This window comes from Ochotona curzoniae, unplaced genomic scaffold, assembly GCF_017591425.1.
Source record: "Ochotona curzoniae isolate NIBS_2020 unplaced genomic scaffold, NIBS_Ocur_1.0 contig_4105, whole genome shotgun sequence".
Classification (NCBI taxonomy): Eukaryota; Metazoa; Chordata; class Mammalia; order Lagomorpha; family Ochotonidae; genus Ochotona; species Ochotona curzoniae.
In genome coordinates, this window is record NW_024466129.1 from 7,541,854 (window position 1) to 7,686,032 (window position 144,179).

Genomic DNA, 144,179 nt, shown 5'->3' on the forward strand with positions numbered 1-144,179 from the left:
TGGACTTGGGTCTCAGTTGCAGTGCTTCGTCATTTGGTGTTAACCACCGGTGTCCGCTATAGGAATGCCTCAGGCTGAACAGGAAAGTAGGGTGTTTCAGGGACGTCCGCGGCTGTCCCCGCCTCCTGAAGGCGGCGCTATTGGTCTGGGGCAGCGACGGGGTCTCCGCCAGTCCAGCCCCACACTGAGTCCCAGGGGGAGGGAGGACCAAGAACTGCGGGGGTCCTCCTGGAGAATCCCTGAACCTTCAATACAACCCCATCCTTCCTCAAAGACTTCCCAGTCCGCGCATGACAATGTCTCTTCCCAGGACCCCGTTGAGTAGCCTCACCGCCTACTAAGGCAGCCCACTCATCCTGTAAGCGTTTATGACCGCTTCCTTGGGCATCCTAAGTTTATCCCCTAGGAAAGCGCAGGTGCCACAAACCCATCACCCTGCGCGCCGAAGGCTGGTGCACACCTGGCGCCGCTGCTTCCTCCCTTGTCGGAGTTGGCAAGCCCCTGGCCCTCCCCTGAACACCCTCTCACCTGCTCCTCCTTGCCCCTGAGAGTCAGGGAGATGAAGACGGGCGCATAGGCACCCAGGGTGAGGGAGGCAGCAGGGGACTGGGGACCAAGATTTGCTGAAGTAGGCGAGGTGTCCTGAACCCGCAGGACAGAAGGAGCGGGGGTGGGGGTCGTGAAGTGTACGGGACAGGGGGCGAGGGCGCGCGCACGGGGCGGGCACCAGGGAGAGGCGGGGGGTGGGGGTGCGGGGCTGAGGAGCACGACGGATGGGGAGGAAGGCGACACGGGGGGCGAGGGGGACGCACGGGGCGGGGACAGGGGGCGAGAGGGCGGAGCGGCGGGGCGCGGGGCGCAGCCGGGACGTGCGGGCAAGCGGTGAGCGCGCTCCAGGCGGGGACAGAGGGGCCCGGCCCACGCGCTCAGGCCGCGGGGCGGCAGCTGCTGGACGCGCGGTGCGCCGACAGCCCGAGCCGGGGAGGCTCCGCCACGCTCTGGGCCCGGCCCATGGTGGAGCTCGCGGAGCTGCAGGCGCTCGGGACGGAGGCGGCGGGTACTGGGCGTCTCCCGGCGCGCTGAGCCCGGGATGAGGGCGCCCGCGCTGCTGCCTCCCGCGCTGCTGACCTGCTGCGGCTGGCTGCTGGTCCCTGTGAGTGCGACCTCCCCTCCCAACTCCACCGGGATTCGCGTCGCCCCCGGTCCTCAAGAGGCTCCCCCGGCTGTGCTTCCCGCGCGAGCCTTGGAGCGCTGAGAGCAGGGTGGCTGCGCCGGGGGGCGGCGGGGCCACAGGGCTGGCCCGGGGACCCATCCGTCTGACCGTGTCCTGGGGTCGCCTGTGGAGCTGCAAACCTTCTCCTCAGGATCGTGACTGACTGGCTCCGGGGATGGAAAGACCGCGAGCCCCTCGCTCCCTTGCTTCCGTCCCGGGTTTGCTGGAAACGGGATCCTCTTTCTTCCTGGATACTTAAGACGCGCGGGTCCTGGACCGCGGGTTCTAGGGTGCGCATGAGAGGGTGGATGGGGCGGCCCTGAGCCCCGGAACTGTAAAGTCCGAGTGGAGCTGAGGGGCCGCCGCGGACACCTGAGCAGTCTTCCCTTTCAGGGGGAAAGGGAGTTTGCGTTGTCGTTCACTCTCTCTCCCGCCTCCTCCTGGGACAGTCGTGTTTGCTTTGGTGTGTAGGAGAGCAGGACGTGGCCTGGCTGGGACGAGTTTCCTTTCAGAAATATTCTCTCTCTCTCTCTCTCTCTCTCTCTTTTTTTCTTCTTAAGCGCATGAGGAGAAATGATAACGCCAGAAGTTTGTTAAAGGAGTGCACTAATATATGGTGTGTTGCTCAGGGTTTTCTCCTAGTATAGCAAAGCCTTTTTCTAAGTACAAAGTTTGCACCGCTTTCTTGCTTCTCTGCCCGTGTGCACTCCATGTGGGGTAGCAGCCGGCAGCCCGCACTGCTGCTCCATCGTCGCGCCCTGGGGCTTGGAGTTGTTTAGGCGAAGTTGTCATTGCTGGTGGCGTCGTGGCTGCCCCACTGGCTGGCCTGGCGCCAAGACGTGGCAGGTCTGCCCCAGGCTGCTGGTAGGAGCCGGCTGCTCAGACACACCGACAGGCACCGTGGTAAACCTGTTTTACTTTCTAAGATCTTCCCAAACGGGCCACTGCGCCTGAACAATCTAAGTCAGTGTGGTTTCCCTCAATCTGAAATGTAACATAGCATCCTCAGAATCAGGGATCTGTCCACTCGGTGGCTAGTCAGTAATGCGTCGGATTGAAAACAAAACACCAGCTTTCTAAGAGGGGCTGACTGGGGAAGAACTCCACGTTGGGTCTGTCCTTGGCTCCGGTAGGAGACTGCTCGTGGCTGGAATTCTGGCAGACCTACATGAGCAGTGGGGTAACCAGAGGTGGGTGGCCTTCACGTGCCTGAAAGTGTGACTCTCTTCGCTTAGTAGGACGTAAGCACAAATGAAATTTTGGTTAGACAAAATGTGTGTGTGTGTGTGTGTGTGTGTGTGTGTGTGTGTGTAAGAGAGACAGAGAGAGGGAGACAGAGATCTCTGTAGGCAGTGGAAATTAACTATGCGTTTTGTGAGTGCATGTCGAGGTGGAAAAAGAGCATGAAGAGAAAGGGTGCTGCACTTTGTTAAAAACAGGGGTTACCGAGTGTTATCATCTCAGACTGAGTGGCATGCTTTCTGTCTTTGCACAGGTAGTAAGTACACAGGGCTCCGTACTGGTACACCTTAAGAGCCTGTGGTCAGGTCTTGCTGTCCGCTTAGGGCTGTGAAGCCAGACGGTCCTCAGATGCTGCACCTGCTGTCCACCATCGTGGGCAGTGATTAGGAAAGGCCTGAGCAGTGAACACGCATTCACTTCCATCAGAACAAGAGCTGCCTCCAAGAGGGCTCTGGAATAAGGAGAGATTATTGGGTCCCGGGTCTCCATTGCTTCCGCATTAGTACTGACATGCAACGTGTTATGTTAGTAAGTTTGGTTTCCTTCTCAAAAAAATAGTTATATTGAGCTTTAACATTATGAGGAAGTAAATCATAAAGTTGCTCTTAGTAACTCTGCCAGGAAAATACGCTTGTGGGGGTGGGGGGTGTTGGTAGAACTGTGGGGGTTTTGGTAGCATTTCTGCTTGATGACCGCTGTGGAGTTTCTCCTGATTTCCATTTCCTTTGGCCTTGAACAGGTGAGCAGCATTCACCCGGAATGCCGATTTCATTTGGAAATACAAGAGGAAGAAACAAAATGTGCAGAGCTCCTGAAGGCTCAGACAGGAACATACAAGGGTGAGTGCAGGGCTCAGTGACCAGGTCTCCTCCCTGGTGGAGACCGGACTATCTCACGTCCCACTGTTGGACCCGGTGGTCCAGAGTCCCCTGCACCTTGACAAAGGGAAGCCAAACTAACGTGGTACTTGCTGTGTGGGGGAGGAGGGGAGTTTCCCTTACCCTTTTACAAGAGAACTTGAGTCCTTCACACTAACACTTTCCATGACTTGAAATAAGAGCAACAGTTCCTAAAATACTTTCCTGGGATTTATTGGGCTTTGCCAAGGCAGCTCCAGTGTTCTGTGGAAGGAGCATTGGGCTGGATTCTTGAGTTGTGAAACCTTAGATCTTAGATCCTATGGAGGATGAAAGCGGGTCGGAAAAGAAACATCAAGTCTGGCTTTGCTGGTGTCGCAGACAGAGCCGCTACAAACACCGTGAACTGACTCGGGCCGTCCCCTGCCCTTGGCAGAGGAGAAGCCAGGCCACTACACAGCCAACCTGGGCGTCTCACGACACGTTTATAAACTCAGAAGGGCCCGGTTCATAAATAGCAACAGGGCCTTTTGTCCTTTAGTATTCCTCGCTCTGCTCTACATCATGATCTTTTCCCCTCCTTTTTTAAGAAAGAAAGGAAAATCAAAAGAGGCAGGCTTTAGCCTTGGACCCTGCCTCGAGAAATGGAATGGGAGCTGAATAGGTCATGTTGAATTTTCTAGTAACTGTTAAAAGAAGAAGTCAAAATCAGCATGCATGGTTGATTTTAATAACATATTGTATGCACCCAGGCATGATCTGAATCTTTATCATTTTAACCAATAATCAAGATAGGATTGTCTCAGAAACTCAGTGTGTGTTTCTGCACTCATGACACATCACCATTTGGGTCACATTTCCAGGACGCAGAGGCACAGGTGGCCTGAGGCCTTCCAGTGCTGGCTCGTGTGGCTTTACCTGCCACCTTCCCTGCCTTCCTTTGAGCCTGCCTTTCCTAAATCCAGTGACTCCAGGCACACATGCCTTCTGATGGCTGCCTCTTCTCTGTGGCCAGGTCGGTCTCTGTTCAGAGAAATGACAGATGAAGTCACTCTACTCCCTGAGTGGCAGCCCTGAGAGGACTTGGAAGGGAGACGGAGGAGGCCTGGGGACAGGAGGCAGGAGGGCCTGTGACAGACATTCTGGCCTCTTAGCTCTGTCTCAGTGGCAGTTCTGTTATCTGCCATCATTGGAGACCTGGGAGGGAGCAGTACCCATCCACCTGCTCTCTGAGTGAGGGTCTGCTGTAGTTACTTTATAATTCCAGAAGATTGATTCCAAACGGTTAGGGTGCCTGTTACAGAAGACATCAGAAATGTCACCATTATGCAAAATGTTTCCTTTTGAAAAAAGATGTTTATTGGAAGGCAGTCAGTGTATCTCTCTCACTGTCTCTCAGAGAGAATCTCCCATTGGTTGGTTCACTCCCCAATGCCTGCCACAGCCAGGGCCCATCCAGGCCACAGCCAGGAGCTGCGAACTTGGTCTGGATTTCCTATGTGGGTGGCAGGAGCCCAGCTGCTGCAGCCTCGGTCTGCTGCCTCTCAGGGTATTCAGACTCAGACTCAAGCTCCACCCTGTGACTGGAGGGTGTCGAGGCACGCCCACCAGAGAGAAGTCAGCTCCCACCCAGGACAGGTCCTGTGCATGTCCTGTGCAGTGAGCAAGCTGTGCATGAGCCACATCAAATGTGCCAGGCTGCAGCCCCTAAGGGAGAGCACACAGAAGCCCCTCAGCTCGCCTTGGCACCAGGTGGACCAGAATGTGTGCGGCTGCTTTAGAGAAAGATCGTGTGGCATCTGAGCAGGGTTGCCACCCTGGGGAAACCTGCCTGCGTTTTCTTGTGGGACAAACCTTTAGTTGAGCACTCCTCTTTCTTAGCTCAGCAGAGTCTGACTCCTTCACCTTGCTGGCATTCAAGAATGCCTAGTCCTGAGCCAGTTGCCCTCGGGGGGAGGGCTGGCCACCCTCTAGTTTCTGTGAGGAGATAACTTGTGTCCAGGGATGCTTTCTCTCTCTCTCTTTGAAATATGCATCTTGCAAATGCCTGTGATATAAATAGCAGTAAGTAACCAGAATAAAGATGCTATAGGTGATGGAAACCAGGGCCGAGTGAAGGCCTTCTCAGCGGTGACCGAGGTGAGGGCAAATCCACAGGAAACAGCTGGAGGTGATACACACAGGGTCCGCAGTGGCTGCTTTCAATTCCAGAGCATTAAGAAACTGGTGTGAAAGAGCTCCAGAAATGAAGGGGGGAAAATGAAGCTTCAATTCTGTTACGTCATCAGTATATTTATTTAAAAAACAGCATATAACGCATCCGGACAAACCCCAATTTCAACACTAAGCCCTTCCTAAGGATTCCCTCAGTTAGGTATTTCGAGCTTTGTGACTTGCTAGGGATCCGTCACTGGGATTCACTTAACCTGGACCATGTGCCTATGAAGCATCCTAAGGCTGCAGGTGTCGTAAAACCAGGCATTGCTGATGCGTCTTCCCTGCCGGGAGGGAAGGAGTTCCTCTGGGTCTTGCCCTGGTTTTTTGCCTCTGTGCACCTGCGACAGGTGTTTTCATGTAACTTTACCTCATCTCGTGCCAAGATCTGGAAGCTCTGAGGAGGAGGAGCAGGGTGGAGCCTGTGTTTTCTCGCTTGTTCGACTTCCTGAGCCATGGGCAGACGTGCATGGCTGAAATGAAGAAGACAGTAAATGCTGGCTCAGGACTAGGTCACGCAAGGTGCTAGCCAAAAAAAGCAAAAAAAAAAAAAAAATACTTATTGTTGTTTTGATTTTTTAAAAAAAACAAAACTACCATACTAATTTTGATCATCAGGAATTGTGAAAGGTTTGAGATGGCTCCCTGTTTGCAGGCCAGAAGGAGAGCCTGCTTCAGCCTCATGGATACTAGCGGAAGATGCCTATGGGGTTAGAAACGGGAGACATTATTGCTCACAACACTGCAAACAGCAGGAGCTTCGTGTTCCAGAGGCTTCCCTTTGACCCCACGTCTCCCAGGAGCTGTGCAGAGCAGACCACATGTTGATTGGGTATTTGTGTCAGAGCTGAAGAGAGCAAACGTAGTCGAAAGAAGGCGACTGGTCAACCTGCTGACCTTGGCTCCAGAGAAAGGTGATACCATGATTACTGTGGCCAGTCCGGAGGAACATGCCGTCTCTGGCTTCCAGACTGCTTGCTACACGTGGAAAGACTGGATCAAGGCTTCCACTGCCACGTCACAGGGTGCCTGTGAAGTTATCTCCCGAGGCCAGGCAAGTGGGAACTGTCCTTGCTTTTCCTTGACAACATCCTAACTCAGCACCTGACTTGTCTCTTTGCTCCCTTCTCCTGGGGAGAAAAGGCAGTGGCTCATCACTCCTTCCATCTCCCAAGCCCTATGTGGGGCTTGACATTTAAAAAGGTATTTAGAAAGCTTTTGCTGATCCAATTCATGAAAAGATTCATATCAGCTGGTAAGTGATGTGGACACAGGAGAAAACGTTTTCCAGAAATATGTACAGTGAGCAATGTTCTCCAGACCTTACCACAGCAGCTTCCCGGGTGTCCCACCCAGAACCCCTCAGAGCCACATAGGAGCGCCTTGTGAAACATCTGCGGAAAGAGGGAATGAAAACATAAGTATTTTGGCAATGCATATATCTTTTTTTTTCCACTCGATCTTAGCCAAAAGGCTGAGAAGTGTTGTAGGTGTCTTGTTTTTTGTTTGTTGTTTGTTGTTTTCAAAATACTGACTTCCCACAATGTTTTTGAAGACCTCTTGTCTAAATCTACATGGAGGAATGTCCTGCTGTTTTCTTTGTGTTTAATTTTGAAGGTTTCTTTTTTTTTAAAGATTTATTCATTTTTATTGGAAAGTTAGATACACAGAGAGGAGGAGAGACAGAGAGGAAGATCTTCCGTCTGATAATTCACTCCCCAAGTGACCGCAACGGCCGGTGCGTGTGCTGATCCAAAGCCAGGAGCCGGGAACCTCCTCCAGGTCTCCCACGTGGATGCAGGGTCCCAAGGGTTTGGGCCGTCCTCAACTCAACAGCTTTCCCAGGCCACAAGCAGAGAGCTGGATGGGAAATTGGAGCTGCTGGGATTAGAACCGGCCCCCATATGGGATCCCGGCGTGTTCAAGGCGAGGACTTTAGCTGCTAGGCCACACCGCGCGGCCCTAATTTTGAAGTTTTTAAGAATGATTTATTTATTTATTTGAAACACAGAGTTACACAGAAAGAGGGGGAGAGAGACAAAGAGAGAGAAGGAATCTCCCTCCCACTGATTCACTCCACCAACAGCACCAAGAGCTGAGGCAGAGCTCCACTAAAACCAGGATGTTGCAAGTCCATCTGGGTCTTCCTCATGGGTGGCAGGGGTGCAAATATTTGAGCCACCTATTGCAACTTCCCAGGCATGTTAGCTAGGCACGGAGCAGCCTAGACTTAAACTACCATGGGATGCCAGCACCTTAGATGGCAGCTTAACCCACTACCCCTGAAAATGTTGGCCCCTAATTTTAAAGTTTCTAAAACAGTATTTATTTTTCACATTATTTGAATGTCAGAAAGACACAGAAATCTTCCATCGACTGTCGAAATGCCCACAACAGTCAAAGCTGAAGCTAGGAGCCCAGAACGCAGTCTAGATCTCCCATTGGATGGCAGGGGCCAAAAGAGTTGAAGAGCGGGTCACCTGCTACCTTGCAGAGTATGCATTAGGGAACTGCGTGGCACGTAGAGGAGCCAGAACGTGAACCAGGCACCCTTATTTGAACACAGAATTCCCAAGTGACATCTGCGCACTGCATCAGATGATTTCTCTGCCCTGATCCTGGACCCATTTGCTTCTGTATGAGCTAGCCTTACATACACACATTTGCTCTGCTATGAATATTACTTTTGGCTTTCTTTTTTCTTTTCTAATTCCCTTAGACTATTTGTTTTGGTCTTCATCCTTTAAGTAAGAGCTGTGTAATTGTCATTAGTGGCTCCTAGAATCCTGAACTTTGGAGCAGTTTGTAGTATTTTACAGCTATGGACGATGTTCCATCCCTGCTTTGTTCATGGCCATAGAATATTTCACCAGCTCGGAAGGGTTGCCTTCAGCCACTAACTACACAGATGGTATCACCTTTACCTAGCACCAAAGAATACCTTAAGCCACATTCTCACTTCTCTGGTGCTGGTGTCACATCAAAATGGCTGATGGCATCTCCATTGGCCATCCAATCATTCCTTCCTTGTATGTCTTTATCACAGAGGAAGGTAGGCAGTTTCCATGAATGGTTCTCTCGGGGAGGGGGTGCTGCAGCCAAGAGGTGGGTGAACATCCCAGCTTGGGGAGGCGTCTGGAGGTCCTGCTCTGACCCACGGTGTGTGCACATGGCCCTGCTGCCCACATGCTTCCTGCTTTGTGAGTGGATCTCCTCCGTGGGAGCCTGAGGGTCTTGATGAGTGGGGCTCCCAGACCAGCTTGCTGCTGCTGGTCCTTAGCCCACATTTTGGACCTGTGCAAACTGAGTGAATAGCTCCCCAGCATCTCTGCTCATGTAGTTCTAAACTGAGGAGGTTTGGAGATCCAGTGGAGAGTAAAGAATGGGATGCTGCTTCCGATGTGAATATTTACAATATAGATCTCTTTAAAAAAATACTACTTGTTTATTTGAAAAGCAGAGTGATAGAGAGGAGAAGAAAGCTCTTCCACCTGCTGCTTTGTTCCCAAAGACTCCTGACAGCTGCAGCTGGGCAAGGAACTCCATCCGGGTCTCCTGTTTTGGTACCAGGACCCAAACTCTCGGGTCATCATTTACTGCTTCCCATGCTTTTAACAACAAGCTGTATTGGAGCAGGTGGAGTAGCCAGGACTTGAGTCAAGTTCTCTGCTATGGCATGCAGGCTACCCAAACAGCTGCTTAACCCACTATGCCACGGACCCACCTCTGGACAATTTGGTGCTTGCTTCTTGCCTTTTCCTTTTATTTGGTATAAGAAGTCCCATCTTCTAATTGAAGGAGTTCCCTGGGCTGGTGAAGCGGATAGCTGGTCTGTTTTGTTTTGTTTTGTTTTGCTTTGTTTTGTTTTGTTTTGTTTTGAGTTTTGATTTTCCCTTTGGAGCATTTTTGCACTAGATTACTTCTCATTCCTAAACTCCTTAGGATCTGTTCCTGGACTTGTATGTGTAATTAATCAATAATAGTTTATTCTGGAAGAAGCGCCTTTACATCTATTTTTTATCAGAAGCCAATCCTATTGAAATAAATTCTACCCTGAATACATTTTTAGTATAAATACTGCTAAGAGGAACTGTGAACAACAAATTAGTGTTTGGTAGCTTGACCCAGAGTTGATTGCTTCTGCCCTTCAGAAGAACGAAGTTATTATGCCAAGAGACTGCTAGATCGAATGAAGTAATACTGAAGTGGATGCACCTGTTTTTTAAAGTTACTCTGTTGCTGATTTGGAGCCAAATCAATTTCTTCCTCCATCCCTCTAGCTTGGGCTCTCCATAGGCTGGGGATACCAAACCATCACCAACCACCCTCCTGTTGATGCCCTGTCCCCCCCACCCTGCATACGCCCCCTTTGCTTCTTCACACCTCTTCATATCTCTGGCTCTCAAGTATGCCTTGTCCTTCTTGCCTATGCCCTGGGCATTCTTTGACGCCGAAGTTGCTCTCCCAGTGTAGGCCTCTTTTTCCATGCCTGTGGCCATAGAACTTCCAACTGGCCTGACCTCCTTGGCACATGCCTTTCTTGCACCTTGCTTAAAACTCATGATGCTCATGGCATATTATCTTTGGGGCCTCTTCTGATTGGGCACAGCTGGTGCTTCTTCCACTTAAGATAGTTCTGGAAGTTTATCCTGGGTGGGTAGGCTCAGAGGGCTGGGCAGCTGCTGTGAAAAGCAGGCATACCAGAGCTCAGTTGTGACTCAGCTTTTAAGCCCTACATGGCCAGATGACATCTCAGCTCTGCCCTGTGGCTCCAGTGGTTGACAAGGGGATGAGGCTGTGATTCCCATTTCTGTGTGGACCGAGACATGTGCTCCCCTGTGACCTCTCTCAGTTCGTTGCTGGCTTTTGGTTCTGTGTGGTTTCGGTTGTTGGAACTGAGTGGAGGTTTGAACCTTTTCATTTGCAAGGTGCTGTAGAAGTTCCAGTGTAGCTGTTTCAGCAAGGGCCTCAGCATCCTTGTGACTAGCACCTCTGCTTGTGCCTGGTTGCCTTGTGTCACGGAGCGAGTGAAAATGAGGCCATCATGTTATCTGTTTACCTTTTTTTGCCAGCAAGTTTGTATTAATTACACACCAGGTGGATTGGGGTGATTAAGAAGTTTATCAAGACATGTTCCCTCCTCACAAGGAACCCCAGGTGCAGTGTGGCTAGCAATGCTTTGGGATGAGCAGAGGTGAGGGTGCACTGTTCCTTGATTTCTCTGAAAATGGGATTTTGTACTGAAAGACTACCGAGCACAAGATCTCTTAGGTGATGCTGGAAAGGTAAATGTGTCTACCAGGAGTGGGAAACTGGCAGTGACAGGCTAATGATGGAGAACTGATCTTGTCTTTACTCAGAGATAAGGCAGAGAGGGAAGGGCCGAGAAGCTCAGTGTAGCCCTTTGCTCGTCTGCTGATTGGCGGCAACTGCTTTCGTGACTTGGATGTGGACATTTGGAGGCTCAGCGTCACTCCACAAGGCCTTGATCTTGCTTTTGGTTTTGTCATATGTGTCCCAAACACTGCATCCGGTCCATTGCACTCCATCCCACCCAGGACCATCCCTCCACACCCACTTCTATCCTTCAAGCTCTCTCTCTCTCAGCCGGCCTGTGCAGCTCTTCACTGTGATTGTGCTGACATACCAGGATGCAGAACAAATGTCCTCTTGTACTATAAGCCTGTAAATCACCCTCTTAGAGATTTTCTGTTCCTTCAAGTCCAATCTCTCTGCACCAGGCATTGTCTGAAAGGATCCACAGAGCTTTCCTGTGTGGTGCAGGGAGTCATTCATTCAAGAACCAACCATATGAGTTCCACTGGTGCTCAAAGTGGGGGACTACATGGCTACGGTGTGTCTGGGTTGGGGGGAGGGGACTTGTTAGGGATCGGCCGTGCACAAGCAGGTCTTGATCCTGATCCAGAACAGAGCAGGGATGCTCGCTGCATGGCCATGTCTTTGGCCCCCTTTCTCTGCTCAGAGCTGCGGGAGTGCCTACTTTTGATGCTACAAGGCAGCCAACTGAGCCTCACTCTATCCAGACCAAGATGCTGGAGTCCAGAAGTGAAAATGGATTTTTCCAAAGTGGTAGAAGAACCCAGAACCCAGACTGCTCACCAAGTACTCTTTTTTCCCAAAGATTTATTTATTTTACTTGAAAATCAGAATTACTGAATGAGACAGAGAGAGAGAGAGAGAGAGATCTTCCATCTACTGGTTCACTTCCCAAATGGCCACAGTTTCTGGTGCTGAACTGATCCAAAGCCGAAAGCCTGGAGGTTCTTCCAGAGTCTCCCACATCAGTGCAGGGGCCCAAGTACTTGAGCCATCCTCTGCTGCTTTCCCAGGCCTCCAACAGAGAGTTAGATTAGAAGCGGGGCAACTGGGACTCAGCAGGCAGAAGATTAACTTGCTTTGCCACCAAGCTGTACCCTTGGCCCCTGCTCTTTTTACGGAATTCTTTTGGGTGCCCGGGGAGACAGGAAGGCATGTTTGAGAAAGGGATTAGCTTCCAATGTAGTGGGTGCTTCTCAGACAAGAGCATGCAAGCACTGCACGTTGGTCTGACCTCTGTGATGTTCCTTGCAGTGGTTTGCACACTCAGTGTGAGTTACCACTGGAGTTGAAGGTTTCCTGGCTTCCCATCTGCTGTGTGAGCACAGCACTCTCTCTCTCTCTGCTGGCCTCTACTGACATCTTTGAGTTTCCAGGCACCTTCGATTTGAGGATTCCTCCTTGCCCCTCTGACCACAGCCTCCCCCGTATTCTCTGGCAGGGACCCCTGCATTCTCTCCATGCCCAGGAATAAACAGGGGCTCCTCGGAGGCAGCTGGGTTCTGTCTGTGGAAGTGGAGATTGCGCCGGGTAGGATGCTGTGTGCCAAGGCTCAAAATATTGTCTGCGACCACTTTAAATACCATGTGGTGGGTAGTGCTCCTGTAGGTTAACTGTTGATTTGAAAGGCGACCTTTTCCCCAAGCCAGGGGATTATGAGCAGAGATGGTCTAAACCATCGTGAACTTCACCTGAAGCTTGCTCCTCGTGGTGGGGAAGAGAGTCGACCAGCCTGAGGGGTCGCTGGGTCCCCTGTGATGGCCATGGGGAGGGAGGACACGCTTCCTACAGCTGCACCCAGACACGTTGTGTCACATAAACATCTGCCTGCCGTGGCAAGGTACTCTGTAATATTAAAGGTTTACTCACAGTGCTCTTCTAGGTGCCAAAATATGAATGGGAGACTCTGGAAGAACCTCCAGGCTTTTGGCTTTGGATCAAAAGTAGGCACTCCTGCAGCTCTGAGCAGAAAAAGGGGGCCAAGGACACGGCTATGGCAGTGAGCTGGCCTGGGGGCCAGGGAGCTGGCTTTGTCTGGGAGCCAGAGCTCAGTGCACTCAGGGAAGGCAGGGGCAGAGACACAGCCACAGGTACGTATGGAAGGGATGAGGATCTCCATGGGAGGCGGTGGGGAATGTCAGCATCCAGGAGCTAAAGTGCCCACCCGCCTGGCACAGGAGTGGAGGGAGGGCGGGTGAGGCGGGCATGCAGAGAGACTTCTAATCAAAGTGCCTGGCAGGAAGCTCTGTCTGCCCAGGAGACAGAGGGCCATGACAGAAGTCCAGAGAGGCCCTGCTTTGCTCAGGACTGGTCTCCGGGGGTGTGGGGGGTGGTGAGTGCTGGGTGGACAGGGCACTATGCAGGGAAAGGTTGGGGGTGGAAGAAGAGGGCACCCAGGGTGGGCAGATGCTAGGGCGTGCAGGCAAGCCACTGCTCCCTACTATGCCTGCATGGTGGCTCCACGTTGTTTGCCCTGAGGGCGGGACCCACCAAGCGCCTGGAGGTGAGAGCCATTCCAGGAAAGGTCTCCGTGCCAGTGAGTGCCTCCCTGGATCTGCGGTGGGCTCTGTCAGGTACATGAGCTGCCTTGTCATAACACTGGTGAGTGATGTTCTGCAATGCACCGGGAAGCAACCCAACTCCTGGTCATAAATCTACCGGAAATTATTCTGGGAGCAGCGTGGCAGGATTTCCCACGCTGCAAGGCCTTGCAGTGCTCACCCTCTCCAAACTAGATTGGTCTTGGGGACTTCAAGCAGAGCACCGTGCAGCCCTGTCAGCCTTGGAGCTCCTATGGCACCAGCCATGCCCCAGGTGGTAGTCACCATGCCACGGAGGTTTTCCGATAATAGCAAGACTGGCTGGTGAAAGGTCCGGATGTATGTGCACTCACCCATCTACCTAACTTGTCACCCTTCTTCTCATCATGCATCTCCCTGTGTGCCACCATGTGGCGCCTTGTGAGGGCCCAGAAGACCCTGTAGGTGCAGGAGAGGTTCCAGTCTCTGAGGCATTGGCCATGGAGTCTCCCTTTAAGCAGTGATGGCTGGGCAGGGATCCCAGCGTTTGACCAACTCAAGCTCAGTCTGGAGCATATTTTTGTTTGGGCCTTATGGGATTTAGCATATTTTAAAACATATATAGTAACTTCTGACTTGGTCTCTGCATTGTCACTTTGACATATTCTTTGATTCCTCCAACAGTATTGGCTGCTTCTGGATTTTGCGTCTCAGTTTAAAGTTAGTTCACCTCTCAGGATGGGGCTTCCACCTATAGAATTCACTGAACCCTCACCCCCAAAATCAGGCTGCTAGCGTTCAGGTTCAAAATTCTGATATGGGGCCTAGTATGGTAGCCTATTGGCTAAAGTCCTCACTTTAGCATTCACCAGGGTCTCATATCGGTACTGGTTTGTGTCCCGGCTAACCCGCTTCCGATCCAGATCCCTGCTGTGGCCTGGGAAAGCAGTAGTGGATAAACCAAAGCCTTGGAAACTTGCACCCATGTGGAAGAGCTGGAGGAGGCTCCTGGCTCCTGGCTTCAGCTCAGCTCCGCTCCAGCCATTGCGGCCACTTGGGGAGTGAACCAGCAGACGAAAGATCTTTCTCTCTGTGTCTCTCCTCTCTGTAAATCTGCCTTTCCAATAAAAATAAACAAATCTTCAAGATTCTTATGTGATCCACTTTCCTGTTTCCGGTGTTCCAGAAAATGGTATTACCCCACTCTCTGTGGTTCACCCCAACCTTGGCTGATGAGGATGGAATAATTGCACCCCCCCCCCCCAATTAATAAGTTGTTGGGTGCATCCTGGAGCCATCTAGAAAAGTTGAGTTCCTTGTAAAATATTTTTTGAGATGTTCTAAATCATTTGGAGTCAGAACTGTGTGGGGCTTTGGTCATCTTCTACCTGCTCTGCTGAGGTCAATTCGCTCAGGAACCCAGGACAGACTGTTTTACAAGTTGGCAGAGCGTTGGGGAGCAAATAGCAGCAGTGGCTATGTTGGTGCAGCCACGCTTCCACCGTTCCTTCTGGAAGGAAAAATTCTTCCTTCAGGAACTTCTAGGACATGGCAGGTAACTTTGCAGTGGAGCATGTGGGTGCGTAGTAGAGGCTTGATAAACATTGGTGGAAGGGTTGAATATTCATCATTGCAAATTACAAGACATGTGGTCGCAACTTACCTCTCACGAGCAGAGTTACATCATTAAGAAGATGTATTGGTTGGAAGGACCATGGTTTGTTTAGTGTCTGTTGCTGGATATTTGAATCATCGTCGCACCCTGAGCTCGTTCTGTTCATTGTTTTGGAAATCCTCGCAGATCCCACTCTTTCCTGGGCTGGAATGATCATGCACCTGCAACGAGCGTCTCCTGAGCAGAGCAGATTCGCACTTTGTAAACTGTGCATTCCAGGGCATATTTCTTTCATTAGTGTTGACAAGTTACTGCTTTGGGCATTTCCCTCAAATGGCTCCATTCCTCTGCGCTTCTGCCAATAGCAATTGTGGTCATCATTCCTAATTGCGATGTTTCTCAATGACGTTTGGCACCGTACCCAGCTTAGCTAATGCATGGATGTGGCTCTTCTTACTGGCGAGTGGCTTAAGAACAGAATGTATAGCCTCTGGGAAGGAGAAAGAAGGAATTCTGCAGTAAGAATTTGGATGGTCACTGTGTTCATAAACCACGGGGGTTTGAGAGGGTTTAGGGTATTTCCTAACTGGTCATCTGAACAGGCAGCCTCCAGAGATGTTTAATGAAGATCCAAGTCGTGGAGAGCCTGGTGTCAAGGACCAGTCTTCCGGAATCTGCAGAGGCAATCGAAGGTTTGTTTACTAGAGTGCTGGCTTAACCACTAAGACAAGAACATCCTGGAATGCAACTACCAGAACCTAGCTTCCTGATAGGACAGCTATTAGAAGATCGCGTTCCTCTAAGTTCTGCATGCCCTCAGCTCAGGGAATGGATGATGTGGAGTTCCTTTTGTCATGCGTGGTCAGCTCAGGTGGCTGCAAAACAGTGGCCCTGAGTGTTCAGTCAACAGCGGGTGTCCATGAATGGCATCATTTTGAAAGTCTCTGAGCTGACAGTCAAAATAAAGGCACTGGAGAAACGCCAACCTTGCTGCTGTCAGACTTGCCAATCTTGACTACTGCTGCCCTGAGGCCAAGGGTGGAAGTGACCAGGAGCCAGGCTAACTGAGATTTTCTCCTTGAAGAACTAGGCATCTGAGTGGGAATGGGGATGGCAGGAGGAACCTTTGGGCTCTATGAGTCATCAGAGGGCTGAGACTGTCCCGGGGTCAGCTCTCTGCTCTTTTGTGGCTGGACCTGTCTGCACTGAGAGTTGAGCCATGTCACCTGCATCCCTCTTCCCTGATGTGCAGGGGACCAGCCAGGCACTGATCATTGACTTGTTTGTGGACACAGAACAGTGAAGATGGTGGCCTCTTGTGAGCATAAGCTGTGCCCTGACTGGGAGGCCAGTAGGTGGGAGTCACTTGTCTGGCCAAAACTAATGGCTGTAGTTAGAGAAGGACAAAGCTCTTAATAATAATAATAATAATAATAACAATAATAATAATAAAAGAGAGAGACAGAGATTCCTCTTCAGTTCAGTTGGTGAGTCATTCTGCCCAGCATTTAGTCCCCAAAGTTGACAACAGGCATAGAGAATCAGGGGCTTTGACAGCCGAAAGGAAGATAGTTTTGCTGAAAGACTGCAACATCAGAATGTTAAAGCCCATAGGACTCATTGAAACCAATTGCTCAGCACTTGCCATAGTGGACGAGAGACAGCTGTGCCTTGCACGAGTGCATGGCTCTCCGCCTTTCTATTTCAATGGCAGGAACTCAACAATGTAGTTGGTATCACACATATGCACCCGGCGCAGGAAGCCTGCAGGAAAGGTCCACTCTACTGTGCTTACCTGTGTCCATCTGTGTCTGGTTCAGTCTGCTACCAAGAGAACAGAGCAAAACTCAACACAAGCAAGCTACCCTGGAGCAAGACAGCAGCTCCCTAGGAAATGTTTCCAGGGCACATAAAATAGATTCCAAACAGAGCACCCTTCCACCTGCCCTGTTTTCTTTTGCATGATCTTTGCTAGTGACCACAGTCATAATGGAAGGGGTCTGGACAGTGAGCTTCTCCAGCAGTGAGCCTGGAAGGTGGAGTAAATTTCTGGACCTCGCCTGAGGTGTAGTTGATCAGACGTGGAGCAGCCAGGACTCAATCTGACACTCATGTAGGGTGTTGGCGTTGCAAGTGGCAATTTCATGTGCTTTAGCACGGTGCTGGCTTCTTTAATTTTATGTGTCTTTGATTAACATGTAATGGTTGTACATGTTTATGGAGCATGGTATTGTATCTCAGCCCAGGTATAACACCATAAACAGATCAATTCAGACAGTTAGTACTTCTGCCTCCTTACCCTTGTTTTGTATTTGGAGCCCACCAGTTCCTCGCTTCCTGTTTTTCAGATAGTGTATAATAGATTATTGTAAACTAGAGCCACCCACTGTGCTGGGTGACGCCAGAGCCTACTATTTCTATCTGACTGTGTTTTGGTACCTTTTATTTGACCTCCTCCTCTTTCCCTTCCCCTTCCTTCTCAGCCTCTAAGGATCACTATTTTAAGTCCAGAGCAAATATTTTTAAAAATTGCAGTTTCCCAACAACAACAACAACAACAACAGCAAAGCCTGGTTCCTTTCTGGATGAGAATTTGCATCATCACGCTATTGAAGGAATGTAACATAGACCACAGTCCAGAAACCAGGTTGTGCTGCCTTTGCTTGGATGGCGTCAGTGTTTACACATGGCACTGGGTGTAGTTTGGGCAGCCATGTCAGTACAGTCGAAGCTGCATAACCCACAATGACACAAGCACCACTCCAGCCCAAACCTCCAAACAGAAAAGGGATTTGTAGCAGGACCTTACAGTCGCACCTGCTGAGTTTGTCTCAGTGGTGCTGTGTTTCCTCTAAATGAGAATTAGGATCTCGAAGCTTGCTGAGACTCAGGTCAGTCCCCTGTCTTGGATGGATGGTCCAAGAGGAGGAGGAGCATGGCTGGATGGTCCCTTGTGCTTGCTCCTGGCACGATGTTGGGTGTCCAGGATGTCCGTGGCACTACCTGTCCCTCGCTGAAGAAGTGTTCTCAAGAATCTTATGCATCAAAGATTTTCTTTACCCTGTGCAATTTTCAAGTCATGTATGGGGTTGCCAGCACCCAGAAAATCCTTGGTTTTAGCATCTGTTGATGATTTGCATCTGAGTCAGTTGTCTTTGGGTGTGGACATAAGCTGGCTTCTGTGCTGGCATTCATTCTCTATACAATTGCCAGTAAGCATTTTCAGTAAAGAAGATGCTCTGCATCACCTAGGAAAGAGCTGTTATCCCTCCTAAAAGGATAAAAGTACAAGCACTCTTGACCCCTGTCAAGCAGTCAGCAACTATGTTTCCTTCCCAACAATTATTTTATTGTGTTGTGTGTGTGTGTGTGTGTGTGTGATGTAGTGGATATTGACGGCTTACAAATGGGGGGTTGAACTGTGTTACACTCACACTACAGGATATTATGCAGCCTCAAGAAATCATTTTTCTGTATATGAACAACTTGAAAATTATAAGTCATATTAAGTGGGTAATCGAGGAAGATGCCAACAAGTCTGGCAGAACTTATATGCAGCTTCTCCAGTTCTGTGACTCTGTCCCCTTGCAGCCATTCTGTCGCCTGGCTCACCCTCTAAACCAATGTCCTCATTTCCTACTTTCCTATGCTCCCTGGCAGACTACAGATGCTTATGTTAAGGCATTAAAAAAGAGACTGACAAGGAGAAAAATATAATATTCGTTTTTAAGTGCTATTTCCCATTCAGGAACGTGCAGTAATTATGCTGACCCAAGAAGCAAAACACAGGAGTAGCTCTGATGGCAAACCCTTGTGGTGCCTGGATGGGCCTTGGGGTCCCTGAGATAGTGGTCACAGGACCTTGGCAAAGATTCAGGGCCCAAGAGGTAGAGACACCCATGCCACCAGAGCCCCTTGTGGGGACAGTCTGATCACACACTGTGCCCACCCTGAGGGTAGCAGGTGTTTCCTCCAGTGCTGCCTGTCAGAATACAGCCCAGAGCCTAAACCCAGGTGGAAGTTCCTTTTCTGGCTGCCCCTCCATGTCTGGGTCCTCCCAGTTCTCAGTGCCCCACTCGCCCCAGAGAGAAAGTCCTCACCAAAAATGAGAAGACCACTGTTAGTGGTAAGCCTCAGCCACCCTTGAGATGTTCTTCCTGGAACACATTCATTAAGCATTCTGTACCTCAGTCTCCTCATGTGTGAAATGGGACCAATACTCACACCTGCCTTTGGGATTTTGAGGTGTTATACGAGTTCTTAAGTCTGGTGCCTGTAAGCAGGTGAGCTCGGTGTCAGCTGCTGTCTTCGGCAGTAACATGTGGTGTGTGATCTTGCAACACTCACACGTGATGGCATCAGCTGTTTGGCTTCTGTGTCCCCAGTTTCACTGGGCAGGGAGCTACAAGAAGGAGCAAAGTCCAAGGCACCAGGCCACTGGTCACCACGATGGGAACACCAGGTAACATACCAAATTTTGTGCCAAGCCGTGTTGTGCTGGTAGTTATCTATGAAGTGATATGACGATGGGGGATTATCTCCATTCTACAGAGAGATAGAGTGAGTCTGAGTTGAAGCTATGTGCTCATAGTCAGAGCCAACAAGCCCACCAGTGGGTGTGGCCCCAGTCTGCTTCCTGTGCTTTCAAACTGGGGTGATGGTGGGTGCTTGTTTCCAGCTCAGGATCTGGGGCCAGCCTGTAGTTTGCAGGGTAGCGCACTCCAAATTGAGGTCTCAGCCTGGATCATTTTGCAGACACCCAGAACCTTTAGATTCGAAACCACTGCCCAGGCTAATCAAATCAGAGCCCTGGGAGGCATCAGCAGCAGTTCCAGATGGGCTCCGTGCAGCAGGAGCTACTGAGGGACCATCACTTGGATGAGAGGCTGGGATGGGGAAGGAGCAGGAAGAGCCCTGCTAGGGCCCTACAGGGGCTTGGGGATGCCTACAGGAGAGGATACCCACCTGCCACCTGCCCTGGCTCTGTACCCACAACCCTGACATGCAGACTTGTGGTCTGATTTTCCTAGGGGTTTAGTGTCCATGAAAGTGTAGGGAATGCCATAGCGTGAGCCCTTGGATCTTTTACCTCGTCTCCGCACGGTGAAGCTCATGGTCTCACTGGGGAACTGTGTGCAGCAGCAAGACCCCATGTGCTGTCCACTGACCCTTGAGAACTGTGATGTTCTGATCCTAATGATCTATGCCAGGAACAGCCATGGAGTATGAAGTGCTGTTTTTCTCATGCGGTAGGAAAAGCGATCACTTCGCAGTCAAGGAACTTGGACTTGATGATGTGTCTCCATTATGGTCAGGGCAGAGGGCCCTGAGCTGAGCTGTTCCAGAACTGAGGCCGCTGCTGTTTCTCTTCTTTCTTTCTCCATCCATCAGCTTATTCACATTCAGATACCCCACTGGAGGTGGGTGTTTGCTGTAGTTAAAATGATGATTCGAACGCTCAAAGTCTATGTCAGAGTGCTGAGAATGCTTCGAGACCTGATGCTACTCCTGATTCCAGTTTCCCGCTCATCCACACACTGGGAGGCACAGGTGATGGCTCCTGTCACCGATGTGGGAGACTGCGGAATTCCTAGCCTCGGCTTAAGACTGGCCCACTTAGAGCTGTTGCAGCCATTTGGGGAGTCAACCAGTGGAAGGCTTTCTCATTCATTCTCTCTCTCTCTCTCTCCCTCCCACATTCCCTCCCTTCTTCCCTCTCAAATAAATGAACCCGACCCCTGAGCTCTGGAACCTTTTTTTCTCAGCGAAAGAGAAGTCCAGGATATGACGTGCATATAGCATTTTCCCATCTGACTTAGTCACTGTAATGGCCTTGGCTCACTGCAGGGTTTCATACACTTGTGGCTCCTTGAAACGGGGAAAATGATGCCTGATGGCATATTCCATTACATCCAAGGAATTGATATTCCTCTTGCAGAATTTTTCAAGTGCTTGTGTTCTGGAAGAATCCTGGCAGTTATCACAGGAACAGAGGCAGTAGGGAGTGGAGCTTGCAGCCACTGCAGGTATCTGGTAGAGCAGCAGCATCTACAAGGTCCACAGCAGCTATTCCATGTTGCATGAGCGAGTTGTTGAGTCACCAAGCCTGACTCTGGGTGCTTTGAGCTTGCTGGCGGTGCCTTACAGACGTTCCTGCTCTATCTCACTTCTGCGACTTGAAACTGAAATTCACCTTTTGGCTGGAGGACATGATTGGGCGTATTTACTCGTAGATGTTGGTGGCGGCACACGGCCCCTCACATTGCCTGAAAGCTTTATTTCTCACCTTCCCTGTAGCACTTAAGTGTCCTGCAGCAGGCTGCCCACTCTTCACCTAGAGAAAGAAACTGAGATGATGAGGTTTATCCCATCCCTAGCCGCTCTCGTTTCCCTACCTGCTGAGTCGGTCACAGCACCCGTCGCAAACTGTATTGCTCACCCTTGCCTAATGTGCTGGGAAACACACTTGAATGCGTTATTTCAGTGGTTGATTATCATTATTTTGGTTTTTAACTGACAGTTGGTAATTGTGCATGTGTATCAGGTCCCTGGTGACATTTTAATGATTGATTTATTTGAAATTGAGAGTTACAGAGAAAGAAGGAGAGGTAGAAAGAAGATGGTCAAAATAGCCAGGGCCAGAACTCAAACCAGCACCCGTTTGGAATGCTGGTGTTGCAGGTAGCACCATCAGCTGCTGCACCACAACACAGGCCACAGGGTAACATTTCAGTAACTTGCCTAGAGCGCGGACCAGGGTACCTGACAGATCCATTACATCTGGTGTCTATTATTTCTTTGTTTTGCAAACACTCGGAATCCTTTCTACTACCAATTTTGAAATATACAGCTGGCTGTTGTCATCCACGGTTATCTTCTATGCTGTAAAACATGAGAAGGCCCTACTCACTGCACCCCAAGATTCGTTAGCCATTTCTCCCCAACCTCCTCTCATCCATCCTGACCCCAGGCCCTGGCACCCATTATTACACACTCTGCCTCTCTAATACACTAACTTCCACCTCTAAATGAAAGCATGTCTTTACGCACTTGGTCTATTTCACTTTAGGATGTCTTCCAGTTCCACTCATATTTCTGCTAAATGACAAGCGTTCATTCTTTTAATGGTTGAATGATATTCCATTGAGTGTACGTGCCACAATTTCTTGGTCCATTCACCTATTGAATGATGCCTGCATTTATTTCTTATCATGGCTTTTGGGAATAGTGGTTGTAACTAAGAGTGTAAGAGCTTCTGTGACAAATGTCATTCCTTTGGCCTTGTACCCCAACGTGGGGGAGCTGGATCGGGTTTCTAGAGTTGTGGGGAACCTCAGGACTATTTTCCATCATAACTGCATTTCCACCAACCGTGCGTGAGCCTTTCCTTGTCTTTGTGTCCTTGCCAGGGTTTGCTGCTGTTTGCTTTTTTGATAATAGCCATTTTAACTAGGGTGAGAGTCACAATGGTTTTGCTTTGAGTTTTCTAAATGATTAGTGGGGTTGAATATTATTTTCCTATCCTTGTTAGCCAGTTCTACATCTTCTTTGGAGAAATGTCTGTTCATATCATTTGTCCATTTTTAAACTGGATTTCTTTTCCCTCCTATTCAGTTGGTTGAGTTCCTTATATATTGTGGACTTTAGTCTTGCTTGGGATGAATAGTTCACCAATAGTTTCTCCTCTTCACTGTCTTTGTGGTTTCCTTTGTGGTTCCAAAGCTTTTTAAGTTTGACATAATCCCATTTGTACATTTTTTGCTTTTGTTGGTTGTACTTTTGGGATCATTTTTAAAAATGATTTCCCCAGACCAATGTCTTGAAGTGCTTCCATTACGTTTTCTGCAGTAATTTCATCATTTCATGTCTTACCTTTAAGTCTTTGATCTATTTTGAATTGGCCTTTGTATATGGCGAGAGGAATCTAGTTTCCTTCTTTTGTGTTTGAATATTCAGTTATCACAGCACCTATTATTTGAGGGATTTCTTTCGGTTCTCCAATATGTGTGTTGTTGTTCTTGTAAAAAATCAGTTGAGTCCACATAAATGGATTTGTTTCTGGGACCTGGATTCTGTTCCACTTGTTTATGTGTCTGTTTTTATGCCAGTACCAGGCTATTTTGATTACTATAACTTTTTGGCATGTTTTAAAGTCAGATGTTGTAATGCTGCCAGCAATGTTCTTTTTGCGCATGATAGATCTGGATGTTTAAAGTCTTTTATATCTCCATAAAACTTTTATGAGTGTTTCCTATTTCTGTGGAGAGTGCTGTTGATGATTTCATGGGAATTGCATTGAATCATAAATCACTCTGGGTAATATGTACATTTCAACAATATTAGTTCCTCTAATCTGTAAGCTGGGTGTGACTTTTCATTTCTCTGTGTCTTTTGTTTCAATCTGTTTCATCAATGTTTCGCAGTTTCCATTGCAGAAATATTCTTCTTCCTTTGTCAAGTTTATTCTTGGGATTTTCTTCGTTTTCTTTGTAGCTGTTATGCGTAGACTTTCTTGACCTATCAACAACTTTGTTATTGGTGCGTAAGATTCTACTGAGTATTTTCTAATGTTGATTGTATGTCTTGCAACGTTACTAAATTCATTTATCAGTTTCAACAGGTTTTTTTGTGGGATTTTTAGGATTTCCTGTATGTATATGTCATATAAAAACAGAAGAATTCGACTTTTTCATTTCCTTGTAAGACCCATTTTATTTCTTTTTCTTGTCTCACTGCATTGCCTAAGATATCTCGCACTGTGTTGGAAAGAGTGGTGAAAGTGGATATTGTTGCTTTGTTGCTGATCCTAGAAGCACTTTTCAGCTGTCCTCCATTGGTCATGATGTTGGCTGCAGATTTGCCAGGTACAGCCTTTCTTGTGCTGCAGTACATCCCTTTGTACCTGATTTATTGAGTCTCTTATCAGGGAGAGATGCTGAATTTTAATAAAAATGTTTTTCTGCATCTGTTATGATGTTCATATGGTTATTGCGATTCATTCTGTTGATGGATGTGTTAACTTCACTGGTTTGCATATTGGGACCATTCTTTGTATGCCTGCTTGTATTCTGTTTATATATGCTGCTCGATCATGGTATAGGAACTTTGGATATGTGTTTAAACTCTTTTCTAGTATTTTTTTTTTAAGAACGTTCAGGTTTATAGTCTTCTAAGTACTGGAGTGCAATCTTTTGGTTGTTGTTGTGTTTCTTATCTGATTTTGGTGTCTGGGTGATACTGTCCTTGCAAAATAAATTCGGAAGGGTTCTTGCACTTTCAATTGTTTAAATATTCTGAGAAAAAAATAGAGTTAAATGTTCTTGAAATGTTTGGTAAAAATCAGCAGTGAAACCATCCAGGCCTGGGTTTCCGTTGTTATTATTACACTTGCATTACTTATTTTTTTTTAAATATTTATTTTTATTATTTTTTCATTGGAAAGGCGGATATACAGAGAGGAGAGACAGAGAGGAAGATCTTCCGTCCGATGATTCACTCCCCAAGTGAGCGCAACGGGCCGATACTATGCCGATCCGAAGCCAGGAGCCTCTTCCGGGTCTCCCACGCGGGTGCAGGTTCCCAAAGCTTTGGGCTGTCCTCGACTGCTTTCCCAGGCCACAGGCAGGGAGCTGGAAGGGAAGCGGGGCTGCCGGGATTAGAACCGGCGCCCATATGGGATCCCGGGCGTGCAAGGCGAGGACCTTTAACCACTTGCGCCACCGCGCCGGGCCCACACTTGCATTACTTATTCAATCTCATCACGTGCTAACGGTTTATTCAGGTTTTCTGTCTTCATGTTTGATTTCCGTAGGTTACATTTGCCCAAAAATTTTCTCATTTTTTTTTTCCCTAGGATTTCCAGTTTGTTTGCATCTAACTACTCATAAGAGTCCTTATAACAAGTCGTACTAGGTCTTTGTATTTCTGTGGTGTCGGTTGTCAAATCTTGCTTTTCAACCCTGATTGTATTTATTTAGATCTTAGCTAATCTAGCTGGATGTTTGCCAATGTTATTTAACTTGCAAAAAAAGCAACTTTATGTTTCATTGTTTAATGAACTCCTCCCAGGAGCTGCTGTGAAAACAAGACAAAATATTTGTGACAGCTCTTTCTCAAGTAAATTATAATATAGAGAGAAATCCAAGCTCTTGAAAATTAATTGATATTTACATCATAGAAATAACAGGAAAATAAGTCCAAAGTCACAGCCAAATATAATGTCTTTATCTCTGTCTGTGAGAATTATAACCTGCCTAGGGATATTTTGGGAAAGAAAATGTGTTCTTTCCGTATAAAGGGATTATTGTTTCCTTTTAACTGTGGCTGATTCCTCCCCACCCAGTAGCACTTTCTCCTTCAGCTAGAGGATTTCACACAATGAAATTATAGCCTTGTCCCTTGGAATTTCATTAATGGGACAGACACGTCCTCCATCCATTGACTCCTTGGCTCATAAATAAGTCCACACTGTGCATAAATTCCTTCACCATTTGCTTATGTTGCATCCCATGGAAGGTGCCACAGGAGTTCAGAGAGGGTTGAAGGCTGCGTTAAAGTCGGGTCAGTATTTCTGAACCACTAAGTCCAGCATATGATTTACAAGGAGACTAAACTGCCTTGCAGACAAGAAATTAACCACTAATGTCAATCCATCTACACTGCAATGTAGTGAGATATCCAGAAACACGTTTCCTTCAGTGGCGTACCCGTAAGGGACTGACCAGGCCCTGCCGTCTCTGCTTGTCCTGTGTACCTCACTAACCACGCTGTCATACAAAGTACCAGCAGGTCTCTCTGGGGATGCCCACCGCCTCTGGCTCCTGTGGCTGGGTTTCTCAGGAAGGAGTATTGTAGGGCTTGTTCCTGCTTAGAAAGTGTGGCTATACAGTGACTTAACTGGAACCAATCAAAACCAACCATTTATTTCCCATAGCTGTGTGGCCAGTCTCACTAGATGTGTTGCCTGTACCTGCTGGGTCGTTCATTAGCCATGTGAAGCTGGTGCTGGTGCCAACCCAAGGCTAGAGGAGAAGGGAATCTCCCTGCCCTTGCATGTGGCTCTTTTCCATGGCTGCACTGGACTTCCATCCACCCACAGGGCCAATCTTTCCAACACAAGAACCTTCTAGAAAGAGGGCCCAGAGCCTGCCAGCCCAAGGTTGTGACCAGAAACCCACATGCAGCCTTTATTTGTTCTCATGATCAGTGCTGGTCCCGGGACTGTCCACCTCAGAACAAGGACAGGATCCTGGGTTGTACAGGGGAAAGCTGTTTGGAAAGGACGGGAGGACCTACTAACAGTAGCCTGGGAGCCGGCCTGCTTTATAAACATGTGGATACCTCTCTCAGGGCTGCTACTTACTGGATTACAGAGTGTGTCTGCAGGGATCCTATGGGGGGGGAAAAAACCTATGCCTACGCTTTCGGAAGTTAGAAAAAGCAAACTGCTAAGCACTGTACAACTAGAAGTGAAACAGAAAGTTGTAACAGTTTGGAAAGACTTCGTAAGAGACTAAAATTCACTCGCTGTTTAAATACTCAGACATGGAAATTTTCCTATGTCAGGGGGTGCTTCACACAGGAAAGATTCAGAAACCCAGTGGTCATGACCAGGCGCAGCAGGGTGGACCCCCTTCTTGTCTGGCCTGTGACCACTTGGGTATGTATTGCATCAGTCCATTCAGGGACCACATAAAATTATCAACTTAAATAGTATTCTGCAGCAGACTTACTGAATTGCAAGTCTGCCTATGTTGCCTTGGCGGAGTCAGACCACAGAATTTCTCAGACCTTATATAGCCTGCAGCCAGCCCCTCCCACCTGTGCCAAGGAAAGACCTTCCTGTGCATTCTAAGCTTAATCATCGCATTTTCTTATATTCTAAATTACCACAAGATGTTTAAAGTGTACTCTTGTGCTTTGCTCAGGCCCAGCCCAAACCACATACTGCTGCTTTAAATGGGGAGGAGGAACTTGCTCTTCCTGTTGACTAACAGGAAAGAGTTGGGTGATGAGTGAAAATGCATTTTTTAACAAAAGCCTTTCACTTTCATATTTGTTCATGGACATTTTAGGTAATGCTTTCAGGACATTTTTAGCCGGGATAATCATGACCTTGACGATCGGTTGCTCTTTCTGAGCAAGTTTCCCTCCAGCATCAGTGTGGGCTCACTGCTTTCTGTCAGAGCTTTTAGTGCCCTGATTAGCGAGATGAGTTTGTGAAGTTTATTTCCTGCTTGTTTTGTGACTGGCTCTAGGAATGTGCTGTCCACTGAGGTGTCCATTTGGGGGAAATGTCCAGTGTGATGACTCTTAGCTCTGCGTGGCTGTGCAGCTCAGCTCTGTGCAGTGCGGCTACTGCAACTGAGAGACCAAATTGATCATTGCATTCAATTTTATTTCATTTAAATGGTCAGTAGAGGCTTGTGGTTGCCCGAAGCTGGAAAGTATAGATGGTCCTTGACTTACACTGGGGGGCAGTACTAGTGACTATGTCCTCTGTCTTCCTTTTTGTTTGTGCGGCAGATACACACACATATACACACGCACATACATGTTTGAGAGACTAGGAGAGAACAAGCACACGTCCCCACGTTCCCCCTTCTGCTGGTTCACTCTCCAAATTCCAGCAATATCAGTAATAAGCCAGACTGAAAACAGAAGTTAGGAACTCAGTCCAGTTCTCCGTCCTGGGGAGAGGAGGAAGCCGAGCCCTTGAATCGTCATCTGCTGCTTCCAGGGGTGCACACAAACAGGAAGCTGGAGTTGGGAGTTGGTGTGGATGGGGAGTGTGGACTCACTAATAAGGGTGTGCATGTCCCAGGCCATGTCTTTACTTCTGTGCCAAATGCCTGTCCCTATAAATCCCATTTAAACGAAACCACTAGTCACCTGAGCCCTGAATAGGCCCGGTTGGAGCCGTGCACTGTGTGGAAATGTCTCTAGTACTAGCTGCTGCTTTTAGTGCATATCCTCTTCTATTCTGTTAATTCATGATATTACATTATTTGGGATTTGTAAAAAGGACTGGCTGCTGAATTTCGCCAAGTAACTCTTGCAGAATCTGTAACTGGGAACATTTACTTCTTCTGCTCCTTCTGCTTCTTTTCCCCTTCGCGCCTTCTCTCCATCTCTCCCTCTCCATTTCTCCTTATCCCCCTCTCTCTCCATCTCTCCCTCTCCATTCTCTCCATTTCTCCATCTCTCCCTCGCCATCTTCTCCGTCTCTCCCTCTCCTTGTCCTCCTCCTCCTTCTTTCTTCTTCTTCATTTGATGGTGCTTTCAGAGCTACACAAGTAGCTGTTTATTTCACAAACCCCAGACCATCCAGTGCTTTCCAGACAGTTCTATCTCCCACGCGTGCCTTCATCGCTGAGCTGCTGTTCGGCACTGGGAGGCCGTTCTGTAGGTAGTACCTTGGTCCCTGCTGTCCTCTGCCCTGGGGTGTGAAGTATCACTGCCCCCCCCATCCCCTTTCTTGTCACAATCTGTAACAGCACCTGATTGCTCACACAGTATTTTTTTTTACTTGTCCAATTTTTATTTTTTAGGATTTATTTATTTTTTTGGAAAGTCAGATTTATAGAAAGAATGAGAGACAAAAAGAAAGATCTTCTATCTGCTGATTCAATACCCAAAAGGCTGTAACAGCCAAAGCTGACCCAATCTGAAGCCAGGAGCCAGGAATCAAAATTTTCTTCCAGGTCTCCCACACAGGTGCGGGGTCCCAAGGCTTTGGGCCATCCTCTGCTGCCTTCCCAGATCACAAGCAGGGAGCTGGATAGGAAATGGAGCAGCCAGAACAGACACGAACCAGTGTCCATATGAGTTTCCGGCATATGAAAAACAAAGACTTTAGCCATTAGGTTAATGCACCAGGCCCGACCTGTCCAATGTTTTGAAAAATATGAAATAATGTTTTAGCAATGTTATAATACAGTCTAATTTTTCATCTTCAGACAAAGCAAAGCTGTAGAGAGCAAAAGGTGCCACAAGGCATTCAACAGAGATCAAGGTGTCTGGCCACCCTTCTCACCCCTGATTCTTCCCCCTGGGGTACAAGGTGCTTTCTCCGGCATTGGTTTTTGTATTTCTGATCAATATGCTTATACTACTGGATTGTCTCCTACTCACATCACTGTCCATTAATTTCTTACTGGATATGAAGATGCCTCTTCCCAGTCCATCCTCATCACCCACACACCCAGGGACCAGCCTCCTACCATGCATTCTGGTTTACGTCTTGGCGCTCACAGTGGAATCCTTTAAGAAGCAGCGCTTCCTTGCTGCCTTGCCTGAAACAGCCATTTTCGCACTTTCCATTGCTTAGTTTTCTATCCATCAGCATTAACGCACCAGAGCAGCCACCACAAAACACCCCTGAGGCAACGCAGCTCATAAGCCAACCTAACATTCTGCTTGTTCCTCAGAGCTCTGCAGTGGGGGCTGCTGAGCCTGGGCCTCCTGGAGGTCCTGCTCTTCCAAGTTGCTTGGATGTAGCTTCCAGAGTCCTAGAAACCTGGGAGGTGATAGAGGGCCAAGGTCTTGTTGTTCGGAATTCAGACTTGGATAGGATCTTCTTGGCAAGGTGCTGCTGTGCCCAGCAGCCTGGCACTTCCTGGTATGCAGTACCAGCTTCTTAGCCTCCTACAGCTGTGGTGGCAGGTGCTGCTGTGCCCCCAGTTAGGGAACACACAGTCTTTCTAGTTTGGAAGCTGTCTGTACCCTTCTCGGTGCTGCCTTTCTATGTCATTTTTTGTGAGGTTTGAGAAGCCAAAGAGAGAATCCCACTGCAAACAGTGCACCTCTTAGGGACTGATTGTGTTAATAAGCACCTCACTCCCAGCCTGCCAGCCCCACACCCACTCCCTGCCCAAGACACTGTGGGCCACCCTTCTGCTGCTGCGAGCGTCCTCCTTGGTTCCTCTCTCAGCCACTGCCGTGTCAGTAGCATAAACCTCTCCAGTCTGTTTATAGCCTCACAGCTTCTAGCACATTCCTCGTACGTGGGTTGCAATAAGGGCACAAATAAAGGGAAGACTTTACTTAACAACCAGGGGCAGATGAGGATGACCAATGAAAACTTCAGCTACTTGAGCCAAACTGGATCCTGCTGTGATCAGAAGATGACCTGAAATGACACGCGCTTGACATCTTGCCATGAAGGCTTAAAGCAATTACTAGGACACACTTTGTCTCAAGCATGACTACAGCCTTTTTTAAAATAACTGGTCCTTAGGCATGACTATTATTAAAGCAGAAATTTGGTCGTTTTCTAGCGAAGAGAGTCGAGCTTCCAAACAGCCAGCAACAAGCCGTCAGATGTGGGTATTTTATAAGGTCTGCTGACCTTTTCCTTCGTGCCTGCGGGGTTTTCCCTGGAAGTCTGTACAGCATCACGTTCTTGTCTGTCTTCATGCCCCGCTGGGAGCCCAGCCCTGACGCATCTCACCATCCATCCTCTGCTTAGCGCCTGAGTTATTCACGTGGCCAGCCGGGCTCCCGCCTGGTGCTGCCACTTCAGTTGCCTGCTCGCCTCACCAGGGCTGTGTGCACCTGACGAGCCCTTTAGGCACACACCTGGGTCTTTTCAGCTTTATCTTATATTCAGCAACTCATTTGCAACATGTTTAAGGAAAACCAGCGTTTTCTTTAAAGGGGTAAAGGCATAATGTATGGGTTTATGTAACTGAATTTTCACAGTGAACATATTTTGGGTTTTATATTAAAAAAAAAAACATTTAGAAAGTGCTTTCTTCTGCAAACTGTGGAGTATGGCCAACTTTCAGAGACAGCGCCATGTTGCTGGAAGTCAAATGCTCCTGCATTCAAACCGGAAGTTTGGATACTGTCTATGATGCGTTTGTGCAACATTTGTGCAGGTATTGATGGCACAGAGGAAAGCCGTGGTTGCTTCTATGTTAGTTTTTGCTCAGGTGAGTGCGTTACTGGAATTTAAATAGCAAAGGTATGGATGGAAAGCGGGATGTATTGGTCAGAGTATTCAGCATTTCCACTAGAGCAGAGCTGTATGGCCTGGTAATTTTACTGCACAGTTCAGAGACCATTGTACAAGTAATAGCAACAGGATGTACATTTCAAAAGAATTTTAAAGTCTCTCACCACGAAGAAAAGAAGAAGTATTTTCGGTTATGGATATGCTTATTAGCCTGATTCGATCATCTCACAATACATACATATGTCAAGACACATTGTACTTGCCCGCATGGTGGGTGCTGGATCTGTGAGCCCTGGGGGAAGGGGGTTCTTGGGCCCACCTGCATGGTGGTTTCTAGGTCTGTGAGCCCCGGGAGGTGGGGGATCTGGTGGGGCCAAGATCACCTGGCCTGGGTCCTTAAGCCTGCCTGCAGAAACTCATCCTCTTCAGTGGAAAAGATGGAGCAGCAGACGGCTGGCCTTGATGCACATGGAGGAGATGGCAGTCCATTGGAGCCTGCAGAGGACATCTGGTACCATAGCCGAGAAAGGAGAACAGAGAAAATTGGACAACTACCACCCCAGCCAAATGATGATAGCAAAAACTGGGGCGAATGGAGACTCTAGGTCAACTATGTCAGCCAATGGATATTGGAAGGATTTCCTCGTCCTTGGATCAGCGAGAACAACAGCCTTTCAGAAATAGCAAAACCACACAGGCAGAATCCTTGGAGAGTGTGTCACATTGGGACCCTGCGTTGATATTGAGTGACCTTTCCCCACTCCCCAGTGCTGGAGCAGTGGGAGACTGTGCATGGCTTTTCCCTTTATCTTTTTGGTCCCCCCAGATACAGGAAAAAGAAATGGAAGATTTGGAAACAATAACCACACCCACTTTACCCTAACCCTTGATCCTTCCCACCCTGATCAACCATGTAAACATCATCAATTTTTTTTTAAATATTTAAAATAAACATACTGTACTCTATAAGTATATTAGTATTTATGTGTTTAAAGTAAAACTTGAGGAGCTGGCGCTGTGGCATAGCTCATAAAACCATGACCCACAATGCCAACATCCCATATGGGCACAGGCTCAACTCCTAGCTGCTCCACTTCCTGCCCAGCTCTCTACTGGGAAAGCAGTGGAGGATGATCCAAATGCTTGGGCTGTTGCCACCTGACAGTGGACCCAGAAGGCGTTTTAGTGTCCTGGCTGTGGCCTGACCTGCCTCCAGCTATTAAGGGCCATGTGGAGAATAATCCAGTAGATGGAAGATTCTGTCTCTTCTCTCTGTAACTTCTGCCTTTCAAATAAATACAATCTTTTTGTTTCTTAAAAAAAGATAAAATAGTCTTTAAAACTATGGCATGCCTTGAATTATTTGAATACTTGCCCTGACAGATCTGCTTATCTCTCCACAGCTAATTAAAATGATCACACAAGCTATATTCTCAGGCTTAGCGTTGGTACAAGTGTGTTTCACAGAAAAAGGAACCTGAGGGATTGTTTTTCTGTTTGCATAGCATTTCAACAAATGGGATCTTATCCCGCAAGCTGCATGTGTGTGCCTGGCTTTACCTACTCTGCCTCTCCCTGCAGCCTGCAGCGGTGTCTGGGACAACATCACGTGCTGGCGACCTGCGGACGTGGGAGAGACCGTCACGGTGCCCTGCCCAAAGGTGTTCAGCAATTTCTACAGCAAACCAGGTACTGTCTGTGGATGCTGGCTCCCTGGCCTTTCCCAGGCTACTTGCATCTGGAAATGTTGGCTCTGTGCACGAAGGTGGCAAGAGGCAGGACCATCGCTGTCCTTGACACCTCCTGCTGCTAGGTAGAGTCGGGGGAACAGCTGGGCTACGCAGGGGTGAGCACGGGGTTTTAAGGAGCAGGAGGATACCATGCACTTCAAAGCAAGTAGGAGAGAGTAGGACACCATGGAAGAGAACCCTGTGACAATCACTCGGGAGGAGAGACAGTGAAATCCAAGCACCCCAAGCATGGGCCAGGCGGGAGTAGGGGGGAGGAAAGGAGCCCAAGGAAGGCTCTGTTGGACTTTGTGAAGTCTCCCGAAGCTCACAGGGGACATCCCCAGGAGCGGAGTTTGAGGCCAGTGAAAGCAGCATGGCTTCCTGGAGACCTGACACCCTAAGGGAAGCCTCAGCCAGCAAGAGCAGCAGCAGCTACCGAGCTGACTTTATTATCCACTGCCCACCCCGTGTAACTAGACTAGTCTTACTGGAAATGTGCCGCTTGGGCACCCAGGATGCGCGCTCTCAAGTGAACTTGTACATCTCAGCTCATTGTGATTGTGGCTTTGTGGTTTTAAGTGATCTAGATTTCCTTAACGTGAAGATCTGTACTAGGAACATTGAAGATGCAGCAGGGAAAGAAGCCATGGAGAGCTCATCGGTGTCTTGGCAGAGGAGGCTGAAGGTGGACACTTGTTGTAAGACAATGCAATGCAGTCAACGCTGGGGAAAAGCAGAGGAGATTCAGAAACGAATATTTCATCTCACCCCTGAGTTCCTTCCTTATCCAGAAAGGCTGAAGGCTGTGTCAGGCCTGCCTTGGCATCCCCAGCCATCTGCAAGTTACCACCTGAGTTACTGCTGAGGGCCTGACCTTGGAAATTTATCCCTTCTGATCAGTTGCATTTCTGCTGAATGACTTGGGCTATTCCCCCTGGAAATTCCAAATGAATTGGCATGGACTCAAGCTTTTCCTGGTTGGACGTGTGGTTCCAAATGCTTCCAGAAAGTACACAGCAGCCTGGCAATTTTCACACTGGCAGACACCAGACCCACAGTTTCTGGACCGTCTGGCTGCGGCATTGAGCCTAGGCTCTGCCAGATGGGAAACATCTGGGTTTCCAGCCCCAGGTGTTCACTCCCAGTCTCCGCTTTGAACCAGTCATGGGCCCTCATTGGGAAAATTGGGAAAATTCAGTTTCCTGTCTGTTTGAGGTTAAATGCTTCTCACTTCTTTACGGTGATGGCGTTTGCGGAGTTTCCTTGCAACTGGGAAACTACAACTAGATAATCCAAAGCGTATTTGTTTCTGCTTTTTCAACTGACCACATATGTCATCTGTGAGGTGACAGTTACAGACTGTCATCAAATAGGAAGTTTGTCAGGTTATTCATGGAAGTTGTTGAATAAAAAGCAATGATGCGTGGATTTCAAAAAAAGGCTGCACCCAAATAAGCTTGTGTTTTGTAAAGAATTTATTTTTATTCAAAAGGCAGAGTTACAGAGCAGGAGAAACAGATAGGGCAGATGGAGGCAGGGGAGAGACAGAGACCCGAGAGAGACAGAGAGAGGAATCTTCTGTTGCTCTACTCCCCAAATGGGTGCAACAGTTAGAACCGGAGCTGAGCCAAAGGCAGAAGACAGGAGCTTCTGCCAAGTCTCCCACATAGGTGCAGGGACCCAAGCACTTGAGCCGTTGTCCACTGTTTCCCCCAGGCTATTAGTGAGGAGAAGCTAGATTGGAAATGTGGGAGCTGAGACATAAACTAATACCCATACGAAATACCAGCACCGCACAAAAAGGCTTGGCCTACCATACCACAGCACCAACCCCTAAAGTTAGCTTTGATAGCATCTTTTCATGAACCTTCTGGAGCATTCTTGTGTATCCCTGTCTGCATGGAGAGTCATCTCTGATGCAAGAAGATAGCAACTTTTGCAATGACTTAGCAGGCCTGTGTCTGAGCAGGGCTGGCATTGGCTTAGTGCTGCAGGGGCTGAGGCCTCAGAGGACACAGTTCTTCAGGGACAGGTTGGGATTCCTGAAATGAAATTACATGTGGGGCTTGGCCTCTGTGTGGTGCTTTCCAGTCTAATGCTGCTACACACTAGACAGCTGTTCCTCTTTCTCACAGAAGCTGCAGAGAAAACTGGATTATGGTACACGCTCAGGATGACCTCAGCCCACAAATGCAGGGATGCGAGGCTTAGACCTGTACTCTAGTAAAAACCCGTTTTCTCTCCAGCTCAGAAAAATGACGTATGGTGGCATAGTGACAGGTAGCGTGGTACATCGTCATGGCAACCAGTGCCTGGCACTTGCTCCACTGTCTTCATGCCCCAATGCAGTGGCAGCTTCTCCTCCAGATCCTACAGTGACTTTGTGGTGCTGGGACATGGCAGGTGTGTTCTCTCATGGCCTGGGCTGGACGCTGGGGTCTTTGGTCACTTTCTGCTCCCATCTTCTGCAGGATGCCGGGGAACCACTTGTGTGCAGAAAGAAAAGGGAGAGAAGGCAGAAGGAGGTGGGGGCAGACAGCACTGTATGGATGGCACCTACTTTTGATCCGGGAGGCAGTGTTCACAGCTCGGGTCTGTTATGCTCCTCACTGAACTTTCTGCCTTTGATGGAACTGCCCCATGGTGTCCATCTGCTAACCTGGCATGCAAGGCTGTGTCCACAACAGCTCCCCCCTACAAACATACACGGAGTGAGGGGCAGCTCCCAGGACTCCCAGGGGACCTCAGCGGAGGATATAGCAGACTTGCAGTGGTGGTGCCTGTCCCTCACCTCCACCATCCAATGTGGCATGGATTATGTGAGCCTGTCACCAACACAAAGTTAATAGGGTTTGCCCCCGATGCCCTGACTAATCAGAGCATGTGACCATGGAGGACACCATAGCATGAAGAAGTTGCAAGGTTTAGGGACCAGGAAACCTGACTCTCCAACTTGACGGTAACTGAACCTTCAGAACCTTCTTTTCTCCATCTCTTAAACGTGGAATTGAAGGGCCAATGGAATCTGCCTTTGCCCTGAAAAGAAAGAAGCCATCACACAGGAGAGGGCACGTGCTGACCTTAGACCTAGGGCAGCTGCTGCAGACATAGGTGCCAAGTCGGCTGGGCCAAGGGCAGGGAGTGTGCAAGACTCCCAGCACCACTGGCTCTACAGGGAGGGCTGCTCCGAGGTGTGGTTGGCTTGGGATAATGTAGCCTTTGTTCCCTTCCTTCCCGTACTGTCACTTACCATTCCTTGTTGTCTCCTGTTAGGGACACCTGCTAGGGACACATAATGTGGAACTTGATTATCACTGTGAATGATCTAGGGAGCAAACAATGGGATTGTATGATCATGGGTGCCTTTCGTTTATATATCCTTCAAATCTAAATTCCACAATCATTTTCTCCAGTATCAGTGAGCAAGTGGAGCCACCCTGTACCTCTTTCATGGGCTGTGAAAAGTGAAGAGCTGGCCTGGGGGAAGAAGCTGTGTGAAGCTGGGGGCTAGTAAGACAGACTCAGCCATCAGAGCTTGGGCATAGCTGTCTCATGGTAACAGAATATGAGAGTCTGTGTCAAGAATTGGCTCCTGCCACAGAACATCAATGCTTACATGTGCAATTACCCCCTTAAGATTACAACTTCTATCTTGGCATGACCTTACGGCACAGTGCACGCACTGGCCCCTCTCAGGCCCCGGCAGCACCCTGTAGTGTGTCTCTGGCCCAGTGAGAAGGCTGAGGAAGGACTTGCCGATGTCAGCCCTTGCTCCTTCTGATCGTGGGACTGAGAAGTGTTTTAAGGCAGCACCGGCTTCAGCATAGACAGAGTGCTGTTCTGAGCATCGCCTTTCAGGAATTTGCAGATGACATTTTTGAACTTTGCTTTCCAGGAAACATAAGCAAAAACTGTACAAGTGATGGCTGGTCAGAGATGTTTCCAGATTTCATAGATGCCTGTGGCTACAGTGACTCTGAGGATGAGAGCAAGGTAGGTCCCTGGCGTGGCCCCTCGTGATGTCACAATGCACTTCCCAGTACTGAAGGGCCGACGGCATCTGCCCCTCCCGCCAAGGGTGGACTACGTGTCCTCTACAGCTTCTCCAGATGAAAGCGAAATCTTGCTATTGATCCTTCTGTTCAGCGTTTGGCATTGGTGTTCTACTCCATCATTTTGGAGGCTGGGAAGCACAAGTGTCCTTGACCTGCTGTCCGTGTGTCTGGAAGATAGTAAAGAAACACCTGATGGTGGACGGGACAGGCTGAGACCAGCTTTCCACTGCATCCCGAGAGTTCTGAGCCCGAAGCCTGCAGCAGGTGTGACCAGAACTGGGGCAAGAAGTCAATAGAAGACATACAGATAGGCAGCAGTTCTTGAATCAATAGAACAGCAAGAGTACATCCAAGGAATACATGTTAGGATAACTTTTTGTTTCCACCTGTTGATTATTGTGAATGATGTTGCAATGAACATGGGAGTGCAAACGCCTCTTCCCCATACGGGTTTCAGTTCCTTTGACATAAACCCAGGAAAGAGAAGGCTGTTCCACCCACGTGTGAATCTTCCAAAGCCGTGTGTTGTGGTGGATGAGTGTGTGTTCTAGCTCCTTTGCATGTGTTCTGGCAGCCTTGCGTGGATATGAGCACCAATTCGACCTGCAAATGGGTGTGTGCAGACACATCTTCCTGAGCAGGTGTTAAGTGTGAGACTTGGGGCGGTTTTCTGGAGCCTGGGGAAGTGTGCACGCACACACACACACACACACACTCCTTCTGCAAGATCGTAAAATGCTACATGAGTTAATCTGCCCATGTAGCTGAGGCTCCCCTAGCTCATCTTGCTCTCCTGGCAGCGCTGCCCTCCCAGTCCCTAAGGGAGTGTGTGACATGGGTAGTGCAGCTTCTGCCTGGGACTGCCCCACATTCCTTTTTCTCTTCCCTGAGTGCTCTAATACAGGGCCAGATGTTTGTACCCAAATTATTGATTATTGGCTCATAAGGATGGCAGGGTTGATAGCAGTAGTCCTTTGTGCTGCTCACCTGGGCTTGATGAGACAGCTTATAGCCCAGATGGAGAAAATGGAAATTACAGAAGTGCTAAGGCCTACTACCCAGCTCACAGTGTAGCTGCGGCTGGGGCCTCATCTGTCTGGCTCCAGAGCAGTGCTGCTAGCTTTGACTCCTGCTGGAGCAGAAGGCCCCAGCCCTGGGTTGGGTTGCACCTGGGCGAGCAAGCCAGCCCAGGATGGTGCTGGCCCTTTTGGGACACACAGGAGGCCTTGGTAGGAGAGCCCTGGAGGGACATGCTGCCACAGGGCACCCAACACACCTGGGTGTCAGTGACCCTGGCTCCCACGCATGCCACTCTCAGCCCTGGAGGGATAGGGGCAGTTTACGGGGACGATGCTGCACCCAAACCTTCACCTCAGCTTTGAGGAGAGGGGAGCCTTGTGAACTCCCGGTCATGCATGCTGCTCTGGGCCAGTCCCTAGGTTCTGTTTCATGTGATGCCACATGGTAACACCTGCTCCAGGCTTCTGTGGGAAAGGGAGTTTCCTCTTAGGCCCTGATAGGAAGGATCTCATGAGGCACTGTGCAGCCCAGCGTGCCTTGTTCTGCCTCCTATTCCTGCTATGTGTAATCACAGGCATTAGTTATCCCCCCAAAAAGTGTGTTTAATGTTCTTGGTGGCTTGTCACTCTTTGGTTTGTAAGTGGGGCTCTGGGTGGCACCCATTCCTGCTGGGGCACAGGCAGAGCTGCCTCCGAGCCAACACACCATGAACTGGGATGTGGTGTGGTAAGTGCAGCAATGGAAATTAGGATTAATCAGCTCTACCCACACATGCCCAAAGACACATGGGAGGCTAGGAGGTGAGCCATGCAAGCCACCAGAACTGCACTGGTAGACAACAGTGTTGACAGCCTATTGCAAGCATGTTCCTCCTCGTGCCAGGCCAGGCCCTGTCCAGCAGGATGTGACTGGAGGCTCCTGTGTGCCACGCGTTCCTGACCCCTTGCCTGTCCCTAAATCCTTCGAGCGTCTGTTTGCATCCTACAGGTTTTGCAAGTTAGTCACATCCTGTTTTGCACATGGCGCAGGGACTGCCTCCCAGGTCAGCCTCAATGTGTTTAGTGCTGTCTACTTCTGTATTTCTCAGATCCCACAGATAAGGCCCAGCTGCTCCTACATGGGAAGGCTGGGCGTCCCCCCGGAAAAGCAGCGCAGTACAGCAGGAGCCCTGAGCCGGGCTGGAGTCTTCACTGGGGCCTGTGGCTTTGGTAGCCATCTCACTTTCAACCCCAGTTGACCCATTAAGAAAGTAGAGGACAGATGCTACCCCCCTCACATGCCTTTGCAGAGCCCAGTCCCTATCCCATCCATGTTGAGTATGAATGAAGAACATGTTTTGGGGTCTGGGAGAGGGGATGAGGGTGTGAGACACTGTGGGTTTCAGTTGCATAACTCCTGTGCAGTGATCTCATCTACTCAAAGCAGGAAAGTGTGCTTGGAATGAGAGTAAGGTGCTGACCGCTGGCCTGATCGTTGCTGCAGAAGGAAGAGTTCTTGAGCCCTGTCCTGAGGACCCTGGATTCTCAGTGGACCAGGGACAGCTTGCTGGATCTGAGGATGATGTCTCTGTTGCATCCTGCCTGTCTCACCATGGGAATCCCCTGGCCTGGTTCTGCTAAGAATGTGGCCAAATGTGTTTATGAGCTGCAGAGAAAGCCTCCATGAGCAGGAACCTCGGGGCTTCTGTGGACAGATGGTGGAGGTGCTGAGATCCCAGCGTCCATGGAGCCCAGATGCTGAGATCCCAGCATCCATGGAGCCCAGATGTTGAGATCCCAGCGTCCATGGAGCCCAGATGTTGAGATCCCAGCGTCCATGGAGCCCAGATGCTGAGGTCACCGTCCATGGAGCCCAGATGCTGAGATCCCAGCGTCCATGGAGCCCAGATGCTGAGATCCCAGCGTCCATGGAGCCCAGATGTTGAGATCCCAGCGTCCATGGAGCCCAGATGCTGAGATCCCAGCGTCCATGGAGCCCAGATGCTGAGCATGGGCACCATGTCTGTGGCTGGCACACATCTGTCGTTCACCTCAGGTGATCCTTGTGGGGTGTCAGGAACCATGCCAACAGTGGGCAGAGTCCTGGGGCCTCCATAGCAACGACTGACCAGGCTGCATGCTCAGGTCCCTGTAGAAGGTGTGGCCTGGTGTCCATTCATCCTTTCCCTCGTGCATCCATTGTTCAATCATTCCATGAAGGAACATTTCCTGTGGACCTCTGCTCTGAGCTAAATGTCCATGATGACAACTCAGCTGGCCTCAGAAGGCGCACATGACCCCGGCTTCTTTGACACCTCTTGGTCACAGCCCAGGAAGTATCCCTGGCATACTGCTTGGAAAACTCATCCCATTCTGTTGGGTGCTTCCGAAGGGCCCTGACCCAGTCCTGCCTGTATGAAGCCCAGGACATCTGTGAACCCTGAAGCTTTTCCATCTAGTTTGCCTAACACTTTCCCTGCTTATTTAAACATTTCAAAGATGCTGCAGATATCCTAAATGTAGATTCCTTGCTAATGGAAGGAAAGTGATGGCAAGAAACCAAAATGGCGGAGGGGAGACGCGAGTGCCTATTAAACTGGATCATAAAACAATAATATATAAAAGAAACCAAAATGAGTAGTTTTCCTTCCTGATTGTGTTTTCCACTCTTTAGATACTTTGAATATTTGGTTGTCTTGGAGACCAGCTTTGCAGATGAGGTGATGGCACACACTGCCAGGCAATGCCAGGACAGGTGGGCATGCAATTGCCCGAGTAGGGGCATCCATCTGCCTTGCGAGCACCGGTCAGCCTCCAGGGGAGTGGGCTGGGTTTCTCCCACACTCCCATGATGCATCTCTTCACCATCTCCTTCTCTGCAGATGTGTGCTTTGAATTGGATTTCCTGCACATTCACAGCCTCACTCTGCTCTGGGTGTAGTGTGTGCAGTCATTACTAGCTAGGAAATTCATTGAATCGAAGAAAAAAAAATGAACCTGCATAAAGCCTGGGGAGTTGAAGAGATGGAGTGCAGTCTGTAGAGAGGTGTAGATCTTCTGCAGGCTACAAGGTGCAAGCATCCTGAGTGACTGGGTCTTACTTCAGCCCAAAGGAGCCCTCACCTCAGGGCACAGTGGTGACCTCAGCCTTCAACGTTTGGGTTTCACACTTCCGCCAGTCCTGCAAATCCTGCAGTAGAATCTGCCATGCCAGGGACCACCCCCCACACCTTTTGTCACCAGTTTTCACATCCAAGCTCTTCATCCTTTATCCAAAACTGCTTTCATGCTTCATTCCATGGTGACCTTCATCTTACGCCTTTTATCTCTCAGTGCTTGAATGCAGGCAGGGATTTAAAGGAACATTAGCCTGCTGGGCAAACCTGATGGGTGGAACATGATGGTTGCTTGAAAAAGCAAAACAGGAGCCCCCATGATGACAAACAACTCAGGTGAACATGGCTGCATGATGTTGCAGGCATCCTGCACTAGGCAAGGCTGGCAATCATCACACACCTAGCTGTGTTTAGACTGCAGGTACACATGGGGCTCCAACAATCCTACCAGGATGTAGGTCCCAGCTCAGGGTCTGCAGTGGCACCTGAGATCCTGAATTTCCAGAAGATCCCCAGAGTTTTGGCCCTCTTCCACCAGCAGTCACTCATTGAGCACTGAGTCATTTTGGACAGAGTCTCCTTGCTCCAGAAACCTCCAACCTCTGGACTGGCTTCAATCACTACTTGGCTTCTTCAAAACCTCCCTTCGGGCCCACGCACTTGGGACTTAGGAGACTGGGAAGAACACTTCTTTTCAAAAGCCTGGGTGCTCCCACCCAAAACCCGACCGAAGTAGGGATTTGCCTTCAGTGGTTTTAAGATCGATTTAGGACAGAGCTAGTAGAGCAGAGAATTTTTAGGGATGTGGGCTCCTTTGCTGAGTTGGTTTCTGGCGGGAATAGAGCAGTGGAATCTCTTATGATCCCAGTGCTTGCACCCCTCCCCCACCGCCTTGAGTCTTGGGGTTAAAGATGGCAAGGAAGCCAGCAGTGGGGTTGGGGCAGCGGCCTGTGACATGGGACAATTGCCCCAGCAGCACACTGATGGTCATTGCTCAAGGGGTCCACTCTCGTACAAGGTCTGTATTAGATATTTGCTCGCATAATTCTTTAATAAAGGGCATTGATGCTAAATTTAGCCAACAGAGCTGTTTGGCAGTGCCGCCCTCCATGCGTCAAGTGGACACATTTCTTCCATATTATGCCATATTCCTAAAAATATTTATGCACTCTGCTCCCAGCATTCAGACCACTGACTACTGGCTTCACCTCCCCAGCCGATGACACACATCACAGCACACAACATGGCTGGTACTTTAGGGATGTTCTTGGCCCTAGGGTTTTTAATCTAGCTGGCACCTGCCAAACCACCTGCCCAAGATGACACCTACCATGACTTTGGGTCAGGATTAGAACTCTGAAGGAAGCGAAGCATCTCAGCTGGTGTCAGGCTTGTGGGTGCACTGTTCCAGGAGTCATGCGACACCCACGTTTGCTGTGTGAAGCAGGAACTCCCCGAAGTGACAGGACAGCTCAGGTGGAGATGGGTGCTGCACAGCCAGCTGATGTGAGGAAAGGATGGAGATGGGCCGACACCAGCTGTGTTCGGGCTGCATTTGCCTCATCAACTTCCAGACACATGCCAAGGTCTCAGTTCCCATGCACCAGCAGAAGGAAGGTTTAGCACTGTGGTGCTGATGGCACACTGAGTACTGTGCTCCATGAAACAGTGCCCACAGCTTGTCAAGCACGAGGAGCGGGCATCCTTGGAGCAGGGCTGGTTAGGCCATCAGCTATGGACTGGTGGACTGGATGACTGTGACAGGAGCAGATGGGTTGGTGGCAGAGAGCTGAACTTGCAGTTGTGTGGGGGCCACTGAGGCAAGAGCTGAAATGGAACTCAGAAGTTATCTCCCATCTCCTTGACGAGCTGTTTTTATATCAGTCATGATTGCACCTGTGTACTGGGTGCTCACGACTTGCCTAACAAGTAGATCAGACTTTTCAAGGCCAAGGGAGACACCGAAGAAGGGAGAGGGATTTGAGAAAGAAATCCTAGTCTTTTAGGATGGAGTCTCCTAGAAAAAGGGATGATGGTTATGTAAAGGTTAAGAACTTAGTATTCAGGGTAGTCAAGAATACAGGAGTGCATGACTACGACACTGCCCATCAAGAGTCCTTCCAAGGGGCTGTGGACATGGAAGACAAGATGTACCACCTGCTAACTTCTTTTTTTAAAAAATGTTTATTTTACTTGAAAGTCAAAGTCACAGGGAGAGAGAGAAGAGACAGAAGGATCGTCCATCTGCTGGTTCATTCCCCAGTGTCTGCAACAGCCAGAGTTGGGCTAGTCCTAAACCAGGAGCCAGGAGCTTCTTCTGGGTCTCTCTCATGGATGTATGTGCCTAAGGACTTGGGCCATCCTTTGCTGCCTTCCCAGGACATTAGCAGGGAGTAGGATAGGAAGGGGAGCAGATGGTTCACAAATCAGCACCCATATGAGATGCTGGTACTTGCAGGTGAAGGATTACTCGTTGACCCATCATGTCAGCCCCTAATGCTAACTTCTAATCTGCCTTCTTTACTCTAGTTTCATCAATTCTCCTCTTTAGCTTTATATGGAGTTTTATCCAGGAACAGATTTAGTGTGATATTTAACTGTGACGGGCAACTTTTCCAGGTTGTTTATTCTGGAATCTTTCTAGGTCTTTCTGGGTCTTTCCTGGAATACATGTTTATGAAGATTCTCTCCACTTACCTTCAGCTCAGCTCTAGTGTGCTAAGTAACCAGGAGCCCAAGTCTACCCCACAGCTACTCTTGGAAAGTGCTCTGCAACTACAGTCCCCTTTTGCCCCAGCTGTTCCTTATGGTCTGCTTTCTTAGCAGGTGCACTTCTGTTCCCTGCTGATTTCTCCCTCCCACTCAAGGTCATCCTGGCTCATTCAGAGCCAGTGTGTGTGTGTGTGTGTGTGTGTGTGTGTGTGTGTGTGTGTGTGTAGGCTCCACAGTCATGAGAATGCAAGCTTCCATCTATTACCTTGCATACAGCACACAGCCAGTTAAGTAGTCTTGGCTATGAAGGACTCACATACTCTTTGAGGCAACAAGTCAGATTTGTTCTTTTCGATGACTCATTTTACAGATGGAAAAAAATGAGCCAGAAAGTGACTGATGACTTGCACCCATACTGTATAACTTAACCCCCAGCAACACCAACTGTCTCCATTTCTCAGATGAGGAAATGAAGGCCTTATAGGTCGGGGTATCATCTGACCACTGTTTGCAAGCAGTGATGACCAAGACAGTGGCAGTGGGCTCCAGCATCACTGTTGTCATTGGCCCTGCCCTTTTCCTGTACTTCTACCCAATCAGGGCTGCATCTCTGGCACAGGAAAACCCCACTGCCGTTGGGACTTAGTCCAGCTTGGGGGACACTGTGCTATCCTATCCATGGCTATGTGGGGGTCTTCCTGAGCCCAGTGGCACAGGTCACCAGGGGACTGGGCCCTAGCTGTGCTCTGTATCCTGTGAGCAGTATCCTGACAGCAGTCCAGTTGAAATGGATGTTGTGTTGGGGACAGGCAGAGAAGGAACCTGCCTCGGCCAGTGGGTCTTTGCTGGCTTTGTCGGGCAGAGGCTCATGTGCATTGCAGGCAACACATGTAGGAACGGACACGCTGCTGGTGTGCTTGCACCCCGTCTGCCAGGGAGTCCATGGGAGCTGCGGTCCCTGTCTTTACTTCCTGGATTCCCAGATGATGCTTGTTTTGGAGTCCGTGTCCAGCCGTTAGGCTTGTGGCAGCATCCATCTTCACAAAGCCATAGCTGTTCTCTGGACCGTTTGAGGTGAGAGCTGGAATGGACATCCATAGGAGCTCTGAGTGTGCTAAACACATCTCCACTCCACACACTGGCACGCAAACAAAATGCCCTGGCATGTGCATTATTACATGATTATCAACGACTTTATCAGTAAGTAACCGTATGTTTATACCCTGTGTCCAGCACCATTCCACATTCCTGGAGAGTGCACAGAGAAACCATGGGAAGAGAACTATATCCAAAGCACAGAGCCTTGTTGGAAGTTCATGGCTAATGTCCCAGCAGGAACTGGTCTGAAGAGCAAGGTGACAGGGAATCAGCCTAGACCCATGCCCACATGGCCAATCCAAAGCAGAATGGTACCCCCTGCAAAGCAGACTGCACACCGACCCCCCACTCAGGCTGTTAACCTCTGTGATTCCAAGACATAGCGGAAGCTATGAGTTCCTCGTGGGCACAAGCTGCTCTGGGCTGGGCTGAGCTTCAACCAAGCCTTTGCCAGCCTCTCAGGATGCTGCAAGTTCCAGCACTGGTTACAACAGGCAGCAGGGGGCGCTACTGTACTCAGGGGCTCCCAGAATTCCTCCTGCAGCCTGCTCCAAAGCCAACATAAGACGAGGGCTGCAGGATAGACCCTTGAGCTCATGGCATACCTGCCAAGGTGCAGACAATTATCTGCAGTGTGCAGCTGTGTAGACAAGGGCCCTACAAGCGCTGACCAACCCATGCCCTTGACTCCATGCCAGAAGGTCCATTGGAGTCACGTAACAGGAGCTTCTCTGCAGGTTGTCTGAGGACCAGGCCAAGGGATCAGAATCACAGAGGCAAAGAGGCCCACACCGGAAATGCAGCCCCAGTGGATCCTGGACTTCCTGCCCATCTTCTCCTGCCTGGGCTGCTCCTCCCCAGCCTCCCCAGCCACCTGGCTCCTCACTATTGCCCCTTGACTGCAAAGAGCTCCCTAGGTTTCTGCCAATGGAAGCATCCTCCTGCCCCTGCCTGTGCCTTGACAAGGTAATCTAGACTTTTCTGCAGTGTTGTAGCCACCACAGAACTCAGCAGGAGACAGCATGCTCCCTGTTTCCTTGTCCTGACATGGGTCAATCTGGTTGTTAACTCTCAGAAGTCAGTGGGCTGGGTTCTGTGCATCCACAGCATGCTGGTTGCATGGTGGATGAACGGCTGCTAACTGCAGGGGCCTGAAAGAAGAAAGTCACTTCCAAGTCAGTGATAAGTGTGGCCCAAGGCAGGCAGAACTGGTTCCCATCAGGTTCCCCGGGGTGTCTGCCTCGTGAGTTTGCAGAACCAGCTGAATAAGGAGGTGAGCAGGCAACACGAGGCTGCTCTCTTCCTGGGAATGTCCACTTGCAACAGACCGCTGCTGGCCTCACCAGCTCGGAAGCTTCGACTTGCACCGGCATCATGCTGGGAACTCACTGGTTTTGCCAAAGGGCTTTGTAGCTGTTTGTTTGAGACCCACAGTCAGAAACACACTCCACACAACGCCATGTGCCGTTATATAAGCATAAACTGCAGTTTCTGACTCTCCTTGCTTACAGATTGGTTGATTGATTGATTTTAACTTGCTTTATATAGAAAGAGAGAGGAGAGAGGTTCATTCTCCCAGTGTCACAACAGCTGGGGCTGAATAAAGCCAAAGCCAGGACCCAGGAAACGGTGCTGGCTTCCTATGTGGGTTACAGGAACCCTGCTGTGTGGGCCATCAGAGTCTGCAGTACCAGGAAGTTGACGTCAGAAACAGAGTCAGAGCTCAAACTGTCCTTCTTTTGTAAGACTCGTTTTATTTATTTGAAAGGTCATTACGTAGTGGGGATGGCATGGAGACAGATAAGTCTTCCCTCTTCTGGTTCACACCCCAGCTGGTGCAATAGCCAAGGCTGGGCCAGATTAAGCCAGGAGCCAGGAACTTCATCCAGATATCCTACGTGGGTCCAAGAGCCCAAGTGCTTGGCCTGTCCTCCATTGCTTTCCTGGGCACATTAGCGGGGAGCTGGATCAAAACTGGGGCAGCCAGGATTCAAACTAGCATCATATTGGGATGCTGGCTTCATAATTAGTAGCTTTGCCTGCTATGCAACAACGTCATTCCAAAACCTAGGTGTTAGGATGTGGGATGTGGGTGTCCCAAGTAGTGTTTTAATTGTTAGGCCAGACTCCTGCCCCTCTTTTTTCCTTCCTTCCTTTCGTTTTTATTTTTAATGTGTTGACTGTTATCTACCAACTGACTGTAAGATTGTGAATAGGACAACAGCACAACGTGGCAACAAAACCTAGCTCTTCGTGAAGGGAAAGCGAGCTATCATTCATCCCATAGGACCACAAAAGTTAACCACACCTGGCTTAGTGCCAGCCAGCGACCCTGGGAAGGGCTCTGCCACTGTCTCTCCAGAGCAACAGACCCATGGGAAATTGGGAGTTGGAAAGACATCTGAAATGTGTCAAATGTGCTTGTCAAACGTGTCAAATTGTCAAATGTGCTTGTCAGAGACTGGGAAACAATGCAGAAGGCAAAACAGCTCAGGTTCACAAGTTAGGAAACATCTGCCCACTTTCTTTCTGGGACCCCACCCCCCAGCCCACCACCACCGTTCCCTCTCCAGGGAAGTCCTTAAAATTCGGGACTGGGTGTGAAGTCTGCGCAGTGCTGAGATAGAGCTGCAGGGACAAAGCTGTGGGTCCCCCCCTCCAGACCCCTTGGGACTACACTCAGAGAACTGAGAAAGGGGCTGACCGCTTGCACGCTTGCACGCTTGCCTTGAAGATTCTGCAGTGATGGCATGCATTTTAAAACATGATTGCAGGTGAAGGACAGCCTGAAGCTTGTGGCTGCATTCAGAGTTCCATTTGAGAGCACCTCTCCTGCTAAGGTCACGTAGCACTAAGACCCATGCTTCTCATTAACAGGAGGTGTGGTGTTGCTGTGTGAGAACTGTGCTAGACATGAGGAAATGTGGGCTCTCCTCAGAGCCCACACTGGGGAACCAGAAGAATCTGATGGCCAGAGCAGAACAGGCCAGCAGGGGGAGCAGCTCCAGATGCCCCTGCAGGTGCCTCCACTGCCAGCTCAGCAGGAGGACACAAGGGATTGAGCCACTCCAGCAGGAGCCTCTTCAGCTATTGGTCCATAGTCCAAAGCTGCACCTGCAGCAGTCAGCTGTGAAGGCTTAATGCTTCTTTAAGGAAAAGAAGGCAACATAAGAGATTGGGGCCAGTACTGAGGTATCATGAGTTAAGCCATCACCTGCGATGCTGGCAACTCATATGGGTGCGAGCTAAAGCCCCAGCTGCTCTACTTCCCATACAGCTTCTTGCTGATATGCCTGGGAAGCATTGGAGGATGGCCCAAGTGCTTGGACCACTGAAGCCACATGGGGGACCGGGAGGAGGCTCCTGGATTCTGGCTTCGGTCTGACTCATATCCAGCCATTGCAGCCATTTGAGGAGTGAACCAACTGATAGACAGTCTCTTCCCTCTGTCTCTCCCTCTCTCTGTAACTGTGACTTCCAAATAAATACATGATTTTTTAAAAAGTAAATATTTTGGATAAAACCAAGGCCTCAGGTTACTAGACTCTGGTTTTGTGTGCCATCCTGGGTATGGTTTTGTCCCAGGATTCCATGTCCAACAGGAATTGAAGCTTCCAGCTGCCCCCCGTGGTTGAAGAATAGGAAATGTGTTTCTGAGAAAATAGAGGCAGCTCATCCCTGGGGATGCAAGAGAGGAGTCCCAGCCTTGGGTTCCCTGCTGCCCCCTGAGTTTCCTGCCTTCACCCGAATACAACCCAGACACCCTCCACTGAGGGTCCAAAGATTCTGCTAGCTGCACAGACAGATGTGATGTGGGAAGGATTTATGCTGAGACGAGGGGTGTGGGAGAGAGAGGCATGGGATTCTTGAACACTGGTTTCATACTGAGCAAGAACTGGCCCCTGAGGAGACCTGGCATGGGACCAGAGCAGAGACAGCCAGCTGCAAAGAGGACTGGGCACAGGGAGGTATGTTTGCATGTGGAAGAGGAATTGAAGCACTTCCTATGTCTCTAGCCATCTGATGGTCTGGGTGAAAAAGGAGAGATCTTCATTCGAAGTGAAGAAGAGGCACAAGGGGCTCCAGGGAGCCAAGGAGAGTGAGAGGCAGAGCTGGTGCAGTATGGAGACTGAGGCAGTGGCTGTGCATGACTGTAAGGGCTGGCAGGTGAGGCTGAGGCAAGCAGAGGCGAGAGGGGCAGGAAGGGGAGGAGAAAGGCTGGGTGTGTGAATTTTACCCTTCAGTACAGAGACCGACCCCTTTTAGTTCTGTTGTTGAACTCAGCAACGTTGACCTCAAGTCTGATGGCATTGGCATCATTAAGTCAATGCATTGAAGGTGGATGGTGAGCCTCATTTGCATTTAATTAAGGAGGACCTAATCACCTTCCTCTTGCATTCTGCAACTCCAAGAGAGTCCACAGCGGTAAAGCCCTCAGCCCACACTCCCTGGTAGCACCTCTGCTTGCCCATCTATCTTTGCATGACTGTTGTTAGCACAACCTGTTCTACTGTGTTAGAAATTCAAATGAGAAAATCAGGTGACTAAGAAAAGATGAAATCAGAATACTCTCTTAGAAATATACTGAAAAGTAGCGTGGACATTAAAAAATAATCAGCATGCAGGGATTTTTTTTTTTTGCATTTTTAAATCTATGTTGCTTTCTTCTTTTCAAAATATTATATCCAAAATGATTATGACAGTTTCAGAGATAATGATCCCAGCGATGAGCTCTTCCAAGCTTGTTTGCAGAAGTGGATCGAATCTGAAACCTAGTTATGTAGTCCTGAGCACAGTATAATTAAGGAGTACAATTAAAGGTTTTCTGTCAGATAATAGTGAAACTCTTATTTGGCTGCATAATAAAAATAAAATGCACATCCCATCACAGAGTCCCTCCATTCCTCTCGAAGGAAATAAGCTCAAGCTTTGTTTGCAGTTGGGTCAGTGGGACCCTGAACTCTGATGAGCTGGTGTGAATCTTAACATCTAAGGAAAAGGTTCCTCGCAGCCTCCATTTTAATTTTTATTCTTAACGATATTTTCCCTTCTGGTCCTCCCAGTTGGATTGAAAATTGAACCAACTACTTACTATCCTTCATCATCGTGCTTTGTTCCTTCTACATGGGCATCCAAAACTTGCAAACGAGAATCTAAGCAGATTTTCTGGCCTTCTTCAAGTATGGTTTTTCATGGAGGGTGTTTGCCAAGCCAGCCAGCACCGGGGCACGAGAGAGGCCGTGACTACCACGCCCTGAATGGTGCTGAGGATCCCAAACTTTTCGAAGCTGAGGTGCCCACTCACCCAAATATAACCAGCCAAAAAAGTTTGAATAGGCTGAAATCAGATTCAGGCTTGACTTTTTGCAAACCAAAGTGCATTTTCTGGATCATATCTAATTGAGTTTTAATTTTTCATTAGTTATTTCCTGAAGCACAACATGATGTAACACGCAGTCTTCATTTGGCTAGCGAATCATCTCAGTGTGACTGATACAGATCTGGCTAAGTCGTTTATAGGTTCTGCTGCACCTGTTTAGGTGTTACAGTAGGAGAGGCCCCTCCCAACCAAGGAACAGTCTTGTGGGTGTGTCTCCCAGTAAACTAACCTCCAGTTCTAACGGACGGGACACATCACTTCCTTTCAGAAGCACATCACAGAAAATCTCTTACCTCTGGAGAAGAGAAGCCTTTGAATATTGCATGCACGCCTTCCAGTGCTGGATCGTGCCGTGATTACTAACGACAGTAAAATGTGAGATTGTCTCCTTTTGAGCAGGCGGTGTTGCAACCAAGCTTCCTTCTAAGGCAAGCCTGAGCAGGGAGTGAGAAAATAGGTATTCACTAAGAGGCATTTCCACGAAAACGAAAGAAAAATAAAGGTGAATAGTTGGAACAAATAACAAACTCCGTTTCTAAGTGCAGAAGACAGCCACTTGACAGACTCCTCGATTTGAGCACAAAGCATCTTTCGATGGTGTAATTGGAGTAGCAGTTTCAGTTGGTTAGATCTCTCTGCCTGCTTTTTAAATGTCTGGTGATGTCAGCAGGTGTTCTAGAGGTCTCTGGTTGTTCCCGCAGCAACAGGCACAGAAGGTTCCATGCATGAAATGTCCTGGAATCTTCCCTGAAGTTTGCATCAAGTTTTACATTTTTAATTTGTAGGGGCTCAAGATTTAGGGCAGTTTTGGTTCTAGCAACTCCAAATCAAACGAGTAGAAGAAAATTGAAACGGTTAGTTTGCACCAGTGTTAGAGGAAACCAGACAAACTCAAGATTCAGCCAGAGTTTGACAGCAACATCTCAAAGGCCAAAATCTGATAGCAGGTGCATTCCCTCATCCTACTGGGACATGATGGTTCTCTCTGCTCTCACTTCCTATTGCACCAAAGATAATCACCAGAGGACTCACTGGTTTGCAAGTCGTTGAGTCTCACTGAACTTGAACTGATCACTTACACAATTACAGGGGAAGGAGTGATTCTGTGCACATTCTCAAACGTGAATTTCCTGCCCAAGACTTTTTATTCCCTTCCCCTTTTTAATTATTATTTTCCACGATACAGTTTTCTCCTCTTCCTCCCTCCCCATTTCTGTTCCCATTTTTTTCCCCATATTGTCACAGTAGTATAGTCCCTTAGTAGCAGTTGCAAGTTTAGCTTTCTATTATTTAAGTGCATCCTGTCTTTGTGGGTATAGACAAAGGTAGGGAATCTAGTATCCTATGGGAGAGGTTCTTTTACCACTTCGTTTGGAGTGGTACTTTCATTCGAAGGTGGGGACATGTACTGCAGTGTTCCTTCCATCCTGGTATGTTGTTCCCCATTATACAGTTACTTTATGAGAATATATGTATATACTTGATGATCTGTATCTACTTATTTTGTACTCCACATGAAAGCTGTCTTATTTCAGAGAGAACATATGATAACAGAAAGTCATGAAAATTGTGATATGCTCATCTGTTCTTGTTCTGTTTGGTCTTTGGGTTAGTAGTTTTGTGAATTCATTCGTTTTTCATCAAAGTCCCGGGAAGTCTTACCCAGTCCAATGATTCTGGTATCAGAAGCTCATACTCATCAGATTCTTCTCTGTGACTCTGCAAGTTGATTTCATGACTGATTTCAAAAGCATCCAGAGAAACCTCAGAATAACAGAGTGACTCTCTGTGAATGGAAAATACCTAGCATGGCCCTGGGAAAAGATCTGATAAGAGTTCATTATTAACATCTTCAGATAATAGCTGTAATTATGACTGACTGCATCATAGCAGGATAGATCAAATTTCCAGGAAATTCATGCAATTTCTGGAACACTTATGTTAATAGCATAGCTATATAAATATACAACGGAGCCAGTGATCACCTTTTGGAAAGCATTTCCACACAATTTAACATCGAATAAGCCTAATTAGCTTACTTTTCTATTCTTATGAGAGAACAAATTATTTTGAGATTTACCAGGAAACTCTTAAAAGTTAGTTTGAGGTGAAAATAAAAGATTACATTTAGAATCTGATATGGAGAAGTTTATCGAAAATGTCAAAAGTTTCAAAACACTTGAGCAAATGGGACCATGGGTCTTTACCATTAAACAAATGCAAGATTCCAAAAGCAAAAACAAAGATTCACAGTTGCTCAAAGAGAGGAAGAAAGGCAGGTAGACAGGCTGGCTTTGTGTCACAGCACGTTAAGCCACAGCCTGTGGTGCCAGCATCCTATGGGCAAGTGCCAGTTTGATGTGCCTGAAAAAGCATCAGAAGATGGCATGTTGGCTCCTGCCACCCAGGGAGGAGACCCAGATGGAATTCCAAGCTCTTTCCTTTCCTCTCTCTTTCTCTCTCTCTCCTGTTCAAATAAAATGTTTTAAAATGCATTAAACATTAATAAACTGCATATCTTTTAATAATGAAACTGAAAATCAAAGGTGAGAAAGCCAACATGAAGCACAGGAAATTATTTTGATAAACACAAATTCTTTGTTTCCTACACAGGTGAGTAACCTGTGGCCTACGAAAGACTGCATATATAACCATGGTGCTACAGGATTCCGGTGCAGGTTCAAAATCCCCATTGTCTAGTGACCTTCTAGCCCTCAACACAGCATTGCACAGTGTGCTAGTCACATGTTCTTGGTGATGTAGCTGTAAGCAAGGCTATTGTATTGCCAGTCATGTAAAAGATATAAAAGATAATACAACCAGTATTATATTCAGCTATACTGTGTTGTACCCTTACTGTTGTGTTCACAGCATACTCTTACTTATCAAAGTTTGTTATAAAGTAGTAAACCATGTTATGCTAGCAGAAGCCTGGGCATGTTCTGGACTCTTGATTGCATCAACTGGCCATGCTTATCGATGTGCGTTTATGTTAGCATGTGCCATAACGTTCATGCAACAATGAAGTCACCAACTCAGGTATTTCTCAGAGCATATCCCAGACATTAAATGGTCCTAGGAGACACCATTTAACATAAGTAATTTGCAAACAACAGGACCTTGTTGCTCATTTGTCTGCAGTCTGGGCAAGGTCAAGACCGCAATGCCAGCTGACCCAGTGTACTTCAGAGATGGGACCTTATTGCTGAGTCCCCACATGGCACGAGGGGCAAACAGGATGCCACAAGACTCTGGAAGGATCGCTGATCCCATGGATGAGAGCCTGATGCTGGTGACCCACTGCTCTCTCAAAGGCCTTAATGCCCTCGCTGTGGGTGTTAGATTTCAGCCTGTGAATTGGGGGCAGGGAAACGACACACCATCAGCACGCACACAATGTCAGTAACTTTCCATATTTTCAGTTACCACCAATTTTACCAGCAAAAAGCTATGAGGGGGGCTTCAGAAAGATCTTTGAAAAGTGAAAACAGAAGACAAGCTTATGTTGAAAAACAGTTTGAAATGCTTGCATAGAAGCATCTTACTGTTTTAATTGCATTTTGCTCCTTACTAAAGATGAGAAAAGGTTTTCTCTGATTTGTTATTAGGTTTTCATTGCTTTCATTCGGCTTGCTTCCTCTGCCAGTTCTTCTGTTGCAATGTTCCCTTCCTTACTCACTATGGGAGCTCCTTACCCATTAAGAGCATTGCCTTCATTTTGTTGTATTGCTCTTCATTGATCCTCGCCATTTAAAATAGTTTTGTAATGTAAACAAAATCCATAGTCTCTTGCCTCTTTTTTTCCTAGATTCTAGATTCTCCCTTGGCCAGTCCATCACTTGTGTCTTTTCCTCTTACAGAGAGCAGAGGTGTACAAAGCACTCTAGATAAAATACACATGTAAAGCATATTGTGGATATTCATTTCTCATTTTTTTCTCGTTTTGATATTTCCTAAACAAACATATCTACTGTATTAGCTGACACACTAGAGAGGGTAGTATCTGATGGGTTCGCTGTTAATCTGAGCGTTTACTCACCGGAGCAAGGTATTACTGCACACCACTCTGTACCAACGTGCTGCCAGACCTTGGCCAGCCATCAGTAAGCCTTGCACCCAGCCGTGTCCTCATGTACCCCGTGTGTACCAGCATGGTGCCAGCTCTTAGCCACCCATCAGTAAGCCCCTGCCGCCATCTGTGCCCTCATGTATCCCATGTGTACCAGTGTGGTGCCAGCCCTTGGCCAGCCATCAGTAAGGCTGGCACCCAGCCATGGCCTCATGCACCCTGTGTGTACCAACATGGTGCCAGCCCTCAGCCAGCCATCAGTAAGCCCTGCAGCCATCTGTGTCCTCATGTACCCCATGTGTACCAGCATGGTGTAAGCCCTTGGCCAGCCATCAGTAAGGCTGGCACCCAGTCATGGCTTCATGCATCCATGGCCCCAGAAACAGCCAACCTGATCCTTTGCTTTAGTGCTTCATCATTGCATTTCTTTCTTCTTGTTTAGCTTGTCATTTTGTGTGACTTTTCTGGCTCTCTTTGTTTTTCTAGCTTCTTTAAATGAATACTTTATCATTTTACTAACAAAGGCATTTAAGGATGTAATTTTCCACTGATAATGGTTTGGGAAATGCTGTTGTATCTTTATTTTTCAGATAAGTGTCCTGCTTTTCACTTATCAAGTGCCTTACCTATTTAGAAAAGAAGTTGACTATTCATTAACTTCAGATATCTCTGAAATTCGATCAACCTATGATATTCTTTGAACCATAAAGAATCAGGACTTCAGCCTCCCTGTTTGTTTCTTCTCACTCTGCATGCATTTGCGGTGTGCCAATGTGATGATTCACTCAGCCAGGAAATAATTAATGATTATCTGCAAGAGTCTAGGCTGGTAGGAGCACATCTGACCCACAGGCCATCCTGTGGAATCCTTTGGTCTGGCTTTAGGATTTGACCTTCAGTACCTCTATAGCAGGCTAATTTTTAAGTGCATGTTTTTGTATGGTTTGCATATGATGCTGTAGACGCTAAAGTGGCCCTTGGCAGAAAGAAGTTTCACACCCTGGGTCCAGATAACATAACTGAGCTGTTCCTGTGCCTATGTTATATGTTATGATTCCAGTTTACCAAAAGATTTGGAGGGACACATGTGGCTCTCTCCATTTGCTATTTCTAAGACCAGAGAACTCCTCTTTCCTTTTCTCCTGTAAATATCAGGAAAACCTTCATAATAGTTGAAGGTGCATCTCTTACCGTTGAGCTCAACTTTCAGACAGGGATGATTCCAGCTGTGTGTGAGGGGGTGGGCAGCAGATGACTAAGGAAGATTGAAGTATGGGAATGATGGAAAAGAGGGGCCAATGAGACCCTGGAGCCCAAGCATTCACCCTGAAGACGCTCCTCTTGTAGGGATGCCCTGGTTTAGCTCAGTCCATGTCCTAAGATGAGTTCCTATATAGGAGATCAATGAGCATCTCTGCAACCCAGAAAATCCCCAAACATTGATCGTTCCCCCTCTTTGGGCAGAGATCCCAGTTGTTTTCCTGTGATTTGCCTTGTTCTCTTGCTGGCTGACCACAGGGGAGCTCTTGGTCCAGAGATTTGCCGCAATGAATTTAGTCTCATTAAGTCTTCACTCTGGCATGACTCGGTCCTTCCTGATGTTGTTGCTGGCACTGTGTTCCTGACAAGACCTTCCCTCTCTGCAAGGTTGAAGGCCCCTAGTCTGCCATGCTCTCGGCTTGACTTCCTTGAAGATAATTTAAGACTCACCCAATTCAACCTTCTTAAGTGATGGAAAATGTGCAGTGTGTAAACTCTAAACCAGCTTTAAACAACTCATGTCATTTGAAATGTGGGCATTCCTCGATTGTTAGTGAACACAGACACAGGAATTTTAACTCCCACATCTCTTCATTTCTAGCTCAGAAAACATTTGTGTGAAGAGAATATGGCTATTTGTATTGGACCTTCTGTTTCCCACAATCCTATGCACACTATCTGGTCTGAATTAAGCATTCTATAATGTAGTGAAAGATTGAACTAAATTTATCTGTGATACCAAATACATTCAGCAAGAAATACAAATCTTATGTGAGAAATTTGGAATTAAAAAGTCTCACACATCATCCCCAAATGCTAAATAATAAGACATAACAGGGATTCTTTACAATGCACAGCTGACATTTCAAGAAAATCAGAAATTGCAACAGAAAGAGCTCAGAGTGACAGGCGATTGGGTTGCCTTGTTCCTGGGCACTTGCTGGGTTGTGGATGAACAGATTGGGTCACGAAGCCTTTGGACCAGACTATGACCACGGAGGTGACAGGAGCATGTTCTTGTCTGCTTTCACCTTCCTGCAGGCGGGTTTCCCTGTTGGACTTCTCGTTCTGGTCTCCAGGAAGTCCTGGCCTGGGACATACACACCAGCTGTCTGTAATTGGTAGCATTGATGAGCACCTGCAGGACAAATGTGGATTCCCTCTGGAAGGGAGCATCTTTGCCCAGGCCTGCACAAAAACATCCCAGGGACAAAGTCTAAGCTTGAGCTCAAAATCCAAGTTTACAAACTAGACAAGGAAAAAGCACTGTGAATAACCAGTAAAATGACACCCAGAACTTCAGCGCACTAAGTTATCATGTACTGGCTATGAATATGTATGCTTGAAATGAAAAAAAAAAAAGGGTGATAGTGAAGATGTTAGCTCAAAAGGAGGTACTCTGAAAAGAATCTTATTTGGTATAAAAACATCTTTTTAAAATGAAAATGAAATGGACACATTCAACTGAAAAGCAGACTCTAGTAAAGAGAGAATCCTAGAATGTAGAGGATAGATGCGAAGAAACTATCCCAAGGGCACAGAGAAAGAAGGAAGAGACAGAAAAATAGGACATGATGAGACATGGGATACGGTGAGGCCTGACTGGTCTTCTCACAGACTTAGCTTCAGAAACTGCAGTGAGAAATGACTGTAAGTTTTCCAGAATTCTAAAAAGGCACCAATCCTCAGACATGGAAAACCAGGCAACCCCAAATATAGCAAATGAAAAAAAAAAAAAAACATGTCAATAGTCAAGCAATTACAGGAAAACCAAAAACCACCTAGGAGCTAGGGGTCTTAAAACATTCAGAAATAGGAGATGGATGCCAGCTTACAAGAGCAGCGCAGTGGAGAACAGCTGCCTTCCCGGTGTACAGAGAACGTGCTTGTCCACTTAGCATCGTACCGGGGGATAACCAAAGGTTCATGGAAAACCAGAATGAAAAAAAAAAATGAGTTTATTTTGGTGCAAGAAAAAAAAAGTTGAAATCCCTGCAGAGGCTTTTCACAATATGTATTTCCCATGAGCTCTTTAAATATCCCTGTACACTCAGCTAATTGCCCTTGGGAAAGAAAGAGATGTTTTCAATATGTCATTGCAAAGTTTGAAGGAAAAAGTAAGAAAGGAAGGAGGAGGAAGGGTGGGAGTGAGCGAGAGCTGAAAGGGGAGGATGGGAAATAGTGTTATGTTCTTAAAATTGTATTTATAAAAAACACAAAATTTGTTCCCTTCATATCAATGCTAAAAAAGTTTTAAATGCACTTGGGAAAGCAGCAGATGGCCCAAGTATATAAGCCTTTCCACCGAAGCAGAGGGCGCAAATGGAGTTCCAGGCCCCCAACTGGCCTGTCATAGACCTGGCCATTGAGGCCATTTGGAGAGTGAACCAGCAAATGGATGATCTGGCCTTCTGTGTCTCCCTGCCTCTCAAATAAAATAGCATTTTTAAAGGTCATTTAAAAAGAAGTCTTCAGAAAAACACTGAAAGAATGTATTCTTGGAGAAAAACGGTAAACAAAGTAGAATTAAAGTCAAGAAGTAGTGTGAATGGGGCAGGCATTGGGCAGAGGTTAGCACACCTACTCAGCATCGCAGGGCCTACCTTACACCTGCTGATGCACACCCTGGGATGTCACACGGAACAAGGGTCCACATACCTGGGTCCCTAAAACCCATGTGTGAGCCCCAGATGGAGCCCTTGGGGTCTGCTTCAGACTGGCCCAGTCTGGACCTTTAAGGATTTTCAAGGGATAAGCCAACAGATGGGAGATATCTCTCTCTCTCTCTCTCTCTCTCTCTTTCTCTCTGGCTATATGTATCTCTCCCTACTTCCCAATTTAAAGTAAAGAAAAAGAATTGGAGCAAGAAAATAAACTTAAGAAAACACAATTAGACACTGACAAGGTAAAGCAATAATGAAGCCTGGTGAGAGAGGAGCGGGCGGAACTACAAAGTAAAGTAAATACTGGTTGGAAACAACACCGAATTGTGGAACTCTGTGCACAGAGTGACCATGTAATAACGATAGACATTATCAGGTGATACCCGGTGTGGTCCATGCCGTGACCCTAGAGAGGAGGAGAGCTGGGCATTGCAGGTTTCCCCATTCGTGACGGTGCTGCTGGTGTTCGTGGGCCAGTGATGTGTGCTCCGTGTATGACTGCTGTCTATTTTAATGAAGGCTTGAAGACTTCCGTTTCTAACTGCGTAACCCGAACTCTGCCACCATAGTCCTATTTATAAGTCCTGAATCAGGAAAGAACGCAGAAAATGGACAAAAGGCCTAAATTAGACTTGTCAAGGAGTCTTTAGGAACTGGTTGTCATCTGGGTTTTTTTTTTTTTCTGGAAACTGTGCAGTGTAGTCTAGGAGACCAGGGAGGAGGTCGCCTCTGTGGGCCAATGTGCTGCTTCTTCCATACTCAGGTCAGCTCTAGGTCTGCCAGGGCTGTGCTGTGCATGCCAGGAACGAAGGAAGAGCAAAGAGGAGCTCCAACTGTCACACACACACACAGACACACACAGACACACTGCAGCACAGAATTCTCCTTCTAGCAAGGCTTTCTCCAGCTTTGGAAATGTCTTTAGCTAGGGTGGTCTCAGGGAGAGAACATTGGACTTGGGGTCAGTCAGCTTTGCTGTTAGACTAAACATGTAGGATTTCTCTGGCAGATTGCAATTCATTCTAGTCCCCATCAAGGGGGAAAAATGTGAGAAGAGTGTGACCAGGTTTTTAAAGGGGCCCGTGTTGTTTCAAGTTATGGTCAGATGAGCTCGGAGTTTTCAGTGAGTATCTGATTTGTGAGCCACCTGCTGTTCCTCACTGGAGACCTCAGGTGAGCAGGTGGCACTTCCCCCTGGCCCGTTCAGCGGCACCTCTACAGCGTGGGGCTGGCCGCTGCTGGGCAATCTGCTCTTCTTGAACTTGACAGTTGCTGTGCTTTATCATCAACCACTGCTCAGTGCCACTGGCTTCTTTTTGGCAAGTGCAAGCAGTGGTGTGAGATGGATGAAATGACTTTGGCCCTTCTCCTTGGCGCCTACGGACGCTCGGATCCACACAGAGAACATCAAGGTCTTACACACCTCTCCAGAAGCAGCACTGGAATTAGCTTCTGCTGCGACCATGACTTTGTCCGTAGGCACAGCTGGCAGAGCATGCCCTTCCTTCCCCAGTGCGTATACTTCCTGTGGCATCATTCTTCCTTCCTGCAATGTCATCTCAGCGTTTTCAGAACCCTGTAATGAGCAGAGCCATTGTACTTTTCTGAGATTGAAAATATCTACACTGAACGAGGCTTTTCTTGCTGAAAGCACTTTGGGCGACATGGAGATCATGAGAGGAGTGTCACTCCCACGCAACGGGCTGGCATAGGCTCACCACTTTGGCTGAGCCCAGCGCTATCTGTGGAAAGGTTAAAGCAGCTCTGAGCAGGGCATGCTTGTCCATCTGGAGGAGGACTTTACAGAGCCTGGGCTACCAGCCCTGCATCTCCAGCTGTTGGTTGTCATCGTGTTTCTGGGTATCTCCCTCTACCCACCTGTGTTCAGGAGTCCTATTGTTGCTTCCTCTTCCTGTTAGTAAGGTTGCGGTGTGAGGAGTGTCACTTAGCAACTCATGGAAAGGTATATGACAGGTGGTCATTGCGTCGTCTCCACAAAGCTTGCCTCGAAGGTGGACATGGTCTTTGCTTGGTTCACTGTGAAGGCCCCTGGCCAGTAGCTTGGAGCTCTCGAAATGTGGCTGCTGCAACTGAGTCACTAGGTTTCAATGTTATGTGAATTCAGGCGTAAGCAGTAAGTACAGCAAGAGGCATATTGAGGAGTGCCAAACTTCAATTCTTTTTTTTTTAAAGATTTATTTTTATTATTTTTTATTGGAAAGGCAGATATACAGAAAGGAGAGACAGAGAGGAAGATCTTCCATCCGATGATTCACTCCCCAAGTGAGCGCAACGGGCCGATACTATGCCGATCCGAAGCCAGGAGCCTCTTCCGGGTCTCCCACGCGGGTGCAGGGTCCCAAAGCTTTGGGCCGTCCTCTGCTGCTTTCCCGGGCCACAGGCAGGGAGCTGGAAGGGAAGCAGGGCTGCCAGGATTAGAACCGGCGCCCATATGGGATCCCGGGTGTGCAAGGCGAGGACCTTAACCAGTGCGCCACCGCGCTGGGCCCAAACTTCAATTCTTAATGGGAGACTTGATTGCCTATCGAAGTTTAACATGGCAGAAAATAAATAGCATCCCTTTCTAATATTATATCAATAAATTATCTTACAAGCTCACAGCTTGTGCTAACCTTCATTACTTGAACTACAAGAGGATCCTACTGATTACTTGAGTGATGTTTCACCATCGTCATGTTTCCAAACTTTAATTAGCCATCTAGGAAGCCTTTGAAAGTGATCGTTGAGTGTGAGGAAAACATTTGGGCTCCCGCTCTCACTGTGGCAAAAGATGGAGAGAGATGCAAGGAACAGGTGGCACATGCGATGTAGGTGAACCTGTCCTGAGGCACCCCACTGCAGAGCTTGTCCGTGTCGTGTGGCCTCCAGAACCCAACAGGACAACACAGCAGCAAGGGGAGAACCTCTTCCCAGCAATTGGGTTTCCATCTCTGACACATGCTGGGTTAAGTGGGTTTTTTTAATGCAAAATGCCCTGCTGTTTCAGAGCTCAAACCTCGGAGTCTGTACTCAGCGTGTGTTTTTCATTCATGCAGAAAAATAAGATTTTGTAGGTGCTGGCACCATGATCGGCTTTGTGGCTGAAGGCAGGGCAAGCCATCACAGGTGGCTCCTGGCACCTGACAAACCCCCAATGCACCAGAGTCAAGAGTACCGAGTGAGTCAGCAAGTGGAGATGGGCTTTGAGGAAGAAGGATCATGGGAGGGGTAGGGGCCTGGGGCAGAAGAAACTCCTTCAAATCATTCTGCAGCCTGGTAGTCCACAGTATCTGCCCATTTCTTGTGCTGCTGCTTCTAGACACTAGGTGTTGACACATGCTCCTAGTTATCTGGGTGTTCTTTCAGTGTGGACTTAAGGCCATCAGAACTTGTGTGTACAAGGAACACCATTAGCTCAGTGCGCAAATGGGAGCGCTGGGCCCATGCCAGGGGAAGAGTCAGTCTGTAGAGGATTGGGCAGTCAGGGAAGCTCATGAAACCATGCACCCACAGAAGCAAGGCCTTACAGAGGCTGTGCTTCCAAGTGGCCACCACGACCCAGAGCCTGGGAGCAGACAGGGACACCCGCAATCTTCTGCACACCCATCCCTTTCAGGGACCTCCCCACACAGCTGCAGAGGAGGAGTAGAAAGTGGGGCAATAGCAGAGGGCAGACCAGCAGCGACACTTATCCAGAATCTCGAAGTCTAGGCTGAGGCTTTAGGACAGCTCAGAAACATTGAAATAAGCCCATGAAAGTTGGCTTCTTTTTTTTTTTAAGAGCTTGACAAAAGCCCTTGCTGTTGAGTATCTCCCTCACCTGCTCCTAAGCCTGACCTACCCATAATGCCTCTGCAAGAGTTCTAAGGGCATTGGTAGCATCGTCAGCAAAGCCAGACACACAGCAGGTGAAGCTGCTCTGGGATTTGCCTGAGCTTTAGTGTGAAAACTGTTCAGGCCAGAGACAGCCAGGCCAGCAGAGTCCATGTAGCTGCCTCTGGGAACTGCATCATGCAATGACACTGACAGGTGATTAGAGGGTGGTCCTGATGGCTCTCCACAGTGCACCTCTTTAGTAGCCCCCTGATGCCCCAGGCCACTGCACCTGCTCCTACTGCTGATCCACGGGAGACCAGCTCCCACAGTAAGGTGCTTGATCGCCCTCAGCCTCCCAACTGAGGTATATAGTTTGCTGCCCTTGCAAGAGACTCTCATTCTGGCATCATTCATTCTTATTGTGTTTGGATTGCCGCGGCCAGTGGACCCAAGTTATGCTGACTCTGGAGCCTCCTGCTCCATTCGTCTTCCCTGCTTTTCCTTGATGTGCCTCCCATGCTGACTCTGTCCTTGAGGTCTGTGCAAAACCACAGCAAATCGCCCCTGGAATAAAGTTTCTTTACACCAGGGGTAAGAGTCAGTTCAGCCAGGGGCCTCTGATTTGGGGAGTGATTTACACACCAGCAGTGTGGAGAACAGACTGCTCACCAGCCCACATCTGCACTAGGACTAGGCAAGGCCATCAGAATGGAGGCCCTGTGAGAAGCCTTAGTGGTTCATAAGAAGAGGACAGGGACCCCCATATGCACTGCCGCACTCTCTTACAATGTGGTACCCTGTGCCACCTCAGCTGGCAAGAGTGCAGTCTGCTAGGTGTGGGCCCTCAAGCCTTCTCAGTGGACTTCTTTTTACAGTCATGCAAAGATGGCATCCATTGTGTAAGAGCACATGGGTTGTCAACCTTGCTATTGTGTGGGCATCGGTTTCACCAGTGTGCAGGCCAGGGAGCGTGTCCTGGGAGATGAGAACGTGTAGTGTTGTTCTTTCCTGTCCTACTCAGGAGTGACTTCTGCAGACCCCACTCCTCTCTGTGCCAAATCCTTGTGTTTCAGGGCTCCTCGTGACCCTACTGCAGTGATTGTCACTCATCCCCTTCTCATGCCCAGTGATTTTGTAGAGATGGAAAGCACCAAACCAGACAGTCTGCAAAACCAGAAAATGCTAAGAAAATATAAAGTCCAGACATTGCAGTTCAGCCCCGGCTGTTGCTCAGAGGATGCCCTGCTCCAAAAACGTGGACATGCACCTGCAAAGTCGCACAGGTTTTAGTGCAGAGTCAGGGTCCAATGAGCTGAATGAAAGCACATGCCCTGGAAAGCAGCTCGCACTCCCGCAGTGCTGACTGGGGGCCCGTGGCCGAGCCTCCAGACTTTGCTTTTCCCTGGCAATGGCTCACCTCCTTCTCCCCAGATAGCCTCACTCAAAAACAAAGTCATGCATGATGAATTGCAAGACATGGGTACCCGGAGTGGTGAACATCCTTGCTTGGGTCAGGACAGTAGATGTATATGAGGATCTGGTCACTGCCTTCCAGGTAGTCAGCAGGGCAGAATCCTGCAACAGAGGGAACAGTGGTGGCATTGCAGATGAGCTCCCTATGCCCAGTGCTGGTCACCCCTGGCTTACAGATGTGTTTTCCTTTCTTTGTAGATCACATTTTATATTCTGGTGAAGGCCATTTACACCCTGGGCTACAGTGTCTCTCTGATGTCTCTTGCAACCGGAAGCATAATTCTTTGCCTCTTCAGGTAAGGAGTGGAAATGACCAGTGGTGCAAAAAGAGATAGGTACAGAATCTGTGTAGGACTACTGGGTACCTTGGGGAAGGTAGGGGTGTGTGTGTGTGTGTGTGTGTGTGTGTGTGTGTGTGTCTGTGTGTGAGGGAGAGAGAGAAAGAGAGAGAGAGAGAGAGAGAGATCAGTTCCTCCCAGCTGAAGCCAGCCTTCTCTCAGTGCTAACCTTAGACAACTCCTTTGCAGAATGCTGGCCTGAAATTCGGTGCTAACGTTTCTGTCTTTATTTCAATATTCTGCACTTCTTGCATAAAGATATAATACTGGCTTTGGATAAGAATTCAACTTAGCTCTCATTCATCAAACACTCAGTTGTTATGCAAATGGCTGGAAAATGCAGAAGCAATATGATCTTGCCCGTGCACACAGAAGCTCCTTTCTGTGCTGAGAGATGCTGAATTGTGTTTAAGCTCATGAAGGAAAGAATGAGATTGTAGTGGCTTAAGACCTAAATCAGTCTCTTAGTAGTTCTGTAACCTTGGGCAGGTGAACCTTTCTCTGCAGCTATAGCATATGGATTCCCATGGAGGCTGTGTCTAAAAATTGTTGTATTCTACATGACAGCGCATGGGAAGGGCTTCGAGAACATATTGTGTGAAAAGAAATACCCAACTCTGCCTAGTTTTTCCCTTGTAGTGAATTTAGGTTATTTCCTGACCACTGGGAGTTTTATCCTTTTTGGTATGTAATGACTGCTTTACAGGTGCCTGATCAGGGTGAAAGCATAGAGGCTTTGATGCCAGAATAGAGGAACAAAGTGAATCACAGTTAAAACCAGTCTGCAGCTCACTAGTACTAAATAAAACAGAATACACACAGCTTATTTTGGAAGTATTTTGCTTACTTTTTTTTAATTTGGAAAGAAGGATGAAAGAGACACGAGCTACAGAAACTTCATGTAGCACAGGAGCCCAAGCACTTTCTGCCGCTTTTCTAGGCACATTAGCAGGGAACTAAGTTGAAAATGGGGCAGTCAGTTGAACCAGTGCTTATATGGAATGCCAGTGTCACAAGCAGAGGCTTAACCTACTGTGTCACAACTCCAGCAGAGTTGTGACCCCCCACAAATCTCATTTCTTTTTGCTAAAATATAATTCAAACTCTGGCCAGTGCAGTTTGGAAATACGTCAGTGATAGAACCAATAGGATATTTCTAGATCTTCAAACAATCCACTGGATGTCTAAATATGGAAGTAAAAGAAATGACTCAGGGGTGGTGAGGAATATAGCCGAGAGTCTCAGCAGGTGTTCCTTAGTTCCGTGCATCCATTTCCAGAGATCTCAGCTATGGTTTGTAACATAGCCGTGAATTTGTACCTAAAACCCAGGGTTATACTTGGAAATGTGTGGGGCAGATCTATCAGAGCCTAATTCTCTCTTTTTAAAAAGGCTCGGCTAATATTAATAGCTGTTTAATGTCCGTGTGTATTCTTCTGTGAAGTTCAAAGCATTTACATAGTGAAAGAGAAAATGCGACAGAAAAGGAAGCTTTTGAGAGGTAAACCAGCAGAGGAGAAGCCACTTGTTCCCTTAGTACGGAGCAATCTGTCTTCTTGACATACATCCATTTGTACAGCATGGTGTGTCCACTTAGCCAACCTGAAGGCATTTTAGAATTAGTGCACATGTGGACATTGATCCTGGAAGAGTCTGAAATGATTTGATGGGCAGTGAACACCATCTTCTATAGAAGACATCATTAGTCACCTAAAGGGGCTTGTCTGCATTGGATGTCATTTTGCTGACAACTAAACATGTAGTGTTTGCTAGAATAGAACAGTATCATGTGCCATTGTCCCCGGAATCACACGTGAGAAGCCCAGTTCTTTGCAGTCGATGAGCGAGGAGCGTTGATTCACAGTAACCCCATGAATAAGAAATTATTAAGTAACTGTGCTCCTATTTTGCACACAGAGAAAGGAAACGGCTTCTTTCTTAAGCCAAATCCAAAAGCACAATGTAAAGCCCTGGTTTTACTTGGCAGGTGTTGCCTGGCAACACCCAGAGAAGGGGTTCTGAGCCCAGCAGTCAGGGCAAGAATCACCAGTGCCCACCATGCTGGGTAATCTGTAGATGCTTACTTAGTTCAGTTTTCTCTTCATCACTAAGTCCTGTGGCCATTCCAGTTTTACCAGAGAGGTTGCAAAATGCCCCAGGGTTGCAGGGCTGACAGTACACAGCACTGCTGAAATCACGGTCTTGGCACAACAGCCACATGTCCTGGTCACTGTCAGGTGTTCCATATCCACAAAGCCCATCTGGAGCCAGGACCAACTGGCAGCTCCCAGTCTTCTTTTCTGGAAGTCATACTTAGCAATTAGATCTATCACCCACTCGTCTCTCCATACCTGGAAGAGACATGTTAAAATGAGCAGCTGGAGGACAGGAGTTAACAACATCCCTGTCCCACTGGGAGTTTCTGGTTTAATACCAAGCTCCAGCTTTTCTCTTTCAGCCTCCGGCTAATGAAGATGCTGAGAGGGAGTGAGAGCTCAAGTAGTTGGTTCCCTGACATCCAAGTAGGAAACCTGGATTGAATCCCTGGCCCTAGCCCAGCCCTAGCCATTGCAGCATCTGGGGAGCGAGTGTGAGTGGAAGCTCTGCCTGTCCATATGCCTCTGTCTTTTTGTGTCTCAAATTTGTTAATTAATGTCATCGTTAAATTATTAATGAAAGTAACATGATGAGCAATGAATATAAAGTAGAAAATTGAGACACCCGGCAAATAGTATTTGCTTGAATATGACCTGCTAACTGGGACGAAATGCACTCATCTCTAGATGTTAACTGTAGTTCCAAACCCCACTCCCCTGCAGACATGGATGAGGGGAGGGGGAAGAGCAAAAAGGGAAACAATAATGAGAAGAGATGAGTGCCGCTAGCCTGAGAGGTAAAAGACCAAACAATACAAGAGACAAAGTTTTGCACTCTGAGGGAGCCACTTACACTCCACCAGGGCACAGCTTTACCAGCGGCTGGCATGGCAGCACACAGTAGCCCCCACAGCCCATTCTAAGGGCTCCCACAACAGCAGGGACATCACAGACCATGCTCACAGCTCTTCACTCTTACTGTGGAAGTGGGGCGGTGCTGTCTATACAAAAACAAATCTTTATAGAGGAAGTACACACACAGGACGGTGGGTAAGCATCCAGTGTCCAGTCAGGTGCGTGAGTGCATGAAAAACTAAGGACATCTTCACAGCAGAGTGACCACTGTGAGTCCATAACCACCACCTTGCCAATGGGTAATCGTTGTTCACATTTCTGGCATCAGTGATTACTTTAGCCTCTTTTTGAAAATACTATCTTGAGATCATAAAAATATACTCATGCCTGGGTTGTCTCTTTCATAATTTTGTGAGAAGATTCATTCATGTAATCGCATGTAATTATCATGTTCTACTTTATAGCTGTAGAGAAGAATGTATTAGAAGTCATCTACTTAATTACTCAAAATCACATAAGTGATTTTCAGTTTGGGACATAAAAAATAATGCTATTGATATTCTTATGAATTGGGGTCAGTATATCTGCTGTAAGTGTGCTTATATAAGAGATCTTAAAATTTTCATGCAAAATCTACATGTTGTGGGCGTTGGTATTGGGCCGGAAAGTTGTCATAGATATGATGTTGATGTCTCATATTCAAATGCCAGGGTTCAGCAATCAGCTCTGGCTCCTGACTCGGCTTTCTGCACATACAGATCCCAAGTGGTTGGCTTCCTGCCATCCATGCGAGAGACCTGGATTGCGTTTCCAGTTCTCAGCTTAGGTCCCGTTCCAACAATGGCCACTGTGGGCATTTGGGGACTAGGCAAGCAGAAGGAAATGTACTCGCTGTCTCTCTCTGTCTTAATATTTATTTTTTTAAAAAAGAAAAGTATAAAATAAATGTTATGGAAAAACTATACATAGATCTTTACTTTTATGCATGTCATGAAAAATGTGTATTACTTAAACACTAAGCATGGATTTCAAACAATTTTTGTACTTACCTTTTAATCCATTTTCTGATGAACATTTTAAAGAGCAGGTTTAAATCTGTGTTTATGTTTCTGTGTAGTGTTAATGTGCTGTGTGTAGAGTTAGTCTTTCTAAAGACTGTTGAGTAACTTCCAAAGTGATTGCAGCAGGTCACATACCCACCAACAGTGGTCATGGCTTCTGTTTACTCTGTACCCTTGCCACCAGTTGGTATCATCATCAATCAAACGTCATAGGTTAGTAGACTGGATTAGAAAACAAGACCCATCTATTTGTTGCCTACAGAATACATAACTAACCAACAAAGATCAGTGGAAATTATATCTCATGAATTTTGATTTTTTTTTTTCTGTTTCATCTCTTCAAAACACTTTCCATTAAATTCTTCACTGACTCATAGATCATACAGTAGCATCATTTTATTCAAGAAGCTTTTTGATTTTCTTTTTCATTTCTTCAGTGACACATTAGTCATTCAGTAGCATGTTATTTAACTTCATGGCGTTGTAAATTTCTATTTGTCTTCCTGTTGCTGATTTTGTATTGTGGCTTTTAATTTAATGGGATGTATAGTAGTAACTGTATGAAGGAGACTATCATATCCAGATGTGAGGGTACAATGCAGTATGCATCTCTACTTCCAGACAAAGATGGACTCCCAATGAAACTGTTTACTATATCTTGACAGTAGGATGCTGGACTCTGCCGTTATCCATGCCCACAATGTGGACATATGACTGTGTATGAAAAACTATTCTATAGTTATAATACAGGGGAACTTTGTGGGAGTGGGGAGGGAACTGGGGTGTAGAGGGAAATCCCAGGACCTATGAAAATGTATCATAAAATGATAATAAAAAAAACCTTCAGCCATCCTAGTGGGTCTGTAATAATAGAAAATCATATTTCTAATTTGAATTTCCCTGGCTATAATGAGTTCATATGTTTTAGAAAAACTTTTTTTAAAAAATAGCATTTCAAGGGTTTGCTCATTTAAAATTTGATTCCCTCCCTCTCCTCTCCCTCCAATCTCCCCTTTCCTGATTTTTATTCATTTTTAAGAATCATATAGTGTAGGCTTTGGTTAGATATGAGTATTGCAGCATTTGTCCCCAGCTCTATGGCTCAATTTCATACTCTGCCTCCATGAGTCTTACAATAAATAAAAATGTGTTGTTGTGAGATTTGTGTATCATTTGCTTCTTTATGGTAATGCCTCTTGAGTCCTCTTGATAGTGGAATCCTGGTGTTAGAGCCAGATTGGATTCTTAACCACACTATTGAGGGATGCAAGATGAAGGAGCAAGGCAATGAAAAGGCTGAAAGGACTGTCAGCCCTGAGAGTGGTTCCTAAGGCAGGACATTGGGACTCAGTCTTTTTTTTTTTTAAGATTTATTTGATTTTTATTGGAAAGTCAGATATACAGAGAGGAGGAGAGAAAGAGAGGAAGGTCTTACGTCCGATGGTTCACGCCCCAAGTGACCGCAACGGCCGGAGCTGAGCCAATCCAAAGCCAGGAGTCAGGAGCTCTTCCAGGTCTCCCATGCGAGTGCAGCGTCCCAAGGCTTTGGGCCATCCTCGACTGCTTTCCCAGGTCACAGGCAGGGAGCTGGATGGGAAGTGGGGCTGCCGGGATTAGAGCCGGTGCCCATATGGAATCCCTGCTGATGCAAGGCGAGACTTTAACCACTAGGCTATCAAGCCGGGCTGGGGACTTAATCTTTATCTTGCTAAATGGGGAACTACTTTTGATTGACTGGCTATGGTGTCAGTCCTGAAAGTCAGGCTAGTTCGTCGTTGCCAGCCAGTTTGGATTGTTTTGTTTCAACAAGGGGTCTCTGGCATTGAGCCAGGTGCTTTCCTCCGCTAGGGACTTTTTGCATGTGGCTTGCAAACAGCATCCTTTAACTTTCTGTAAATGAAGCTCTTGTGAATAACCAGTAATTTTTCTGAAAACCACCTCACACACGAGGCCTCATGCTCTCCCGTCCTGTCTGCCTACCTGTAACCCTTTCTGTCTCATCTCTTACTGTGAAGAAATCAGTGTCATATTCCTCCATGCTACCTTCCAAAAGTTTTGTTATTTGAACTTTCTGTGTTGTTATGTATGGTTCATCAACAGCCGATTTTGTATGTGGGTGAGTAGGGGTTTCCTTGTATCCAACTTATCCAGGACAATTGGTCTGCAAACCTTTCCTTTACCTCTATTTCGCAGCATCATTTTTCTCAAAAAGCAGGTGGTTGTGTGGGTGTGAGCCTAGGCCCTTGGCTCTGTTCCATGCGTCTTTTGTCTGTCACTAGCTTATTTTTTGTTATAATTGCCCCATCTTTAATGAGTATTTTCATCCACTCTTTTCTTTTTTAATATTGAAGAACTTTGCCATTTGCATTCCCATGCACCTATTTCTATTCAGCTAGTTAGATGCATTAAACAAATGTATTCGTTTGGTTTTGAACCAGCAGATCATCTTGGATATATGGGACATTGTTTCCATTTTGAATCATTCAACTTGTAATGACACTACATCCTCCCTCGGGACTTAATTTTCTTTAATCTCTCAGCTTGTTGGTGTTCTGATAAAAGGCTTATACATATATGGTCGTCACTCATAGATACCTGTTTATGCTATTATAAATAACTTATTAAATTTTAACTGTTTCTGGAAGAAGAAATTATTTCTTTATATTAACTTAGTAATCTTTCTGAATACTTATAAGAATTCTTTAATTATTCTGTAAATTCATTGGGATATGTACAGTTCGTGTTGATTGTGAAGCACAGTATGAAATAGAAGTGGGAATTTCAGGCAGCCCCTTCTTATTTCTCATCTCAGGGAAACACATCCCATTCTTCACCAGGAGCATAACGTTTGTTGTAGCTACTTTGAAAATGAACACCTTGGAGAAAGGAAGTTCCTTCCCAGTTTTCTGAGTGCTTGGGCTCATAAATGACTGTTTAATTTTATGTTTACAAAGTGAACATAGCCTTACTTGGCTGTGACGGATTCTTTTTAACATATAGCTGGATTCATTTTGCTAGAATCTATTGAGGATTTTTGCATTTGTGTTCATCAAATTGTTTGACCTATAGTGCTCCTCCCCTTTGAGTTCCAGGTGGATTTGATGCCTTTTTTTTTTTTTGCTGCTATATAAAATGATTCAATCTTCCTTAAATATTTGAAAGAAATCATCACAGAAATCATCTTGGCAGAGTTCACCAAGCAGGTTTTTATTCGGGCTTCAAGTATATGAACAGACATAGGACTATGGAGATTTTCTGTCCTTACATTACTTACTTTTCAAGGAGTCTGTCCATTTCACTGATGTTTTCAATCTTTTTGATATACATAAGACCTGTATTGTCTCTACTTTCTCATTTCTGGTGCTCCTGTGTTTTCTTTTTTTCTTGTTAGATGCTGAATAAAGTGTTATCAATTTCATCATTGTTTCCCATAAACCAATGTTTAATTGTCTGAAATTTTGAAGATTCGCTTTATAATCCACAGGTAATATATTTTGGCAAGCACTCAGCGGTGTAAATTCTGCAGTTTTCATTTTTCATCCTGTGTGTGTCATGTCTACCAAGCTTGTCAATCATGTTATTTCAAATTCTCTAATCTTGACTAATTGTTTTAACTGCTATTATGTCAGTGCAATAGGATTGAACTCCAACTGTAAGGTAGGCTTGTCTGTCTCCTCTTTTATTTCTTGCAATGTTTTGCTGTATATGTGCTTTTGGAAGCACACCTCTGTAAACTGACCATATTTAATAATGCACCTTGTCCTAGAAATTTTACCTGATATTAATATTAGTATTAATTCCTTTCATCTCATATTTTTTATGGTATCATTTCAACTTTCTGGTGTCTTCTGTTTAAACGAGATGTGTTCTAAGCCTCACTGAATTTGGATTTGCTTTTGTCTTTTGCCTCAAAATCTCTACTTCCCAATGCAGCATTTTTATGCTGCTATTTATTCTAATGGCTGACAACTTTGAACTTTAATTTACCTTCTGCTTCTTTGCCTTGTATTTGTCTCAACTGCTCTTTGTTGTTTTTGCATTCATTTCTTGTTTCTTGAATCGATCAAGTAATTTAAATTGCTCCAGTGTTCTCTTTTTGGAGTGTTAATTATACATTCTATTATTCTTTGTCTCACCACCTCAGCTGAAGCTAGGCATCCTTTCTCATAGAAGTTAACCTCCAATTACTGCTGTGAATACTCCCCAGTCAATTCCAAATCTTTGCGACATTTTAATTTTATTTGCCCTCTTCCTGCCTTTTGTACTTGCGTGAGGTATTCTAATTCCGTTCGTGATCTGAATCCCAGAAGGCGTCAGTGTGAGTTGCAGAAGCCGGTGTGTATGGTTTAGCCCCATAGTCATCTCTCCTGGTGTTCATTCCTTCCCACAGTGCCCGTTTCTGCCTGGAATGGCTCTTCTCCTACGGAAGCTCCCCTTAAGTGTTTCTTTCAGCACAGCCCTTCTAGCAGTCAAGTCTTACGGTTTTTGACAACTTCTGAGGATGTTTTTGAAAGCGCTGAAAGCCCTGATGGCACTTGCTGTCTTTTGTTGCATTAAAGCCATCATGCTGAATTGCCTCGGAAAGTCAGCTTCCGGGGTCTTATTGGTGCCGCCGGAAGTAATGGATCATTTTCTCTGGGTGCTTGAAAATCTTTTATTTAATATGATTTTAGATTTCAGCAATTACACTCCAATGGGATTAAACTTGTGTGTGTTTTTTTTAAACCCTCCTTCTTGGAGTTCATGAAATATCTTTAACCTGCAATTGATACTTATCAGTTTCAAAAAAAATCTGGCTAGCTTCTCTTTAAATACGCTTCTGCTCCACCCTTCCCTCCCTCTGAAACTCCATTCTTAATTATGCTCAGTATTCTCATGATTCACTATGTACCCTCGTCTGTTTTTCCGTTACTTTCTACTTAAATCTAGACAGAGTCTACTGATCCACTTCGTAATGCTCTCATTGACTGTGTCTAATCTAATGCTTGCCCCATTTGTTAGGTGTGTGTGACTGATTGATTGATTGATTTGAAAAGCAGAATAGCAGAGACACAGGGAGAGCAGACAGAGCATACCCACAACTGCCAGGGCTGGGCCAGGCCAAAGTCAGTAGCTCCAACTCCATCCTGCTTTCCCCAAGGGTAGCAGGGACCCAAGAACTCATCTACTTGTTTCAGAAAGGGTTTAAAAAGTGTTATTTTATTTGCTTCAAAGGGAGAGTGAGTGGCAGGGATTTTCCCTCTGTTGGTTCACTCTCTGGATGTCCACAGCATCAGGGGCCGAGCCAAGACAGAGCTGGGAGCCAGGAACTCCTCCCAGGTCTCCCACACAGGTGCAGGGGCCCAGATGCACAAGCCGTCTTCTGCTGCTTTCCCAGGATCAGAAGCCAAGCAACGGGGACCCAAACATGTGTTAGATACTGGGTGCCAGCTTTGTGGGTGGCAGCTTAACCCACAGCTCCACAACACTGACCTCGTATTTCAGGGTTTTTCAAGGTTTAGCGTCTCTATTTATTTTCTTAATTCCAATCTCTAGGAAGATTCTCCATCACTTCAACTGTTTTCTTGATTATGAGAGTAATTTTTATAGTCTATGTCTTATCTTGTGTTGTCTGTGTTTCTTTTCAACTTAGTCTCTGATTTAGTCCTGTCTCTTGTATATCTGATCATTTTATTGAATTTTCAAACGCTTTCATTGTAGAAGTCTTAGATGCACTCACTAGAAAGGACTGAATATTTTTTATGGCATAATGGGCAGTCTGAGCCAATCAGGGATTAAGTTGATTAGAGGCTACATATCATGCTCAGTAACAGTGGTTTATTTCTGGTTTGTCTTTAATCTTGGGCCTCAGCTCTTTATTAGTCTCAGGCTTGGAACCCTTCCATCAAGGCAGATTCCAATTTTTATCATCCAGTACCGTGAAGTTGCTAAAACTTCTTCTGAACATTCTGCCTTCTGCTTAGTTCCTCAATCTCTCAACCAACACACAGATGCATCAGAAAGCAAAAAACCAGAATTTTGGATGCTCTTCTCCACAATTTCATTTCTCCAGAATCAGAGCTGCTTATACCAAAGGTGCTGCCTTCTGTCCTTGCATGCTGTGCAGAGAGAGTGTCTCTGTGCTCTGCTCAGCCCCTTGCAGGCCCTGAGGAGATTGCAGAGGCTGGAGAGTGTAGAGCCCCTGACAGTATCTTTCCTGGTCCCACAGGTCTCAACTGGCCCAGTGGCTCTGTGAGCCCTGAGACAACTTTTCAAAATCAAGCTGACCCTTTAGTGAGAAGGTAGTCAGATAAGCTGCTTGGTCAGTCTCTCTTGTATGTCCTGTTCTGGGTGTATTTTTAATGTGCTTTAAATGCTTTTTAAAGATTTATCTTCCTCCTTTGAAAGGCAGAGTTTAACAGAGAGGAGGAGATGAGGAGAGAGAGAGACAGAGAGACAGAGAGACAGAGAGACAGAGTTCTTCCATCTTCTGTTCCATTCCCTAGCAACTGCTGGGGTTGGGCCAGACTGAAGCCAGGAACCAAGAGCTTCACTTTTGTCTCCACGTGGGTGCCGGGGCTCACGCTCACGCTCTCAGATCATCCTCAGCTATTTTCTCAGGAACTTTAGCAGGGAGCTGAACCAGAAACAGAGCAGTGAGGATTTGAACTGGCACCCATATGGGTGCTGGTATTACAGGCAGCATCTTAATTACGCCACATCTTAATGCCCCAACTATTGAAACATTAATCGAACTTACAGAGTGAGTGATTCTGAAAGTGCATTTGTGTGAAAAATTGTGTTTCTTGATGGCTCCAAACAGTTACAAGTTATGTATTTTAGGAATGTTGAAAATCATATTTATGGGATCAATGTATACCCTCGGAATATCGAAGGAATACTATTTGTGCAAGAATTTATTTAAAAAAAAAAACAAAGGCTGAATTACACAAGCTTTGTCAAACTCATGGTAAGAAGACCAACAAATAAGTAATAAAAAATCTGTTTCCTATCATGGAAATAAACTTGGCAGGTGGTGATAAATTGGATACAAAAAAATTACTAGTCATGTTCTGTGCCCCCAAAGTCACATCAAGGATCCAATTAAGTCTTCTTCAAAACAGAATTTAAGTATTTGATTATAAGAGTTACAAACATAATGTCCCTAGCATTTCTTAGAAAAGCAAGCATCACATAAATTTCAGCTCAAAGAAAAGTTCACGTTGGCATCTTGATGAGATTCTTGAAGGAAGAACAGCATTCCAAGAGACTTTTATAGGCAGTACATGCTAGGCAGAAAAACAAAGTAAAAGTTAAATATACAAAGCCTGTTTACTATACAAGTAGATGCAAGAAGGGTAAATTTGGAGAGAAAAAAAAAAAAACACATTAAAACTCAAGAAAAAATGGAAGATGAAGAACAGGGAGCCCTAGCATCCATGAAAAGGCAAATTTGAGATGTTTTATGAATGAGAAAGACCCTCAATGCTTTGGGCAAATGTACCTCCAAAGGTTTGTGGAGCTAGCACTGGGCAGGATGTCATTAAAATCCCACCAGGGAGTGGACGGTGCCTGTGAAGGAACTGGATAGGTGCCAGAGGAGAGAGACTGACCAGACAGGCAGCTCTGATGGGGACCAGTCAGCGGAGTCCAACACAACATGTCCTAGAGCACTGGTATTGAAAATGTTCCAGCAGTCACATTTGGAAAATAAGAAGAAACCAGTGCAGTTTATTTTAGTGGTACATTCTATTTAAATCAACAGATCCAAAATATTGTCAAATCAGTATACAGTCATATAAAAAAATTAATGAGCTATTTTATAGCTTTGTGGTCACAATAAATCTTCAGAATCCATTTTTTTTTTTAAAGAAAGATGATTTGTGTGTTTGAAAAGCAGAGCGAGAGAGAGAGACGGTTTTATCCTCCATCTGCTGGTTCATTCCTGAAACTGCCACAACAGCTGGGGCTGACCCAGAACAGTGCCAGGAACCATGAGTTCCATCTGGATCTCCTACATGGGAGCAGGGTCCCAAGCACATGGGCAGTCCATCTTCTGTTGCTTTTCCAGGCACATCAGCAGGAAGCTGGATTGGAAGTAGAGCAGTTGGGACTTAGATATGGGCAGCCAGGGTTGTTATCAATAATGCCCCCGACTGTGCCACTGCACCAGCTCCTGAATCTCAATGTGGCACTACATTGATTGGAAATACTTGATCTGCATTTAGATTTTACGAAAATTACAACTGAAGCCAGGCCTTGTGACATCACAAGTTGGGCCACCATTTGTGCCCCCAGCATGCTGCTTTAAGTCTTACTTGTTCCACTTCCAATGCAGTTCCCTGCTAATGCAACTTGGGAAAACAGAGGAAGACAACCAAAGTGCTTGGGCCGTGTGCTCTCCTGCGGGAGACCCAGTGGAGACCTCTGCTCCTGGCTTTGGCCTGATCCAGTCCTGGTTATTGCTGTCCTTTGAGAAATTAACCAGAGGGCGGAAGATTTTCTCTCTCTCTTGCTCTCTCTGTAATTCTGCTTCTCAAAATAAATTCTGCGTCTCAAAATAAAAAGTGAATTACAGTTGAAAAAGCTATTCAAACATCTGTACATGCCTCAGCTGTCCAGCCATACTTTAAAGGTTCCCTGCAATGGAACTAGACACCAAAAGTTGACTTTTTCTTTAGTATTCACATCCACGTTGAGGAAACCAATATATCTTTTCTAGAATGATCAACTTGGAAGTACAGTGCATTTATTTTCTAATGATGTCTGTCCAAGTAAAGTGCATTTACTAGCTATTATGTCAACAGTGCTATCTGTGTCAAACTCAAAGTCATAATGCCTAAATTGTTGAGTATTCTAAATATAGCAATATGAAAAAAAGATTTCTCTGAGCGTTCACAGTATTTTTGGTCAATTTATAGGATTCCATTTGTTGCAATGAGACTATAAATATCAATTCATGTTAGAATGATCATTAGTGATGATTTACATTTTGGACAGTTTTCAGCCAACATATTTGTTCTACTCCTCACTACCTCATAAATGAGCTTTCCTCTGCTCGCGGTTTCAAATTGAATGAGATTGCAGTGAGAAAACATAAATTATTCTTGCATTGTTTCATTGAATATTTGGAAAGCACTCCAATTGTTTCAAGACTCGCAGTGAGTGAATCTTATAAAATTCTTCCATGGCTCAACCGACAAGCGTTGGCAGGGAGAGCACAGGATCATTAAGCGCGTTGTCTGCTGTTTGTGTATCCTTTCAGCGTTTGCACATATGTCCCGAAGGATTGTAACAACCACATTCTTGACGATTTTTATAGTACATGCTCCAGAAAATTGAACACAAATATTTTCAATGGCACCACACAACGGAGGAAGTAATATTGGAGACAGTCCCCTGTTTTAAATGCTACACGAATTTCAGTAAATTCAGATCTCTGACCTACTGTGCTGTCTCAGTGTCTGTCATATTGGCAACTTTACTTTTCATATGCAGCTAAAAACCACATTCCATAGGTGATCACAGACACAAATTGTTGGATCTTCAATTGACATTTATTTATAAAATTTGGAAATTCTCAAAAAGAAGTGTGTTCATTGTCCAGCAAGTTTCTCTTACCCATGCCAAAGCACCTGAAACTAAAGAAAAGTATTTGCTACTTTTCAAGCTTAAAATCGATTCGATGAAAAGTTAGATTAATTAAGGGATGCATATGACATAAAATAGATCATTTGTCCTTCTTAAAGTGCACATTTCATCCAGTGTGTTGTCCCAGTGATAGGCAGTTGTTCCCATTCTCTAGTGCCAGACCTTTCACCCCAAACAGAAACCCCATGTGGAGACCAGCCAGCCCTCGTGACTCCCAGTCCCCAGAACCCACTGGTGTGCTCTGGACTCTTGGCTCTAGCTGTTATATGTAAGTAACATCATATGACATGTAGCCTTTTGTGGTTGGCTTCCCTTACTTAGCATGATGTCTTCAAGCACTCATCCATGTTGCAACCTGCAACGGTTGTTTCACCTCTTCATAACACATGCCGCATTTTGTTCATTCATTCATATGTTCAGTGTTTATGTTGTTCCCACCTTTTCCCACTGAGGATAGAGCTGCTGTGAACAAGGTTTGTGTGAATACCTGTTTCCAGCTCTGGGAGCGAGTGCCTGGAAGTGCACACCTGTTGTGTCCAGGGGCTGTGCTGTTTCATCTTTCCCCAAACAGCCTAACTGGGTTCCGGTTGTTCTGTATCCTCTTCAACATGTGTCATTTTCTGTTTTCTCTTAAAATTATAACAATAATTATATTTTATATAATATTTATAAAATTATAATAATATTTATAATATTTTTACAATTGCCCTCCTAGTGAATGTGATGTGTTATCTCATAGTTTTGTATGCTTGTTGATTTGTTTATCTCCTCATTGCAGTCTGTCGTCAAAATGCCTGCCCATGTTCTAATTAGATTGGCTGAATTTTAAGGTTTGTTTATATAGCCTGGATATTAACCCTCACCAGATGCAGTTGCTCCTTGATTTAAGAGAGGGTTACCATTAAACCTAGCAAAATATCCCAGGTTCTAAATGCACTGAATGCACTTGGCCTGCTGGACTGTCATCGGTCAGAGTTTAGCAACACTGGACACTCTGGGGTTGATTGTCTCCCCTCCTGTCTGACTGGCAGAGCTGATGTTCACGACTGCTGCCCAGCATCGTGAGAGAGTAACACACTGTGTATATTTAGCCAGAAAAAAATAAAATTCCAAAATTTTGAGGTTTAGTTTCAGTTGCAGCTGTGTGCTTGTGCATGTACCATCAAAAGTGGAAAAGTCCTAGGTCTCACTGGTTAGTTGAAAGTGGAGCAACTACTCTCAACTATGCAACATGGACATATGTTCTCCCGGTCTGTGGTTGTCTTTGACCTGTTTGGATAATGCCTTTTATACGTAAAGCTGTTTCACTGTTACAAAGTCCATTTCATCTCTTTTTGTCTTGTTGCTCGTGCTTTTGGAATCACATTTGAGAAATCGTTGCCAAATCCAAGGACGTGAATATTTGTCCCTACGATTTTTCCTAAGTCTTACAGTTTTAATGTTTGTATTTAGGTCCTTGACAGATTGTGAGCTAATTTTTATATATGTTTTGGTGTAGGAGTCCAGCTTTATGCTTTTGCATGTGGCTTTCTAATTGTCTAGCTTTTGAGTCCCCTTTCGAGTCCTTGGAACTCTCATCAAAAGTCAGTTGGCTGTGAATGTGTGGATCACGTCTGGACTCTGGTTTACATCTTGAGTTTATTGGCAGTGCCACGGGAATAGATTAAAGGGATCTGTGGTAGGGTATGAAATCAAGAAAATGAGTCCATCAGCTTCGCTCCTTTAAAGATTGTTTTGGCTGATTTAGATACTTTGTCATTTCATGGGACTTTTAGGTCAGCTTTCTGGGACTCCCGACAGTTGCTCAGATTCTGTTCGTTCTCCTCCGTTTTTGCTTTACTTTCTGCTTCTCAAACTGAATCATTTCACTTGGCCCATCCACAGGTCCGCCGGCTCCTTTGGCTGCTCCTGTCTGCTTTGATCTTCTCTAGTGAATTCTGCAACACAACTGTTACGTATTTCAGCTCTGACATGTCTACTGGGCAATTTCTTGTGACTTCTGCACCTTTATTGATATGCTGCCTTTGTTGAGACTTCGTTCTCATGATTTTTTTCATTTATTTTTCCATGCTTTTCTTGTAGCATATTTAAGATAGTTGATTTAAAGTCTTTTCCTCATAAACCCACTTCACATGATTCCTGCGCACATCCCTGTTTCTTTTCCTGATTTATAATTCTTGATGCAACTGCGTATTCTGTGACTATGTTGTGAGAACTCTGGAAGTCAATTTATCTTCTGTCTAGAAGCTGTTATTCTTTGCTGTGGTTTATACTTTTTTATGGAGTGGCATCAAAATATTTTTGAAAAAAAACATTGGTCTTCATTGGTCCTGAAGCTTTCATGCTGTTGGGTTAGCAATCAAGTAGGTGTATGGCAGATTTTTTTTTCAAACATCTGGGAGCTATGAGGGCTGGGGCGAGAACAATAGAGAAGAGTCTCTTGCCGGTTGGGTTTTCATTGGGAACGCTCCTCCAGCCTGAGCCAGGCTGCTCCCATCTCTGCCTCCACCTTCACTGCTGCTCTTACTGAGTATGAAGCCCAACAAGGGGTGGGAGCTCAGCGGCATTCGAAGATCTCTTCTGACTATGGATCCTGCCCTAAGAATGCGCAATCATTTCTCGCTACCCCAGCACAAAGGCACTTCTTAAAGTGTGTGGAAAATGGAATTAAAAGATAATTCTGTTTTGGTGCAAAACATTTTTGAAATCCATGCATAGTTTCTTTCATAATAATGGATTTTCTTTTCTTAAGATTTATTTACATGTGGCACAATCGCTCAATTGGGTAATCTTATACCTTGCAGTGTCGGCATCCCACATAAGTGCTGGTTTGTATCTCGGCTGCTCTGCTTCCCATCCAGATCCTTGCTTATGGCCTGGGAAAGCAATAAGGAATAACTCAAAGACTTGAGTCCCCTACACCTGCATGGGAGACCTGGAAGAAGCTGCTGGCTCCTGGCTTTGGATTGGCTCAGCTCTCGTCATTGCAGCCATTTAAGGAGTGAAGCAGCAGATGGAGGCTCTTTCTGTCTTTCCTTCTCTAATTAAGTCCGCCTTCCTAATAAAAAGAAGTAATTCAAAAAAGATTCATTTACTTAATTCGAAAGAGTTACAGAGAGGGAGAAACTGAGAGAAAGAGAGAGGGAGAGAGAAGGAGGGAGCTGCCATCTTCCCATCTGCCAGTTCTTTATTCAGAAAATAGCTACAGCAGTTAAAGTCAGAAACAAGGATCCTCACTGGAATCTCCCATGAAGATGTCAGAGGTGCTGACACAAGAGCCTTCTGCTTCTTTCCCAGGTTAGTTGTGGAGAATTGTATCAAAAGTCTGGCAGCCAGGACACAAACTGCTTGCACCAAAGTAAACTCATCTTTAATTCCACTTTGCCACAGATTTTTTGACATACCCTCTATATTCGGAAGCTTTTCAAAGCCCTGCTTCCTTCCCCAAGATTCTCATTTCCAAGGTTTTTCTTGCAGGTGTTCAGAGGGTCTGTTGTTTTCCTCAACTGCCAGTTTCTGCCTGAGGCAGCAGCTTCTCAGGGTGGGTTCTGCTGGCTTGGAGGAGCAGCTCTACCCTCCGAGAGAGTGCTGAGTTCAGCGAAGCCATAGCACGCACTTGACATTGTCCTTCAAATTGACTTGGTGGACCGGGCACCCATACCAGGCCTGGGGCCTGCCATCATAAAGATGACTGCCATCCCGGGGCGGGGCAGAGTGTGAATGGCTGAAATATATTCTACCTTGTCTCAGAGGCGAAGTCTTCACTGGGTGACTTGTCCAGAGTGACTGGGTTAAATTGTTAAGTTATTAGTATTTCTTGAGGGAGGTGATCCTTGATGGACCCTGTCCTACTATTTTGTGGACCTTCTTTGAAAGAATTTTAATGCTGATTTCAGGTGATACATTTCATCAATTTCTGACTATAGATAAGAAACTTCTTATCAAATTGAATACATATTTGCTGAAGTCATTTCTTTGACTCATTTACTTATTCTCAAAACATTTTCCCTCACAACAAGTAGCTTTTTCATTGTTCTCTGCCACAGCAAATGGCAGGTACCATTTATGTGAAATTCACAACGTACCGTCTCTTCCGGCCGTTGGACTAGTTAGTTGCTCATCTTCATTGGATTCCATACCCATAGTATTTCTTCATTTTAAATTCTAAAATTTGCCTGTACTTTAAACTAGAAAAATGATGATAATTAAACTAGGAAAGTAATTTCCACTTAATGACTGGTTATGGCTTATGCAAGTATTACTAAACCTCTACGCTGACACCAGGAAATATATGAATATTTGACTATATGATGGATACAGGAATGCAATGTTCCACTCATAAATAGCGGGGAAAAAATTAATCTACTGTTATCAACTATGCCAGTTTTGGTGTGCACATTCCAGAATACACACACCGCATCATGCACGTTGCAACAGTTAAAGTGAATAGTGTTATCAAAACAAGAAAGTTAGGTTTAATGGAAAAAGTTTACCCTGCTTCCATTTTTCAATCTTCAATGAATTAAAATTAATTAAATTAAAATTGAAATAAATTAAGTTGAAATTTCAATGCATTCCCCCAAGAGAAACTGCATTTCGGTCTCATTTGTGATGTGTAGCTAGCTCATGGACAGCGCAGGTCAGGGGTGGTGAAAGGGTCAGGGGCAGACATAAACCTGTGTACCAAAGACAGGGGACAGAGTTGGGGTGAGAGGAAAGCTGCCTTGTGTTTGATTTATGAGGAGCGTGTGCTTTCTGAGCATCAGAGATGGTGGAATGGCGCTGCTGTGTTCCATGAGACGGAGAGACAGATGCAGCCCGGGATGGGACACTCCCGGAGGTATGGACTGGGAGGAAATCAGCTTCTACAGAAGGCAGCCTTTCCACCTGATCAAGGACGTTTGCATCAACTGGAAGCAAAGCCTTTGTCCCTCAGGGAATGATGGAGGCTGTTGGCCCCTGGGTCTCAGACAGGAGGGAGCCAGGGACGGGGCAGGCAAGGAGGGACATTGCTTGATGTCTGCATCTAAGGACATGAGCCAAGTGGTGGGCATGGGAAAGGGCCAGCGGGAAGAGCAGCTCCAGCCCAGGAGCAGCCTGGCCTCAACACCTGCCACACAGGCTTGGGAATGAGTCCTGCAGTCCTGTTGCCACAATTTTAACCACATTAGCTAGCCTGAAGCAAGGGAAAGGACTTATGCTCAAAACTCTGCATCATAATGCAAACCTAGAAAGGACCTGTTAGAACATGATTAACTTCCAGAAAAAGAAAGAGACCTGAAGATGAAGTGTCTGTCTTTCTCCCCACTCCCTTCCTCTCTTCCACAGGAAGCTGCACTGCACCAGGAACTATATCCACCTGAACCTGTTCCTCTCCTTCATCCTGAGAGCCATTTCAGTGTTGGTCAAGGATGACATCCTCTACTCCAGCTCAGGCACGCTGCACTGTCCCGACCAGCCTTCATCCTGGGTAAGGCAGTGCTCGCTGGCAGGGTCCTCATCTCAGCAGCCATTCATGGGCCACATCAGGGTACAGAAAGGGCCTGAGAGCGGTGGAGTCAAAGTAGGCCCAGGTGGTCAGTCAAAACAAAGGAGGCAGAGAGAGAAGCAATCAGGGTACAGGTCACTACTGGAAAGTTAAAGGGCCCTGAGCCCAGCACCTTGAGCCCAGCAGAACTACAATACCCAGAGGGCAGCAACAGCAGCACCCAGCTGGGGAATTCTGACCCTGTGGAGCCTTCCCAGCTCCGTGTTCTAGCTGTGTCACCCAGTATCTGAGCCATGCGTGTCTCCATCCAGATGGATGAGGAACCCTGGTCTGCACCATGAATAAATTTCATGCAGTACCCAGTTGGGATTCCAGTTGTGTGTGTGTGTGTGAATGTCCTTGGTCCAACTATGATGCAGGATGATTGAATATTTAAGCGTTAGTTTCATACAGCAGAGTCTGTTTCACGCTTGCCACACTTCCTTAGCCACTCACAGATACAGTGGTTATTTAGGGCCCAATCAAGGCAGCTGTACACAGCAGCTCTGACCTGAGCATCTGCTGCATGCAAGCCACTCTCCCAAGTCTTTCTTACATTCCAGCCACGGGTATCTGCAGTCTAACTACTGAGGGGATCAGGAGCTGGACTAGACTTTCACATTCTAAGCAGATGGATTTATCACTGGCCCAGTTGCTTAGAGTGGACAGATTTGAATTAACTGAACACCAAAATAGGAAAGCCCTTGGTAAGCTAGAGGCCATCATGGTCTTTCTGTACACAGAGGTACTTCCCAGGATGAGCTGGATTAGGATGCGCGTGGATTGCATTAGGTATAAGATCCTGTACCTGGCAAGGCCACCCTTACCCCTGCTATACTGAGCATACACCAACACGGAGAGCAGGGAGAACATAGACCCCCCCCCCCTGCAGTGGTTTCAGCTCTGCTCTGCAGTTCTCGGTTTGGAGCTTGGTTTACGGAAATACAGATCCAGTGTTCGCCTGGAGCAGTGACTTCTGCTACTTAGACCTGAAGGACCTAGACATCTTAGAGGGGCCCCACTTCTGGAGGGGCCGAGGAAGAGCGGCATGAACCTCTGATGCGGGGTGGGGTCTGAGGAGTGCCCAATGGCCCTGCCATTACCCAGCCCCTGGGTGCAGGTCTCTGACCTCCTTCACACACTTGTTGAGTTTCTTCTGAGTATCAGGCTATTTGCGTGAGCTCCACAGGTCACTGCTGAATTTCAGTCAGAACAGGAACTACCCCATTCTGCAGATGAGGACACTAGAGTGAGGGAAGCCCTCCTGCTTCCCAGGAGTCTCCAAATCCAAACCCAGAAGCCACCATGCCCAATGCAGCCGTCAGGTGCTGCCAACTGGAGCTTGGGAGGCAGGAAGCGGGCATGGGCTCCTGATTTCCTGGGGCTAAATTCTGGGAGAGCAAAGGAGTGAGTACAGCTGTGCCCTGAACCGGATTGCCCCTGGTTCCTGTACCAGCAAGTAGAGAGCAGAAGACGGTGGGGCAGGGAGAGAGTCACGAGGAAAAAGGGGACAGAAGACAGGAGGAGGTTAGGAAGGAGGGCTCTCCCCTTTTATTACCTGTAAAGAATGCTCGAATTTAGAGTAAATTAGCCAAAAGTGTATCCTTTCCTTTCAGTTGCATTTTCGAGATTTTTTTTCCCAGCTGGGTTTTGCCAAATCAGCATCATTCTCCCAAGCAGAACACTGGGGATGGCTGGCTGTTCCCATAAGTGGATGGATCACTTTGGAAAAGCCCAGACTGTGAACAGGTCTCCATGGCCAAGAAGTGCTGGAAGGCTCCTTGGACCTGGCTTCCTTGGGGCCTCTGAGCTGCCTAGTGTGAAATAGAGCAAGCAGAAAAGTTATTCTCCCTGCTGGCTAGAGAAGATTCCACATGGACTCTTCAAACCCATCCTCAGCCTCTCTACATCTGATTCCTGCTTGCTGGTCATGGAATGAACGGGCACAGTGGCCCTGAGCCATGTTGTATGCCCCAGAGCTGCACCTAGTCAAAGTGGAACCCTTATCTAACACGGCTTATTGCCTAGATGGCCTGGGGAGATGCTGAGAGCCACAAGATTGAGGCTGTGGGCTGAACTGAGTGTCTTCCCAGACAGCATCATAGAGGGGTCAAGATGGCAGAGGGACCGAAAGTATGGGCATTGAGTAGAGCACAGTGAAGCAGGCACCTTCCACAGGAACACATGAACCTGCAAACACACACATGCAGGCACACGTACACACAATCCTAGGGGTGTACATGTATGCACAATGAGGCATAACACACACTCATGAACACACAAAAACATGACAAAATCCATGTATGTACATCCATGTGCATGTATGCATACACAAGCATGAACACACTCACAAGCTCCCAAATATGGCCACAGTTATAGTCAGGGATATGCCGTTGATGGGCACCTGGCCCTGGTGAGCCTCATGAGCTGAGCAGCATGTCTGGGAATCGGTCTGGGCAATAGGCTCTGGAGGCACCTCGCCACCCATGGAACCCCTCACACCCACCATGACACTCATGATCCCTTGGGATGTGTCTTGAAGGAAGCTGCTGTGGAAGGTGAAGCTGACAGATTTGGTTGTCCACCACCACCAAACATCCTGCCCTTACAGGATTTGCTTATCAGTGAATGAGCAGATCAAAAGAGAGACTATTTCGTTACATCTTAGCAAGACAGTGGCATTATACCAAGTCCACTTTTTCGGCAACTTCCCCACTCAGCAGGTCAACATAGAAATCCTTTGCGTCTGACCTGCCCATTTGAGGGTGCACAGTGCTGGTTTTAGGGGGTAAGCACAAGCCCTGTAACTTCTTGCCCTGTCATGCACATTTTTAGCTTTACCTGCTTCACTGCCTCCATAGATGCCACGGCACGTGTGACTGCCGTCAGATGGAAAGTGTGGGTGAAGTGCGCAGGTATGGGTGCCCATCTCATCAATTCATGGTGCTAAGTGGAAAGCCATGAACCAGGCAGCTTCCACAACGGCACTTACTTCTCACAGTGCAAGAGATTCCAAGCCCAGCAGATGTGACAGCATCTGGGGCGGAGTGGACTCCCAGGAGTTTCTTTCCTGAGAGCTTTATCCTCATGATGCTGTCCCATTGAGGGTGGGGTTTCATCACACACATTTGGGGCCACCATGAGCTCCTTACACTCCCAGAGGCTGACTTAAAAGGGCTGCCGGCAGATTCCCACCAGGGTTTCCATCCCATAAAGATGTATGTATATAGAAAAGAATATCATCTCAGATGCAGGTGGATGCTTCAAAAAGTTCATGGAAAGTAAAATTAAAAGTTGGGTTTGTTGCCCAAAGATTAAGATGCATGCGTACTGAGTATATTCATCTACATGTACAAATATCTATCCATAGGTGTAAATGGAAAGCATATCTTCCCTTCTATACACCTGCATCTATAAATGTATTCATCAATCTCATATCTGTGTCTTCCAATGGAACATATCTGGGTATGCGTATGTACACATCAGTATGTGTCCTTCCATATTGATATGCTGACACATATCTACATATATAAAAGAACGGGTATTGGAATGCTCACCTTTTCCAGCACACATTATATACACCTAGTGATTAAGTGCAGACCTTTTTCTGTTTACTTGTGAAAATGAAATGCCTGGTCTGTTTTGTGCCATACCAGGATTGCACGATGAAAATAATCTATTTGTAAATCATCTATAGTCTTTCCCAGTGAAAATATTTTCCAATTTCATTGGCCAGGTTTCCCTTGTGTATCCCTTTTACTTTTTCATTTATAATTAAATTTCCCGAAAGTCAGCTACCCCTTTACATCTGGGAAACTTACAAGATTGTCCATAATTTTTTAAAGATTTACTTATTTTTATTGAAAAGGCAAATCTACGAAAGGGCAGGCAGAGAGAAAGATCTTTTGTCTCCTGGTTCACTCACCAAATGCCCACAATAGCTGGAACTCAGCCAATCTGAAGCCAGGAGCTTCTTCCGAGTCTCCCATCTGTATGTCTTGGGCCATCCTCTATTGCTTTTCCAGGCCACAAGCAGAGAGCTAGATGGAAAGTAGAGCAGCCAGGATATAAACCGGCACCCAGCATGTGCAGGGCAAGGATTTTAGCCACTAACTACTGCACCAGGCCCAGTTACCCATAATTTTAAAGAAAAGTTTAGGACTCTAGGTTTGGTCCATTCATTTTTCTTCCTCTGACCTTCTTCAGCTGCAGTTGGCTGCTTTACTTCCCTCGTTGCCTGTTTTCATCCTCTGTTCAGGGAGAGAGAGGCCAGTGAGCTACAGGTGCACTAGGCAGAGCCCAAGATGTCCTGAGCTCAGAGTCCTGGCACAGATGAACCTCAGCCTGGCCAGTGCCTCCCCCCAACACATGACACATTACCCAATTCCCTGTTGACCTGTGAGAACACTCCTTCTCCTCCTCTTCCTTCTTTTCTTCCTTTTCACCAAGGCCATGTTCTAGGGTGGGAGAGGGCCTTGAGTAGACAGTAAAGAACAGAGAAGGAAATTCAGCAGAGGAGGTGACACTAAAGGGCAGAAAGGTGGAGCCTTGGGGAGAGAACAGGTTCCAGGATGTATGGGATGCTGATGCTCTGGAGCGCACCCAGACCCCACAGTGAGGCACGCAGGCTTCTTGGGGAGGGTTGTCTGCAGCTGCCTCCTTCCCTTATGGTTACCTTCAAGGGATTCCAGAGGCTGCGTGCACTGGCCCCTGGCGTCAAGTAAACAAGAGGCACTGCTCTCACCTAACATACATTCCTGGCCAATGTCCCTGCCACTGGATTACCCACTACCCACCCTGGTTTGTCCATCATTCTTCAGGCAAAGACACGAGTACAATGGTGTGTTTTCCACCACACATCTTGATGTTGGGATCCAATCACCGAGCAGTGTGTTTGTGTGTGTGTGTATTGCTGGTCGGCTGCAAGCTGAGCCTATCACCAAACACTGTTTGTGTATTGCAGGTTGGCTGCAAACTGAGCCTGGTCTTCTTCCAGTACTGCATCATGGCCAACTTCTACTGGCTCCTCGTGGAGGGACTCTACCTGCACACCCTCCTGGTGGCCATATTCTCCCCCAACAGGTGCTTCCTGGCCTATCTGATGATCGGATGGGGTAAGGACCCCGTCCGTGCACTACGCCTCTAGGTTTACAGACTCCCGCCTTACAGAGTCTCTCCTGCCCACAGCCACTGTGCAAACCCTCCAGTGCCATGCTTCCTGTCCCAGGGGCCATTAGTACAGACTTAGACTGCCCAGAAAAAAAAAAAAAACCTTGTTGCTAATGCAGGAAGCCTTCAGTGTCATGTGAGAGACCTGCATGCTGATGGGAGGCCATATCAAAAAGCACATTAGAGCTTCTGGTCATTAATATCCATAGGTGGATATAACATAATAGTAACATTCATCTGTGGTATTAATATATGATATGTATATCCATATACTGTGTTAACCTGTTAGTATTTCTGGTGGGCATGAGCCTGGTTTGCAATGCTCTAGTCACCCATTCCTGTTCTTTTCGCCTCCAATTCAAACTGAGCCACCAACAAACAGGCTACAGTTTATCCTCTTCCAAGTCCAGCTGACATCCATTGTAAGAAAATCAGAAGCGAGAAAGGGCCAAAGAGGAGCAGGGCAGATGCTCTCTCATTAGCAGGAGCCTTGTGGTGTCCAGACTGGGCAGGCTTACCAGGTGGGAGACCTATGTAGGAAGAGGAAAAAGGCAAGCTCCACAGGCTGTAACAGTCAGCAGACACCGCATCACCGTTTGTGAGCAAGAATTGCTCTTCATCCACCCAGATGGGGCAGGCTGTTGAGCACACAGTTGGTTTGGAGCTTGCTGCTCTCATTAAGAAACGCCAGGATGGTGTGACCAGGCATCTCTCTGCAGGGGTCCCCACTGTCTGCATAGGAGCATGGACCGCGGCCAGGCTCGCGTTGGAAGACACAGGGTACGTTGCTGTTGAATGGCATTGAAAATCATGGTTACACGTCTGGAACCTAGAGAGAGATGTGTTTCCTGGTCAGAAGGATATGAGCCTCTGTTCACCAGCTGAGGGATATGTAGACAGCATTCAAACATCCAGGAAGGGAGCATGTGTGGGGATCCACAGAGAAGGAGTTGGGAAGACCTGTTTGAGAGACGGATTGCCACAAACCAGGCAGGGACAGGGGCCAGCTCTTGGGTAAAACGACAATCCATGAAAGAAAAGCAAGGAAAGAATGTAAGTGTGGTTCCCCAGAACAAGTGATGAAGAACAGGTGGAATGGGCAGTCGGATCAGCCTCTCCAGAACAGCAGCTCCTCATCAAGAACATCAGTATAAACACAGGGCCCAGAGCTCCCTGTTGCATGTTCACAGCGAGCTGGAACCTTGCCCTAAACTCAAGCGTGGGGTAGACCCACCATAAATGTTGTGCCTCATAAGGAGCCTCATCTAGCACTAAGCAACACAGCACCCAAAACGGGGGGGAGGGGGAGGCCTACAGTTGCTTGGTTTATCTTGCTTTCTCTCTAACAATAATCAACTCAAAGGGTAACTGGGCTTTCTGTGACTGCTCCTTGTGGGACCTGCCTCTTCAGAGCAGACTGTCACATTGAGAAGAATTAAATATAGGACAGGTGTTGTCAGGATCTCCAAGTGCAGAATGACTGTGTGTTTATAGTGGAGTGAATGGGGCAGCCCAGGGAGCCAGATGACATAAGCAGAAGTCGTGGGTGGTGTACAGCAGGGGAGGGACAGGTTCTATTCAACTTGCTCCTATGAATGGTAACTCCAAGGAGTGCATGGACCCCCCTGGTACTTAGTTTACAGATGAAGTCAGGGTGACCCAATTTTCCTTTTCTCCAACAGTTGCTGGGATACCAACGACCACAGCATTCCCTGGTGGGTTATCCGAATACCAATTTTAATTTCTATTATAGTAAGTAACATTCGGTATTGAAACATGAACAGTCTATTGAGTTGCACACTTGGGCAGAGAGCATCCTGCTATGCCTTATTAGCTTTTTTGTGAGCTGGACTACTTGGTCTTCCAAGAGGAGGGCCTCTTGAACAAAAGTCCCTAGAAGGACTTCGTGGGGCATGGAAATCAGCTGGATTTGAGGGACACATCGGATTTCCGTTTGTCAGTTGAAGTTTCCAAAGTTAGTGTGCTGATAGTGCTATAGCACGAGGCCCACAGCAATACCTTTGGTGGAGAGGAGCTGTCCAGCTTCCAATGTGGTGGGCAGAGCAAGTGCAGGATGCCCTGACCCCTGCAAAGGGCAGTGTGGGAGCCCAACCTACAACAGAGCAGGGGCGAGCCAGCAAATAACCTCCTGCCTGCCTCTCTGCCGTGGGAGACACCCACTAAAATGTCACTTCTCTTGCACAGGTCAATTTTGTCCTTTTCGTTAGCATCATAAGGATTCTGCTGCAGAAGCTGACATCCCCTGACGTGGGTGGCAATGACCAGTCACAGTATAAGTGAGTATGCATTTGTCCTTCGCCACCATCCACCACCCAGAAAAGGCTGCATTCCTAGGGAGGTGCATGGGAACCAAAGAGATGACAGTGCTGACTGGCTGAGAATATCATTGCAGCTGAAAAAGAGGGGACTGACAGTCCAGGGCCTGGGTTTGGTTGGGTCCTGGGAATGGCCCTTGACTGATGTGCACAAACTCCCTGTGTCAGAGAGGTTACATGGCATTTCTGAAGCAGTGATGGAGGTGGCACACCTGTTCTGCCTGTGAAGCTACCAGAACATCCTATTGGTGGACATGCTTTTTTCCGTGTTGGTTCCTTTCCTGTTCATATTTGGTGTTTTCTCCTTGACCATGACATATTTGTCCTGACTGCCATCTCCCCAGCAGAACGCAGGGATCTAGCCAACTGACTCCTGCTGGACCAAACACCAGGCCTAGTGCTGAGGAATAATTCAGCAGGTGTTTATGAACTCAATGAGGAAATGGGAAGTTATTCTGATCTCTGGTAGGTAAAGAAAGAGAGCAGAGGTTAAGGAAGTCATCACAGTTGCACAGCTAATCCGTGATGGACTAAGTTAGAAATATGAGTTCCAGAAAGTTTTAGCAAGAATAAGTAAGGAAAAATCAAGTCTATGAGTTAAGGTGTAACCTAAAGAACTAAAGTTCATGTTGAAGTGGCTGCTCAGACTGGATTGGAATGGCAGCCAGAACAACAGAGTCATCCCCAGCGCAGGTCACCCAGTGTCTGCCTCAGCACCTCCTTCCTGCCCCTCTTTTGGGCAACACAACAGTGGGTTCAGACAGGTGGGTCTGACAGGCCGTAGCCCTAATGCTAAGGCTAGAGGGAAGTCTCCAAGCCTCTATCTGTTCATCTGTGAAATGGAAGAAATGATCACACATTTGGGGATGAATTGAGTTTATTTCTGGCACCAGAAGTGCTGGTAAAGAGGTGAATGTTACTGTGTCTTGCGGACCCTAGAGTCCACAGGGTATTTCTTTGCTCAGCCAGCCAGAGAGGTGGGACTCCATGTACACCATGGATGAGAAGGCGTGGGCTGAGCTGGGCAGTGGAGGCTTGGGGAAGAAACCTGGCAGTTCCTGGGCCCCACGCCTACAGCTGCAGGGAAGTCAGGCTAAGAGCTTTCTTGGCTACCCTTGAAATTGAATTTTGATTTTCTGCAAATCGCGTTTAGCTACTGTGCTGACCTTTGCTTTGGGTCCTGTGAGAATGTGAGTTAAGTAGATCTCGGAGATGGATGCTTTTAGTTTGGAAACAAAATTAAGTGGGGATAATGAAATCTGTTCTTTTCCAGGACAGCAGAAAGGGCAGAGGGTTCTGAGCCGCAGCTCGCTGGGTCCTGCAGTGTCCTTTCTGTCTCGCTCTCTGCTCCAGAAGCAGCTCCGCCTGTCTGGGCAGGAGACCAGGGCTGCAGCCTCATCCAGACCTGTCCTCTAGACACTGTATAACAGCAAATGCAGGCATTTAGTGATGGGACCGTGGGTGTGTTCTCTGCAACATCAGCTCCCAGGGCTGGCGTTGTGGCATACAGCGACTCTACCATCCCATAGGGACGCCAGTTTGAGTCCTGGCTGCTCCGCTTCTGATCCAGCTCCTGGCTCAAGTGCTTGGGACCCTGCACACACATGGGAGACCTAGTAGGAGTTGCTGGCTCCTGGCATCGTTGCCAGTGAAGTAGTGGATAGAAGTTCATTCTCTCTTTCCCTTCCTCCCTCCATCCATCCTTCCCTCTCTCGCTCTCTCACTCTTTCTCCCTCTCTCACTCTTTTCTCACTCTCTCTCTCTCTCTCTCTCTCTGTCCCTTTCAAATAAATAAACTTTACCAAAAAGAAACTTTTTTAAAGTTGCAACCTCTGTGGAGCCCTGCTCTGGGCCACAGGTGACCTGGGCGAGATGTCGGGTGTAGCACAGGCTATAGGCCTGGTGGCTATGGGCCAGGACAGTGGCTAGTGACTTGCTTGTTTGTAGACAGAGCCACTCCTGCCGTGGAATGGGCCGTGCTTCCGGTGTGTGTCCTGGCTCCCCAACATGGGGGACATCCCACTTGCTATAGCTCCCCTTTCCCTACCAGGAGATGCTCTGCTCTGTTTTGGATTGGGTTGGGGAGAAACAAACACATTTCTAGGACTTCCTTTACCAGCTGATGAGTGCTGGATTTGAAGCAGTGACCTCAGAAATAGCTTAGAAGAAAATGGTGGCTTTCCTTGGTGCTCAGGCGGTGACTAATGAGAAGCAGCGGGAGGCCAGGGCCTCTTCACTCTGTTCCCTTCAGCTCCTAGCTTTCCGGAGCAGATGGCCTGGTCGTCTCAGAGATATTGATCTCTCAGATAAATGTCATTAGCGGGACAGTTATTCAGTGCTGTAGGCACCAGGGCTGGGGCTGCGGCCCTTCCTGGCGACCCCGCCTCCTGATCCGCAGCCCACCCAGTGTAACTGGAGCATGAGTAACTGGACTGGAGGATGTGAGAAGGCTCCCAGATGATTCCACTGTGCGTTAGTTAGCATTGCCAACTCAGAGCCAGGGTGCTCAAAGTAAGATCCCCAGACAGCAGGAGCAGCAGCACTGGGCAGCTGAATAGGAACACAGGTGCTTGGGCTGTGATCCAGGTTCTCTGAGTCAGAGATTCTGAGAGTGGAGCTGGGAACCTGCAGACAGAATCTTCCAACCACTGGTTCACTCCCCGAATGCCCACAGCAGCCAAGTCTGATGGAAGCCAGGAGCCTGCAGCTCCCATCCAGATCTGCCAGGTGGGTGGCAAGGGCCCAAGCACTTGGGCTATCTTCTGCTGCTTTCCCAAGCGCATTAGCTTGGAGCTGGATCAGAAGTGGAGCAACCGGAGCACAAACCAACACCCACATGGGATGCTGGAGCTCCAGACAGTGGTTTTACCCACTAAGCCCCAATGCCTGCTTCATGGGAATCTGTATTTTTACCGAAGCCTGCAGGTGATTTAGATTCACTTGGGGGTTTGAAAAGCACTGATTTAGATAAATGTTGTATGGGGGTAAGGCACTGACATAGAGTTGCCTGGTGGGACATAGGGAACAGAGGCCAAGAGCAAGGCCCTTAGGGAGGGAGGGTTCAGTGTGTCTGGAGATATGCCTTGGTGAGAGATGATGGCAACTCTGGGATGGAGTGACTGACAGACTGTCCCCAGGCCCATTCACCCAACTGCACGCACAACTCAGGGTGGCCATGCTGAAAGACGGCCTCTGTGGGGGCACCTGCCAGACTCCATCTTGGTGTAAAGGTCCCCCTCTATGTTTGTGCTGGCCTGTGCTATGAATATGTCCCTTTGCATGGCATCTAGAACTTGTCCTGATTCTTTCACGTGCCTGTGTGGGGTCTCCACTGTTGAAACTAAAGACAGGCGGATCAGCAAAGTCTTAGGATGGCACCAGCCTCAGTGGGCCTTGCCAGGTGCCCTCAGGGGGCAAAGCTATTTTCCCATCCCAGTTGTGCCTCTTGTACTTAAACCAACAACAAGTGTAGCTAACTGCAGGAGGGAGAACAGAGTGGATGGGGCCTGGGCCTCAGGAGCCTGCCCCGCTGTGCAGCAGTTCGCACGGTCTGAGGCTGATATGAGCCATTTGCGTGTATGTGTGCGTGCACACACCAGCCACCTGCTGATTGAACCTTCTTCCTCCCTGGGTGCAGGAGACTCGCCAAGTCCACGCTGCTGCTCATCCCGCTGTTCGGCGTGCACTACATGGTGTTTGCCGTGTTTCCCATTGGCATCTCCTCCAAGTACCAGATCCTGTTTGAGCTGTGCATCGGTTCCTTCCAGGTACGTGTGGCAGGGTGCTGAGGTTACAGCCCGGCTGAGATCATGGCTGACGGGGCCTTTCTTGTTGCAGGGACTGGTTGTGGCTGTTCTGTACTGCTTCCTGAACAGTGAGGTAAGTCCCTTAACACCTCAGGAGCCAGGCACACTGCTCAATTTGTCTGAGGGCTCAGAAATGCATTCAGCTCAGTGGGTAACCATCTCCAGCTCCTAGGGGCTTAGCCTCACCGCCCAGGCGTCCATGTTCTTGGACTGAGCAGCACGAGCCCTGTTCTGTTTTCCTGTACTTGGCCTAACCTCCAGTGGTTTCCTCCAATGCCAGTCCCCAAACCTCAGACCCATGATGCACTGCATTAACCTGGATCATGGTTGTCTGCAGAGCCCTCTGGGTTGCCGGCATGACTTGTGCATCCCAGGAAGTTGGAGCCCACCTGGAGAGAGGGCTATTGGGGTCCATACCCAGGAGGTTGAGAGATGCTGAGTCTGGTCCTTCCACATTAAGTCTGAGGTGGGGCAGAAATCTTTCTCCTCTATACTGAAGCTCCCCGTACCCCATGACCCTCACTTCACCTATGCCATGCCCACTTCCCCCAGGCAACATTGCCACCCATTCAAGACCTTCTCCTATGGCTCAGCCTCATCCATCCATGAGAAGCGCTTTGGTGGAGCTGACTTTGCTCTGTCACCAGGCTGCTTGTTCAACCTTAGTGACTTGGGAGCTGAGTCATTCATGCTGTTTACAGTCACTTTCCATGAGCCTGCCGTGCGTGCTGGTACCTTCTCTATCCACATGCCTTAGCTGGGGACGCAGCCGGTCTGATGACTCTCTAACATGTGCCCAGGCCGTGATGCACCCATGCACCCTTCAGGGCCACACCCAGTACCTGCTAGGATGCCTCCCTCCCCACAGCATCCTGGGAAGTCTTGCCATCACTCTCACTGCTTCCTCCCAGCTCCTGTTATGCTGCTCTAAATCGCCTCGCTTTACTCTGCTATACTTGCTCTGTTCTGCTTCTTCCTTCTGTTGATCCCACGAAGCCCTTCTGTCCCCCTGTCCTCACCCACCCTATGTCCCCTGGTCAGAGCCAGCACTCCCTGCCTTGCAAAAGCAATAGAGAAGGTAGGGGATCCAGTCCCTGAAGACCAACTTCTCTATAACTATTAATTGTCTGCAGCAGCAGGTACGTGAGCCCCTGTTTGTAGCCTTGGCCAGCTCTCAGAACCAATCACCCCGTAATCGGAACAGTCTTCATGGCTCCTCCCCACACCTCCCTCCCCTATGCCTATCTTTGCTTTTGCCCATCTGGTTGGGATGCAGATAGCAGCGCTCTATCCACCACCTGACTTAAGCAGAAGGAAGAGCCAAAGGGCAATTTCTCGGGAGCGGTGTTTTTTCAGGAAGTACCTGTAATAAATATGAGTTTACCATATGCTGATGCCCTTAACTCCCCCAGGTACAGAGTGAGTTGAAAAGAAAGTGGAGAGGCCTGTGCCCAACCCAGCCCAGGAGCCGGGACTACAGGCTGCATGGCTCGTCCATCTCCCGACACGGCTCAGAGAGTGCCCTGCAGTTCCACCGGGGCTCCCGTGCCCAGTCCTTCCTGCAGACAGAGACTTCAGTCATCTAGCCCATTCTGTGATGCAGGTGCAATGGGAGGCTGTAGGGTTCCTGCAAAGCGTGGTGTGCTCACTTCCTCCCGGTGCACGTGTTAAGGTCTCAACTTGGTCTACCCAGTTGTCAGCTGATTCACTGAGGACATGTTGTAACCAAATTGGCTTAAATGCTAATGATTGCTGAACTCCAGCATTTAGAGCAGTTTGTTCATAATGTTGTTCAGCCCTGTAGATGGATCAGTTGTCAAGAAAACGGGAGAGGAGGGTGGTCCCTGAAGTCTTAAAACAGAATGCCGTGGCCCAGAACCATGGCCCACAGCTGCTAAAGGAAGATGAGAGGGTTTCCACTCTGTGCTGCCTCTTGGGAAAACTCGCTGCCCTGTCTGAAGACATGAACTTGAGACTGGGCATTAGCACGGAACTAGTATCCAAACCACGTTGGTGGCCTCCATCCAAGAAGGGCCACTAGTATCTTCAAGACACTGGTACAGAAGCTGGGTTGGGCCCTCTGGAAAGTAACTCCTGCATACCAAGATGGACCAGAAAAAAATCATCAGAAGAGTTGTCCATGTTCCCACCACCTCCACCAACACCACCACCCTGGAATTTCATGTCCCCAGCTCCCCCAGGATCGTGCCCTGCCCAACTGCCCTCGCCGTGACTCTGCATCACAGCACCCAACCCAGCACTGTCATGGAGCTATTCTGTCTTACCAAAGAAAGCCCATAGAAGACCACCAGGTGGTAGCAGATCATTGTGGGAGGACATTGACCCTTCATTGAGTCCCACCGCACCCCAGCCAAAGTTAAAGTCTAGCACCTGTATGTCTTGCAGGTGACCAGGGGGCCCCTCTCTGGCCCTGTGTTCTGTCTACAGGACTCACCTGACACGCTGCAGCAGCCACAGAGCCAAATACTTCACCCGACTCAGGCTGCAGGCAGGACTACAGTCACAGAGGATGGGGCCATGCGGGACCAGGGATAGCAGCAGGTGGAAATGGGAAACCTGTTCTCTTGATGAAAGCAATCTTAAGATTGTTTCTGTTTAGATGGAGATTTATTTTTGTTACAATAGAAAACAGTATCGCATGGCCCTATCCAATACTGGCAGAAAGCAGCCTAGCTTTCTTTCATCTGGATGTTTGCAGGCCTGGAAAGGTAGGTCCAGCAGAAATGTCTGAAACGATCTCATGGGGGGAGGGGTACGCAGGGTAGCAAAGGGAGCAGCACATTTGGGCACAGTCTCCATTCTCAGCCTCCAGTCTTTGTCCCTACAACTCTCCCAGACCCCAACCACTGTGCGCAAGCCCAATGCAGACACCTTGACTCCTAGACTCAATGTTAAGCACATTTTGCCCCACGGATTCCCCTGTAAATGGAAGCACTGCAGCCCATGTTCCTGTAACGTTACAGGTCCCATGTGTCTAGTAGGGTGCAGGCTTTTCAGCACAGCCCGTGCAGGAGCAGGGAAAGGCAGTGGGAGTTTTATCTGGGGGAAGAAGGTCGGGGCATTTCCCATCTCCTTGGGTTTCAAGGAAACATAACTTTCCCCTCAACAGGAAAGGTGGTGTCAGTGGCTAGATGACATTGAGCAGGCACTGAGATCCTGTGGGCCACTGGTCGGCGAGTAGCCATCAGCCGTCATCGGGGTATTCATTGTCATTGGCTGGGCTGTACAGACCATGGTCAGGGCTTTTGGATGTGTGGTCATCAGGGTGGCTATCACCCACTGGGAAGTCACTGGGGGAGTATTAGTCCTTCTTGCTTTAAGACATTCTTAGCTAAGCATGCACCAGGGCTAAATGGAGCAAGAGGCCCATCTCTTGCCTGGAAATAGGAAGGCCATGGACTGTGGACTCAATGGTAGCATTGCATAGCTACATGCCCACACAGCCAACATGTGTTTACATGTTGTTGATCTGTATGGAATATCCACAAACTCCACTGGCTGGTGGGAATGAACTTTGTACGTACTTTAATAAACCTGGCTTCCTCTCTGTATGCCAAGTATGAAATCAGTCTGACTCCATCTCAAAACCCTGGGACCCGTGTTGTCCTCACACCTGGTAGCCACGTGCTACAGCATTCAAAGAACAAAGTCTGAATGAGGGAGAAGTAGGCACTTGGCACCTGTGAAGACACCGCAAACGGCCACCTCTCCCTTTACCAAGACACCAGCACCTGCTAACACTTGCTCAATAGAGGTTGGCTTGTGAGGACTGGGAAGTGTGAGTGACGACCCTGGGGGTGTGGCCCTTGCACGCTTAGCTTTCACCTGTGGCTTCTGAACATTCTCTCAGCATCAAAGACTTGAGAACCTGTCAATCAGAGCATGACTGAGTTCATGCGTGTGTGTGTTCCTTTGTGGATGTGCGTGGGTGCATGTCTGTGAAAATCAGGACAAGAACTTGCATGTGTGTGTGTGCATGAAGTCTCATGTCTGTGCACAGAGGCACATGTGTGACCACATAAGTGTACACAGGCAGGGATTGCAGAAGAATTTGTGTATGCAAGTGTGTTTTCATGCACACATGCACATGTGTGTGTGCACATTCATGTGATGGCTTGTATGTGCATCTGTGTGTGTGTGCTGATTCTGAACCGTGTTAATGCCACTGGCAGATAAAATATACTTCCACTCCGTGCTCAAACAAACTGCTACGTTGTTAAGAGCAAAACAATACACTGCTAACAGATTGTCCCCAGCGGCTGCACTTGGATATGAGCCAGAAGAAGTGCTCCAAGTTGACTTTCCAGAGCAGGTGGGAAAGAGGATAAAGGTCTGGCCATAAGGCCCTTCAAGGATTCTGCGTGCAGCAGGAGCTTAGTGCCAACCTGATTAACATGGGGAAATGCTCCAAACAGGTGGAAGAGCGCTGGGCCGGACAGGATCGCTTGGAGCTGCTGGGAAGAAGCTGCCTCTCCTATATGGGAATGCTGAGCCAGGTGGCTGCTTTTCTAGGTTTCCAGAGTGCAAATGTTATACATGACCGATGAAAGGCAAATATTCCCTGGAAGGTGAGCCTCAGGTTCTGATCCCAGAACTTTCCCCTCCCACACAAGCCCAGCCCTCATTCTTATCATTTCTCTTATCCATGGAAATGACAGCATAGGGGTGGAGGTTCTGCAACCTGCTTTTTCCAGAGTGTGGGTTGGTGGCAATCTCTCCTGGCTGGGCCCACAGCCAAGTTATTCTTTTTAAAAATGTTTTAATATTTTTAAATTTTTTTTGTTTTTGATTATGTTAATCCAAGTGGGAAGGATGCACACATTTAGGGAAAAGTGGGTGTGTTTATTGTTTCCAAATTTTCTATTTCTTCTTCCTGTATCTGGAAGAAGGGAGAAGATAAGGGGAGAAGTCATACCCAGCCTGTCAACCGCCCCAGGACCCGGAGATGGGGATCGGCCTTCTGATAACAAACCATGGTCCCCGATATGATGCTTGCTCTGAGGATTCTGCCCCAGTGGTTTTGCTAGTTTTCAAATGCTGTTGATCGCACAGATCAAAGGGTAAGGGCCCCTTTCGAATGTGCATTGGTTGACATAGTCAACCTTACGTTCTCCATTCACCCAGTTATTTGCTGTCATTTTTTGGCTCGGGTAGTTAGTCAGTTTGTTCTGCCCTCCTTCCTTTGCTATGAACTAGATGTCATCTGCTTGCATCAATGGGCTGCCATGTCCTCCATGTGCATCTGGACCAGCCATCAAATGAGGAGGAACAGTTCTCACAGGTGAGCCCAAGGACCAGGGCCAGGCAACCCGGTCCCACTGACCTCCCCAGCCCTGGGGCTCACTGACTCAACACCTACCACTCCGATGGACCAGAGAAGCCCCATGTTATTCTTTTTTTGTACATATATGATTGAAAAGTCAGCTATGCAGACAGGAGAGACAGTGAGGAAGATCTTCCATCCAATGCTTCATTCCCCAAGTGACCACAACGGCTGATGCTGAGCCAATCCGAAGCCAGGAGCCAGGAACTTCCTCCAGGTCTCCCTCACAGTTGCAGGGTCCCAAGGCATTGGGCTGTCCTCGACGCTTTCCCAGGCCACAAGCAGGAAGCTGGATGGGAAGTGGGATCATCAGGAATATAACTGGCACCCATATGGGATCCTGGTGCATTCAAGGCGAGGACTTTAGCTGCTAGGCCACCGATCCAGGACCTCCCCCAACCCCAAGTTATTCTTAACTGCTTCAGTAGATCCCACAGTGTGGACATCATTCATTCGACCCATTCCCTGTTGAAAAACGTTTGAATTGTTTTTTACTATGTTTGTACATTTGCCCAAGTATTCGAATTGGATAAATTTCTGAAAGTGACAGCACCATCCCATCCTTTGGAACCCAGGGAGCTGCTTGCTTTAATCTGAGCATCTCTCCACATGAGGGACAATAAGCTTTCTTTACAGCTATTTGTCTTCATTTCTGACTGAACTTTAAGACTCCACTTAACCCAGAACAGCACCAGATGAGTGACCAGCCCCTGCCCTCTCCAGGCCACCACCCACTCAATGCATAGCCTGCTCGGCAGTTCACAAATGAATGTTTTTATTCTGGGGAAAGTAGGACAAAAAACCAGGAGTAGCTGCTCAGCAGAAGCTTGGTGGCATCTGTATTGTCACTGTCAGCGTGGCATTGCCAGACAGTGGATGATTGCAGAGCCCACTGCGTGGGGACAGGGATAGTACAAAGGATTTAGGGCACCTTTTATGCAGAAAGTGCTGTTTGAAAACTGGAAAGAAAAGAGACTCTTACTTCCTTTATGCTGCCTGGAGGTTTAACAAGGAAAGTGGAACAGGTGGCGACGGGTGGCAGATGGTCTGCCCAATGGGAGACTCAATTCCTTCTCGTCTTCCCAGGATACAGTCTGGACACAGCACGCTCATAGCAAGGCCATTCATACCCCAGGGATTTACCACATCGTCTCTGAAGCTACTTCCGTTCCACAGCAGAAACTGAGGAAATGAGACAGGATGATAAGCTATCAGAATATAATTAGAAAATCATGAGACCAAGTGGGACTAAACACTTGTGTTTTCAGATTTGGGGTTTTTCATACCCTCCTGTGTGAGGGTCGTATGTGAATAAAGCCTAGGACAGCTGTACATCAATTCAAGGCACCTTACAGAACCAAGCTGTCATGGGAGATATATATATATATATATATATATATTCATGAAATCATGAATCTGGAATATGGAAAATCTGCAATTTCCAAAGAATAAAATAAACAATGACATATTTCAAAAGCAGGTTGTATAATGCTGTGGCTCAGCAGTATGCTCGGTTTTGTAGAGCATGAGTGGGTTGCGTGCTCACAGTCTTCATTCCACAGTGAAAACGTTGAGTGTTTATTCTTAACTCTGAGCTGGACATGTCAGGCACGGTCTCTGTAAACCTTAGCTTAGGTTTTACATGGCTACAACAGACATGTGTTTATCATGCACATGAATACCCAGTGAGGACTGCCTACAGGGGAGCATTCACACTTGTCTCTCAGAGCTTCTCTGACTCTGTGTCGTCCCTCCCTCCCAAGAGACTTCTGCTTGTCACTAGGCCGTGGGTTTAGAAAAGGAGAGTCTAAAGGAAGGCAGAGAAGGGGAATTACAGAGAGCAGGATCATGGGGCCAAGCTAGGTGAAACAGCTAGGGAGAAGGTTATGTTGAGCTCCACACAGCAGAGCAGAGAATGCAGAGGAAAAGGGAGATTGTGAGAAGCCAAGTGCAGGAGTTGCCACTGCATTTCATGGAAAAGACTATGTAAGGGATTTGAATTGCTCTGAACCCCTCTTGATGACAGCCAACATTGGTACAGCATTTGGTACCCTGCCTGGGGACACTCACATCCCATATGGGAATGCCTGGATTTGATGTTGGCTTCTACCTCCAGCTTCCCGCTGATGTGCACTGTGGGAAGCAGCAGGTGATGGCTATAAAGCACCACCCACACAGGAGATTGAGTTTCTCACTCCAGAGTTCAGCCTAGCCAAGCCCTGGTTGTTGAAGGTGTTTGGGGAGCAATTTCTTTATTTCTCCCTTTCAAAAAAAAAAGTTCCTCTTGATTCATGGACTTGGTTCTTTTGCTCATACACTATCCCTGGAATAATTGATCAATGGTCATGGATCAATAAATACATATTGTAACTAAGCACATCTGTCTACGGTGTCTCCTCACTGTCTGTCTGTCTAACCATGGAACTACACGTGAGTATTGCAAAAGATGAGACCTGCATTGGGTATAAAAGGAGGATGGGTGGCATCGATGAAAGGTGATGACTTGAAAACAGCCTTCAGTGCAGGCCAGTGTAAAGCTGGGTGCTGCTTTCTGGAGGCCAGTTTCAGCCCTGGAAAGGGACTGACAGAAAATGTACGTGAGTTCAGAGGTCAGCTCGGATTGGCAGGACAGACCATGCTGTTTAGGAAGCAGAAGGCGGCTTCTTTAGGAAAATGGAATGAGGGTCAAGGCGGTTTGGAGAAGGCGGGCTCTGCAGTTGCCTGACTGATGGAGAAAGAAGTAGGTGGGCACCCTTGCACCAGCCATGGTCTTCAGGGACCAAAGAGTAGGGATAGTATATGAAAGAGACAATGTCCAGATATAGGGGGTCCCAGGATTTAAGGGCTTCCTCCACATTAAGGCATGATGACTGTTGCATTCTCTTCAGCTGTCCACATAGCTGTGAATCCCACGCTATGCCTTAAAGCGAATGTCACCCTTTGCTCTTTCCCTTCTAGAACACAGTGAATATACTGCTTTTTTATTTTTAATTTTTTAAAGAAACCACTTGTTTATTTGAAGATACAGTTATAGAAAAAGGGATGGAGAGACAGAGAAAGAGGCTGATCTTCCATCTGCTTGCTCATTTCCCAAATGGCCACAATAGCCCAGGACCAAGAGATTCATCTGAGTCTCCCATATGGATGGTATGGGCCCAACCCCCATTGCCTTCCCAGCAGAGTGCTGGATCAGAAGTGGAGCATCTGGGACACGAACTGGCGCCTATGTGGGATGCCAGCATCGCAAGTGGCAGTTGAACTCACTGCACTACAACACCAGCCCTAATACATCACTTTGTAAAATATTAGTCTACTTAATCATTTGTTCCTAAATCTGTGGCATGAAAAATTCTTTGAAGAACTAAAAGTTTATGGTTTTTCCCTGTCATATAGAAGCTTCCCTATACCAAAGGGAATTGTCCAAGGACTTTTCTCATCTTCTCTCTTGGCCAAAACTATTTCAACTCGTACGGTTGCATGCAAGAGCTCTGAGAGAGAGGAGCAAGGCTGTGAGCCTCCGTGACAGATCACAGGAACACTGCGCTCAGCACACCCCGGCAGCACAGAGGCGACGGGAAGCAACTGCACAGTGTGTTTGCCAGACACTCGATCTTCAGAGCCAAAGATCATTAATGATTGCAACGAAGCCCTGCAGGCCCCCGCCTGGACCACATCTGTGACCGTCAGGGTCTCACTGATGACAGCCCGATAAAGAGGGGGCACTTCTATTCTTGGCACAACCCAGACCCAGGTGTGAATGTGCACTGGGGTTGCCACCTTGGCAGCCTGCTGTCTGCCTTCTTGGAACTTCTGTGCTCCCTGGGGTTGACTTCCCTCGCAACTCTGGCCCACCTGCCTGGAGTATAACATGTGTCTTGTGTTTGGGCAGCCTGGGAAACTATTGTGCACCCGCCCAGGAACAGCCTTGTGCCCTGAAGTTCAGAAGTTGCACACCAATATACAAAACAAAATTGTAAAGGGCAAAAAGAAGGAAAAGATTGTAGTCTCTATTAAGGAACAGAACATTGAAACTAGATGCAATGCTTGCTTATAAAAATTGCACACTTCTAGTTACAATGCTGGTCAGCTTAGAATATATCAAATAGCATAATTTTCATTCATTCAAAAAGGTTTTTTTCCCTGTTCATTTTCTCACTGACTCATAGGTCACACAATAGCATTATTTGCTTCAAGAGGTTTTTTATTTTCTTCTTCATTTCCTCAGCGACTCATCGGTTGTTCAGCAGCATGTTATTTAACTTAATGTTGTTAATTTTCTATTTTTTCATTCCTGTTGTTGAGTTTGTCTTATGGCTTTTCATTTAAAGGGATGTATAGTAACTGAGTAGTAGAGACTAGCATGTTGTGATGTGAAGATACAAGACAGTATGCATCCCTATTTCCAAATCAAAGGTGGACTCTCCCATGAAGCTGTTGGATGTACCTTGACAATGGGATGCTGGGCTCTCTGCCATTGTCCATGCTACAATGTCAGGATACACTTACATAGCTGAATGATGGACTTATGACTGTTTATGAAGGACTCTACTACTGCAATGATGGGGGGGAATCAGTGTCAGGAGGAGGGGTGAGGGAAGGGAAATTCCAGAGTCTGTGGAATTGTATCATCAAATAACAAAATAAATATATTTTTTAAAAAGTCAAAAAATGCGCATCTCTGGTTATAATGCTGATCAGTTTAGAATATATTATATAGTATGATATTATAAACTTCATCTACGGTGATATTAGTATAGTATTCTAATTCAGTGTCATACTTACTATATTTTATAGTGTATATTATTTACCAATTTATTTCCACCATTATTATTATGAACCTTGGGGCTATATCCCTTTATCTAAGTATTTATTATTTGCCTTAAGGATGAAAGCCTAGATGGTTGATTTCTCTAATTTTGATTTTAAATATCATTTTATCATTAAGTGAAAAAATTGTGAAACTTATGTTAACTATATTTGCTTATATTATTATAAACTATTCATTCCATTTAACCCAATAATTTCATTCCTAGAACTTTTCACTATAATAAATACGCAAATGACTTATGTACAAGAACGATCCTCATGATGTTATTTATAATATCAATACCAATTAAGTGAAAACAAGCAATACATCCAACTGTTAAACAATTGCTAAATGAATCATCATTCATCCTATAGAATCATGGGATCTGGTGCTATGGTGTGGTAGAGAAAGCCCACCACTTAGGATGCTGACATCCCATGTAGGTATGGATTTGAGTTCCAGTTACCCCATGCTCCCTGCTAATACACCTGGGAAAGCAACAGAGGATGCCCCAAGTTCTTGGGCCCTTTTCCCCACATGGAAGACCCAGAAGAAGCCCCTGGCTTCAGCCTGGCCCAGCCCAGGACATTACAGCCATTTGGGGAGTGAAACAGTAAATGGAAGATCTCTCTGACTCTCCCTTTCTTTCTGTAACTGTGTCTTTCAAATAAATACACAAATCCTTTTAAAGAGCATATATATGAGATAATGACCCTCGCAAAGGAAACACCACATGTGATAAAGGTAACTTCAAGAAGGTTGAGTCCCACCTCCCTTCTGAAAACACACCACCTCAGCCACGGCTCTGTATTCTCAGGTGAGGTCAGAACTGTGGGAAAGAGTTAACCAAGAGCAGAAGGAACAGTTAAGTTCCCTATGTAATCTGAAAGGCATTTGTCAACCTCAAAATAACTCTCTTGTAGCTTGCAACCTGAAATTCCCACCAGCATGCATTCCTTGCAGTCATTAACTCTGCCAAATAAGCCATTAATAATGCAGCACAAATTGCATGATCCAATTAGTCACCTAGCAAGGATATTGAGTAGTGAAATTTAGGACAGGCGATCTGTGGTCAAATGAACTGGAAAAAGGGGGAAAGTCCAACTCTCTAACATAATGCAAACTGGCACAATGTGACTTCCAACCTGTATTTCTTCTGAAAACTAGATGCCTTCACTTGCACATCCCATGCCAAACTCAACCTCTTCCTCCTCTTCTACCATAATAAAGAGTCATCAGGCAAGCAGAATGATCCGAAGCGTGTATGCACCTAGAAGCAGAGCTTCAAGATACAAGAAATGAAATTGACGGAACTAGCAACAGCCAAATCCATAATTATAATTGAAATTTTTTTAAATTCCCTCCCCCCAGCTGCCTTATTTCTCCCTTCCTCCCTCCCTCTCTCCAATCAAGAGAACAAGCTAACTGGAAAGAAAGCCCAGTGAGTATAATGAGCAACAATATTGGAGCAATAGCATTAATCAACTTGGCCTAATCAACAGAACAATTCACCAAAAAGCTGTATAAGATTTCTTTTTCAAGTGTATGTGGGGGGCCAGTGCAGTGGCTCAATAGCTGCACCTACAAGTGCCAGCATGCCATGTGGACACCAGTTCATGTCCCGGTTCCTGCATTTCAATCCAGCTGTCTGCTTATGGCCTGAGAAGGCAGTGGGGGATGGTCCAAGCCCTTAGGTCACTACACACACATGAGAAACCTGGAAGAAAATCCTGGCACCTGGCTTCGTATCAGCTCAGCTTTGGCCGCCAAAGCCATTTGGGGAGTGAACCAGGGAATGAAAGCTCTTTCTCTGTGTGTGTCGCTCTCTCTTTCTCTATAAGTCCACCTTTCAAATAAAAACAAGGTAAATCTCCTTTAAAAAATAAAGTGCACATGCAATTTCAGCAACATGGACTATGCATTCAAGAGTTTCAAATAAATAAAATCATATAGCGTAGATTCTCTGGCCATAATGAAATAAACTATAAACTAATAACCAATAGCTAGAAAACAGCAAGTGGTTAACATTTAAGTAAATCTCATCTAAATAGATTAAAGAGGGAAAAAAAAAACAAGGGAAATTTCAATATCTTAAGTTAATGAAAAGAAATTATATTTACCATGGAAATCAGAGAAATGAGTCATCTACGCATCCATTCGAAGCAGAAATAATAAAAAGTGCGAGGATTCACATCACAGTGAAAACTGGACACAAGTGGAAAGATCAATCCACTCCGTCCTCTTACTGGATATTATAGCAGGGGAATTACATCCCCCTAAGGGGATGCTCATAAATTTTTCATTGTAAAAGATATGACATAAAGTGAAAAAAAGTCAGAACTGAAAATATTTATAGTCTTTATTCACATTCAGTAGGTTAAAACTACCGAAAGCAAATGCACAAAATGTAGATGTGATTACAACTGGAGCCAATGACTCTGCATTTGTTTTGATAAGCTTATCATTCTATGGTTTAGCTAACAAAGTTAGATGTGTCTTTTCTTCCAGAGCAAGACTCCTGGGGCTCTGGGAGTACAAAGGTGCAGAGAACACACCCAAACTCCACACGTCCCAACCCCCATGTCTCCGATCATGAAATAGTTTTTTTTTTTTTAACCTTGCATTTTTTATGTCGTAACCTTCCAACAATGTCTTAACTCAGAAAAGCTAAAATTAAATAAATAAAACCTCAATGTTTAAAGTAACATAGCAGGATAATCATACATGTCTTAAGAAACTAAATAGTGGAACAGTCTCCAAATCCTAAGGTAGGTAGGTGCTACCCTAGCGCACGCATTCCCTGTGTCAGAAGAGGCAGCCAGCATTCATGTCAGTTTATTGACAAACATATCTAGCACGCTCTGAGTTCAAGCGTTTGAGCCATCTTTCACAGACTGCACGGCTTGAAACGTCATCTCACAGAGCCTCATCTCTTACGCAGCTGGTGTGGGACGATGAAGAAGGGTGCGGCAAATCCAGACCCAAAACACAAAGTCATCATGGTCAGCAGCCTCCGTTTGTTTTCCACAGAAAACAGCAGGTTCTTTCCCGGGCCCTCTTCGTAGAGGCTCCTACGGACCACAGAGGGCGTGAACCTCCAGACTGTCTGTCCCAACAGGCACAGTCGCACGCCCTGTGAAACACAGAGATGGAAGGTGGGAGAAATGGAGGTGCCATCCCAAGCCTCGCTCCTGTGCTCCACCTTCCCTCCGCGCGGGCGAAGGCCGAAAGAGGAACTGGTCTGAGAGAGGTAGGTTAAAACGAGGGCATCAGGGCTCAGCCTCGTCCCTGGGCATGCGATGGTCCAGCTTTCCCAGCACCGCTCCTGCTTGAATGGTCCTGCAACACTTGCTGAAAATCCTCGGGTCATAGACGCCAGGATTTGTTTATGAATTCTCTATTCCACCTTACTGATCTACTTCTGTCTTCATGCCAGTTTCAATTAGCAGCAAGCAGATTTGAAATCGGGACGTCCTCTGGCTTTGTTCTTGTTTTTAAATGCTGTTTCAACTCCTCAAAGTCCCTTATGATTCCAGATGAATGCTAGGAAGAAGAATGGAGAATTACGTCTAATGGAGTGTTGTAGGACTAGCTATGTCTTTCTTCAATTCTACCCATTTTTGCTTTCATTATTTTGATGTAGGCATCAAAGTTTATAATTGTATTTTTCTATATCTTCTGTTAATGCCATTCTTGGTATCATATAAACTTTTTTTAATCCAAAGTCTATTTCCTTTTAATAGGATAGTCTTCCTGCTTTCTTTTGATTATACTTCGTCACTTATCTTTTTCCTCTTTTGTGTCTTTGAATCCAATATGACTGGATTATGGCTTTTCTTCCCTGTTTTGACAACCTCTAACTTTTGGTTGGAGACTTTAGTCCATTTATATTTAAAGTAATTACCAGTGATACAAGAATCTCTTCTCAGATGTAAGTTTTTAAATAATCTGTAGGTACTATCTCCTCTAGGGAAAGATTTGACATTAAGTCTAAACGTAAAATTCATCAATGTGCTATTTTTAAAAACTGATATATAAAACAATTGACATTAGAACACATATTTATGTATTATCAAACTATATAGGCAAATGCAATGAAATAATTCAAAGTATGTATTATTCATAATAAATTAGAACTAAAATCTTAACACTTCTTTTAACAAAGAGTTTCTGGCAAGAACCAGAATGGTATGTGGGTCATGTCAGGTCAGGTTGCAATCCCAGACATGGCCAGTACTAGGGGCTGGTTGAGCTGGGCTAGACAGTAGACCCCACCAGCATGAGCTAGATCTGGGGGTGGGTTGGGCCAGATCAGGCTATAACACCAACTGGCAAATGCCAAGGTGAGGTGGGCCATGCCAGACTGGACCTCAGTGTCCAACCAACACACATGAGACCCGGAGGGAGAGGGGGAACCTGGTAGGGTGACAGAGGGGGCTCCCCTACTGGGCCACTTCTCCCTCTGGCATCAGGGGCAGACCAGGACTGGCAGGGCCTGCATGTGAGCCAGATTAGGGGAAAGCCAAGCTGGGCTGTTTGTAGCTACAGTACATGCATATGCCAGAAAGTGTATGGGTTGGTTGGACCTGCCACAGCATCAGCTGACAGACTGGCATGGGGGTGGGGCACACATTCTATCAAGATAAACTGCAGAACCGCCTAGAGAGTGCAAGATCCGAGAGTTGGAGCAGGTCAGGAAACAGTGGGCATCTCCCTCTTGGGTTGCCTCTGCCACTGGTGAGCATGAGAACCAGGACTAGGACAAGCATGGCTAGACAGAGTAGCATCCATCAGCAGGTATGTGGGCTGGATAGTGGGGCTGGTTAGTGGGGCTGGTTGTGTTGAACTAGGCTTCAGTGCCCATTGACACATATGAGAGCAGAATGGAATGTGGGACAGACTGAACCAGTCTGCTGTACATACTGGTAAGCATGGGAACCGGGGCAAGGGGTAGGCCTGGTGGGAATTATTAGGGGTCACTCCAACTAGGCTGCAGCTTCCATTGGTTTATATGAAAGCCAAGTGTGTAGTGAGCAGGATCGGATTGGCCTGCAACATCCATTGGTTTGTGTAGAAGACAGGGCTGGAAACAATGACCCAGTAATTGCAACTACCAGTGTGTGCACAGGCTGATTTGGGCAACGAACTCTGCCAGACCCTGTAATGGCAAGCACACACAAGAATCAGGTCTGGAACCACCTCAGACAGGGTTTCTTTGGGGATCTCCCTAACTGAACCGCTGGACTCAGAACTCCAACCATAGAGAGAATTGCAGGTTCCATGGTCTAACCTGGAGTGTATGTGTCAGAGCTGAGCCTCCCCAGCGACTCAGATGAAGCAGCGGACAGTATATTCAGATGCACAAGCAGGATATGGCAGTACACTGGAGCCTGGAGAGGACACCTGGTACCATAACAGAGGATGGAGAACAAAACAAGTCGATCAACTACCCCAGCCAAGTGTTGGCAAGAATCTCCTGTGCAAACGGGGACTCTAAGGTGGACTATGTCAGCCAGTGGATTCTAGAGAAATTTCATTGTAATTGGAGTGGCAAGATCGACAGCAATTCAGAACTGTTGAACTATCAAAACCACATTGGCAGGGCCTTGGAGCATGCCCCTTGTGGAAACAATGATCTCACCCATTTTCTGCTACCCTTGACCCTTTGCACCCTAATTAACTATGTAAATATCATCAAAAATAATTTTTTTTAAAAATGAGTTTCTGGTTCCTGGCTTCAGCATGACCCAGACCTGGTTGTTGCAGTCATTCAGCAAGTGAACCAGTGGATGGAAGATCTCTCTTCTCTCTGTTGTTCTGTGTTTCAAATACACAAATTTAAAAATTTTTAAGTTATTTATTTTTTTATTACAAAGTCAGATATACAGTGAGGATGATCTTCCATCCATTACTTCCCTCCCCAAGTGACCGCAATGGCCGCTGCTGAGCCAATCTGAAGCCAGGAACCAAGAACTTCCTCCAGGTCTCGCACGCAGGTGCAGGATCCAAAGGCTTTGAGCCATCCTCGACTGCTTTCCCAGGCCACAGGCAGGGAGCAGGATGGGAAGTGGAGCTGCCAGGATTAGAACCGGCACCCATATGGGATCCCGGCATATTCAAGGCGAGGACTTCAGCTGCTAGGCCTCAGCACCGAGCCCCAGATAAAATTTTGAAAATGAAAGGGCATGGATGTTGTGTTACAGAGCATGAAGCACAGCTTCTAAAGCCAGCATCCCACAGGAGTGCAAGTTCTAAGCGCAACTGTTCTGTTGTGCCGAAGCGAGCCATTACAGAGGACAACCTCACGCTGATAAGATTTAAAAGTCCTTTATTAACAGCTTATGCCCCAAAGACCTCTCAACTCTGAACAACAGAACAGTAGGTTTATAAAAGCTAAAACTATAAACCGTGAGGGGCTCAAGGGGACTGAGCTAATGTGGAAATATCTATCCTAGGGTTAAAACAATTACTATCTTTAAAGCGTTTATTGCTGTACCATGTGAAACTCATTTTTCTCCCAGCCATACTTGAACCACGGGTTAAGTGTTCTTGCCAAACAGGATATGGTTTTCTCAGCTGGGCTACAGTCCCAGCAACTGGGGAGTACAGGTTACCTCACCTAAGATGGAGCACAGCTCAACATGGAGTCCCTCATGCCAGGCCTATCATTTCAACTCAGCTTGCCCCTGCCACCAACATGCGAGACCAAGATGAAGCTTCAGGCTCCTGCCTTTATCCTGACCCAGTCCCACACATTGTGGCCATTTATAAAATAAACCAGCGGATGGGACACCTCTGTGTGTGTGTGTGTGTGTGTGTGTGTGTGTGTGTGTGAGCATCATGTGAGATGAGACGATAAACTCGTCCTTAACTCTCGCGTTGATGTCTTCTCAAAACTGTATGTAATCTGTTCAATAGTAATTTAAAATGTAAGAATAAAAACAAGCAAACAAAAAGAGAGTAGAAACCTGAAAATAAAGATGCAGTTATGACAAACAGGTCCCATGTAGGTGTGCCTGGATTTGGGTTCTGGTTTTATTCCTTTAGTCCAGCTTCCTGCCAGAGCAAGTTCTGAGAGGTAGGAGTGAGTCTCGAATAGTTGAGTCTGGTGCCATTGCTGTGGCACAGCAAGTGAAGCTCCCATTTGCCACCACACTTCCCATCCAGCTCCCGGCTCATGCATTATTTGGAAGGCAGCTGAAGCAAGCCCAAGTGTTAGGGTCCTTGCCACCTGAGCAGATCAGGGTGAAGTTCTGGGCTACTGGCCACAGCCTGGCTGTGCCCTGAGTGCTGCAGTCATTTAGACAATGAATCAGCAGATGGAAGATCTCTCTCTGTCTTTCCCTTTTTCTCTAACGCTACACTTTTTAAAATAAACAAAATCTTTTTTTTTTTTTTTAAGAAACACCACCCACACACCTTGGGATCAATAGCAACTGAGTGCCTTGATCCCACAGCAGGTCTGAGCAACAGGTCAGCGAGCGAGGGTCAGTTCCGAGGACTGAGAGGTGGCTGAAGGCCGAGCACCAGCAGGTGTACATCAGGCCAGGGAGGCTGTCTGCAGCGTGGTGCTGGTGGGGTACCCCAGGACTTTTATAAAATAAACTGTGGATTTAGACCTAACCTCTGTTCTGAGAAAGGTATGTTCACCTTCAAGAGGACTTACCGAGTAATCCTTTCTTCAGATAAGTAGATTTGTTAAACTTCTTAAAAGAAACAATAGGTTTCATCTTCCTAAACAGGTGGGTTTTTGTTGTTTTATTCGAACCCTGTATCAGGCCTAAGGAAGGTTTTGTCTCACTTTACAGGAATTTGTGTGACCTGAGTCCTGGACCGTCTCCTTCCTCTCCAGAAAGGAACACCATGGCAAAACTGCTCCAGGTTCATTTGCATTCTTGGCTCTGGCAGCCTGGAGAGCTTTACAGCAGGGCAGGTCAGGGTGTGCTTGTTTCCATGCCCAGCACAGCGTTCCCATCACTGATAGGCCCCTCCCATCACCTCCGTTATTATTTCCTTGCAAGACTCATCCCAGCTCAGAACACTAATAGAAGCTGCATAGTTAGACGCAAAGGAGCCTGGATGATGATGGATGAGAGGAGACGCCTGCCACACCCAAGCAGGCTGGCTTTGTGCTGTGGGTAGAGCTATAGCACGCTCAGCTTCCCGTAAGCATCTTCTAGTGGATGGGGAACCGCTTCTGAGCATTGATCATCTAAGGATTATTCATCTTCGTGGAGGAAAATACGCATTTCAGTTTCTCAGACATACGCTTTTAGAACACCGGGAATGACAGTTTGAGCTCCATGTGCCTGCCCTGTTACCAAAAAAAAAAAAAAAAGCAGAGGAACCGTATCAGAGAAGAGAAGAAAAAGAGTTGAAGGATTTAGAATGCCTGGGGTGGGGGATAAGTCTTCTGGCGCTAACTCATGAAAGTTGGAGTTTCTCAGAGGTGCAAGATAGCAAAGTTCAGCCACTCTTGTGGGAAGATCAGAGCAAGAGAGGAAGGAGGATGCTTGGTCCCAGTGTAGGTGTTGGCTGGCGTACACCGCAGTGCAGCAGGAGACAGCAGAGCTGTCATTGAACAGATGAGCCATTGTGTGTGGGGGGAGTGCATTTAGATTCTGCCTCCCACAGTGGAAGGAGGGGTGGGCAGGTAGGCTGGCAGCTAAGTGGTCCAAGTCCCACTTCAGAGGACCTGGGTTCAATACCCAGATCCGGCTCCTGACTCCAGCATCCTGCTGGAGATGGCTCAAGTGATTGGGTTCTGCCACCTACACAGGAGTCTTGGATCGAATTCTCAGTTCCCTGTTCCTAGTTCCAGCCTGGCACAACCCCAACTCCTGGGGGCATTTCAAGAGTGACCCAGTAGATGAAAGAGAGATATCCATCTTTCAAGTATTATTCTTATCGCTTTAAGAAAATAAGGACATTCTGGCCTTTGGAGAGAGGCCTAATCCCAACTCAGGAACTGATGCTTGTACAGCCAGTACTCACAGGGTGATCGGGCTCCAGCCTGGAGGAATTTCCTGGCTCACACAGCACACCTGGGTGAGATTATCCAGAAGACCAACCAAAGGAGACTCTTCAGATTCTACAAAGCACTTGCTGAGGGGGTTGGGTTTTCATTTTTAATTATGAGGATCACAGCTCAAGAATGATTTGTGAGCTTTCTGCACATTTTGATACATCTGCAATGACAGCAATGGAGTGTAACAGCAAGGAGCTGATCTATCTGCCAAGAGTCAGAGTAGAAAGGAATTTGACTTGATTATGCCATGCAGGGTCCTGGGCAACCTTGAATTCAATCCTTTATTTACCAAAGAGGGGCCTTGATCCAGACAGGGTCTCAGAAGGCATAGCCTGGGTTGGAGGGCAGCCAGGCTGCAGGGCTCATCTTCCTCCCAAACTGGGAGCTCCTCAGGCCCCATTCCATTCAGGAGCAGGTAACCATCCCAGGATAGGAATCCTGGTGGGCTATGCCCAAGAAAGGCTCTGCAGAGCTGGTGGGAGGACACAGAAGTCCCACAAATTGGGTAGGGACCTCAGCAGGCAATGCCTTGGGTTCCTTTATAGATCTACAGGAGGATCGCATCCCTTAATGAGTTTATGGAGTGAAAACCAATTTACAAAAGAACAATACAGAAAAAAGTGAGAATGAATGAAAAAGGCAAGAAAGAAGGAAGAAAGGCTGATAAGGAGAAGGAAAGAGGGGAAAATGGCAATCTTCTTCTTAAAAAATATTGCTATTCATGATTTGGCTGACCCACACAATAATTTTGTTTTATTGATATCTGCCAAATATGAGTTCCATAAGAGAGGGGACTTATTCTTTCCCACAACATTTGTGAGTACCTGGCACTTAATAAAACTCCACTAAGTATGTATTTAAGATCTGAAGCATAGTTTCATATTTTTATTCGTTTTATTTTAATATTCATTACAAATATGAGGTGGCTGCAGACCTATGTGGTTAGGATGCAGGTCTCCTGATTAGGATGGAAAGGATTAGGGTTGGGGAAAGGTGAGGGTGACCTGAGTGGTCCTGACTGACCACTGAGAAGCTGTTGGTGAAACAGAGATTGTAAAGGGGAAAAAAAGGAAGGAAGGGAAGGAGGGAGGGAGGAAGGAAGGAAGGAGGGAGGGGAGAGGAAGAAAGGGAGGGAGGGGAAAGGGAGGGAGGGAAGAAGGAAGGAAGGAAGGAAGGAAGGAAGGAAGGAAGGAAGGAAGGAAGGAAGGAAGGGAGGAAGGAAGGGAGGGAGGAGGAAGGAATGAATAAGGAAATAAGGGAGAGAAGGAAATGAGTCATAAAACAGTTTTTTATTTTTCTTATTTTGAAAAAAAAAGACTTCAGTTCTCAGGAAAAGGAGGGATCACTTTGTGAAGAGCAGGTGATTCTGTCCACCCTGGGCCCAAATGAGAAAGGATCGGCTTAGGACCTTGTGTAATGTTGATGCTGTGGTCTGCCTAAGGTCAAAGGCAAAGGCATTTCCAAAGCCTTCTCTTGTAAGAGAGCAACAGGTGTAATCTATATCCCTCATCTCCAGAAAAAGGTGCATGTGTGTATTGGGGATCTTTAACATAAAGGAGATCAATGGGTTCTGTGGGAAAAAAAAACAGAAACCGGGAAGCTCCAAGCTGTGTCCTTTCTGACACGTGGACCTGGCCTTCCCTACAGCCCTGAAGAGGCTGCTCTGCTCTGGGCCCACTGCTCTCACAGCCTACACTGGAAGGAGTACTCCGAGTAAGAGCTAAGTAAGGAAAAAGCATAGCGTTTTAGAGCCAGAGCTGCAAACAATCCTGACTCCACGCCAGGAAGCGATGCAGAGGAGTCCCCCGGGTGTGCTGTGTGAGTGGGACCCAACCTGGAGGAATTCACCTGCTCACCCACAGCACACCTGTGTGAGGAGGTCATGCAGAGGACCCCCAGGTTCTCTGGCTCTGCAGGTATTCACCAAAAGCATCTTTACCTGGTTGGGATTCTCATTTTAAATGGCTAAGATCACAGTCCAAGGATAATTGGCAAACTTATTATAAATATTGATCCATCAACAATGACGTCATCCGAGATTCAGGATCAAGGAGACTCCCTTCTAGGAGCCTGAGGGTAGGAAAGAATTTGACTTGATTCTACTTTGGCAGAGGCCTCCGAGAACTATGTCATCACACCCCTCTCCTTGCCAAAGAGGAAATTTAAATAGAGAGTTGTTGATCAGCTTAATCTCCTGCTATGGTGCTAGCACACCAGGTGGACATGGAGAGGAGTACAACTCCCTCCAGGCTCCTCATACTTGCTGCTGTGCCACCTGTCAGAGCAGGTCTGAGTCAGAGGTAACCCATGGCTCTGGACAAGTTTTGAGGAACGTCCATATCGCAGTTACAAGAAGGAACCCCATACTCCCTCTCATAAGAAAAGGCCTAAACCACACCCCCAGTGTCCCTTCAGAGACTGGAAAACTGGGTCCTTCAGTCAAGTCAGGGCATGGGCCACACAAAAGGGCACCCTCTGCTTTTTGACACCAAAGGTACAGCCATGGAGGGCACAGTGACCACAGGAAAGCTCCCATTTGGCACAGGGTGGGTGGAAATGGCAGCGGTCTGTAACAGAGTACGCACTGGTGAGACCAGAAGAGCTGTCCAGGCAGTGGAGGGAGTCCTGGTGCCACAAGGATGCTGCCAGTCCTCGCTGCAGCTTCTTTCTCTTCACTCTGCAGTTGGCAGCCCCAGGAACAGAAAGATCCTGGATGGGGCCTGGCATTTTAATCAGCATATCTCCTTCTGAACCTTATTTTCCAAACTTTGATTTCTCTCACAGTGTGACAGGGCCACAGAAGTTTAGGCAGAATCCTTTATGAATGGGAAGATGACTATGTGTGAACAGGCTGGTTCCAGGCCACTGAGGGGTGGAATACTGACAACATGATGCAGCCATCTGCTGCCCCTTTGCACTGGCTGTGCCATGGAACCACCTGGAGGCTCCACAGCATGAAATACAGTCCCTCTCTGTGTCCAGGATGTGTTGGCCTCGGGCTTGGCACAGGCACCAGGATTGTCCAAGCTCCCTGGGGTCACGTTAATATGGACTCGGTCAGGCACCCCAGCCAGAGAGAAGGCTCCACATGCCAGCTCCAGCTTCCTCCACCACTCCCATGTACCACTCACCTCCAATGCACAGATGGCTACTCAAGAGGATACCTTAACACCAACATGAATAGCTGTGCTCTGTTTACAACAGCAAAGTTGGATTATTCCCCTGCCTTTGTCATGGGGAAGGACGAATCTGCCCAACCCAACATGATCCATGTAATTACATTCACAACTATTTTCTTGCCTTAGGAAACCTTGGCCCTAAAAGTAAGTAATTTCTATTCAAGTATTATTTGAATACTTTCCTAGAATTTTACGATGTGGATATTTAGATTAGCGGATCCTATGCTAAGGATTATAAACCAACTTCTGCTCACACATCAATAATTTATTTATACAATAATTTGCTAAAAGTGGGATTCGGGCTGCATCAATCACTGTGCCATCATTCAACACAGTGACTGCAGAATGTTTTCTGGAACCATCCATTTTATCAAATAACCTTCAGAAGTGTAGCTTAAAAGAAGCTCAACAGCCGTTCTTATTTCCGACCGTTCTGGGTTTCTAGAGGGCATGTTCAGTAGAAATAATGGGAGTGTTTGACTTTGGCAGAGTGGTTGCTCTCTCGATAGTGTGGGATGTGTTTATAATGAAATGATAGCTTGGTTACTTCACAAATGAAGATAAAGTTAGATGGTCAGAAGACTGGCTCTTGGTCTCACAGAGTGTGAGAGGCTGCCCCGGCCTGAAGCTTCATATTCAGCTTGCCAAGTTAAGTGGTTGCTCCCCTCTGCACCTCTGTAGCTGTAAGTCTAGATGTCTGGCTCTTGGTTAACTGAATCATGGCACAAGCTTAAAACCATAAGTTAACCCTTCAGTTTTACCCACAGATTACATGCCACCATAAACAGAACCCTTCCAATTTATTGACCTGCAATAGACATATTTTTTCACTGAATGAATTTTTGTTACTGCATTTTCACAAGTCACTCTGCATCAGTCAGCATCCTCCAGAGATGCGAATCCATAGACGTGGGAGAGCTGTAGATATACAAATGTAGTTGTAGGTGTGGATTACATAAAGGAGAGGGAAGTGGCAACAGATCCATAAATGTAAGTGTAGGTGTGGATTTCGTGTCAGTGGCAGGGTGGGGAGAGTCTTTCCAGGAACCGGGGCCTTGCCGTTATGGTTCTAACAAGTATGCAACCTGCAGAACAGACCAACAGGCTAGAAACCAAGCCAGGACACCCATGTGGCCATCCTGAAACAATCACTTCCTCCCTGGGGAAACCTCAGTGTTTGATTTCATGGTCTTTCCATTGATTAGATGAAGCCCTGTGTTAACTGCAAATCTCTCCTCTGAAACTCAGTGGTCCACAAGCTCAGATTTTTTTTTTATGAATAATTCAAGAATTTGGTGGGAAATGTTAGCTTTGTTGTACTGAAAGGATACAAATTAGAACCAGAAAAAAAAATAAAAGAATCATTAAGATGAGATCTGAGAGGGACCCCCTTAGAGTCAGGATGGGCCACCCTCCCAGGTAATTGATCTGTGACAAATCTGTCCAAATGAATTGAGAACCAGTCCTCAGCTTCCATCCTGCCTTCCCCGATCAAACCTCATCCATGCAACTTCTGCAAAACCACACAGCTGCCAGTTGAGTTGCTGTGACAGCTTTTAGTTCATCACAGTATCATTATAATAAAATTACAATGCTGATGTTCCTACTACAGTTGTTTATGGGACACTATTAGACTTCTAAAATCTTCAAAAACCGAGTAGGGAAGTGGGCAGTTCTCTCACTCTTCTCCCCCATGAATATTCAGTTAGGGCCTGCCCCACACATCTTGCACTATCCCTCCAGCTCATACAGAGGGATGGCCCTGAAACTCACTGAAAGCAACTCACTTTTGAGGGTGGCCACACCCCCTCTTGAATGTGTACTCTTGCTTTGCATGCAAATAAAACTTGTTCTCAAATTATTGCTTATGCTGAAGATAAGAACCTGGACGCAGCCATCCAAAGACATCAGGACCAGCACCACCCCACAACCAGAAAGCTCACCTAATCTTTGGTGTCCAAAGTTTTTTTTGAAGATTCATTATAGACGTGAGTGATTGTCGCATTGGTCATGAAATTGAGCTCAATCTCAAGTCGCTTTCCCTCCCAGAATACTGGATTGGTATCATTTGACTCAAAGCCTCACTGTTCTAAACCCTCTGATATGACCAATCCTTATCTTAGATCATCCCATTGGCTTAATTTCTCAGAGAGCTCACCAATGAGTCATCTTGTTGAGAGCATGCATGCCATGAACCACAAAGCCACTCCTATCATTCATGAAATTCCAAGGACTTAAAGACTGCCTCCCTGGCATATGGACAAGGCCAAAAATATTCTTGATTATATAGGATAAGTTTGATTGCTAAATCTGTCATTTTCTTTGATTCAATATTCCTACCACACAGCTTTCCACCCATATGGCTACAACAGATGTGAAATATCCCCAAAACATAGATAATAGTAAAGAAATGATGGATTTTAATATTTCTTATGTTTGCAGCTATTTATTTATATAATATTATCATATGTAATTCATGTAATGTGCTTGCTGTAATTGTTTTAGGACAATAAAATTTTACTTTTAATAGTGGCTGTTTGTCAATAAATGGCTTTCAAAAATTTCTGAAACTTAACATTGACTCTTGTAAGCCAGAGGAGCCAGCTCCAGTAAGTGAAGTTATTGATCAAAAACCTTGGCTAGTCATTGATCTAAGCTTAACTAGATATTAGTCTAACCTTGACTAATTATTGGTCTCAGCAATGGAGCCAGCCACATTACCCAGGTCTCACCAATACAAAATGAACATGAGTTGCCAAGGGTGACCAAGAAGCTTTGCTTTTTTGATAAAAGAGAAGTGAGCCTGGCTATCTTTTTGTCTCTTTCTCTTCCTGCCTAAATTATGGATATAAAGTTTCAAGGGGAAGAGACAGCACTGGACCAGTGTTGGCACCAGACTTGTTTTACTGTGATAGAAGCAAATATAAGCCATTATTTATTTATGCTATTTAAAGCTAGAACCCTGTTACATTCTGCCAGAAACACTTCTAGCCAATGCACTGAATTTCATGAGAAGATTCAGTCCATCTCTGAGTTAGGGACTGTCCCATTGACAAGGAATAGAAACCTCTTCAAGCTTCTGACACATTTACTAGTAAGGAAATTAAGAGCAAGGGCAGCCTCAAGAATCAGTAGCTTAGCATCTGACAGGGGGCTTAGATGTGGCTTGTGACCCCCGATTGAGGATATAAGGAGAGCTTGGTCATTACACAGCACTGACAGTGACCGGCAGGCAACCCTGGAGCTCTATATTCTACCACCCTCTCCTCTCCTCTCTGTTATCTTAGCATCTCTTTCAACCATGCTGCTTTTCACACTCAGCTACCTCGTTAATATACGCCACCTCATTATTTGTGTCTGCTGTCAACTGTCCCTCAGGGTCTGCGATCCTATTGATTTTTGCATATGTCCTTTTCACACATTCTTTAAGAGAGAAGCTGTGCTTAGGTTGGCCAATCACGAAACACAGCAGTCCTTTCCATAACATAGAATCCTTTGGCATGCTTGAAAAAAAATTTTTTAAATAACAGAAAATGGGGATTCCTGGGACCTGTTCTAGACTGAACACATTATAGTGGAGGGATTTGTGTTTTTAGCAAAGACTCAAGTCTTCTCTACATATTCATGAGAAACCTTACTTTCTACAGTGCTCCTGCATTGTATGGTAGCTGACAGGCTGACAGTCAATGGAGAAGAGGCTGAACTTCAGCTAGCAACAGATGAAGAATCCAGCACCATGGTATTACAGGCGACTAAGGGGAAGAATCCCAACAGTCATATGGTTCCCATTTCTTGAGAACTAAAAAGGAAGTCAGGGTTTTTTTTTACAAAGGACAAAGTTCACCAGTGTGGGCTATGGCAAAACAATCAAGAGAATTTCTTTTTCCTTGAAAATTTCTTGTTTTCTTAAGGCAGCTAGATGAGTCATAGAATTTGCTACCCAAGGATTGGGTTGTAGGGCGTCTGAATAAAGCCAAGAAGTGAAGTTAATTGGCTTTTCAATTGGTTTTTTTAAAAATCGCCTCTCAGACACGAAGTCCTGAGATCTGAAGCTTTCTATTGCTGAACCAGTCTTCTTAAGAGAAAATTGCTCTCTGGAGCTCCACAAAGTAAAGGGCCAAGATGGTTCCAAAGCATTGAGATGCTAGCATAAATCACAGAGTTAAAAAAGAGTATAAGGTGGCATAAAACAATTTTCCATCCCAAAATAAGACAGAATTTGATCCTCTAGTGGGAAGATTAAGGTGATGATGGAACTTTAAAAGAGAATTCTTAACATGGCCCCTAGGCCAAGTCCAAAGAAAATACTAGAAATTCCAGAGAAGTGTGGGGAAGGCCTAAAACAATAGCTAAGCAATGAAAGGAGAAAAATGTATCAGGAAGTCTTCCTACGCTTGGGAAAGGGGTTAATATTCACTTCTCTGGGAGCAACTGAATTTACTCTCACCCGGAGTGTTCTGCCTGGTTTGCAACAGTTAAGTGCTGGGACAAAAATTAGTTACAGGGGCAAAGAGTCTGGCATGGCCTTTCAGCTGCCATTGAGAACACCACATCCTACACATCAAAATGCCTGGATTCAAGTCTCTGCTTCCAACTCCAGCGCCCTTGTAATGCACACTCTGGGTCACAAACAGGTGATGGCTCAAGTGACCGCATCCCTGTTGCCCATGCCAAACATCCGGAATGAACTCCTTGCTCCCGGCTTAGGCCTGGTCCAGTCCTGGCTGGTGCAGACACTTAGGGAGGAGCGAACGAGCAGATAGGATCTCTCTCCCTCTGTCTCTCTACTCTGCAAACAAAATGCAAATAAATAGAAATAAAAGCAGTTATATATGTTTTTTTCCACATCATCCCTGAGTGGCAAAACCCAACTTAAATCCGTGTTTTCTAATCCCAAATCCGATCGCTCACTGTAGCAAACTTGTTCAAATCCGTCTAACTTGCCAAGTTTTTACAGTCCATCAAGACATTCTTTCCACCCTAGCACTCACCTTCCCTTGGTTTACTTCATCAGTTTTCCTGTCATTTTCTCTCCATTCTTTTTTTGTTTAATTCTGAGCTTCTAACAGCAGCTTGGACCATGTCTGAATATATGAAAAATCTTACCAATCATAGCAGCAAATATATACAAAACCAAATTCCACACACCCCTGCCTAGAGCCGGTCTCATGATTTCCTGGGCTTGTCCAACCTTGGGCCAACTCTTTGTTGGTGAGCTGTCCAACATCCCTCCTAATGGCACATCCCTCAAGCATCACCCAGGAATCCACAGTCAAGGGCATCAACTTCTCACCCAAGTGTTCAGACCAAGTCTTTCGCCTGCGGTCTATCTCCTCTACTTGTAGGTTCTGATGGACTCTGCATATTCTGGCCATTGTTTATATACATAGAAATCCCCAGAGCTTATAAAGTTAAAGTAGAAGCTTAATGTTTAGTGTGCGGGGCCCCAGACTATAGTCTCAGCCTCAAATATTTAGGAGGAGAAAAATGTAAACTCTAAAAGGAACCATCCTTGCACTGAAATTCCTGCTGAGAGAGCTCAGAGCATGTGGCCTTTACAGCAATGCCTGAAATAGTTTCTAGGGGAGAAACCATGAATCGCCTGAGGACTGAACTAAATACCCCAAGAATGCACCTGCTTTCTCTTAATTCTGGAGTTGAGATGAGCCATGTGGCACTCTCTGATCTTTAGGCTGTTGAGGACACATCTTATTTGTAAACACAAGCAGTGGCAGGGATCTCCCAGCCTCACAGCTTTCTTGAGCCAAGGACCCTATGAAACTCCACTTACTCGGCTTACCTTGCTTCTAGAACTTTAGTGCCTGCTTTGGAGTCTGACAGAGACCTTTCAATGGAGAATCGTTGAGTGAGTGAAGCCCATATGGCATGTATAATTGCTGTTGACTGTTCTGTGTATACAAGTCAATCGGAAGAATTGTGAGTTCCTTGGGGACAGGTACTGTTTGCTGTCACTCTGCACACCAACCCTGAGTGCGCGGTGCTGCATGCATAATAGGCATTTAATACAATTTTCATAATATCAATATTAGTATGCAACATTCACTGAAAGTTTTCTACCGACCAAGAGATGCATGGATGCATCACCCCAGCAGCCTGTCTTAAGCACGATTGTTGGCTCTGTTTACAAATGCAGAAAGCAAGGCTCAAGAAGAAGTGAGCAAGCTGCAGCCGGGAATTGAGCCCAGGCTCTACAAATCCAGAGGGAGCTCTCCTCGGCTGTCTCCCTGGGAATAAGAAGTGATGTAGTAGAGGGCAAGAATGACATGAGCTCACATATAGAATAAAGTTTAGTTTCACTGAAGACACAGGTGCTAGGATCGAGCAGTTTTGCTCTGAAGCAGGGACACTCAACCCTGGGCTGCCAGAGTTTCAATATCTCCTCTCTCCTCCCTGCACCTGGCCTGGGTGCCCCAAACAGATGCAGGAGTTCCAGTTCCATCTGCTCACACCCACAGGCCCATGGGCTAACCAAGACCTGCCTCTTGCTGGAGAGGAGCAGGTTTGGTAAGCCAGCACATTCTCCCACAACCAGTGCAGCCGTTTTTCATTTCTCGTTGTGACGTTTCCAGGCTACCGGTCAGAGTGCCAGCTGTACCGCCTCAGGAGCCGCTGACTGCAAGCCATGTGCTGTGAACCATAAACTCGTCTTATGACTAAAAGGCTTGTAGTGAGCCAGAAATAGTCACAATAAAAACATTGCCATAAAGACCAAACGCAGAAGCAGTAGTAATCTCTAAAAAGAAACTGTAAGCAATTCAAAGCACATTTGTGATGATAAGAAAACACCCAACAGTGTTAAGATGGAGCATAAGCAAAGGCCTCCCTCTGCCCCAGACCCAATCTCAGACACAAGTTCCACTTCAGACTCATCACCATCACACTGCCAATGATAATCTTAAAATGCTACTCCCTGGTTTACCAGTTGTGTTTATTTACATTGACTTCTTCCACAGAGGAATAGATTTTGCTTTTATACTACCTTATCTGTCCTTCCTTATTGGTAATTAAATCACGATGTGAAGTAAACATAACATAAAGTTCAAATCATGGTAAACATCAACCAACTCAAACATTTATCATTTCTTTACAATAAAAGTATTTAAAATCCAAAAGGAAAAAGTAATCAAATTCCACCCCCACCCAAAAAAAAAAAAAAAAAACAATGAAAGTTTAAAATGCTTTCTCTGGTGCCAGCATTGTGGAATAGTATTCCCTATGGACACCAGTTGTGTCCCAGCTGCTCCACTTCTGATCCAGCTCCTTGTTGAGCTGGAAATGCAGAGAAAGATGACCTAAATACTTGGGTCCTTTCCACCCAGGCTTTGGCCTACTTCAGCCAGGACTCGTGTAACTACTTGGGAAATTAACCAACAAAGGAAATCTCTCTCTTCCTATCTCGCCCTGTAACTCTTTCAATTGAATATTTTTTTAAAATAAATCGTTTCTTCTAGCTTTTCCAAAATATGTAGCCTATTATTTTTGCTTGTAGTTACCATTTTAAGGAAACACTAGAACTTGTTTCTCCTAAGTTAGCATTCATGAATCAACCTTTTCCTTCACTTTCTTATCCTCCACTCTTCCCAACCTTGATAACCAATCTCCTACTCTCAAATTCAATGAGATGCACTTTTTTAGATGTCACATGTAAATGAGATCATGCAATGCTTGCCTTTCTGTGTCTGGTTTAGCTCACTGATTCCGATGTCCTCCAATTTCATTCATATGGTCCCAAATGACAGGATTTCATCTTTTTTTATGGCTTGAAAATATCCCATTGTGTCCATGTACACATTTTAAGTATCCATTCATCAGTTGACGAACATTCAACTTGCTTCCATTTTTCAGCTATTGTGAATATCGCTGCAATAAATATAGGAGTGAAGACCTCTCTTTAGGCTGCTGATGTCATTTCCTTTGCCCAGACATCCAGTAGTAGAATTACTGAATCATCCTCTGCTATCACCATCCCCCTACTCCGCCCTGTTTTTAGCTGGAAGGCAGAGAGACTTAGAGAGACAGAGAGCACTCTTCCATCTTCCAGTCCACCCTCCAAATACTCACAACACTAGAGCTGGGTCAGATCAGGACCAGGAACCAGGAGCTCGACCTTGGCTACTCCAGGAAACCCTCCTTGGGTAGCAGAGACCTGACTACTCAAGCCAGTATCTGCTGTTTCCAAGATTTTGCCTTAGCAGGAAGCTGGAATTGAGGGAAGAGCTGGGATTCAAACCCACAAACTCCAATGTGGAATGTAGGCATCCAAACGACTATACTCACTCCTAGGGTCATTTTTAATTGCTTAATTTAAGTCTCTCCTTTTCATGTCAAATATGTTTTTTTAATTAATAAGAAGACTTTTAAAAATTCATAAAAATCATAATAAAAGAGAAATTTATCTTGATGTAATTATTTTTTAATTCATAAACACTCATAGTCTTCAAAATGTTGATGGAAAATACATACTTTGGAAAAACCATGAATAAATTTTGAAAATCTTTGCACCAGGCTCAGCATCATGTGTCTGTCCCAAAGCTCTCTGGAGGGACACACCTGGGTAGGAACTCAGAGTCCCACTTCAGGACAAAAGTCCCCAATTTGGTCCATTGAGGAAGAGTTAGGTCAGACACTCAGACTCATCCAGGTATGTACCACCTGCACTGGAGACAGACAGACTCATGGGTGGGGCAGCTGCTGTCACAGTCTGGGCCTGAGCAGTCTGATGCAGAGCGTCAGATCCCAGGCCCTTTATATAGAAGATCCAGCCTCAGATCCTAGTGTAGCTTGGCATCCTCTGTGAGTGGTTTCACCAACCATCTCTTCTTCCCGTGAACTCCTACTGGATCTGTAAGTTCCCACATCTGCTGGGTTTTGTCCCCACATCTTCAGCCTCCCCACTTGGTTTTAAGACCCTCCAGGTGAAGGACAAGGCTTTGCAGGAGCCCTCTGGGCGTGAAGCAGATGCTTACCAGACGTGTTGTTACAGGTGAAGAACAAAGCCTGGAAGGACTAGAAGTTGGGGGAAGGGAATGAGTGTGATGGCACAGCAGGTAAAACCACTGCCGGTTTGAATCCTGACTGTTCCATTTTTTTATCCAGATCACTGCTAACACACCTGCGAAAGCAGCAGAAGATGGCCAAAGTCCTTGGGTCCCTGCTACTGTCCTGGAAAATTCAGATAAAGCTCTTGGCCTCTCTGGTTTTTGGCTTGTCCACCCCTTGCCATTGCAGCCATTTAGGGAGTAAACCAACATGTGGGAGACTCTGACGCCTCTCTCTCAAACTCTTACATTCAGATAAATAAGCAAATTTTTTTTTTTTGAAAGTGGAAGGAGTGGATCCTTGCACAGGAGTGTAACAACTACAAGTGTAGTGTGACAACTACAGCCCTGGCCAACTCACAGATCTTCCCTTAAAAAAGTCTACCCCTAGATCAAAAACAGCACTCCACCAACTCCTAAGAAATCAATGGGCAGTCACACACCAACACCTTTCTGAGGAACACCTGCCTTTCTCAGCCCTGATGTCCACCCTCCACTTGTTTTGTCAAAGATACCCAGGGCTGTGCCAATCCCATGACCTTCACCAACAGATTCATCACCTGAAGGTAGCTGGAGCCTTATTCTGTTTATTACCAGCAAGACAGAAAAATGCAAAAGATTTTGCTTCCCCGAGGTCATAATGGGGCTTTGGACAATAATGGATACGTACCCCGTGGCCCCCCTGTAGCTGTCAGTCACAGCCCCTGTCTCCAGAAAGGAGACCAGTGTCATGCCCAGCTCACGTGGCCGGCCCCTCCCTTTGCAGGTGGGAAGCCATCTTCTTATCAGATGTTGCACTCTGGGGCAGGAGTTTGGGATGAACGGGGCCCTTCATTTTCAGAGATAGAAGCCATCTATGATTAAGTCAACATGACAGCCCTTCAACTCAGTAGAAGGCAACATCACACATTCTGGGCAGCAGTTTAGGACAGCAAACTTCCTTTAAATAAGAGCCAAAAACTATCCTCAGGCTGTGTCCACTGCTTCAAAGGGAGGGCTAGAGGGAAAAAAATGGGAACCAGCTTAACCTGAATCAGCTTGGTGGACCAGCTATGCAAACCTGCCATGGAAGCTCATTTGGGGGCATCAATCTTACCAGATCTCACAATGTTTTCAATGTGAATAGTAGCCCAGAAACTAGAGGAATGACACACTAGGGTCCTTTCACAGAGACCTCTGGCAAGCTGGGCTAGCAGCTCCACTTGCCCTGTGCTTGGGCACCTAAGTCTATGTGGATCTGGCAGTTAGAAAGAACAAAACTGGAAGGAAGGTCAGAGGAGAAATTCCAGAGCTTATGCATCTGAAACATCCAGGACGAAGTAAGAAAGAGCTGCCCTGCTGGCCCTGCAGAATTGACAGGACTTGATGTTTGAGTGACTGGCAGAGCAACAGGGGTCACTCAGCAGCAAGCTGCTCCTGAGCCCAGAGAGGACTTGCCCTGGTTCCAACGTCCCAGGCCATTCGGCACCTGCTCTTTGCAGAAACACTGATGCTCTCTCCACAGGGCAGTCCAGCTGAGAGGTTAACTGGCACCACGTCCCACTCTGCAGATTCCCAAGGGTGCGCACTAGGTTTCTCAGGGAGAACAGGCTACAAGTCAGAAGCCTCAGTTGCTGTTCTCAATAACTACACTGTGGATGTTAGTGTGGGCACCCCCCACAAAAGCCCATGGTCCCCAAAATCTTACGTTAATGATGGTTGGAGCAAGGGTATAGACTTAATCTGGCTGTGGAGTCTGAAGGCGTGGTTCGATGGGCAAGGGTCCAGGGATTGGTCCCTGTTTTTGAATCAAATGCCAAGGGAAACATACAATTCGCTGATGAATGAGCTCCTTGTTGCTATCTGTGTCCCAGCTGGCTGTGTAGTGTCCCCTCCAAACACCTACTGCTATCCACCACCTTTATCAAATGCCAGAGATGCCACCCCATCCTGGACAGTAAATCCCCCAAACTTTGATTTCCAACGCATCTTCCTTCATGGACAGCTTCCCTTGGGTGTTTCAGTGATGGCAACAATAGGTTAAGACACCAGTGCTATTCATTTCATCAAGGTAATGAAGCACACAAGCAAATGAGATTGAATTCCTTAACAGTGGGTTTTTTCAGTAAGAGTTCGAGAAAGGGACGGGCCTTGCAGCAGAGCAGGTTTAGCCTGGTCTTGGGACACCAGCATGCAACATTGTCAAATGTCGATTCAAGTCTTGAGATCTAGCTGCTGCGCTTCCAATCTGCCTCTCCGAGAATAAGGGTCCAAGCACGTGGGCCCCAACTGTCCACATGTGAAACCAGGAAGGAGCTTCAGGGCCCTGGCTGCAGCCTCGCCCAGTCTTGGCTGTTGCAACCATTTGGAGAATGAAACAGCTGATTCAAGTTTCCTTTTTCTATTTCTCCTGCACCTTAATTGCTCTGCCTCTCAAATAAATAAATAGAAATATCTTTAAAAAATAATTCAGCAAAGAAAATGTTCTTTAGGGCTGTGATTCGTTTGGTTAGGAAGTGAGAACAATGAAATGCCAGCCTTAGCCCTGACCTTGGCCTCACAAGTGACTGAGCAAATCCTCAATATCTGCCTAATTTTCCAATCCACCAAATGGGAGCATCACCAACTTCCCTACCTCACTAGTCAAATTCAAATACATGAGACAACGCTATGCACCACAGAAGTCATCACTAAAATTCAACTTTTTAATTTTCCCTGCAAGAGACAGGATGGCCAGGAGCAAAATAAATAAGGTTGCCCAATTTTTACAGATGGCAATGTTGGCATAGCCCAATGTCTGCCAGGTTGAGCTAGAAGGATACATCCCAGAGTCTACAGTATCCCCAGGGTGGCAAGACCTGGGGACAGTCTTGGTCTCAGGGAGACAGAGACCTGGGGAGAGGAGTCTTGGTCTCAGGACTGCCGAGGAGCAGACAAGAGGTCATCTCTGGTGCCTTCAGTGTACTGGGAGGTTTTGTCAATATCTGCTCAAAAATTCTAGACGGCAAGCCATTGCTTAGGGTCCCTGCATCTCATGTTGGAACACTGATTCAAGTCCTGACTACTCCACACGCTTGGTCCAGCTCCCAGCTGACGCACCTCAGTGGCAACAGATAGCCCAAGTACATGGGTTTCTGCTACCCATGTAAGAGACCAGTCCATATTCCGCCTATGCCACTTCTGATGTGGCTTTCTATTTACAACCCCTGAAAACAGTAAAAGATGGTCCAAGTCCTTGGGCCTCTGAACCTACATGGGAGGCTTGGAGGAAGTTCCTGGCTCCTGGCTTCATGTCGGCTCAGCTGAGCTTTTTACAGCCATTTGGGGGAGTGAATCAGCAGTCGGAAGACCTCTCTCTCTCTTTATCTCTTTATTTCACTCTTTCTCTCTCTCTCTCTCTCTCTCTCTCTCTCTCTCTCTCTTATTTTCTCTGTAGTTCTTTTAATTAAAAATAAATTTTAAAAGTGAAAGAAAATTTAAGAAAATGCATCTGCAATTTTTTTGTGTGTGGATATTGATAGAATCCGTGTTGCAAACTAGCACCCATATTGGTTGCTGGTACCACAGGCCTGCTGTTTCCCAACTCCCTGAGAAAGCTCAGGTGAAATTTCCAGGGAGCAGTCCCAGCCACCATGGTATTTAGGTGGCCCAGTCCAAAGAATCCACTTTCCCTTACATCTCCACACTTGCAATGCAACCTACCTTGTTTTTTTCTCAGTGTACTTCTTCCCACCTGTCTTAGGAAACACAGGTCTTGATTTTCTAACTCCCTGAATGAGGCTGTTGAGTAGGAGCAATAGGGAAAGTACACAAGCCCCCAACACAGGGTTTTGAGTGCACTGGAGCTGGGTGGCGGCTGGATCCCTACTGGTGCTGGGTGACTGGATCCCTGTTGGAGCTGGGTGGGGTCTGGATCCCTATTGGAGCTGGGCAGCAGCTGAATCCCTGATGGAACTGGACAGGGGCTGGATCCCTGATGGAGCTGGGCAGTGGCTGGATCCCTGATGGAGCTGGGCAGGGGCTGGATCCCTGATGGAGCTGGGCAGGGGCTGGATCCCTGATGGAGCTGGGTGACTGGATCCCTGTTGGAGCAGAGTGGGGGCTGGATCCCTGATGGAGTTGGGCGGCGGTTGGATCCCTGTGGTGCCAGCTATGGGCAGAATGTCAGGAGCAGGTGACTTCAGTACTGAGAACTGTTTGCTCATGTGCCCGGGATGTTCGTCATCTCCCTTTATTACATAAGAACTTCCAGGATGGCGATTCATCTGGTCACTAAACCTTAATTTGTATTCTTCCTGTTCTCTATCATGTTGGTCCCCTTTTATCCTCAGGTTCTAGAATGAGACGTCTTTTGTAGATTTCAGGATGTGTGCAAGTGGTTGGTTCTGACCCCCAAGCTCCACCCAAGCTGCCATGAAGCATCTGCGTGGGTGGCATATAGGGAGGTGTGCAGCCTCATGTCCTTTCTCACCAGAGACAAGGTCACCTCCCCTGTGCAGTGTCAGACCGTGGGTGTCCTGCAGAACAAAGTGTCTTGGGAATGTTTCCCCCAAGTGTTGGCATGGCTCTAAAGCCAACCCCATCCTTCTTCCCCTGAGAGTGGTCATAATAACTCACAAACCATAAACTCTTGGAAATCCACAAGATTAGTAGTTCTGAGTCAGGCATTAAGAGGATTTGGGGCCAGGAGAAAACAACATGTCTGCATGGATAGGGAGGTGTCGGGGGAAAAGCCAAAATGACCAAGTTCCCTTCTCTGGGCCCAGCCTGAGTTGAAAGATATAAGCATAAACCAGATATAAGGTCAGGATTTGATGATGGTGGCATGGACGTTGTCCCATCAGAGACACCCTCAGTACTGGAGGCTGGGGTTGTAGCAGTGCTTGGGAAGAGCTTTGTAAGAACATCAAGCCATTTGTCACTGTGCACCCACAGAATGAGACAGTAAAATTCACACAAATTAATGTCCCACTGACTTCTGTGGATATTTAGCTATCTGATGGGCCTTGAGCTACAGGATGAGGACCTGGACTGCAGAATCATAGCCACCAGCTTGGATTCCAGCTCAATGCTGTCAGTGCTGAAACTCCTAATCCCTGCACAGGTCCTGGGTCTGCCCAAGCTCCTGCCCAACACAGGATGCCCCTCGCCTGGCTCCCACTGCCCATCAGTGCAGAGCCTGGGAGACAACAAGCAATGTTCAAACACTTGGGTCCCTGACATCTATGTGGGAGACCCAGACTGGGTTTTTATCCCACCTTCGGCCTGCTTCAGCCCTGGCTCTTGCAGGTGTTTGGGATTAACCAGCAGATTGAAGCATCCCACCTCTTCCCCTCTCTGTTCATGTCCGCGTCTCTTCCTCTCAAACAAATATATTTTTAAAATTTAACTGTACCAGGACAGTATTATCTAAGTCTTTTCACATCATGTAGAAAATAAACAAATACAGAGCTGCAGGAAAGCACATGCTTACCCAAGGAAAGATGGGGAGTCTTCCCTCTGGCAGCAGACCCAGAATGCCCTACAGACCAGGTGGCTTGTGATGGAAGGGCTCCCTGTTGGCAGACACCTGTGCCTGAGACATGATGAGATGCCCTCATAGGCATTTTGCAGCAGTACATTTTAGAAGGGGCATGCTAATTTGTCATCCACACAAGCTGTGGAAAACAGCACACACATGATTAGCCTTGGGTCACCAAACTGTTGTGATTCTAAGAGTCAATAAAGTTGATCAAAGGGGAGTGCCACAGATCTGCTTTCTAAACAAGCCCTTGCTGTAGCCAGTGTGGGCTCTGATTTCCGATGTGTGTACTCACGGTGTTTATGTAAAATGCAGACACCAATCCTGAGTTCCGCTGAGACTTCACATATGTGAAAAGGCATGGCTGTGGATTAATTTGACTTTCCTTTATTACCATTTGACATTTGAGGCTTATGGGTTAGCATATAAGCCTTGTGATTTTGCACTCTATCTAGAAAGAGGGAATATGCAGACGGGGCTAGGCTACAATTTGTTGTTGAAATAAACAAACTTTTGTGAAAAATAAGCAATGAAATTCCAAGAGTAGACCTTCCTAGTAGCCGCGGTTGTGGAAGATAAAGTTAAGGCCTACTTTAGAACCTGAACACAGGGGCCAGCACTGTGCTTACCTGGTTCAGCTGCTGCCTGTGGCACTGGCATTGCATACGAGCACCCGTTCATACCCCAACTGCTCCACTTCCAATCCACTACCCCATAAATGCACCTAGGAGAGCAGTGAAAGATGGCCCAGGTGCTTCAGCACCTACACCCATGTGAGAGACCCAGAAGAAGCTCTTGGATCTTAGCTTAGGATCAGCTCATCTCTGGCCTTTGTAACATCTAGAGTATGAATCAGCAAATTAAAGATCTTTCTTTCTTCCTCTCTCTCACTCTCCCTTCCCCTCCCCACTTTCCTCTCCCTTTTCCTCTTCTTGCCATTCTCCCTCTCCCTCTTGTAACTTCAATTTTAAAATAAATAAATAAATAAATAACTCTTAAAAATAAATAAAATCTGGGCCTGGCACAGTAGCCTAGTGGCTAAAGTCATCCCCTTGCATGCACCGGAATCCCATAAGGTCACTGATTTGTATCCCAGCTGCTCCACTTCCTTCCAGCTCCCTCTTGTGGCCTGGGGAAGCCATTGAGATGGCCTTGGGACCTTGAGACCCTGCACCCACATGGGAGACCCAAAAGAAGCTCCTGGCTACCGGCTTCAGATTGGCTCAGCTCCAGCCATTACGGCCACTTGAGGAGTGAACCAGTGGATGGAAAATCTTTATTTTTGCCTCTCCTTCTCTCTCTGTAAATCTGACTTTCCCATAAAAATAAATAAATCTTTAAAAATGAAATCTGAACAGCCTATTCGGTAATAGCTCAGTAGAGAGACCGAATTTGACCTATAGAGAGTTTCGGCATGTGTGGCGACTTCTATTGGAGTTCTAGAGATGTTCGCAATGTGACATCTATATGTTCATTGTAACTCTTGGCATATCCTATCCAATACAGATCCCTAATTATCACCTTGATAGCTCAATTCCAATCGCTGTGTGAAACTAAGACAATGGAGGTGCATTGCTTCCCAAATCACACATAGATTTTTTTTCTCCGTGTCACACTGGACTTGAGAATAGTAGCAGCAGCCATGCTTCTCTCTTAAGCAAATACTCAGGAGCTTGCTAGCGGTGATGGGCAATGAATGTGATGAGTGCTTGAATTCCACTCCTGTACCATGGCTTTGATTTTTAACATTATTATCTGATATTAATGAAAACAACTTAAAACCTTCCTTTTCTGTTAATATCATGATTGTAAGTGGCAGCTGGAGATATTTTAAAAATAGTGTTATTTGTTTATTTATCAGCCTCGAGTTTTATGTTCAATACCATGATGATTTAAGGGTCTTGCTGATGACCAACTCACTGCCGTTACCGAACAGAGACAGCACCTTCTGTCTACTTCTCTTTTCAAAACAGAATTTCAAAAACAATCTTCTGCATTATCATCCACCTCTTGCATTTGGCTAAACACCAAACCTCTCATCAGACAGAAGGCAATCTAAAACGGAAATTGTTCTAGCCCACTTCAAAATCAGCTCCCTCTTTTGAAGATCTGATACTGTCCTTGTCTGATGCACTGATTCTGTTTTTATTTCCTACCTCCCTTTGTGTTTTCTTCCCCCCACCCCAGGAGCTGTGTCCCACCCTGCACTGCGAATTCCCCCTCTCCCCGTCACATTCATGTCTTTGGGAACAGGAACTTTCCTACAGGAATGAAAAGGATTGATCCCCTTTTTTCTCTGGCTTTGCAATCCGTCTTCTTCCCACCCTGATGCCCAGCCCAGAGCTTCTGCCTGCAGTTGCTCTCCCATTTGCCTCTTTTTCTACTTTCCAGTCAGTCACCTGGACACCCCTTCCATGGTCAAGGGCCGCTTCGCCTAAGACCTTGCTTCTATCATACACTCCGATGACTTTACATATGTCATTCCTTGCTTCAGTGCAGCTGCCAAAACAAAGGTCATGGTGAATTTTAAGAGTCTGCTTTTTAAATAAGGATGGCAACAATGCAAACTTTGGCAGCTGTGTTCACATCCCTGCTGCCAACTTGTCACATCTTCTGTCTGCACACTTAGCTAACACACATCTTTCTCTTTGTCATTCACTCTTACGTACACACGAGCCCACAAGTGCTTAATCTGTTTTCTGTGCACCTGCGATTCCCTCCTAGCAACTCCCTGTATTTTCATGGTCAAAGCTTATCTCCTCAAGGAAGATTTCCCTGATCAGACACCAACTCTGAGGCTCCCATTCATGTTGGCTCCTCAGGGATCTGCTTTCTTAGCTCTTTTTATTCTGGTATATGCCTTACTGTGGTTTGCCAACCACCCTGGCTCCTCCTTTACCAGTCTAGTGCCCAGAATTATGTTTTCTTTATTAAGCCAGTGGGTTTGAGTTCATGTAAGGCCTGGGTAGTTGAGGGCCCAGCTGAAGAAAGGTCACTGTTCCATTGCGCTGATATGGAAAGCCTCAAATACCACTTCAAGGAATAAACAGCCATGCCAGTCAATGATACAACAATCATCTCACTTATTTAATACTATTTGAGGCCCTGTGTGTGAGGCACAGTCCTGGGTGCTAAAGAATCAATACTGATCTAGAAAGAAAAAAGATCTCTGCTCTCCACGGTAGGCAACAAACAAGACAGATAACTGGGGATGCATACAGGGAAAATAGGATGGAATGGGGATAGACAGTCAATGTTGTGAGGCATGATTTCAGGTGGATGCCGGGGCAGTTCTTGTAGGCAGTGGTCTGGCATATATGCAGAGCGATGGAGGCCAACAAGATGGAGAAGAGAGGAGAAAACCTTTGGGGTTGATCTCAGCCTCTGCTCTCCACGGTAAAGCACAAAGCAGAGAAGAGAGATAATCTGATTTGTGTTTCAATATGATGAATGGGTTGATCCAGAGGACAAGAACAGAGCTGAATCAGACAGCCAGCAGAGAACAACTACAATAATCCCATAAGAGAAACCATGAGGTTTGGACTTGACATCCTTGTGTGGCTGGGTCCGTTTTTCCATGGAACCAAAGTTTTGATGTAAGATGCAGATACTAATGGTTGCAAACATAAAGGAGGAGAGTAACTGAAAAGAATTCATAGGACAGGGAAAAGCAAAAACAAAGTTGGTCTTAGAGAAGGAATAAAGGACAATCAAGAAGTGAGAAAGCATAATACCTCCCGTGAAATACGTCTATTTCATCATATTGTGACATTATTGGCATTGACCAAATCACAGCAGAAAAAACAAGACAAGATGATGACAGGTTGGGAAATAATTCCCTACCAAGAATACCTGATAGAAATAGAGAAGTCTGGTCAGCAAAGATGAGTTACACATTCTTTTTAGAAGAAATAATGAGGAGCAGTCAAGCACAAGCACATCGAATAACTGTTACTAGAGGTTGTTAATGTCTTTATCCTGTCACCACAGGAGAAGTCAGGACCTGTGGACAGAAATCACAGGGAGAGATATTCCAGCACAGCAAATAGTAATGTTTCCTGCAATCAGAATGGGACAAACACAAAAGGGCTGTCTCATGAGTGAGTCCATCCTCACTGAAAGCATCAAGGTAGGTGGCATAGGAAAATATGCTTCTATGCATCAGCACCACAACCGAGAAACCCATATATCAGATAGAAGGACTGAGGAATATCAAGCATTCACTGTCGATAACCTTGTGAAAAATAACCTAACCAACAGAACTACTGGTTTAGGGGATGAGGGGACGGGAGAGGTGTTCCTTCCAAAAGCATGGTGTAAGAAACTGCAAATTGCTGCGAACAGTCCATCTTCTACAAAGGCTTTTTTTTGTTGCCCAGCCAGAAAGTGAAATCAGTGCAGGAAGTGAGTCTGCTTCCAAAAGCCCAACGAGTTTTTAAAGGACACCTCTTTATGGAAGAGTGTGATTGCTCAATCAACGATTTATTAATGCATGTACTCCGGGAGACTGACTACCAGAAACACTTCTAACTATCACCCTTTAGTCAGGAGGACATTGGATTCCTCTGCAATTAGGTAGGATGATGTCCCCTCGCACTGGAAGCCAAGTCCAAGGTCATGGAATAAAAGACACCCTTAATCTCTCACCATGAAAACTTCCAGGGTTCACCTTCTTGGCAGGAAATAATCATTCCTGCCTCTATTGCTAGTTATTTCTGAAATATTGGTTTGATATTTTTAAGCAATAACTGCCATCTTCTGAAAAATACTTCTGGTCTTTCGGGACTTCCTAAAAATACTTGAGCATCAGCATAACCTTTTATGCGAAGTGCACAAATGTCCTGAGACTTCTAACGCAGCACATCGTAATACTTTATCACGCATCAACATCTGGAGAGTTGACATTTTCTGAGTTTGCCTGATTTTGAAGACCAAACAAAGAACAGGTGCAGCCCAATGCACTCCAAGACTCTTGATCTACATAAGCCAAATGGGGAGAGTTGCAGTGTCGTTCCACCTGCTTTGCATAGGGGAGAGAAATTGCAGGTTTTTTCCAGAGCAAGCTGGCTCTGCAGCAAGCTATGTGGTGACAAAGGCCTAGATGTCTGAGGACACCCTAGGAAACCCTGGCCTCTGTGGACTTACGAGAGCAAATCAGCCCAGCTGTTGCAAGAGTCGAAGGATCAGAGTTGAGCTACTTGATCATGGAGGACCATGAGGCCATGTTCCATCACTCAGATGCACCTGCTCCCTCCAGCAAGTACTCCAAGCAGGTGCGTTTCTATCCCCCTGCCCAGGGCTGGGCATGACCAAAATATGACTTCAGCAATTCCCACTGCAAATCCCCAGATGATAACACAACGCTGAAATTTGAACACAGACTTTTCAAGTTTGGTAACACTTTTTGTAAGTGTGAAATAATTTAAGCCTTGGATTTAACTGTGGATTTGTAATACTGTGCATGTACTTCACGCAAAAATTTCAGATCCATGAAAACAATTTTCCCTTTCCATGGTTCCACAGAGTTCCTTCTTGTAAGATTGCTATTCCCATACCAGTATATACTCAGAACATCTATCCACATATGTAGATTTTTCTAATTTAAAAACTTAAATAAATAAAACTATTAAAATGAAAACAAAAAAAATTTTAAAGAAATGTAACAGTCATCTGTATTTTCACATCCATGTGCCTCACGCGGATTGCTTGATACTGAAGAGCCAAGCACAGCCAACTACCAGGCCACTCATCCTACCTGTGACATCTTACTGTTGGTGCACCCTAGAAAATCCCATCCTGGCCAGGTGTGGCCTTTGCCCTGTTTTCATTCCACTCTCATTGTTTGTATCACAATTTGCCTGTCTGTGTTCTCAACTCTTTAGGGTCCTGTGCTGGTTGCCAAGCTATCTCCACACCCGTGTCCTCTAACCGTGTCTGGTGGTGCTTCCTCCTTTCTTCTCAACGGCACTCAGGTATCCCCAGGAGCCAAGCATGAGATGAACTGTGTCAGTCCCAGAAGCACGGCAGACTCTTCGCTGGGAGTAGATACAGCCAGTGTCTGAAGGAAGAGGGACTCCTTCTCACATCCTTCTCAACAATAGCACACAGTGACTCTTCTTTCACTTCCACATGAGTGCAAGACGGGACTTGCACTCATGTGCACTCATGTGCACTCATTATTGTTCGTGCCAATAATTTTATCATCTTTCCTTCCAGCTCCTTTCCATGGTTACCAATCAGAGCTGCAGAGGATGGTATAGACTCCCTGCAATCTTCTGGTTCCCTGTCTGTCGAAGAGACTCATGAATAGCTGTAAGAAGGCCAGAAGGGAAGCAACCAAAAAGGAGAGATGCCACTAATCCGCCAAATCCAGGAAGTGGAGAACTCAGCAAGCTTTGGAATCATTCACTCAAGAGTTGCACAAGCTTTCACTAACCTTTCTAGGAGTTTTCAAGCTGATAGGACATTTTGTCCCCCATAAAATTGAATACAGAACCCCAGTTCCTAGAATAGGTTATTTATTTTATTTGGTGAAAGAAGGCTGGGAGCCCCTTGAACTTAGTCACAACCCTTTCCAGCAAAAAGAGCCGCAGAAATCAGTTTGAGACACCTGCACCTGCTGTTTAAGGGTTTGTGCTTGGCAGACCCACTAAGCCCTCTCTGGTCGGGTTCTTTGATGTGAAAGAATCAGCCAATCTCTTTTATTGCATCATGTATTGCTAGTTAAGGATGTTGTTTCAAGGGAGTTACCAACAGTGAGCTGGGATTTTCTCACAGTTAGTTACAGAGTTGTTCATACTGTGTCCACCTCCCAGGGCCTGAGCAGGGTGAGGGTGTGTCCCTGTGCAGGTGTGAGAAGGACTCTGAGCAGTGAAAACACCCAACCCTTTGGCCATCACTCGTCCACCTGCTCCACACCTACCCTTGTCTATCTCCTCCCTCTGCTTTTGTGTCTGTTGTCTTCTTTATTCTGTCGTCCCCCCTCTATATCTCCCTGCCATGAAAATGAGATGTTTTATTGTGGGTTCTGTTAAGCCTTTCACTGTCATCAACTTGGAATACAAATAACTCTCCTCTCTTAAAATCCCTCAGAGGGCATGATTTCTACATTATGTGAGCCATGATGTGTACCCTGCTATGTCAAGATCATTCAAGAATGCATGACCTTCCTCCTACCTTGTCTTGGCAAGGGGCCTTAAACAAATAGGCTTTGTGGCTCAGTGAGCCTGCCTGGGTTCTGCTGCCTCAGTTGCCCCACAGTCTGCCCTGTGCTGCAGAACCTGCCACTCGAGATCTGCCTCTGACCCACAGCCACACAGACCTGCTCTACATTTCCAGTTTGCTCTGATGCAGTCCCGACATTTCTTCTTACATAAAATGATGGCAGAACAACTGCCACCAACATGCCTCTGGTGGGAAGGCTGCTCCTGAGGTTCAGGCTGACAGTGTTTGAAGAATTCTCTGAAGAACTCGGAACGTGGTGTGGGCATTTTGGGCAGCTGTGAAGATGGGCAGCTTGTATCCCTGTGCCTGGCTTCAGGCCTGGCTCTGCTTTGGACTCTAGTCTCCTGCTGGTGTGCCTTCTTCAAGCGCTGAGGTCTCTGTCACCAGGAGGAGATACAAATGGAGTTCCTGGCTGCTGGCTCTGGCTTGGCTCAGTCTCAGTTGCTATAGGAATTTGGGGAACGAACCAGCAAATAGTAGAGAGAAAATATAACATCAAATCGATCAAATCTCAATATTTGATTACCATAGGGTATGTTTAGGTTCTACACCTTTCAAATGCTGTTTTTTTTTTTCTCAAATCGCATGGCATTCAAAAATCATAATATGACGGTAACTGAGATCCTTTGTAAAAGAGAGGTACACCCTGCTGGTGTCGTTCAGCAGGCAGGAACCTTGAGACACATGACAGACTTCAGTTCTTCATCCTGGCCCAAAATTAGTACAGATATTTTTCTGGTTATGAGGGTTTAAGGGTTGAGTTTTTGTCCTGTTTTTAAGTTTGGAGGTGGGGATTGGGTTTTTATTTTTTAATTTCTGGAAAATAGGTGGAATATTTGGAAATCAATTCAGATTTCAATCACCTTTACGAACCTGCCCATTTAAAAATCCAAATAAGCACACCTAGTAAAACACAGATCCTAGGAACAACCTACTCTCTCTTGTAACCACCTTGGCTTTGCACACTCTGCACAAACAGGCGGAAGCGATTCGCTGTCCTTGCAGTCTTGCGTGTGACCAAATGCTATGGCACACTACAAGGTAGCAAAGGGGAGCGCCTACAGATGGGTAGAAGCGAAACCACAACACATCAGGAGTGAAATCACTCAAAACTCAAGCTCTGTTGCCGGATGAGTGGCATCATTTCCAAAGGCTGCTAGATCAGACGGCTCCAGCTCTGTTAGCTTTTAACTTGCTATTCTGTGTTTACTTGCAATGCCTGCTTAGTTCAAACAACATAAAAATGTTAGGAGGAACAATTATGAGACCTTCGTCGTGCCATCCTCCAAAGATAACCAAGTTCAGCTAACAATTTGGTTCATACCCAAACACATACTTGCAATCTGAACATTGCTACCGAAGTTCTAATTCACATTTTTTAAAGATACAAAATATCAAATCAACTTACACAGTGAAATTGACATTTTGGTGTAGAACTGTGTATATTTTTCCTTTAACAAGAGATTGAAAATTCATGATCAGGGCCTAGCACAAGGACTCAGTGATTAAATCCTTGCCTTGCAAGCGCTGGGAACCCATATGGGTACCAACTCACATCCGGGCGCTGCACTTCCCATCCAGCTTCCTGCTTGTGGCCTTGGGACAAAGCCTTGAGACCCTGCACCCACGTGGGAGACCTGGAGGAGGCTCCTGTTCCTGGCATCAGATCAGCTTAGCCCGAGCCATTGTGGCAACTTAGGGGGTGAGCCAATGGGTAGAGGGTTTCTCCTTCTCTCTGTATATCTGCTTTTCCAATAAAATAAATAAATAAATTTTTAAAAAATTACTTTAAAGCTTCTAGAATAGGGTCCCACTGGCAAAGGACAAGGTGAACAGACCAGTGAGCTAGAAGAGAAGTTCCGCAAATAGACCAATGCTACACGGAAATTTAGTATTTGACAATAATAGGTATCCAGTCCCTGGAACACAAAATTTTTCATAAATTATACTGTCACAACCAATCAGCCAGGAGGTAAATGAAACTCACAATATATTTCATGCCATAAACAAGGAAAGACTCAGAATGCATACGTTATTAAATGTGAAAAAAAATATTCAAATACTAGAAGAAGTGCGGGTGAATTTCTCTTTAGCCATGGGGAAAGGATTTTCTAACCATGATTGAAAATTCCGATGCAATTTAAGAAAATAGTGATAAATTTGACTACCGAAATTTTTTTTTTGAAAGGAAAAAATTCAATTTTAAAAGAGCAATTACACAATCAAAAAGCAACTGGCTTCCTAGGAAAAATATTTTCAACATTTCATGCAGATAAAGGATGGGTAACCTGATTTATCAAAAACTTTTAAAAAATGAAAGATCGGAGGACCATAAAACCATGGGAGAAAATAGACAATCACAAAGATATCAAAATGGTCCTGAGGCATGTTTTTTTTTTTAAACTATGAACACACATACTTTTGGTAAAACCCTGGGAAAATAAGCATGTGGAGACATAAATTGGGACAACTCTTCAGGAGGGGATCTTGTTGACACCTAACAAATTCACACATATTTTGGACCCATCAATTTTCCTTCTAGGAAGCTATAATCAAAATACACCTGCATCAGTTCAAAAACATACATGCCCCAAAATTATTGCCTAAAGTGTGATTTGAACCACAAAATACCGAAAACTACCCAACTGCCCATTGCTACAGGTAGACATTCAACTTCACACAACAAGCATTAAAGTGAAGTGTTAAGAAAGGAACATCTCCCTCCAAAGTGCTCGTCTTAAAAAGGCACTGGTTTTATCTACTCCTGAGAAAATCTCAGAAAACCTCACACTGAAGGATGGTGTACAAATTATTCAGCCAGTCCTTTGTGAAAAAGCATAAATTTCATTAAACACAAGGAAACACTGGAGACTACCACAGCTTGGAGGAGACAAAGAAGGCAGGACAGCTACAATGTGTTGTCCTGGGCTCTTGCACCAGGACAAAGGAATTCTCTAGAAAAATCGATGGTATTCAGAGGTCTATAGCCTAGGTCGCAGTATTGTAGCAATACTGAGTTCTGGTTTAGGTCTTTGGGTGGTTGTTATGAAAATGTGCACATTCAAGGAGGCTGAGTGAAAGGTGCATGAGATTGCCTGAAATCTTCCTGTAACTTTTCTGTAAATCTGAAATTATTTCATAGTTTTTCACAATCACTCTGTTAACTAGCTCAGTGCTATTCCCCCTTGGAGGAGAAGACCTGCAAAAGGAAAGTTCTTTATCCATCGGGTGTCAGGAAGCCAAATATGTCCAATCACTTGCCAAAGAATGAGGCAGAGGCTTAGCTCACAAATTAGTTTCTCAACTCACTGAGGGTAGAGGAGTCTTAGAAACGGGACAAAAGAAACCAGGGGTTGGAACATGCTAATGAACAGCAAGAGTAAGTATTTATGGATTTTTTTTGGAGTCAGGGAAGCCATCTCAGAACTTGGGTACCACTTCATTTTGTCCTTTCATGTGTCTTGTCGCAGCAGCCATTTAACAAGGCAAATGCATTGCAGTGCAGTCCGAGGTCCAGTGGAGGTCATTCAAATGACCATCTTTGGTCAGCTAGCTCTGGTCAATTAGCCTGAAGAGGCTTCCTGTTCTCAAAAATCAACACTGCGGGAGAGTGGGAAGAGAGCCTTAATCAGGCCATACCGACATCACCCTAGGTCACAATTCCTGCACAGATTCAGCTGAGAAAAACAAAGTAAAAGGAAAGACTAGAGAAACCCAGCCTTGGCTCTCACTAGCGTTTGTTTCAGGTATCCTTTGCGTCTTGTCAATCAGAACGTGTTAACCAATCGGTGTCCATCTCTGACCATTACGAATCTCTGACCCACACTGGAGATCATGATATTCCTCTGCAGTTGCCTCAAATTATGTGTGGAGATTCAAATCCATCCAAAGCTAAACCAAAAAAATATATATTTATGAATTATAGAATATGCGCCTATTAAAAAAAAGATGTGTATAAATATGTAAATGAAAGGAGCAAGCAGCCCCACCACTACCCATCAAGAACTCCATCCATCAAGGTTACTGATGTTGCTAGGGCTTTAACTTTGAAAACACAAATAAGGTCAGACGTGATAGCCTAGTGGCTAAAGTCCTTTTTTTTTCTATGTGCTGCAATCCCATATAGGCACTGGTTCATGCCCTGGCAGCTCCCTGCCTGTGGCTGGGAAAGCAGTCGAGGACGACCCAAAGCCTGAGACCTTGCACCTGCGTGGGAGACCCGGAAGAAGCTCCTGGTTTCTGGCTTCAGATCAGCTCAGCTGCAGCCATTACGGCCAGCATGGAGTTTCTCCCATAGAATAGCTTCTAAACGGCTTTAAAATCATAACTAAAATGTTTGCCATTGATCTTCCACTGGTAGACACTTAAGTTGTTCTTGCACGGGCTGTCACTCTGAACGATCTCATATGTGCATGGTTCATGCTAAAAGTACCACCATGGGATAAAATCCTAACAGAGGACAGTTCCTTGAAATACTGACTTTTCAGTTTTGATAGATGATCATCGAATGGAACGTCAAAGAGCTGAAGTAATTTAGAAGTTGCATCAATGGCTTAATTTGAGAGATTGTTCATCACACTGTTTCCAAAGACAGATTTCACCGAATCTTAGCGGTTTTACCCATCAAATGGGTGAAAACGTCATACCATTGTCCTTTGGTAGACATTCATCAATTATGCACGAGGCTGTAATTTTGGCCCTTCAGTATTGCTTTCTCTGAACTTTCTTCTCTCTGCCTACTGACTTGTGGCCATTTGGAGAGCGAACAAGTAGATGCAAGATCTTTTCCTCTCTGTCTCTCCTTTCTGAAAATCTGCCTTTCCAATAAAAATAAATACACATAAATAAATTAAAGCGAATTTATTCCAAAGATATAAAGACAGAGGGTCCACTCACTGCCTCACTCCCCAAGAGCCAGCCATGGGACACTGGGAACTCTGTCTGAATTTCCCATTTCAGTGGCAGGAAGATAGATACTCGCGCCTGCACTGCTGCCTCCCAGGTTCTGCATGAACAGGAAGCTGAAACTGATGCCAAAAGCAAAAATCAAACTCAGGCATCCGGACAGAGGCCGTTGAAGTCTTGACTGGTATTTTAACCATGACACTAAATGCCCACTCCAGCCAAGGTTGTTTTTAAAAGAATAAATACATTTCCCTGGGATAGGTGTTTAGGGCCGTCAGAGGTTTTGTCATTTGTTAGCAGTGATTTTGCCACCAAAAAAAAAAAAAATAATTATCCTTGTCTTCATTTTTTCTGTTGAAATCATTGGTAAGCATTGCTTATGCATTGTTTTGTTTTGAACATATGTGGGGAGATAGGACTAAGCTCAGTCAAGTCACAAATTCTTCAGGAGGTCCCAGGAACAGCCCCTGGTGCTTTGGGTGGAAGTCATTTCTGCTTTATGATCTTCTCAAAGGCCCTTAGGAGAAGGAGCTCAGCACTGCTCTGCGTTCTAAATTTGGGATAATGAATGTTAAGGAGGATGATGTGGCTGCTGTTTCAGTCCACGGTGGCTTCTATTCCCTTAGTATACCCTTCAATACCTGATGCATTGTAGTGCCTCAATACAGAGATGTGACATAGGCAGAGAAGTAGCTAGTGAGAGGAGACAGGGTTGCCAGCCTCTTCCTACAGCCTTGCCTGTGCTGCATCCACCCTTCAAACCCTGAACTGTTCAACCACCCTTCCACACAGCAGGAAACCTCAAGTTCCACTGTTTCACCACTGACAGCTAAGTGTAAATGCCATGGCTGCTATGCACATACTCACAATGACCTTTAGCTCTGTATAAGGTCATTATAAATGATTATGGCTGGGAGAATCAAGATGACAGAATAGGGTAAGGACACATTTAAACAGACAGAGAAATATTAGCCAGCGTGAAGCAGACAG

General features: G+C 46.4%; 1 protein-coding gene across 2 annotated transcripts; it reads left to right on the forward strand.

Annotated features, from left to right (window-relative positions):
- The first annotated feature begins 984 nt into the window (after positions 1 to 984).
- Positions 985 to 97,032, forward strand: VIPR2 (vasoactive intestinal peptide receptor 2). 2 transcript variants are annotated; one of them, XM_040984351.1, is made up of 13 exons: positions 985 to 1,153; positions 3,195 to 3,294; positions 32,537 to 32,644; positions 36,581 to 36,678; positions 63,524 to 63,621; positions 82,634 to 82,775; positions 87,796 to 87,946; positions 88,721 to 88,781; positions 89,684 to 89,753; positions 90,207 to 90,298; positions 93,975 to 94,104; positions 94,175 to 94,216; positions 95,556 to 97,032. In XM_040984351.1, exons 1-13 carry the CDS (start codon positions 1,091 to 1,093, stop codon positions 95,727 to 95,729), a joined length of 1,329 nt encoding a protein of 442 aa, XP_040840285.1. In that variant the 5' UTR covers positions 985 to 1,090; the 3' UTR covers positions 95,730 to 97,032. The 2 variants fall into 2 exon arrangements, with proteins under 2 accessions (XP_040840285.1, XP_040840286.1); XM_040984352.1 differs by lacking the exons at positions 63,524 to 63,621; positions 82,634 to 82,775.
- Positions 97,033 to 144,179: the final 47,147 nt, after the last annotated feature.

Bases quoted from the DNA above. Each gene is read 5' to 3' on its own strand.
- VIPR2 (XM_040984351.1), top strand. From the start codon at position 1,091: ATGAGGGCGCCCGCGCTGCTGCCTCCCGCGCTGCTGACCTGCTGCGGC. The intron at 63,622-82,633 runs GTAAGGAGTGGA...TCTCTTCCACAG, and splicing joins ATAATTCTTTGCCTCTTCAG to GAAGCTGCACTGCACCAGGA. The intron at 87,947-88,720 runs GTAAGGACCCCG...ATCTCTCTGCAG, and splicing joins CTATCTGATGATCGGATGGG to GGGTCCCCACTGTCTGCATA.